General features: G+C 40.9%; 4 protein-coding genes across 17 annotated transcripts in view; 1 reads left to right on the top strand and 3 right to left on the bottom strand.

The window, feature by feature from the left end:
- The window catches only part of auts2a (activator of transcription and developmental regulator AUTS2 a), a 440,983-nt gene extending 411,302 nt beyond the window's left edge, over window positions 1–29,681 (top strand). For 5 of the 14 annotated variants that reach the window (XM_047378589.1, XM_047378588.1, XM_047378598.1 and 2 more), the window contains 13 exons: window positions 16,238–16,787; window positions 17,850–18,130; window positions 20,554–20,786; window positions 21,635–21,679; window positions 22,560–22,655; window positions 23,427–23,498; window positions 23,609–23,638; window positions 24,358–24,429; window positions 25,550–25,691; window positions 25,845–25,925; window positions 26,019–26,102; window positions 26,222–26,471; window positions 27,183–29,681. In XM_047378589.1, the coding sequence (XP_047234545.1) occupies window positions 16,238–16,787; window positions 17,850–18,130; window positions 20,554–20,786; window positions 21,635–21,679; window positions 22,560–22,655; window positions 23,427–23,498; window positions 23,609–23,638; window positions 24,358–24,429; window positions 25,550–25,691; window positions 25,845–25,925; window positions 26,019–26,102; window positions 26,222–26,471; window positions 27,183–28,419 (3,173 nt within the window). In that variant the 3' untranslated portion in view covers window positions 28,420–29,681. The remainder of the gene's footprint in view (window positions 1–16,237; window positions 16,788–17,849; window positions 18,131–20,553; window positions 20,787–21,634; window positions 21,680–22,559; window positions 22,656–23,426; window positions 23,499–23,608; window positions 23,639–24,357; window positions 24,430–25,549; window positions 25,692–25,844; window positions 25,926–26,018; window positions 26,103–26,221; window positions 26,472–27,182) is intronic. The other 9 variants (XM_047378592.1, XM_047378591.1, XM_047378594.1 and 6 more) reach the window with 9 other exon arrangements.
- A 20,006-nt stretch (window positions 29,682–49,687) lies between these two features.
- On the bottom strand, window positions 49,688–104,318 carry cxadr (CXADR Ig-like cell adhesion molecule). Its single transcript, XM_047379683.1, has 7 exons — window positions 104,132–104,318; window positions 71,991–72,160; window positions 66,257–66,461; window positions 57,997–58,152; window positions 57,789–57,911; window positions 55,800–55,938; window positions 49,688–52,599 (listed from the first exon to the last, which is right to left on the bottom strand). Exons 1-7 carry the CDS (start codon window positions 104,181–104,183, stop codon window positions 52,317–52,319), a joined length of 1,128 nt encoding a protein of 375 aa, XP_047235639.1. The 5' UTR covers window positions 104,184–104,318; the 3' UTR covers window positions 49,688–52,316.
- Window positions 104,319–106,158: 1,840 nt separating this feature from the next.
- Window positions 106,159–113,128, bottom strand: btg3 (B-cell translocation gene 3). The gene is made up of 5 exons (XM_047378559.1): window positions 112,972–113,128; window positions 111,273–111,478; window positions 111,042–111,179; window positions 107,004–107,193; window positions 106,159–106,696 (listed from the first exon to the last, which is right to left on the bottom strand). The coding sequence occupies exons 2-5, from the start codon at window positions 111,443–111,445 to the stop codon at window positions 106,493–106,495; spliced, it is 705 nt and encodes a 234-aa protein (XP_047234515.1). The 5' UTR covers window positions 111,446–111,478; window positions 112,972–113,128; the 3' UTR covers window positions 106,159–106,492.
- Window positions 113,129–120,750: 7,622 nt separating this feature from the next.
- Window positions 120,751–141,226, bottom strand: c11h21orf91 (chromosome 11 C21orf91 homolog). Its single transcript, XM_047378256.1, has 5 exons — window positions 141,092–141,226; window positions 139,391–139,524; window positions 124,538–125,038; window positions 124,310–124,372; window positions 120,751–123,262 (listed from the first exon to the last, which is right to left on the bottom strand). The coding sequence occupies exons 2-5, from the start codon at window positions 139,515–139,517 to the stop codon at window positions 123,090–123,092; spliced, it is 864 nt and encodes a 287-aa protein (XP_047234212.1). The 5' UTR covers window positions 139,518–139,524; window positions 141,092–141,226; the 3' UTR covers window positions 120,751–123,089.
- Between the last annotated feature and the right edge of the window lie 2,953 nt (window positions 141,227–144,179).

Raw genomic sequence — 144,179 nt, forward strand, 5'->3', positions numbered from 1 at the left:
CCTGATGACCTTCAACTATCCTTACAGTCTCCTGTTCAGGAGTTACTACTAAAAATGGATTAACGGAAATCTGTATGCCGGCGATGTTCATTTTGTACCTTTGCAGTTTTGGGTGTTTTGTACTTGACTGCATCATCCAAATTGAAACTGGTCGAAAATCAATAATAAGTGGAAATAGTAAGGGCCCATAGCAAACTTTGAAGCAGGACAGAAAGTGGCTGCAGGTCGGTTCATACCACCATTTGTTACCCACGCATTTGTGACCACTCTACGCTGCAAAAATCATAGGTTTTGAACAAGTCCTAAGATTATTTGAGCCAACAGGATTTTAGCAGGCTTCACTCCTGGTGGTGATCTCCACTTAGGAACAGGATCGGTCAGATATTGTTATAAAAATGGGCACTTTAACAACCTTAACAGTGGAATTTATTTATTTTTATTATTGTAGTACATTGGTTTTCTATGCCTGTGATATATTTCAATTCAAAAATACTTTACTCATCCCAAAGGGAAATTAAATGTTATTGCAGCTCATATTATTCAGGTTTCTCAAATAGCTGTTGGAGCTGCTGATGGCTGTGGGCAGGAAGGATCTCCTGTAGTGCTCCGTCTTACAGCAGATCTGAAGAAGCCTCTGACTGAAGACACTCTGTTGTTGTAGAACAGTCTCATGAAGAGGATGCTCAGGGTTCTCCACAATGTTCTTCGTTTTATGAAGAATCTGTCTTTCCACAATGATCTCCAGAGGTTCCAGAGGAGTCCCCAGAACAGAGCCAGCCTTTTTTATCAGCTTGTTCAGCTTTTTTAAGTCCCTCGCTCTGATGCTGCTTCCCCAGCAGATGATGGTAGAAGAGATCACACTCTCCACAACAGACTTATAGAAGATATGCAGCATCTTGCTGCAAAGACATTTGTGACACTTGTTTGTTGGAGCATAAAAGTTTTAAGTTTAATTTCTTTTTCAGTAGCTGCATCGTAACACTGAAGCAACCTCATTATCTGTGGTCTATGGTTGCTATGAATGCAAATATCATTGTTTCCGCAACATTTCCCATTGCATATCACATTTTAATCGAATATGCACATAAACACTACCGGTCAAAAGTTTTTATACATTTTCTCACTTAATGGGTCTTTATTTTCATGAATATTTACATTGTAGATGTTCACCAAAGGCAACAAAGCTATGAATGAACACACATGGAATTATAAAGTAAACAAAAAATGTGAAATAACTCTAAACGTTTTAAAATAGCCAATCAATGCTCTGATTCTGCTAAACACTCTTAGCATTCTCTCCATGAGCTTCATGAGGTGGTCACCTGAAATGGTTTTCCAAAGACTCTTGAAAAATCTTCCCAGAAGTTCATTGAGAGATGGTCAAAGGTTAATATTTCAGTCACCATAGCAAAGGGCTGTTGCTTTAAGGAATCTAAAATATTTAAAGTTCTTCCATATGTGTTCATTCACAGTTTTGATGATTTTAGTGAGAATCTACGTACAATGTAAATAGTCATAAACATAAAGAAAACCAATAAATGAGAAAGTGGTGTAATATTACCCTTCACATAAATCTATATAAATCATGTGGAATGGTTATTTTTGTGTATTGTCATTTCCTATTAAAAAGCAGTACTTTATAACCCACTGCTGTTTTACAGTGGTGCTGTTTGTTGTAAAGGAAGATGTCAGGTGAAGGGGTTTTCCTGCCCACTCCTGTGATGCCAGAAGAAAGAAGTAAAAGTGTAAAGACAGAAAAGCTCAGAGAGCAAGAGCACAGAGACTCTGATCAGGATTGATGAAAGCACGACTTTAATTGCTCCCAGTAGAAAAGAGGTTAGCTTTTTTTCCCCTTCTCACCCTTTCTGATTCTCATAAATATGCAGTGCAGAAATAAAGCCCTGATGAGCCTCAGGGCAGATTAGAGAAGGCTGCAGAGCAGAATCCTGGTTTGTTAGCCGCACTCCATAAATCCCTTGCATGTGTTTTTGCCCAACACACACACTGCATGCCTTTCATCTTTTTCTACCCACATTTCATTATTTGGCCACAGACTACAGTCTCTGCTCAATCAGCCATTAGGTGTGCTGGGAAGCTGTAGCTGCCAGATCATGGCTCAACATCTCCCCCTTGTGTTGGGTGTGTTCAGAAGAAATATTGTTCGCTCTGAGCAGATTGGCTGGAGATGACATGTTTAAATTGTGGTGGATGTTTAGTATGTGTGTGTAAAGTTAGAATAGTATCCTGGAAAATAAATGTTAAGCATGTGTATTTGATCTAAACAAAGTAGAACGAACAGCAGAATTTTCCATTTTATCACCGTCTTTTAGTTCATCGTCACAGGCTTTTGGCCTCTGTTCTTAGAAGCCTGCCCAGATCTATCAACATCCCTCAGACTGTCACCATCTGTTACAGATTAGTATGCTTCTGGAGGAAGCTATTTGATTTCAGATGTTCAGCATCCCCTCCTCTTTCCACGTGTCAGATGTTACTGTAAACAGTGTCGAACAAAAAACCAAAATCCCAGAAGTGGGGGGAGATCGGTGCTTCAAGCCTAAAACAAATGACCCGTTGCTCCAGCATGGACGGCACGTCTGGTTTAGCTCTTAACTTGCTGAGACGGGGGCCCTGCTGGGCCATTTAGAGGCAAAGCTAGGAAGCAATGCTCTAAAGCCTGAGCTCAAACAGTTTGCAGAGTGCTGTTGTGATGCATGAATCCCCCTGGCCACATTTGACACTAGCAAGCCTGTCTGAGCCCATGTCTTCACCGAGGAGGCCTTGAACAGAGCATGCATTGTTCCCCTGAAGTAACCCAAGCTCAGGGTAGCCTCTGCCCAAAGGGGGATATCAAGTTGTTCTCTCCCCACCAACACCACAATCCTACTTTAAGCCCCGGGCTTTAAGAGTGAGCAGAGAGGCAGCTGACTGTTTGGATGACGGCGCAGTTCAAATAAACAGCTCAAATCCTCCCCAGCCTCCCCTACACTAGCTCTCCCTCGCCAAGTATCCCAGTTCCACAGCCATAGCTCATCACTGTGGAGCATGCCAACAGTTCTCAGCATGTTTGTGGTTCTTCTGAAAAACCCGGTTGTTGTGGCTATTCAGAGGTTTCCTGAGAGAGCAGCCTATGAGTCGAGACAGGAGGGTAGAGCTTAGGCCTGGTGTGCTCGTCCTGAATGACTGCTCCATTTATCACCACATCAACAATACACACAGTAATTCTGGGCTAAAAACAAATACAACTGAAAGTAAAAGCTGTTTAGAGAAGAGATGGCTAATAGCACCTTGGTTTTTGCCCCCGAGTGTCTCACTAATCTGACTGCAGTGAAAGCTGAGCAGGGACGGGGTAATAAGACGGCACTTGACACACATGCACGTAGACACACTGGCTGCCTCTGTAATGTCAGCGAGGGTTTAGGAATAGAAAAGGCTACATGCAAATTGATACTTCACCAGATTGGCAGCCATTCGATCCTCATGTCCAAGCTATTACCCCAGAGGAATGAGTTTTTCTGAAATTGTTTTAACATCGAATACAAGCTGTGTTGAACCTGATCTTTTCGGGCTGCCTGATGGTGCTGTTACAGATGTGTGTAAAACCAGTTGACCTATTTGAGTGTAAAAGAAAGAGGCCCAGACTGATGACACTCTGGGGACAGATTTCTTTTTCCAACCCTCAGACTCTCTCATTCCCCAGTGAAGCGATGATGTCGATGTGTGAGCTTGAGCTGTAATCCTCCTCACTCATGCAGGCCAGAAGCTCTCCCTGGTTTTAGATGGAGACTGGTCAACAGAAAGTGGGAGCGTGAGACAAGGAGAGAGGACTTTTTTACCTATCAGGGCAAATGAGCAGAAAAGGGGGTAATAAGACAGCATTTGAATTCGTTTATCAGTATAAGATATAAACAACACGGGGGCGCAGTTGGTAGCACTGTTGCCTTGCGGCAAGAAGGTCCTGAGTTCGAATCCCGCCCGGGGGTCTTGCTGCATGGAGTTTGCATGTTCTCCCCGTGCACGCGTGAGTTCTCTCTGGGTATCCCGGCTTCCTCCCACAGTCCAAAGACATGCCTGTTAGGTTAATTGGTGTCCCTAAATTGCCCTCAGGTGTGTGCATTGTTGTTTGTGGATTGCCCTGCGACCTGTCCAGGGTGTACCCCACCTCCCGCCCATAGACTGTTGGAGATAGGCACCAGCTTCCCCGTGACCAACCATAGTAGAAAATGACTGACTAAAATGTTAAGTTTTTTCAACATCTAAAATCAGTCTTTAGGAATTTATTCAAAGTCTAAACATAATGCTCTTTAAGCTGAGCTTGAAGCATTAAAAAAAGAGTGAAATATACACTGTGTTTGAAGCCTGTTAGTTCTGTAAGCGGTTGGCTATTGTTTCCCCAAGCTGCCAGAATGACTGACAAGAAACACGTGTTGAAGTGCCAGGCAGTGAGTGGCGAACGCTTGACATCTGAACATTTCTTTACTCCAGAATTTCCAGTTGTTGTTTTTAAGATGTCTTTATTTCCTATTCTGAGACCATTTTACCTCCAGCATGGATTTGGGTTAATGATTTAAAAGAGTAGTTTAATTTACGTGTAACTCTATTGATATATAAACATACCTATACTGTGTTTGTAGAGTTATTTTCATATAGAAGTAAGACACTGGTTATGTTTTCTTTTGGTTTGCAAGACTTTTCTTACTACACCTCTTAGCAACAAATATATTGGCGGATGATAAGCTGAGCACAAAACAGAAAAGTTGTACACAGTTGCAATTGTGGCAGAAATATATTTCACTACCATTCAAACAAAAGAAACTGTGTAAAAATCCATGGGAATTCTGAATATAAACACAATACTGCAGAGAAGGATTTACAGTTTGTAAGAATGTCTTACAAAATGTACAGAGACCAGTTCATTGACTAGATTGGAAACTGCTAAATGCTAATTCAAAGTTAATGTCAAAACTGTTCTCAATGGCCTAAACATAACATAAATATATATATATTGATGTTGTCAGTAAGCTGTCATTTTTATCTAGTATTTAAACAAAAACTAAATGTACATTCGGTTATGAGATTAAATTTTAGAGCTCCAGTTTTTGTAAATATTTCTAAAACTGATTTAAACAGAATTTCTTTTTTGGACCTACAAGAAAGACACTATAACAACAACATTCAAAATATTTTTTTATCAAAGTGTTCAGTCAAGAGTTTTTTACTAGATGAAATAATTACAGGATTCATATGTTGAGCTGTCTTTAGCATCTTACACTAGCATGGTTAGCTTTTTTTGGAACATCAGTTTTCAGGTATAGATTCTAAAAAAAAGTAGATCCTTACCTTGACTAATTTCCAAAAGTCCATATTTCCTAATCCAGTATGTTCCATGACATAGAGTTAAGAATGCTTTAATCTAAAAGAACAGAACAAAGCTATTTTGCTGTACTCTGTTCAACCTTCCTGTCGCCTGAATAAAGTCTTGCGCTCTCTCACAGCCTGAATAAACTGCAGAGGAGAGTCAACATATCGTAGAACATGTTTTCCTTTTTAAATAGCTTCATACATCACTGTGCTTTGACATCATTTTAAACACATTTAAACACTCATTGATACTGAAAATAGATAACTTAAAATTTTCAGTCACAGCGTCCGCGCTTAAGAGTGTCGTCCTCATGATGTAGAATATGCCTTGAGTATGGTGCATTCAGTGATGGGGGAAATGGTCACACTTTTGAATTTGGACAGGTTTCGGTCAGATCTGATCAGACTAAAAATCACCTGATTCTGGTCACCGCTGATTTCTCGGGTCCGACAGAGACCTGTTGATATAAATATAGCAACTGATATTATAGCTAGTTGATATTTGTGTAACATTACAGCTATATTTAGTTATGATGTAAACAGGTCAAAGAATTAGCCACATTTCAGGGCTTGTTGGCAAAGTGAGACACTACAGGACTCTAAGCAGCCTTTACAACTTCTGTTTTTTGGGAAGAACATGGACAGAAAAAATAGCCAGCTCTAACTGTTCTCTTGCTATCAGTGACAAAAGACCACGAGACAGCTTCTATCTGCTGGCTAATGTACAAGTGACATGTTTGAGGTTAAATGGTCTGGTCTACTCCACAGCTGCCTTGTCTTTCAGTGCAGCTTTACACCACTGTGACAGTGTTCGTGTGCTGACCCATTGCTGTGAATGGGATGGATCTCACACATTACATGCTATTGTTATTTCAAAGCCTCAGTGAGCCTGGACATGACAGCCAGACCTGTAAAGAATCTGTCAGCCACCAGTTCCAAGCATCCCCCTGAGAGCTGCCCTGTGCAGACCCTTGGCTGGAGATGTCTGGCCAGCTTTCCACCCAGCCCCTCTGCTGGTCACCTGTGCCAGCATGCCCATCATCGGGTCCCTGCCTCAGCTCTTCTCCATTTACTTTCCCTCCGGGCTGACCTCACACCCTACAGGATATATAAAGATTTGTTCTTAAATAGGACAGCTAGAAATGGGACACGACTGATCTTACAGCTACATTTTCATGTTCACATAAAGACAGTTATGTTAGGGGGGATGATTTCAGGAAAGGTGACCAAACATTTAGGCCCTAAGAGAATGCTTGAGGTGGCGAGAGTCTTCATGTGTTGTTGGAGTACAAAGCTAACAGCGAGGGTTAAAAACAGAAGCAGTTAGGAGCCATTACAGGAACAGGAGTAATCAGAGCCACTGTGGGTTGAAGAATATGTTTGCTGCAACTCATTGTTAGCAAATGTGTTCTTTATGACTTGAGAAAGCGGAGACAAAGAATGTTCCGTCTACCAGACAGTATGAATGGAGCACAGATGGATTCTAGCAAAGGTAGGAGGCAGAACAGAGCAAGTTTCTTTCCCTTTCTTTCTGCTCCTTTCTGTCACTCATGCATTTTCCTCCTCTCTGTGGCCCTTTCATTCTGTCATACAGAAAATGTGTGTAAGTGCTTGTTCTTTGTGGCCTGGCAGCTGCTCTTCAATGGCTTTTACATTTGTCAGGGAAGCTCAGAACATTCAGTGGCTTATGGAGACAAATTACCCAAGATTGTAGCCATTTCACGGAGGATAACAGTCCCAGACAGTGTATCTGCCTTGAGTCATATGTATTGTGTGTTGGTTAACCACCCACTCTGTGCTCCATGACATCACAGTATTTATGGACACTATTTTTACACGGATATGCACTTGCTTTGGCTTCCCAGCTTGTTATACAAAATTCATAACCCAAATGAGTTAGGCATGAAATATAAATGTTCAGAGCTTGAACCCCCCACCCTCCCATGTTTTGAGCAATCACAGCTTGTTAAAGCAGCAGTTTGAATTACCGTGTGGCGATATCAGCATACTGTGGTATTCTCGCTGAAAAACTACACATGTCACGCTCTCACAGCCAGAATATTTGCTCTACTTGACCGCCCCCTCCCTCCCATACTACCAACTTTATTTCTGTTTAGCTTTCCACTCTCCTTACCGAGCCACCCCTGGGAGTCTCTAATAAAACGCCTCCAGTCTGAGATCATCCGCATGGCTGGATGTCCAGGCTATGTAACCCTCCACCCCCCTTGGCTCTATCTGTTGAGAGCTGCTGACATGACATAGTCTGTAAGGGACAGAGAGGAAGCCTACGCCCCACAACCCTGAACTTCTGTTTGGAAATGGACAGACGACATGTTTAAACAACTCCTTGCTGAGGAGATACTCTGGAGACATGGAGAAGTATTGTTAAAGTGTGTGTTGCTCCTCTTTTAAAATTTAGAAGTGTTAATGTCTTCAAAGCCGAAGAGGAAAGGAATAAAGAGCTAATAAACTGAATATTCTCATAGGGCCTTGGCTAGGAGAGCACAGAGAAATCTTCTAGAGAAAGTTTCTGGCCCAGAATTGCAGTTTCTCTTTTGAATTATATCACGGGTCGATAGTGCGGACCTGTAATTTTCTACCATACATTAGTTTAGTAGTTTACATAAATATTTTGTTAGCTAGTTACTTTAAGCATAGTTGGTTAAATGCGGCAGAGCTGCTTTTTTTCACAATCCCAAGTGAGGTCTTCGTAAAGCCAGTATTTGATACAGACACGCACACACACCTTCCATTTCTGTGTTAAAAAATATGAGTAAATGCATAATTCTGCATTGCAGTTTCTTTATAGTAGCTCATAGCATGATTCCACCAATGTGTTTTCTGACAGACTGATGACCTCCATGCAAAGATGCTTCTGTAGTCTCTTTAGTCGGTAGGCAGAGATCATGTTGCTACGAACTTAAAAGACCAAAAACATACCGTTTTGTTTCATGTATGTAGCATGGACTCTCTCCCAAAGATTTCCTCTTATTTTTCTCCCCAAAAAAAGAGGAACCATTTTTAATTCAGAAGCAAGATTCCTGATTTTCATTCTTAGATATACTAATCTCGCATAAAACTCTGCTGTCACGCTTTCTCACTTGCTTACAAATACACTCTACTCTCGCTCAAAATTGTGTTTCTGTGTTTAGCTATGTACCTGTCATTTTAAATTCCTTTGTAGGGATGAAACCAGCGCTCACAGGGGATATCAATGTGCTTATAGAGTTCAGTCCAGAGAGGATCCATGAGCAAAAATAAGAAAGCTGAGAAAGAAGGTTTTTATCCACGAGCAGAGGACGTTTAAGCAGGAGGAGCAGCATTCAAATGGGACAGCACACTATAAGAGGCATTAAATCAGATTGCAAATACAAATTCTTAGGAAGGAGGAAAGCATTTTTGGAAGCAAGCAACACTGAGTAGGAGAGTTTTATGGGAGAGCAGGAGAGTGAAAATAAAATTTTTGAAATATCTTGCCCTCAGATTTAAAAAACACCACATGCCAAGTTACACGCTGTTGGTGATTTAACATAGCTGAAATTATGGCCTCAAAAACTATTAAAAATTGTACTTAATATGTGAAGCACAATATTACCAGTGAATATTCAAAAGAAGACTTCTTTATCTACAAAGGTTGTTGACTCAGGAGGTGTTGGAGCAGGCTGTTGATGCTATCAACTCTTTATTGACAAACCTGTCCTGATTCAGAGGAGGATGGGACTCCTCAAACTCTCAATCAACTCATTAAACTCTCAATACCTTCTCAAATCCCTAATACCTTAGACCTCACCTAATCAGTCCACCTGCATTTTAATCCAAAGTGTAAACAAGATGATGCTGTTCTCAAGACAACTCAGAAATACAGGACAAACCCCATTCTGTGCTGATTTAAAATAAGACGCAAAGTTTAACTGTCAAAGGTTCCCATATTTTAAGCAACTTGTAGAAACTCTAGGCTGCACTGAGGAAGGAAAATGTATTGCAACCCCGTGCATCTGTACCTAATAAACTGGATACATTTAGGAAAACAGTAACACAAACATATGGTGAGGATACCAGAGCAGGCTGTGTTGTGTATTGTTTAGCTCAGCAAGCTGTGACAAAAAGCGGCAGCATGCCGTTTATTGTTTCCTTCTTTGTGGGAGGGACTTCTGTTAAAGATGTCTGCCATTAATGCAACTGCAGGCTTGATTAGGAACAATAAACAGGAGCACAGTTCCTCATCAAGGAGCTCTGGGGGAACATACGCTATATAAACCTCTTCTGAGGTCACACAACTGTCGACACATGCTGCTCGATTACAACATTAATGTTGTCAGACAAAATATGGAAGAAGCAAGTTTTGGGAGTGCTTTCTCCCTCCAGAACTGAAATGTTTTCATTCTGAAGCCAGAAAACAAAATGTCTCAATGAGGCAGATTTTATGGAACCAGTTTCTGAAAGCCCAGCACAGAGGGGAGTCCTAATTGTAATTACTGTTTACTGAGACACACAGATGCAAGATGAATTCTTATTCAGCGTGGTGGATATTTAAATGGATTAAACCTGAGTAAACAGCGTGTGTCTGTTGGTTTTTCAGTTTTCTGAGAGTAGGCAGGATGTTTGTGGAATATACCAGGTGAATGGCAGCGTAGCCTCCTCACATCAAGGCCGTCCTTGTTTATCAGCTTCAAATCCTGCTTCATTTAATATAAACAACATAGTTAAATCAGGAAAAATAGTATCTCTTAGAGATATGAGCCAGATTCTGCTTATGCTTACAAAAAAGGAAGGAAGATGGAGAATTTCATAGATGTTTGTTGTGACAGTGAACTATTGGATCTTTGGAGGTTTCTGATAGCTATGATGGACAGCTCCAAGTTCTACAAATGTGAGCACTTTCTATTTCTGTTTTACAATGTCAGACTATAGATAAATGGCTGACAAACTGGAGGCTGTATTTTCCCTTAGCCTTACTATTGGCTGAATGCACCAAATGTAGAGTCTGCAATGCTTTTTATGCTAAATGAGTTAGGAACATCCACACACACATGTTAAATATAATAATGCACACTAGATGCTGCCTATTTTATATAGTTGGTGACATTTGCTACTGTTGTTTGATGGATATTCATTGAATGAATTACTGTCACACTGTTACCCTGCTGTTTAAACATAGAAAAAAGGAAACTTGCCATTAATTGTAAGTTTAAACATCCCAACAACATAGACAAGAGACTGAAGCACTGTGTGAAAAACCTTACCACTCACATATGTAAATTAGGAATATAAGTAGTAGCCAGGGGGTGGTAATTAGATGCATCGATTAACCGATTATCAAGTATAAGCACCTTAGTAAAAGCAGACGTTTTAGCAGGTTACATTGTGTTGGCACAATGCTGAGGAAGGAGCACATCAGCAATAATCTCCGGGAAGTGATTATTCCTGTTCAGCTTTAAGATTATTCCAAAATGAATGAATTTCAAGGTAATCCAATCGAGCTGTGGGACTTCAGGAGAGAAAAAAAAGCCTCAAAGGCCCAATGAACTCATCCAAGGTTGTAAAGAAAGGTGAACCAAAATTCATCCAGACTGATGAATGGTTCAGTCTTACTTTGAGTTATTGCCACTAAAGAAAAGTTCACTCGCTGCTCAAACAGTGGACCTTTTCACAGGTTCTGTGTGTAAACTTTGCATACCGAAGATGACAGAAGATAACCGAGTCACAGCAATAGGCTTATTGTTAATCTAAGGGTTTCGGGCAAGTTGTTTATTGCCTTTCTACTTGTTGTGTCGTATGGGTGTGCTAACTTTTTATCAGAAATGTCTATAAACTTTGTTAGAGTCCTGTGTTCATATGATAATAGGCATACATACAGGGGTTGGACAATGAAACTGAAACACCTGTCATTTTAGTGTGGGAGGTTTCATAGCTAAATTGGACCAGCCTGGTAGCCAGTCTTCATTGATTGCACATTGCACCAGTAAGAGCAGAGTGTGAAGGTTCAATTAGCAGGGTAAGAGCACAGTTTTGCTCAAAATATTGAAATGCACACAACATTATGGGTGACATACCAGAGTTCAAATTGTTGGTGCACGTCTTGCTGGCGCATCTGTGACCAAGAGAGCAAGTCTTTGTGATGTCTCTGCAACCATCCGTTTGTCAGGATGTCATATGACTCTGAGCTGGTTGTAATAGCCACACACATAAGCACACATTCATTCCCAGGGATGAGCACAGCACTTTTGGCACAAAGTGGTCACTGATATATTTTGTGAAAAAAAGACATGCTTGACTGAAAGCTGCTCGTCCAAAGATGATGTCATTAGAAGCTGTCTATTAAATATTTATATAAGGTGGCCTGTTTCCAGTGATGACACAAATATAGTATGCAAAATATTTAGCTCTTCTCATTAACATAATGCAGCCAGTCTCATGCTGGCAAGCATTACTGCTTGTTGCTCTGTGGCTCGGTACTTTGTGCATTGAGGGCGTCCCTCAAGAGGCAGCTGTGCTGAAGCTTCACAAACTGATCAATACACAGACAGGTCTTCTAAACCTCAAGGCTCAATATAATTTCAACAGTAGATAAAATAATTACTAGAAGTTAATACAACCCACTTGGGCATTATATGTAGAGATCCACCAATCACAACTGTAAAGCTGATTTCTAATCTCTGTTTTTGTAAAGCTTTGACCTGCTGATGCCAGTTTCTGTAGATTTTGGTTTATTTTAGAACTACAATTACCAGCACTTAGAATAATGTTTTTCTTTGCCATTCTGCCATGAACATTCTTTAATAAGAATTTATATTAGGAACAGTGGCAAACATATTCTTCAGCATGAGAGATCAGTTATTGTAAAACAGGATTTTACAAATATTCAAAAGCAAAGACAAAATTATTATGGAGCTGGCATTTTAACCTGGCTTTAGCTTAACACAGCTAGCCTTACTAAAAGGGACTCTTAGTGTGTGTGTTGTGTAGAATCCTTACTTTACCTTCTAGATCTACAAAAGGCTGCCAGCTTTCCAAATTCAGCATGTTCCATAACAAGACAGAGATAGAAAGCTCCAAAGGACAGAACAGACCTACTTTTCTGTTCTCCATTCAGCCTTCCTGTTATCTTCTGAAAGTCTCACTCTCTCTCTCTCGCTCTCTGGCAGCTTGAAAGAACAGCAGATATGGCTTGAAAAACACTTTTAAATAGCTCTGTTCATCCCGATATCATTTAAACACCTCACTGATGCTGAAAACAGCTAACTTTGGCTCTCATCCCATAGTAACAACTTCCACATTGAAGAGTGTTGGCAGTGCAATCTACTTAGTGCTTAATGTGGTGCATTCACTGATCAGAAAATTAATGGGATTTTTGACTGTCCAATCAAGGTGATCATTCATACCGATCAAGATGAAAAATGAGCCATTTAACTGCATAGGAAGGTAGAAAGCAGAGGAGAGGAATGCAGCTAATGGTGAACTATCAGGCATGGCTTACCCTCAGATAATGACTCAGCCCCCCAGGTCACCCACTGTGTCTCATGACATCCACCCTTAATGAAGGGCTCTCCTGTCCACTCACACAAACACAGCTGACTGTCCCAAAGCCCTTCTGTACCTCCTTTACTTATGAAGTCTCTCTGATCACGCACACACAAAACACACACAGGCCTCGTTTTCTCTTCTATGCTCTGCCAAGCGACGTGGACTAGTTAGAAACTGCATTACCACTGAAACACTGAGAAACAGCAGGGCTCTACATTTTGAGAATCCCAAGTGGGAATTGCACTTATTTGTTTTCAGGGATGAAGAAGACTGACAAATGAACCCCTGTGGGAGGGAAGCTGGCGGATACTACTCCTTTCTTCTTCTCCACTCTGCATGGCCCTGGAGTGTTCATTATGACCAGAATAGACACCTTCATTTTAGCGTGTTAGCACATTCTCAAAACAAGCTGTGGACCTCAGGGACACCGAGGTGCAGCAGGAGAGTTGGGAATTCCTCCTCTCCCCGTCTGCTGTGGTGAAGTTGTTTGCCAGCAGCAGTCTCTCTCGACCGATAATAGCATTTGTAAGTGGAGAAGATTGACATGGATTAGGGAGAAGGCTGCTGGGCTTTCTTGGTTGCTCATCCACATGAGGTTTGAATAGATGTTTTCCTGCAGAGTTGGTGCACAAAACAGAAAAAAAGATGGTCTCTTTACGCACAGGGTTAACTTTGAAGCTGAGGACGTGCATTATGCAGAGTTGTTCTTCTTTGTTCCTGTTACAGCTGACCATGTCTGGTGAACTTCTCATTCTCGCACATACAGGTCCTTCTCAATAAATTAGCATATTGTGATAAAGTTCATTATTTTCCATAATGTCATGATGAAAATTTAACATTCATATATTTTAGATTCATTGCACACTAACTGAAATATTTCAAGTCTTTTATTGTCTTAATACAGATGATTTTGGCATACAGCTCATGAAAACTCAAAATTCCTATCTCACAAAATTAGCATATTATTAAAAGGGTCTCTAAACGAGCTATGAACCTAATCATCTGAATCAACAAGTTAACTCTAAACACCTGCAAAAGATTCCTGAGGCCTTTAAAACTCCCAGCCTGATTCATCACTCAAAACCCCAATCATGGGTAAGACTGCCGACCTGACTGCTGTCCAGAAGGCCACTATTGACACCCTCAAGCAAGAGGGTAAGACACAGAAAGAAATTTCTGAACAAATAGGCTGTTCCCAGAGTGCTGTATCAAGGCACCTCAGTGGGAAGTCTGTGGGAAAGAAAAAGTGTGGCAGAAAACGCTGCACAACGAGAAGAGGTGACCGGACCCTGAGGAAGATTGTGGAGAAGGGCCGATTCCAGACCTTGGGGGACCTGCGGAAGCAGTGAACTGAATCTGGAGTAGAAACATCCAGAGCCACCGTGCACAGGCGTGTGCCGGAAATGGGCTACAGGTGCCGCATTCCCCAGACCTGGGCTACAGAGAAGCAGCACTGGACTGTTGCTCAGTGGTCCAAAGTACTTTTTTCGGATGAAAGCAAATTCTGCATGTCATTCGGAAATCAAAGTGCCAGAGTCTGGAGGAAGACTGGGGAGAAGGAAATGCCAAAATGCCAGAAGTCCAGTGTCAAGTACCCACAGTCAGTGATGGTCTGGGGTGCCGTGTCAGCTGCTGGTGTTGGTCCACTGTGTTTTATCAAGGGCAGGGTCAATGCAGCTAGCTATCAGGAGATTTTGGAGCACTTCATGCTTCCATCTGCTGAAAAGCTTTATGGAGATGAAGATTTCGTTTTTCAGCACGACCTGGCACCTGCTCACAGTGCCAAAACCACTGGTAAATGGTTTACTGACCATGGTATCACTGTGCTCAATTGGCCTGCCAACTCTCCTGACCTGAACCCCATAGAGAATCTGTGGGATATTGTGAAGAGAACGTTGAGAGACTCAAGACCCAACACTCTGGATGAGCTAAAGGCCGCTATCGAAGCATCCTGGGCCTCCATAAGACCTCAGCATTGCCACAGGCTGATTGCCTCCATGCCACGCCGCATTGAAGCAGTCATTTCTGCAAAAGGATTCTTGACCAAGTATTGAGTGCATAACTGTACATGATTATTTGAAGGTTGACGTTGTTTGTATTAAAAACACTTTTCTTTTATTGGTCGGATGAAATATGCTAATTTTGTGAGATAGGAATTTTGGGTTTTCATGAGCTGTATGCCACAATCATCCATATTAAGACAATGAAAGACCTGAAATATTTCAGTTAGTGTGCAATGAATCTAAAATATATGAATGTTAAATTTTCATCATTACATTATAGAAAATAATGAACTTTATCACAATATGCTAATTTTTTGAGAAGGACCTGTAGTGCATAAGTCGGTAGTTGCTTTTTTCAAACTGAATGTGACAAACTATCAACAATGGCCTGCTCGGACCATTAATAACAATATTGTCTCTGTACACGGAGCTGTGAACACTTGCTGAATGTTTCTTTGCTAATGACGGATGCTGTCGCAGAGCGCTGTTGGATCAGCCTGCTCCTGGGGGAGTTGGGCTGGTGGGAGAGCTTTGTCAGGGTGATGGAAGCCCCCAGTGACAGCTGGCTGCTGTCTCCACCCAGGGGACCTGGGGCCTGTCTACACCTTTTTGGCAGGTAAAGGATTTAGTTGGTTTTAGAAAGGGGGAGGAGGAGTCCTTGTCTAAACCCCATGAGCCCCCAGGAGCGTTAATTACAGTTTATGTATGCGCTGTCGTCCCCCATGAGCCTCTCTACCTCTGGAGCGGACCGCTGATGTCTGAGCACTTTGTTCTATTGGATGGGGTCCCTGCTGAGAAATACCCTGGATGGAGCTTATTATCTAGTGTTCTGTGTGGCTTCAACACCGCAGCCTCATAACTCTTTCTTTGGATTAATTTGCATGTTAGTGTTTTAAAAAGCATGTTTGCTGCAATAACAGAAATTATTATCAAATAAAATCTCAGCTGAATGATAGGAATTAGATAGATAGATAGATAGATAGATAGATAGATAGATAGATAGATAGATAGATAGATAGATAGATAGATAGATAGATAGATAGATAGATAGATAGATAGATAGATAGATAGATAGATAGATAGATAGATAGATAGATAGATAGATAGATAGATAGATAGATAGATAAAGTCTAAAGTAACTTGACAAGTACCATTTGAAAATATGCAGTAATTCAGCTCCAGCCTGTCTCCATTGTTTTTAGTACTGTGTTGTACTTTTTGGGTAACAAAATTAAATGTTTTATTGTTAGTATGTCTTTTTTTTAGGTCCCTCTTTTTATGATTTTTGGTCCACCTTTTTCTATTAAGGGTGAATCTTTTTCACCCTGTTCTTCTTTTTATGTTTTGCAAAGGTCCAGATTTTGGCAACAATGCTCTCTCCACCAATGGCAGCCAGGAGCCTCACGGCCCGGGCCTCTTCAAGGTGTCAGGCCTAGAGCGGAGTCAGGAAAGGAGCCAGGAGAGCTGCAGGGACAACCAGCCTCCTGAATCCAGCACCTTAAATCCAGCTCTTGCCTTACCACAGCCTGAGGCATCTGTCGCCCAGGCCCCATCCCCTCTTCAGACCCAATCAAACAGCACTCCTCAGGCTCCGGCTCCGACCCTGCCACTACCACACTCTGAGGCTCTCCCCACCCCCCGGACACCTGCAGCCCTGCCTCTTGCCCAGGACCAAGACACCTCACCACCCCATCTTCCCCGGCCCCAGCTACAACCTGAACATCCTACCCACTCTAGGCGTCAACCGACACCAAGCCTTCATCCACACCCTCCATCTCCTGCCCTTCCAATCTACCACCCTCACCAACAGCACCCAAATCAGGCAGGGCCTCATCGGCCCCCATCGCGCTGTCATCCCCGGCCCCTGTCTGCTTACAACGGTGTCAGCCTTAACGGCCACAGGTAATGCATGCCTCCTCTTATATCATGCCTTACTAAAATTTTGGCAAAAGGGATACCTCCACAAATGCTGAACTGAAAACGTGTCATGTGCAGTTGATTTAAAACTTAACTTTAAATCTTTTGGATGAGTTTGACATTCCTCAGCTGTGATTTATTAGAAATGCTCACCGAAGCTTTGTGTTTCTTCCAGCCAAGAGTTAGTTTCATGGAATATGTTTCTGAATGAGAACAGAAGGGAAACAGGCATATGGTCTAAATATCTAAATCCTTCAGTAGAAGGATTATTTGTGCTTTATTATATAAAGCCTAATGTAGAATTCCAATCTATCTGTTCAGATAAAGCATAATCAAGCTTGATTTATTGTCCATGTTAGTTTACTGGGTCCCATAGGGCTGTTGATAATCTAAGACTTCTTCAGAACCAACTCTGTCCCATCAACAGCTTTGCCTTACAGGCTCCTGGGACTTGGCTTTGCCTGCGTCTCCCTGTGCCAGCTCAAAAAGCTTGCCAACACGGCAACATGGCCTGGCACCCACTGTGAATAATCACGGCCGGGGCCCACAGAGAGGAGCGAGTGCTGCAAATGAGCTTTTAGGCTTAAAGCACAGAGCTGTGGAGACGCAGGCTCTGTGACTGCCCTGGGGAAAACCCACACACACTACAAAAGACTGTTTGCTAACATGCTTGCACACCCTCTATCCTGCTCATCCCATTTGCGATGCACATATTCTCTACCTGGCTCTGGAGGAAGTGCCTAAACAGAAGCTGTTCAAAGACAGATGTTCAGTCTGTTGATTGCCAGCGGTGGTTTATTTGCATCCAAGGGTGTTGCGAATTTGGTGTTTTCACAGATCCTGTTAGGATTCTGTGACACACCAGAGTCAGGCAAGGAGGAGTTTATAAATGGAAGGCAGTTGAAGTGTGAAAACAGTGTACTGGGAATTGAATGTGGAAACAGATGGAGATGAGGGAATGTGCAGTAACAAGTGTTAAATTTAACTAATCACGCCTGGCTTAACTTGGCCCTCTTTACCATCCTGCTCCTGTTTTTCTTCTTCCAGCAGCAGCAGGAGCAGCACCCCAGGAACCAAGCTGAACGGATCCTCTGCTCCCTCCTTACACTTTCCCAACCAGCCGCCTGCTTCGGCAGGAGCTACCTTCCCTCTGCCTCTGGCTGCTAACCAGAGCGCCTCCCACAGCTTCCCCTCTGCACTGCAGCCCTCGCCACATCCTCATCACCCCAATATGTTTGCGCCTCCAGCAGCATTGCCCCCACCACCACCACTGACGTCTAGCACCCTGCCGGTACCTGGACATCCTGCTGCTGGGAGTGCCTATTCAGGTATGCCACAATCTGTTTGTAAACATCCCAATATTACCTCCAAGTGGTCTGGCAGAGGACCTTCCAATTGTCTGAGAAAAAAAGCACCATATTAGCCAGTTACAGGATATTGTTGCAAGACATTTACAAAAGACAGGATATTTTCAGAGCAGTGTTTTATTTTAAAACATTTTATCTGCAGAAACAAATGCATCAATTGAATGAAATGGTGATCAGTTAGAGAAGAAGCAATACTCCAGAAATATCCATTTGCAGCTCATATATGTATATATAGACAGCCCATGACACTTTTTGATATGGGTGCCTGTTCTTAGGGAAGGCATGAGTAATCAAATATAAAAAGTTATGTCAACAGCTCCTCAAAGAAGGTGCATTTTGCTTAAAGCTCGTCTAGTCAAAGGAGAGTAATGATGCATTTGGTTTGTCTCAGAAGTTGAAATTTTGATCTGGGAATTACGTTACACCCCAGTTGAGGGCGTTCTGGTTGCAAGTCAGAAAACCTGTAGCAATCAAATTGTTATGGCAAGTCAATAGCATTTTTATTTTTAATTTAATGCAGAAAAACACTACAGTAACAAATTCAACCAATAGAAGTTTGTACATTATTTGTCCCTCTGATTTAGTTTAATACACACCATCAGACCTATTAATAAACAACTTTCACACTGTTTATATACACAAAGAATCCATATTTGATTCTGAAGTCAGAGCTGCTTGGTGACCTCCTACTTTTCTAGTCAGAATATTGACTTCATGGGGCATTCTTGTTTTATTTCAGATGTGGGGATTCAATACAATCTGATTTCTAAGTACAAACGAAATGCACCATAAACACCTAATGTATTGTGTATGGTGCATAGTCTAAGAAATGTACACCGTGGGCAGCTAATGATCCTAAAGCTGGCCCACGGCACCATACAACCAACATCCACCACTGCATACGGCTCAGGTTCTCACTCTCCTGGTCATTCTATGGCTGATCTACTCTCTACACACTGATAATGTAAAACTGACAGCCAGGGGACATTGCAAAAGCCATTCCCCCCAAAATGTCAGGCTCTACAGTAGTGCAAAATGTCACAGCTAGTGTGCACATTAGAGTGTGTGTGTTTGTGTGTGTGTGTATTTATTTCTGTTTTCACCAGGAACAATTTTCATGAGCAAGAAATCAATTTCCTCAATACAGAATGAAGCAATTTGGATTTTATTCAGAAGATACTAATGAAATTTTTATGCAGAGAAAATTCTAGTCACACTGCCAACCCAATAAAGTGAAAAATGATCGTGGGTGTGGCTCAAGGCTCACCGGTAGAGTGCGCAACCCTTTTTCGCCTGATGACATTTGCAGCATGTCTTTCTCCTCTCTCCTCTCCATTTTCTGACTGCTTACTTAAGAAAAAAGCTAAAAAATAAAGGCCACTACTGCTGTAAAGCTAAATATAAAAAAAATTTAAATATCGTAGCAATTCACTGTGGAATGTCATTGAATTTAGGAGAAAAGCCACTGATTACTTGGTAATCCATTCTGTCTTCACAGGCTGCGTAAAGGTTATTAGAACAACAGATGCTGCTGCCTCAGAGGGGTTGTAGTGTATCGAATCACAGCGTTTGACAGGTCCAGCAGTCAGACAAATCTAGTCATCTTGAGCTTTCCTTAAATTCAACATGACATGCTGATAATCCTATTCATTTCCTGTTTCTTTCCTTCTTTAGTATCCCTTTGTCATGGCTTCATGGCTGCCTTATTGACATGAAGTTCTTGCATCTAGTCTAATGTTGGTAAAATGTCTGCAGAATGGATGCAGACAAATGCTGTAATTTTGCGAAGAATAATTTAACAGATCCCTAAATCAAAAGAAAACAACATACAATGTAATATTAGGCCCCAGCTACATTACTCCACATATTTGTAAAATTAATATTTTTCCAACATTATTCTGCATCTACAATGTCTGTTGGATTCCATCCAATATTACTGCAACACATATGTTAAGCCAGCAGGTGGCTTTAATGTCAACCAAAATGCTGACACCCCAGTTATTAACTTATTCCGCTCACATAACAGGCCACAGTAAAAACAACAATCTTCGGTGTGGATGTTGTTACCTAGGGGAAATGTTTCAAAGTTAGCTATTATTATTAGCATTGAGGCGTTTTAAAAAAGCAGAGAAAGCAGAGACATAAGAAGAAAGAAATTTGTGTTTCGTACAACATGCTAATACATGTTTGTGGTGCCATCAAGGTGCTAGAGAGACTCTTAGCAGACAGCAGGAAAAAAATTCCAAACTTTGCACCTCTGAACAATGTTAATATTCAAATGTTAAGCCAAGTGTGTGTCTGTTAATTCTTAGAAAATGCTTCCTTAAAGTCACTTGATAAACAAAGCTATTGCTATTCTTCTCTTCTTTATTCCACCTTTCCAGAACAAGACCTTCTACGTCAGGAGCTCAACACCCGATTCCTGGCCTCTCAGAGCGCAGACCGCGGCGCCTCGCTGGGTCCTCCACCCTACTTGCGAACAGAGTTCCACCAGCACCAACATCAGCATCAGCACCAACACACCCACCAGCACACGCACCAGCACACGTTCACGCCCTTCCCCCACGCCATCATGCCCACCCCAGCACCACCCATGGTGCGTACCCCAACCAGAAATGTGAGGATAAGTAGAACACACCTGTGTTGACTTGAAAGGTTTTCATGTCTGTGTTTTAAGGATCATTGTTACTGAGGGAGGGTTTGTTTTGTGGTTGTGAGGGTTAAGATTTTACCTGATCTGGACATGCTGTGCCAGCAGCAGGCTGTGGGGAACTGTGGGTTTCATGCCGCTTTTTTCTATGATCATGTGTGCTCACTACAGCAGTTCCTTTATTCTCACAGCAAATCTTTTTACTGTTTTCTCTGGTATACTCTAAAACTCCAGGCTTTGAATGCTGTTATTTTTTTTTAATTGGAAATAAGTTGCCCAAAGCATGTTAAGTTCAGAGCCAGCTTTTAGAACATAATACTCTTAATTCATTCTGAATTTAATGACATCATTTGGTCCCGTTTGGGGGTTTTCATTACTGGCAAATGTGCTGCATTAGAACTGCTGCTGTCTGTTAGGAACGACCACAGGCAATGGGTGCCTGGCATGAATACTCACGCATTCATAACTGCGTGGCCCACAGAGCATGGGCTTGGCTCTAAAGATACCTCAAAGGCATCATGGCGAAGCCTCTGACAGCTAATGAGGCCATAAAAGGCCTTTTTATGGCCACAGTGTTTAGTCTCGGCTTTGGAAATGTCCGCCCTGAGCCTGCAACCAAATGAGAGCCAGCCACACTCGTTTACAAGGTCTTCACATGATCACAAACGGAGAATAAAAACAGGCAGGCTTTGAGAGCAGTTTAACTCGAACCCTATTTCCACGCTTCGATCTTGTTTTGATAGCTTGTTCTTAGTTCTCAAATGTAGTTTTTGATGTACATTTCTGGACTTAGCTCTCTTTCATTTCTCCTACAGTTTGACAAATACCCAACAAAAGTCGATCCCTTCTACAGACACAGTGTGAGTTTCTCTACTGCATACTGTCTCACACTGTAGCAATTGTTGCTTTCCCATCATGCCACTGCTGCCCATTGAAGTTGGTGTTGCTGCTCTGTATGTGTGTGTTTGTGGTATGTTCCATGCCGTGACTGCTTTCCTTCCAGTAGCTAATGTAAAACATCCAAGCTGCAACCTTTCATCCTTCAGCGCTGCCTAATGGTATGACTGGTGAAGTTCTGCTGCATTTGTAGAAAGTAGCTCATGAGATTTACTATCTGTGAACGCTGTGCATTATATCAGGCATCCTCCTGCTAGGATGTAACACAATGTTGAACTACTTTGTGTTACACTGTTTATCAGAGCTTCATTTCTTCACTGTTTTTGAAACTAGTAAATACTTTGAAACTTCTCTTGATGTAACTGATTGCTTTGAAAATCTTGCAACATATCCAAAAGCTGTTGTTTCAGTAATTCTGTTGCATTTTTACGATTAAAGAATGTAGGCCTGTTCATGGCAGTAAAACAGTCTTTTATTGGGCTGATGTGTTTGATCAGAGCAGGTATAGTTAGCAGTTCAATAAATATCCAACACTACGGGATAATATATTTCAGCCTTTGGCACTTGTTTGGTTTGCCTTTGATTTGCTTGAATTACAACATTCTAATTTCCACATCTAAGGGGTGTTTTTCCCCATTTTAATAAATCTAACGTAAACAAGCATAGAACTGTTTGTAAGTAGTTGCTGAAACATGTAGGCAATCATGTTGAAACTTTTTAACCACAGCACTCCTGAATGTTTATGAATGTTACCTGTTTGTTTTATCTGGATCACCCCATAAAGCCCATCTCCTGACCTTGGTTGACCTCTATTAATACTCAGGTTTTTATTTTATTTTCCAGCTCTTCCACTCATACCCTCCAGCCATGTCTGGTCTCCCACCTGTCATTCCCCCAACTGGTCCCTTCAGCTCCCTGCAGGGTGCCTTCCAACCCAAGGTAAGACCCCAACATGAGATGTCGCAATACTTACAGTGGGACCACACAGTCTCAAGTTTTTCTGTTTGTTTGTTTCCTAATGGTTTCCTGTTTTCAGTTTTTCCAATAACTCAAATTTATAGAGATGTGCCAATGAATATTTTATGGCTGACATGTGATCTTCAGTTTTTGTAAAGCTTTGACCTAACATTACTGAGAGTCCCAAAAGGATACAACCATGTCCAAGTCCAGCATGTTTTATGATAGGCAGAGGTCTGTAGCTCCAATGGATTGAACATGGCAATTTCCTTTACTCCGTCCAGTCTTTATGTTATCTGCCAAAAGTCTTGCGCTCTTTCTCTCAATCTCTTGTAGCCTGAACGAACCACATAATGTCTTGGTTTCCATTTATTTGTCTGTTGTATATCATATCAAATAGCTTCCTTTTGCATTGATTCTTAATCCTCTATACCTCTTCTGACTTAATTTTAAACATCTACCTGATATAGACAAAAGTTGAGTTTTCTTCACTCAGTAACAGGGTCTACCCCAAAAAATTGTCAACGCAATCAGCAATTACATATGGTGGGTTCACAAATTAAAAAACGTTAGAATTTTGAGATTCTGATCACCAAATGATTTTTTTGATGCTTCTCCAAACATTTGATAGCATCAGGGTTTTTTTGTTTTTGTTTGACCTGCGTTTCTTATAAATTTGTCACATTCCACCACTAATCAGAAACAAACAAAAACTAACCAATTTTTTTTCAATCTACGTCTTTGGCTTCATAGACCTCTAACCCACTGGATGTGTCCACCAGACGTGGAGCAGTCCCTCACACATTCTTACAAAAGGACCCCAGGGTAAGAAAGTGTGCTCCATTGTAGATGTCTTTCACTGGTCAGTTTGATGTTTTCAGCACTAAATGATGTCATTTTGATCCAATTTGCATCTTTTTCTCTCTTGCCTGTAGTTAACGGATCCATTTCGACCCATTCTAAGGGTGAGTCACCTCAATCCTTGCTTCGTTGTGAACAGCCATTATACTTTTAAAAGGTTTTCTGATGAAGCTCATTTTTGTGTATTTAATGACTGGTGCAGTAGAAGTATTTAGGAGGCAAAGAAGGGAGGTCTATGTCTAAACTACGGAAATCTCCCCACCTTTTTTTGTAGTTTGTTTCACATCATTCACTGTATAAAACGTGCATGTGCTGAATTATTGTCGTTCTTTTTTCGGGATATTATAAATAGTCCTTCTACAAGCAAAGTTGAATCTTTAAGAAAGGTAGTTCTATGATCTGTTCTCATATAAACATTTTTTCAACTCAACAATCATCAGAAAAATAAAACTGTTTGCTGTCTGTTGTAAAATATAGGATTGTGTCAGTGTGAATAAAAACCAAATAGAAAGATTTACAGATCAAATTATCCCTACATTGTTCAACTCTACATCATATCTCCTAGTAATTTTTAAATCTAGTGTGGGAATTTATTCTTATTACTTTACTTGTAAGGTTCATTAGCAACAGATGAGTCAGAAATGCCCAGTTATTTTTCTGCACTGTCCTGCCAGTGGCTTAGCTTTTTAAAACATTCAGAAAAGATTAGATTTAAAATTAGCATTTGTTTCTCTGAAATCCTCGGTTTTCTGCTGGTTGTTCTGCATGTTATGTTTGTGTACATGTTGTTGGGTTAGTGACTCTCTTTGTCTCATGTTTACAGAAACCCGGGAAGTGGTGTGCCATGCATGTCCACATTGCTTGGCAGACATATCATCACCAACAGAAAGTAAAGGTGAGAGCTCATTTAACTTCTCTCTCAATAGATTCAAAGCCACATAACTAAGAAACTAGTTGTCAATTCCCACTACTTTATGAACTAAAGTCAAATATAGCTATAGTATGAAAGTCAACATAAATGCTTGGTGAGAAGGATCAGCAATCTGCCACACTGTGTTTTGTCTGGGATTTGGCCTTTTTAATGATGTTCGGAGGGTTGGCAACACCACAAACAGCTTTCATGAATTTTCAAAGACTTGGGTGCAAGAGTATATTGTAGATTTTTTCCAATATAACAGGGTTAAATTCTTACATGCCGGCTCAAATATGTATACAGCAATAAATGTCCCTTAGCAAGTTGAACTTCCACCACTCTTTGTATCCATATGCAAGGTCTTGGCATATAATGCTGTCTGGGTATTTGCCCACTCTCCTAATCAGAAATGATAGGGCTCGTTTCTATTGGTTGGATTAACTGCCATGGACTTGACTTTTATGCATAGTCCACAATAGTCTTGTTTAAATGTATACATTACATTTCAGTTTAAGGGTGTGTTTGGGATCTTTGCCCTGTTGGAACACCTAACTGGGAAGTTTGAACCAACTAACTGTTGATTTGAGGTGAAGTTGAAGACTGTAGAGGTAGTCCTGCTTCTTCATTATCCCATACACTTTGTGTAGCAGCAGCAAAACAGATCCTCAGCATGATGGTACCACCCCCATGGTTGACAGCTGGCTCAGTGGAGTTGGGTCTTCTTTCTTGCTCCGTACCCTATCATTACATGACGATACAAAGCTGGCTTCACAGTGGACAGTGATACTGGTGCCCAATGTATAAAAAAAAAATTGAAACTTTATTCATTTGTTGTCCTGAACAACATGATTTGGGTCTGATGGTTAAAACTTGGACACAGTTGGGAATTCCAGTTATTCCACAGGCTTGTGAAAGCCTGCAACCTCAGTCCTATATTTGGACTATGCCTAAAAACCAGATCCATGGCAAGAAACCAACCGATTTACCTGAAGTCTAACATTTCTGAGGCAGAATTACGTCAGACATTTGTTCATGGCGAGCATTCTGTACTGGTGAAAAAACAATCTTATATGCGTTTCTGTGTCGATCTGGCGTCTTCCAGCAGCAGATGCAGGTCGACCCTCACAAGCTAGACTTCGGCCTCAAGCCTGAGTTCCTGAGTCGACATCCAGGCCCCAGCCTGTTTGGTGCCATCCATCACCCAAGTGACTTGGCACGTCCTGCTACGCTCTTCTCTGCTGCAGGTTAGTAAAATAAGGTTTAGCACTGTAATTGTTTGCTTACAGTTTTATAACAAGAATCAGCTCCATAACACAGGAGAGCATGAAAGTTGCAATCTTCAATATAACATTTTCACTTGGTAACATTAGAGGTTGTGGTTCTCTCTCCCTCCACAGGTCCTACCCACCCGTCTGCTGCTCCCTTCGGCCACCCACCCCCTCATCCTGGAAACTTCCTCACCCCAGCATCACACTTAGGTAAGAGGACTCTTTCCTTTGGTTGGCAAAAGGAAATGAAACATTCCAGTATTAATTAAATGTGAAGTAACATGTTGTGTCTCTCCCGTATAGAGCCTTTTAATAGGCCAGCATCATTTGGAGGACTGGGATCTCTCAGTTCATCAGCCTTCGGGGGACTCGGGAATCCAGCACTCAGTGAGTTTCAGCCTTAAGATACAGTTAGCTACAATCTAATGTGTCAGATACACACACAGAGGAGGGACTTGTTGAAATACGCATTTAACTTGTGTCCTGCTGTTTTTTTCCACGTGTTGAATCCCTAACAGGGGCCAACTCTGTGTTCGGCCATAAGGATGGCCCCAATGCACAGCAGCACTTAAACAACAGCAGTAACAGCAGCCACCAAGAACCGTGGAACCGTCTGCACCGCACGCCACCCTCATTCCCCACACCTCCCCCCTGGTTAAAACCTGGAGACTCTGAGAGGAGCACCTCAGTCAGCTCGCACGAGAGGGATCGGGACTCGGATAAACGGGACTCAGTCAGTAAAGACGACAAAGACAAGTGGGTGCACCGGAAATGTCCAAATAATTTCACTTTCTTTGCCTTTCAAGAGTTTGAAAAGGCTGTAGCAGAGCTAAACTACTCTAAACTGGATTAATATTCATAAATCAGTCTCATAATTCCTCAAAATTCAGTCCAAAGAAAAAATCCTTCCTTTGCACTGACTGATCTCTATCACATTACAAAGAAGCACAGGGAGACCCCCGTTTGTTCTCGGGATTTTGAATTTATTTAGAATTAACAGAAGAATTAAGTAAAAGATCAAACTTCTTGCCAATCAACCAATACTTACCCAATACAACAGGAAAAACAAGACAAACTTAAAAACCTGACCAAAATTTTAACCCATGATTGACTGTAGATAACACTACCTATTTATACCACAAAATCTTTCCTTGAGGCATAAAAATCATTCTAAATGGTCAGACATAACAGTCACTTTCTCCTAATCATTTTCTCATGACTGATGTCTTCAGATTCGGCTCTTAGAGGCCTCACAAGGCTGTTTAAAGTAAACTGGAGAAAAGAAAACAGTGGGTCAAAGGTCAGTTCTGAGGAGGGTTGGCTTTGCTACAGATGGGGCTACAGGAATTTTAGGTTTTTGTTTTTTTTATATTTGATGATTTAATGCTGTAGTTTGGATAGTGAATATTCTGGGTTACTGTGCTAAAAACTACATGCTGATGAGAAGAACTTTCTTTGTGTTTCTAGGGACTCGGTAGAAAAGCGTCAGCCGAGCCACCCATCCCCAGTCCCCGTCCATCCAGTCAACCTCCTTGGTCACAGTCGGCCCCTTGAGCACCACAGAAACCACTTGCCCCCTTCTTCTGGAGACCCGCAGAGGGACAAGGAAACAAAGACAAAAGACAGAGAGAGGGAGAGGGAGCACCAAGACTCTTGGAAAGACAACTCAGATGATCACAAGCTCAAAGAAAACCAGCACAGTGACAAAGACACACCCGTTATCCATGATGGCCGAGTGTCAGAGGACAAAGTGCCCAGCAGGGGAACTACATCGCCCTATGTTCGGCAGACCAGTCTGGAGCGTTCGAATGGTGGCCTGGGCAGGGAGGTCCTGGAGAAGAAGGCAGAGCTGCCATATGAGCAGCAGAAGAAGAACAGTGAGGTCAAAGTGAAGGAGGAGAGGAAGGAGGAGCAGGATGGAGTAACAGAGAGGATCAGTGAGCCCCCTCCACAGGCATCCTCCACACCAACGCTGCACCCACCCTCTTCAGTACCTGTTCCCATGGGCATGGCAGGTGTCCACCCCATGAACAGCATCAGCAATCTAGAGAGAACTCGTGTTGTGGCCCCCTTCATGGGTGCGAGCCCCCTCCCAGGAGTTGAAAGGTTCCCCTATCCCGCTTTTCACTGGGACCCAATGAGGGATCCCTATAGGGGCCTGGACATCCACAGAAGGGACCCTTTAGCCAGGGACCTGCTGGTGAGGAATGATCCTCTGCACCGGCTGGCAGTGCCGCGCCTCTACGAGGCCGAGCGCTCCTACAGGGACCGCGAACCTCATGACTTTAACCGTGACCACGCCCATTCACTGGCCCTGGAGCAGAGAAGGGAACAGGAGCGCGCACAGCTGGAGGAACGTGACCGCCTCAACATGCTCAGAGAGGACTATGAGCATGGGCGCCTCCACCCTGCAATGCACCATCCTGTCCTTGACGGACACCTTCCACCCCCTGGCCTTATGGCCCCAGGACTGCCAGGCATGCACTATTCCAGAGTGAGCCCTTCAGCTGCAGCGGCAGCAGCAGCTGCTGCCGCAGCGCATCAGAACAACATCTTAAACAAAACACCACCCACTGCATCACTGAGTGCTCCACCCCCTCTCATCCCCACCCTGGGTGCTCGGCCCGGTTCCCCCAGACGGACTACTCCCCTGGCCACAGACATCAGGGACAGACCGACTCACAAAGACATCGAGGCACGATGAACTGAGTCTGCGTCCCTTCAGCCCTGTGCCTCACCATCACCAAACTCACACCCAGCACTTAGCTTTGGACAAAGCAAGACTGTAACATAGCTGTGAATAATTTATGTGGGCAGAGAAATGTCTACAGATGTTTTTGTATAAAACTAAAATGAAAAGAACCTTTTTTTTAGTTTGCTCCATGGTTTTGTGTGCATTCTTTATCCTGTATTGCAAAGTGATGTGGAGTAAGACTAAACTTTGGAATGTACAGCTACTTTAGCACTGACAGTCATGTAGATAATGTGTACAGTCGCTGTGCTCACTCTGTATGGATTGAAAATCATGGTACAAATATGCAAAAGAGTGTTTTGAAAGCTTTACTTTGACTAAATGTAAATATAGGAGTATTAAGGCTTTGATTCAGAATGTGCTTTTTGCAATTGTTTTCTTTTCAGCATGTTCCAGAGATCCCACATACAACTATGCAACAATTGTCTGGGCTCCTGTTCTGAAAGCTGGCCTTCTTGGCACTGCTGACTGTGCACCAACAGAGGGAAACATGGCTAAATTCTCTCCACCATCCAGAATCCATAATGCAAGACAAAAGCTTTAACTGGTCAGCAGAGTTTGGGATTTTCAGATTAAACTAAATGATCATGTTTAAGAGTGATTCTATCATATGATAAATTGTAGTGACAATCTACATTCTCGTATTGAATCTCAAAGTATTTTATTAAATGTAAAATCCCAGCTGAAACAATGACGAATTCTTTCATTCTGGTTCTGGGGAGAATGTATCCCAGTCAACACCATGACAGCACATTTGCCCAACTTACGGTGTGTAAAGTACATGTTTTGGAAATGAGTTCTGTTGGTCAGACGGTGTGATAAAGAGCTTTCCTAAGTTGTCGTACCTACAAACACAAAAGACAAAAAAGCAAGTCTCAGTTATGGGCAGTTTGTTTCTAACTTGCAGAGATCTATTTTAGTAGTTCCTGAAGGTTTAGTTGTGCGCTTCAAACTCTGTGATATCATGTTGTGCAGTGTTTTTTAATCTAATAATAAAATGTCCACCAGAGCCATAGTGGTTAGTCAATGCGTAATGCAAAAAGAATGTTACCTGAGAAACTCTTTTGCTGTTTACTGTGTACAGAGGGGGAAAAAAAACTTTCTAGCTCATGTACAAAAATGAGAAAAAAAGAAGCGACTGAATCTTCAGCATGTTCCTCATTTAAACTTGTGATATGTAAATTGTGCCATGTTATTAAAAAATGTGTACTTTAGCTGTCTTTGACCCATTCTTTTTTTTCATCCACCTTCATAAATGGATTCCATGCAAAAATATTCACAGCCATTGACCTTTTGAACATTTTGTCACATTAACAACCACAATAGTGCATCATTGTGAGGTTGAAAGTAAAGGGTACATGGGTTTTAAAATATTTAACAATAAAAATGTGAAGTATGGCATGCATATATGTTCAGCCCCCTTTATTGTTATATAAATATACATGCAGCTGCTCTGTTTCTGGCCTCAGAGGTTTATTAGAGAACATCAGTGAACAAACAGGTTCATAGAGACCAAGGAACACAGCAGACAGGTCAGGGAGAACATTGTGGAGAAGTTTAAAGTGGAGTTAGCTTATAAAACAATGTCCCAAGCTTGGAACATCTCACAGAGCTCTGATCAATCCATCTTCTAACACACTGCAAACCTACCAGGACAGGAACAACCACCTAAACTGTCTGGCCAGGCACAGAGAGCATTAATCAGAGAAGCAGCCAAGAGCCTCAACTTTGGTGGAGCTGCACAGGTCCATAGCTCAGGACTGTCAACAGGACAGTGATTAATTATATGTTCCACAAATCTGTTGCAAGAGGAAAGCCACGGGGAATCCAGTTTAATGTTTGGCACAAGCCATGTATGGGACACGGCATACATGGTCAAATGAGACCAACCAGAAACCTAACACTTCACGTGACCCTGAATACTCCATCTTTAATGGGGGCAATGATGCTAGTCAGAGTGGATGGGAAGATTAATGGAGTTAAATCCAGGGCAACCCTGGAAGAAAACGTTGAAAAAACTTGGCAGTGGGGCAGAGGTTCACCTTCCAGCAGGAAGACAACACTGAACATCCAGCCAGAGCTACTATGGGATGGTTTCTAGACTAGAGATGCACATTATTTTCAATCACAGTCATCATCAAAGTATCAATGTTTGCAATACTGCAAGCATAAAGAAATGGTGAGAGGGGATATTTGTTAAGACATTATATTGTAAGTGTCAGGCATACAAGCTTTTCATATTGACAATATTTATTATATAATTTGTCCAGTTTAATTGACTAACTGCCCCTCAAGCCCCACACCTGATGTTCTGTATATGTTTAGTGGTTGAGATGCTAAAGCTCACAGAGAGTGGTGGAAACACTGTGCAATGTTGACGATTGAAAAACGTCAAGAAAATTCTAATTGATATCATCATCACAGTTTATTAGCTATAGTATCAGGATTAAGTTCTTAATAAAGTCCAGGCTTAGTTTAGATCAAACCATATTCATGTTTTAAAATGACCCAGTCCAAGTCCTGATTTAAATACAAGAAGAACAAAAAAGTAATAGCCTTTATTGTGATTTATTGTGAGGAAATTCAGGTGTATCAGTAGCAAAGTGACAGGCAGATCAAAGCATGCAGATACACAAAGATAAGAATATAAAAACAAAGTAAGAATAAGAGACAGTTCTGTAATGGCAAATTTACAGTATAAAAAATACTGTGCAGTTACTCTAGGAGTACGGAGTCCGGGGCCCTTTATTAGGGGCCATTCGCTCTCTGTACAAGCCATGAAAATTGATGTTCATGGACACATTGCATTCTATTTGAGTAGCAAAAGGTGGTTCTATAAAGAGAGAGCAAACTTCTTGAATTTGTATTTTTATAAAAGTTTGAAAACCATTGTCAGGCAGAACATCACTTATAATTCCAGTAAAATGCAAGAAACTTGTGTTTACAATGTGAAAAAATATCACACACTTTTCCACTTTATATTCAATGGAGGAAAACTGGGTACATCTGAAAACAACCTATTACATTCCTTTCATTATCCGTTGCTTTTAGAGGAGTATAACAGTCTACAGAGAACCTAACAGGGTGCAATAGCATAAGGTGCTGGCAGGCTGCAAAATGACTTGACACTTCTCTGCCAAGTGACACTTCTGCTTGGTTTAATAACAGTACTCTGAAAACATCAGCCACCTTCACCGATGAATCGTCATTGTGTTCTCATCAGAGGATGCAACAGTTATTGACATTCCCATTACGCTGAATAACCACAGCATTCATGCACCCTTCTCAGACTAATGTTTAGCACTTAGTCAGGCATCTATCAAAAGCCGGCTCAATTCAGTAGAGCTGGGAAATGTGAGATGCTTTTATTCCTTCCAAGTAAATACCTCCTGCCTCTGAGGCGGACTCTAATTTTCCTTTTTGCAGGCATAAAAGACTCTAGAGGTCTTTGAATGTGGGAGGTGTGCTGTAACTAGTTCAGCTTAGTTAATAGACATGAAGAAATACATTAGACGCCAGCTCTTTTCAATAACCTGAATGGGAGATTTTCCTTCTGTTACTGAGTCTGATCTATGCTATTCTTAGGCAAGTTGTATTTTTATGGATTCATTTCATCCTTGAACAATTACAGAGCTCTCACTCAGTCCTAAATGTTAATAATGAATATCATTAAGCAACTAAGTGAAAAATGAAAAATACTCTCGTCTCACATAGTTCTATCTGTTAAAGTGAGAGTAATAAACAGCTACAAATATAAAAATAAACAATTCTGACATTTCAAAAAAAATCATTAGTGACCAATATAGGGACTTTTCTTTTCATTTTTCTTTTCAATAAAAGTCCTAAATCCTCCATTTGTGGAGACTGTCAGCTTTTTGTGTAGCAGCAACCACAGCCTACCTGACGCTGTTTTCCGTGGTTCAGAGGGGTCCATAAGTTCTAAGTAGGGTTTATGTCCGTTGAAGAAGGGTTCCATGTCATTATGTTTTCATCTTTAAGGCCTTCACTGGCTCACAATACAGTGGAGTCCATCGATTTATGCAATGGAGCAGTGTCCTGCAGAAACATCTTGGTTTTCTTAAAAGATTCTGACTTTTTTCTCTACCACTGCTTGAAGGAAGTGTCTATAAACTGGCAATAGGTTTGAGAGTTGAATTTTAGTCCATATTCTACCTAGGTTATTAATATCAGCCCCTACCAGTACCCCACCTCTACTTTCCTAGTGTCTAAGAGGAAGTAGATTTGTGACCCACCCACAGGCCCACTCATCTGGTCCGTCAAGAGTCACTCTCAGCTCATCGGTCCATGAAGTTGTTTGCCCCAGTCTTAATATTTCAACCTCTGTTTCTTGTTCTTTGGTGGTTGGGTTTCAACTTTCTTTACGTCAGCCATGTCTCTGATCACTGAACACCTGGTTGCTGTGCACTGTTGGTCAGCTGGCTGATATAGAATTAGTACACTTTTCCCTTGGATACAAGAAAGACAAAGGTGGTTGTTTGAAATATTTCTGAAAACAGAAAACACAGATAGTTTTGGTGTAGAAAATAAAAGAGCCCCAATTCATTGCTCCAATGAGCTCTTTTTACCATACATCCATTTTCTATACCCGCTTCTTCGATACAGGGTCACGGGGGAACTGGTGCATTTCTCCAGCGGTCAACGGGCAACCTGGACAGGTCGTCAGTCCATTGCAGGGCAACACAGAGACACAAAGGACAAACAACCATGCACATACCCATTCATGCCTAAGGGCAATTTGGGAGACCAATTAACTTAACAGTCCAACAGTGGAAGGAAGCCGGAGTACCCGGAGAGAACCCATGCACAAAGAGAACATGCATCCCCCCATGCAGAAAGAACCAAGGGCAGGAGTTGAACCCAGGACCTTCTTTCTGCAGGGCAACAGTGCTGCCAACTGCACCACTGTGCAGCCCTGCTATTTGTTCTCCCATAAAAATCTAAATAAAAGCTCATGACTTGACTAGAAGATGACAAGATGAAAATGTTGGAGGGAGATGAAATGCAGTCAAATTTAATTTTAGTGTTGTGGAAATGAGGGTTGAGTTGGAACCTATGAGAGGCAGTAGGTGAATGACAGTTTGCATCCAGCAGAAGGTGAAGGGGTAGTGTAGACTTCTTAACATTGAAGGATGCCCAGGGCAGTGCTTGGTGGAGTCATCTGTCTCTGACAGTTTCCTGTTTGCAGCACCCAGTGATTATTGGCCAGTAAGGCCAGAGGCCCTAAATTTGAATTCTTGAAGCACTTCATATATACGTCTGTCCACTAAATCTGCAGTAAACTAAAACTAGACTAAAACAGTGACTATCGGCTAAATTCAGACTAAAACTAGATTAAAACATGCTAGCAGCAAGACCAATTAACCAGCTAAAATCACGTTTAGATCCTTAATAAAGGACAGAATGACCTAAATATCCGCCACTTTACACAAAAAAAGGCTCACTTTGTAACTACATTTAATGGATGCATATTCTAAAATGAGAATATTCTGAAAATGAGAATTAAATATTGACTGCAATGATCAAAAATCACAATGGAAGAGTAGGCATAAAAGCTGGTTTTCTACTTCAAATGAAAGCAATTTTTGTACTTTTTGAAAATTATTTTTCAGTAGCCTGAAACTTTGGCAGTTTTAGTCAAGGTTACCACACCCTGAGATTCTCATACAGGCCCATGCCTGGCCTTATGTGACTGTTTGGCAGCCTTTCTAGACGATTCCATGCTGCAACTAAAATAAAGTAAGAGAAAGGGAGTGAACGTCGTTCTCAGCCAGGGGCCCCGCTCTGGAGTATAATACACTGTAGCTTGGCCTGTCAACCAGTAGAGGCCGACAAATCACAAGAAGTTAAATCCTCCAGTACCCCTCTTGTGCCTAATTATTTTTAAACACTGAAATCTGGAGACCCATAATTTTCAGAAAAACAACATTTTTCAAACAAAGCAATAAGCAGAACCAGAATGATGAGACCTGTATCATAAACACTGGTTTCCACTGTATTTCTTTTACACTGTGAACTGAAAAGGGATTATTGACAGGACAATGTTAGAGATGGGGGAAGCTGACAAAATGCAGTTAAGGGTGGGAGAATTACCAGTTATAGTATCAGTGCCCAACAAGAAAAATGGCTGCCTCATATTTAATTATTGTAAATACTCAGATTAGATAGATGGGATTACAACTGCTCAAAATAATATAAAAGAAAATATGAAAAATATTTATTTTTGCTTCCAGTCCCCAATAGCATCATCCAAGTTTCACATGTTAAGGAAATTAAGGATACATACTTTAATGGTTTAGTTCTGTGAGTGAGAGGGCTCACTGTGAGCACTAGAAGGCCTAGCAATCAAAAGCAACCAGTTTTCCCTCAATCAGGTCTGACTGGTTTTCAGCAGGACAAACACTGAAGGATCAGACTTTTTTCTTATTCATTAAATGCATCAAAACTAACAACTCCCACTTTTATTTTGGCCTTTAAATGCTCAGATAAACATTATGTTCTTTGATGCACTTTGTTTTGAGTTTAGCTAACAGACAGGTTAGAGACGTTTGCTCTGGTGCATAATTAAAGATAATCTTGTAATCTCTTCATTTTCTGTTGGATCCAAAACTTTTACCCGTCTCAAGAAACTTGAAGCAAGTTTTATCTTTAATGGTGAATATTTGTCACATCTACAGTGAAACTCAAAGTGTGCACACTGCTGTTAAAATTTCAAAATGTTTATAAATTATTTCTAAACTTTTTCCACCTTTATAGTGACTTAGATCCTGCACAGATTTATAGAAAATAAACACATTTTTAGGTGTTAAAATCAAAAATCTGACTGAAAACTAAAATAAAATACAGGTTACGGGGTATTCCTAACAGATTTGTTTTTCAGTTGAATTGTCTAGAGTATGTCACATTAAAGGTGGAGACGTTTGGAAATTATTTATTATGGTTAAAAAGCCTGGAATTTCAACAGGGGTGCCTACAATTTTAAAACCCATTAAAAGTCTATTGGTAACACAAAGGTTACACAACGGTTATATTTTGGAGGCAGGGGACAATCTGGGGAATGACCTTTTTCTCAGAGAAACAACTGAGAAAAATACAAAAAAAGATTATTTTTTTTACCAACTGAGGGTCTGACGTGACCACAGGAATCCCAGAGAGTCCAAGAATATAACTGTGTTATTGCTTTGATCCTTGGTTTGGTCTTTTTGTAAAAGAATAGTCAGCGCACACAGCTTCAGAGTCCAAGTGAAATGATGGGTTATGGACAACATCCAAAACTGATAACCAGACCTCACTGGGATTCATTTCCGATCTCCTGATTCCATCCCTGCTTTAATTTTGAAGAGCCGTTCAATTCCTTTTCAGTCAAACATCTCGGAGAACAGCAGCACCATTCTGCTTCAGACTAATACAGACTATAAAAAGCTTAAACAGTGATTTCTGAGAAGTGACTAAAAAGTCCTAAAAATTGCAATAAAGTCTCCTTCCGCTATGACACAGCACATAATACGCTTACTGGCACCCCTATAAATTCTATTAAAATAAACTGGACAGTGCATTTTATCTTCCTTTATCCTTTATCAGACTTATAGGAAGTTGTCATTACTAATCTATTATTTCCTGTTTCCCTATGGTTTAATTAAGAGATGACACAGAGGCCCGTTTCTCTAAGCCACCCCTGATAAAGGAAAGGAAAACCATTGGATTCAATTAAGGCAGATGTATGTTGATATAAATCAGCAAAGAGCACCAAGATAAAAGCATCAGTTAAGCCCAAAACTATTCATACTCTGCTGAATATCTTCCAATCATTCTCTCTGCACATTCCCTGTCTGAATACTGCCAATAAAAAGATCTAAGTAGTGGCGAGGAGATCTTCCGATCTTAAAGATCTGGTCCTCATCACCGAAGACAAAAAGTCAAAATACCAGTGGAAACAAGCAAAAAGCCGGACAGCAATTATAAAACGGCTTGAATGCTGTAATGCCAGTGAAGATACATCATTTCTGATATGCCATTTTCTTTTAGAAATTGTAAATAAAAACAGATAAATTACTTTTTTACTGCCATGTCCTCTAACATGCTTACATTACATGGCGTCCTGTACTATGTGCTTAAAAGACCAGGCAATTTGAATTACATTTGGTATCTGGTAGGTCCACCACAAAGCTGAAAATGGGTATTTATTGAGTCTTTCAGCAGGATAACGATCCAAAACATGTGGCCAAAAAAACACAGACACAAAATTATTTTATTCCGCAGCCAACACAGTCCCTAAACCTAAATCCTATAGAAACCCTTTAAGATGAGCTGAGGAGCAGAGAGCATAAGAGAGGCGCCAGGAGTAAGAAACATCTAGAAAAGTTGTGCAAAGAGGAACCCTCTCCCTCACTGAATTCTGAGAAAGCTTGGGTTTTACCTCAGCTTTTAGTGTGAGGTTATGCTACTTCAATACAAGAGGAATTTATTTAAAGGGGTTTTACACATCTTTACCAAGGGTGTCAATAAATGTGGATAGCTCTGTGGTAATACCCGTGAATTTGTGACACATCTGAAATGTCAACAGAGACAGAGTGGAGCCAAGGAAATGGCTGTCTGAGGAATCCACACAAAACACTGGTAACGCTAACCTATAATTAAATTATAATGTTATTATTTAAACACATTAAACAGTGTTTAGAACAATTCATTGTAAATGTAATCATATGTGTCTTATGATCATTTATAAAACTAACAATAAGACTTGATCCTTTGTGAATATTTGGAAAAGCGTCCAACAATGTACTGACAATATTAATCTGCAGTTTAGAGTACATAATACAAATTATAGTGCTAACTGCTCTACTGTACCCTTGATCAAAAATCAAATGAGGCAAATATTGCTGAAGAATTTGTCTGGATGTCAGGAAGGCATTTCCAGGCTCAATACAAGCTTCCAGTCAGTGAGATCTGAGAGCTGGATGGAGGTTTTTGAGAAAACACAACCACCTGAATGTAAAGTCTTCACCAAACAACGAACGGGCATCTACAAACTACAGCTAATGAGATAAAATGAAATAAAACTAAATGTTTGACATTTTGCACTTGGTTACTACTTGGGGCCCTGGAGCCAGTAAATCAGAGATAATGTTTGACAGGACAGCTGAACTGAAGCTCTATCACAAGTGGATCAGACAGATCCAAGCTAAAGCATCCAACTAGAGCAGACGTGGTTGTGTTAAGCAGATAACTTGTTCTACAGCAAGTTTAAGTTCCATGTTTTAAAACACTACAGTTCCTCCTCAGAGGATTAGAGGGATTTCTTCAGGCTTTCAGAGATATTTCACCATGGTGTAGTGGCATAAACCTCCCACCAGTCTCTGCCTTGGGAACACAAGATGGCATCAGAGTACACTAATGTAAAGTAAAGCCAGACAGAAAATGACTTATCATGTGGAGGCCACCTGAAACAGTAGAAGAACCAGTTTGGCAGCTTCACTTCCTATGACCAGCACCAAATGCTTGGTATTTGAACATTAATCATGCTGTCAAACTGGAAGAACTACATAAACTACCAAGAAGACACTCCTTACGATTTCTGCTTCTATTGAGTCTGAGCACAGCTGAGAAGCGAACAGAGCTCATTCTGAACCGCAAAGTCCAGCATCCACCTAGATTGTCTGTCAGATAAAATTCAGCACGCCTGTTTCTGCTTCTGAGCCCGTGTAACATCAGCAAACAGAAACGTCCGACGCCTCACTGCCACTGTAAACAAAACCTGCCTCAGGGAAATGACTAGTTTCTAAGTAATCCAAAACACACAAGATCATGTGCAGCATGATAAACAAAGCTATCTACAAACCCATTATGGCAGCACACAATGCACATTACATATCTTCTGGAGCACGAAAAATTATTTGTCCCATATGAAAAAAATATTCTCAGCATTTTTTTCCCCTGCTGAGAACAATTCTAATCACCACAGAAAATTATCCCCCAAGTAGAAATGGGAAGACATCCCATTCTCAGCAGTTCCTCCTGGTGGTTCCACCCTACTGAGAAATAAAAATAAAGGCCTGCCAGCGCTGCTGTTGGGCTGGGATTAATTTGATGCTCAGCCTTTCCAACAGCTCGTTTGCTCGTCATTAGCTGAATCGTGTAAATGGGGAAGCATATCTGGGTGGCAGGGGGAGCCTAATGTTACATGTTTGAAAAGGATCAAAAGAGGACGACGCTGTCGCCAAACTAAATGCTGTAATAAGAGTGCAGCCCTCTACTAAAGCCAAGATAATGATCCTAATGATTTAGATGTACAGTATGTATCCACATTGACTACTGAGCTGGACTGGCTGCTGTGTTGGATTCACGTGTTCAGATGTCATCTCTAAGTTCTTGGCTACATTTGAGTGTATTTTAGCATTAAGCATAGGCAGATATCAGATTAATTATTTCTTTTATCATACTAATTTTGAGTAGAAATATCACTATTTATTTGTTTTAGCACAAAAAGTATAACATGCATAACATGATTTAATAATGTTTGATTTAAAACATAAAAGCAACAATTATTTCAACTGCTACAAAAATAATATATAGGTTATTACAGTTAGGAATGTTATATACATAGTTACTAAAACCGAAATCACTCATATTTCTGGCAGATTTAAAGTTATTTTCATTCAGCCCACAAGGTTATTTGTCTTAGGAAAAGGCACTGGTATCTCCCAAAATACAGACACTGCACAGGGCATCATTTTGTTTTAGTCGCATCAAAATGTGACTAAAACTAAAAGCCATTTCCGTCCAAAAGACTAAGACTAGGAAGAAAAGAATAAGACAGCATTTAAATCCTTCTTATAATTGCTCAGTTTTTTTGTGTAGTTTTTTTTGCATGTTTCCACTGTTTTGATTATTTGCTCCAGGTCTTTCAGGTTGGAAGGCCTCCTTACTATTATCCTAATCTTTAGCTCTTTCTACATATTCTCTATCAGATCCAGGTTAGGAGTCTGACTGAGCCACAACAATACGTTAATATAACTTTCAGTCAGATTCATGGATCATTTTGGCCTAACTGGATATATATATTATATGTTGTTCATTTGTTTTTTATACAGAAACTTAAGCAAAGATATAGAAGAAACAACCACTGAATTTCTATCACCTAAAGAACATCTCCAGGATTAAAGGACTAATGTCTCAGCAGGACCTAGAAAAAAAACTAATTCATGTGTTCATCTTTAGAAGAATTGATTACTGCAACAGTGTCTTCACAGGTCTGCCTAAAAAGTTGATCAGACAGCTGCAGTTGATCCAGAACGCTGCTGCCCACATCCTCACTAGAACTAAGAAAGTGGAGCTCATCACCCTGGTTCTAAAGTCCTTACACTGGTTCCCTGTAGCTCAGAGAATAGAGTTTAAAATACTTCTGTTAGTCTATAAATCACTGAATGGCTTAGCACCAAAATACATTACAGACTTGTTGTCAGTGTATCAACAACCCAGACCTCTCAGGTATTCTGGCTCAAATCTACTCTGCAGAACCAGAACCAGAACCAAACAAGGAGAAGCAGCTTTTAGTTCTTATGCTCCACTAATCTGGAATAAACTCCCAGAAAACTGTAAAAGCGTTGAAACTCTAAGTTGCTTTAAATCAAGATTAAAAACTTATTTGTTTAGAGTGGCCTTTGACTGGGCCATCTAAACATTATTGGTTAAATTTTTAGTCCTTTCATTTTCTTATCAATCATTTATCATAAATTTTTCATTCTTTATCTTTTTTATTACCATATTATCATTTTAATTATAAATTTTTATTCTCTTTAAATATTTGTGTTCGTTAATTATTTAATTGCCTTTATGCCACTGTAATGTACTTTTCCTATTAAGTGTCTTTTTATTTTTTGTCATATGCAGCACTTTGAATTGTCTTGCTACTGAAATGTGTTATATAAATAAACTTAAATTTTGTAGCAGTGTTCAAATGATTATTGCACAGAATAATACCTTTCTGCTCTTAGTGATTGCACAATGACCATATTTTCAAACAGCAAACTTTGTCTTTCTTGGAAGCAAGGGAAAGCAAGGGAAAACGTTTAGCTAGCTGACCAACAGTGTGCAGCAACAGATGGGGGTGGGGCCGTACTGTGATACTTCTTGCTCCATACAACAGGGAAAAACTCCAACCATTGAAGCAGCTCACAGGAATCTCGCTAAAGTAATTTTAAACAGCTGGAACGATGTAACAGAACATTTTACAGTTTTCCACAGTGAACCATATTCCAGGCAGGGGCTGGAACTTATTCAACACTTAAATGATTATTAAGAAAAGAAGGTCAGAGCTGTGGGTATAGAATGAGACAGAGTACAAGCACTTAGATCCCACTGCTTCAGACTTGACCCTGGGTTCATCAAGGGAAATCTGAGTTTGTGTAACCACTCAGAATAGTGTCCAGAATATTTCAAAACATCCAGCTTTGCTTACCTTAAAGCAAACAGAAAGACTGAATAACCATTGCTGAAGTTCATGCTAGGAAGCCTTGGGATGACTGGGAGCACATTCTTGAGTCAGCTGAGATTCCCTGCTGAGATCGAAATAAATCTGTTTAGCTCATATGTGGTTCAGCAAATTTTAGCATGCACCTGGCCAGAACTGGTGCAGAGATTCCAAACATCCCTGACAGTGAAGATAGAGGGGCAAAGGTGTTGGGGGTGAGAACATTTATAGATGCATGAATGCCTGTGGATGCACTGACGTACTGCCTGGCTGCATAACAGTTATTAAACTTGTAAGATTATAAAATTACCAGCACAAAACACAGCACAGAATGTGCAAACTGAAATCTAACAGATTATTTTTAAATGTACTATAAAATGTTTCTTTGGTTTTATTGATTTAGAAGCTCCACATGCAGCTACAAACCTCCGTAAACTTGGACAACGTTCTGCTGGAATCGGTTGATGAATTTAGAAGTAAATTGCCTGTTCAGGCTTTCAAAGATCCTTTAGTTTCATCGCTACCTATAGCAGAAGTTAAAAACTAAAGTAAAGTAAAGTATCAAACATTACAACACGTTAATGCTGCAGCAGATGAGCAGATCAATCTAACTGGTCAGGATTAGTAATGTACTACACCACCTGGCATCAGTTTTCCAGTCATCTTTATGAAAAGGGTCAATACCCTACTCATTGTTACCCATGGTATTCTTATAATAAATCAATATTCTATTGGTGTAGCAATAAAAATGATCTGACACAGAAAAATCAAACCTTAACTTAGAGAACATCTATTAATTTCAGGAAAAAAAATACTAAATCAAGAAAACTGTTTTTTTCCAGTCTTCTATAATATTTCACCGGGTCTGGGCCAAACAGAGAGAGAGATCTTCCTGAACTTTTTTCTTTACATAACCTCTGTAGATCAGTAGCATTCAATTCCTGTCCTTGCATGCCAGTTCCTTACTTCTAGTTGTGGCTTTGTTTCAACACTCTAAGATTTAAATGGTTTAATGACCTCCTCGGTACAGCATCAGGTTCTGCAGGGGCCTGTTCATCACCTTTGATTCATGTCAGATGTGCTGAAGCAGAAACACAACTAAAACATGTTAGACACTGGGCCTCAAGGGTTAGAACTGATACTTTCTGTTCTAGATGGTTCAGAGTCCTCTTTTATGCTCTCTCCTCCACAGTTCACTGGGATTCTGAAGAGCTTAGGTCTGGGGACTGAGATGGCCATGGAAGAAGGTTGATTATGTGCCTTGTAAACCTGTTCTGTGTTGTTTTGGCCATGTGTGTTGGATCATGATCACGCTAAAAGACACAATGATTGCCCTGTTTTGATTACTGGCAGAGGTCCCCATATTTATGGTGGAAATCCCCTGATATTTCCAAAGGTTCATGATGTCATGATGTCCCACCGCCTCTGGAAGATAACCATCTCAACAGCATCACAGATCCTCCACCATACACAAGAATGGGCATGAGGTGCTTTTTCCCACTTATTCATCCTTTCTTTGCGCATCGTAGCAAGATAAACATGGGCCCTTCAGCTTTTTCAGTATTGATCTGATTTTCGGATGCGGGCCAGTTGAGGTGAACAGAAATGTAGTCATTTCCTGACTTATAAATCAATATCATCTGCTTTACATGTGTTATGCCATATTTCTACCCGAGGAAAACATGAAGTCATGAAGCTTTAGTTACATTTATTTTAAATAAACTATTTGAAAGCAAGTGAGTAAACTTTACATATATATCACCATTCACAGGTCAAAATCCAGAAAGTGCTTTACGATAAAAACAAGCTGAAAAAACAAAGCATAAAAACAGCATACATATAACAGCATACAGCATAAATCTAGTTAAAAGCCAGTCTGAATAAATGATTAGCATTAGGAATGCTGATACTCTAGATGTGGCAACAGGTAATTAGTTTTTGTTTTATGTGTTTTTCCCCGTTGAACAAATATACTCTAATCATAGGTTTCAGGGAGGGGTGAGTCGATGAGTCAATCATCTGAAAATAATGAAAGAACTCTGCTGTGGTGTTTAATAGAAATAAACTGCCAATTTTAAAACAAGGTCTATTTCAGTAAATAATTTTTCTTGCTAATGATGTCTCAAATGTCATTTTTTTCATTGGGGCATTTGTTTCATTATATATTTCATCATTCCCCCACGATACTCTGTTCTGTCTTTTTATGATTGAATGTTCTGATCTATAACCTGTTAAACTCTTTTTATTTTAAAACTAAAAGAAACAAATTTACCGACAACAACCTCTGGATTTAGAGCCTCCAATTCTGGTTTATTTTCTTCAGTTTGTATGTTGATGACCCGATTCTTCTTTCTAAGGTCAATCCACTAACCCTTTTTTCAATATTAAAAGGAAATAAACGATATTAAACAAAAAATCTGTCACTTAATTTGGAGAACATTTCACGGACGCTTGGACGATAGGCTGAAGCTCACAGCTAGTCTTACAGGGGTCAAGGCCGAAGTGGACCTCTGTGACCTTAAAACAACCGCAGTCTCAAAAACGTCATAGTGATTTAAGTCAAACCTATTTTATGAGCCCTCAAAACACTGGTGTCAAGCTTCAGTCCTTGAGGATCAGTGTCCTGCAACATTATAATGTGTCTCTACTTCAACAAATCAAATCTATTAAGATTTGTTTATAAAGCATGTGGAATACAACAGGGTTGATCAATGTGCTGTACAAGAAACTCCCAAAATATTAAAGGAATAAAACTGAAAGAAAAGAGATTAAAACAGCACAAACAGGAAGAGAGAAGTTAAAATCTGGCCAGACATTGGCAACACACCTGAATCAAATAGTCAGGTCATTAGAAGGACTCAAATTAATCTGCATGCTGAGAAGACAGTTCAGTCTTTTGATCCAGGTGTGTTGGACCAGGGACACATCTAAAAGTTGCTGGACACCACTTATACCAATCCATTAGTCTGCAGAAGGAACGAGTGAACATTCAGACCCTTTAAGTAACCTCCGGGTCGGTGAGCTGATAGAAACCTAGAGAATGAGAAAACCAAGCTGGGCGCAAGAAATAAACAGTGTATTAGCTAGCTCTGAGCCTTTCTAAAGGGCTGGAATGAAAACAGGAGCGTTCTCACACAGCCTTGACCTTCAAAGGAAACACACAGCAGCACTGCAGCAAAGGACATCACAGCTGTGGAAGGAAAATTAGCCCTCAACTCAACAGCTCTCTGGAGTCCATTTGACCATCTTGCTTGTAATGTATCATGTCTCACATGATATCTTTTTGAAAAGCCATGCAGACTTATCATCCTGGGCTTTTATATGTATTTCCAGCAGGAGACTTCCAGACATCTTTCACACACCTTTATGGCAACAATGAGTGGATGTAACCTTCTGCCAAGCTGTACTATAGTACAGTTGAAACCAGATGTTTATATACACTGTATAAAAAACACATAACCTTTATCTTACTGTCTCACTTTAAATCCGACTAAACGTTTCGTGTTTCTTAGATTTACCAAAATTTGCTAAATGGCAGAATAATGAACTCTTCTTCAACACGAAACGTTTACATACACTAAGATTACTGTCCCTTTAAGTAATCTGGGAGAGCCCAGTTGATGACATCAAGGCTTTATAAGCTTCTTATGGATTGATCACAACATACAAAGAGTAGCACACCTGCATATATTTAAGACCACAGTGTGAGATCATTGAAAAATCAAACGCATTCAGCCAAGATATCAGAAGGGGAATAGTGGACCTCCACAAGTCTGTTTCATCCTTGGGAACAATCTCCAGATGACAAACATTTATATGCAAGTATGATATAAACATCATAATGTTCAGGAAGGAGAGAGGTTCTGTGTCTTCGAACTGAACGTGTTTGGTGGGCAATCTGTTTATCAACCCCTGAAATAAAGCAAAAGATCTTGTGAAAATGCTTTCTGAAGCTGGTACAAGAGTAAGATTATTCACAGTGAAAAGAGTTCTGGAGAGATATGGGCTGAAAGGCCGCTCAGCGAGGAAGAAGCCATTACTTCAAAAGCAATTTTTCAAATGTAAACAGGAATTTTTGAAGGGATGTCCCATGTCCTGATGAAACTAAAATATGACAACTGATACATTGGATAGGAAAAGGGGAAATTTTGCAAGCCTGACAAAATATTCCGAACTGTAAATTACAACGAGGCAATAACATGTTGTGGGGCTGTTTTGGTATCATGAGGAAAAAACATAATGTGGAAATATAGAAGCAGCATCTGAGGACATCCACCATGAAGTTTGAGCTTGGAAGGAAAAGGTTCTATTTGGTTTCAATGGTAAATCAACTAAATTAAATTGCTCACCAGACCATCATAATAATCACAGTTACTCCTGTAGTTAAAAAAGATATGAAAATGGAGTGAGAATAATGTTTAAAATAGCAAAAGAAATGGTTAAATCCAATAATCAGATCCCAATTCTGCATAGAAACTGTCTTTACAAATCTAAATGAACAATAACAAGAAGTTGCCTTTCAGCCTAATCCCTCTGAAAGGGTGCAGCAGGAACGGACGGCTGCAGTCCGTGATGGTGGCCAGAGTTACGTGTCCAGCATGGAGAGAGGATTTAATCTCTGGAAACAGCCTTAGGTGGGGCAAGTGCTTCCTGGATTGGTGCACAGGGAAAAGAGATCGCCCCCAATCTGTCAAATCACCACCCTGACCTTTGACCTGTCTGTGGCCACTCTAGGTGATGACTTTACACACATAAACACTCCCCCAGCGGTGTGCATTAATATATGCACTGACACTGACTGAGAGGCACACCTATGATACATCACTGTGGTAATGAGGAAGATGACCCCAATCATCAGGGGGAGAGAAACAGGGGCCCAGTTCCTTGTCAAGGATACATTTCATTATGTGCTCTGCTGGTGTTAGGGCATTGAAGTTTGATGACCTGTAATGGAGTCCAGCAGAGGTTCAGATTAAAAGTACAAATCATATAGAAAGTAGCTGATCTGTGTAACCTCCTTTACTGATAGCAGAGCTATCCTGAACCCAGTCTCTCTGTCTGACTCCAGGAAGATATGAGATAACAGCACAAGGTGGGTACAAGCATCAAAGGAGATGTGATGAGGAAATTAAAGCAAGAATCCTGTCTCAAAATTTCCGATTCTAGGGTGCTTCCCTCCTTGGAAAGCTCTGCGTTGTTCACTATCACTCACACAACACGCAATGTTCCTGCTGCCAGTTAGTGAAATGTCAAATCTGCAGATGAGCATCGCCTCACTGATCCATGAGAGAGAGAGATGATTCTTGGAAAAACATGAATAGACACAGCAGCCACTGCTACCCGGACCACGAAGGGGAAGGTCACTGATTAAAAGCCACATTTTAGTCAGCCAAATGCGGTTAAAATGACTCAACATGATGATGTGAAGCTGCAACAGGCGTACAGGTTGACCCATGACAGATGATTCCTTATCACTGGGTGGTTAGGATTGTCCTCTAAGTCCAGCTAGAGGACGAAGACTGACAAACAACTGGCTGAGCTTCTTGAGGAAAGCAGGGTGCAGCAGACACACCAGGGTGACCATCCACAACCAGCAGGCCGGTCAAGCAGACATACGGTTGAACGTTGTGAATGTTTACATGGTGACACATTGACGTTATGTCTCCTTTCTTGATTCCTTTTCATTTGGCATGGGACAGTGACTGTACATTTAAAGTTCAGGCTGTCAGCTTTAATTTAAAGAATGTACTCACTTCTGAGGAACTGAGTTTATTCACTGCAGAGAGTAAAATTACTCACGCTGATGCATGACAGAAATTAACTTTAAATCATTGAACAAAAGGGCCATGATGAGTACGCAGCACTCTGTGAATGACTACAGGCATCTTTCCACTTCCGGGAGTTCCTCTGGATCCTGACTATACACTTAGAAACACTAAAGGGACCAAGGAAAAACAGAGGCCATGTCCGAAAATTGCTTCAACTACTCAGTCATTCAACCACAACGTCGGTAAAAGCCTACATTCATTTGTAATTTTTGTCACTTTACATTTGCCGAACCAAAATGTTAATGCACTGCTGCGCTGATAGGACTAATTGAGCTCAGTCTTCATTCATATGCATATTCCACTATTCTAGCAAAATTCCCTGTTCAGCTCACTCCCAACCTGAGATTTCTAAAAACGGCAGAAAAGCTGAGCGGCTGTGACAGCATACGTCATGCCAGAGGAGAGCAACTTTGATGAAACCCATGCTTTTATAGGCCTCTTTTGTGAGTGTGTGGGGGGGGGGGGGGGGGGGGGGTGATTCACGCTTTACAAGATAAATCATCCCAACAGCAGCCGGCTCATACTGTGTACAAGCAGATAAGGTTGCCAAGGAAACCCTCGTGGAGAACCTTGTGGGGGTTTTTCTCCCTAGCTGTGGAAACAATTAATACCTGATCCAGGCAGAGGAGAGAGGCAGAAGAAGGCATACATAAATCCCAAAGTGCTTAGCAAAAGAGCACCATTCTGTCCACTCCACTGTGTGGATCAGGTAAAAAAAAAAGCAGTCACAAATGGCTATTGTCCAGAGGTACACAGAGGGATGATGTATGACTCACCGTATATTAACTCCTCAATGGGAGAGAAGCCTTTAGTTCATGAATGTAAGCTGTACACATGCAGGGTCACACATCACTGATGTCTTTTTAATGGATGTGCAATCATTAATAATACCATCCAGTGGTATAATTTCTTTTTACCAACAATTATACACCGACATAATAACACAGCAGGATTTTTCAAAATATTAAGTTTAAAAACATGTAGGAATAAAATAAACAACTGATAATTTGGTTTTGTTTGGGTAACATTGGAAGAAATGAGACAGAGTTTAATTAAACTTCTGCACGTGAGTTTCAGTGTTACGTTGTTTAACCAGTTTAGCTCAGATGACCTTGAGCCACAATAGAGGCTGATGTGAAAGACAAAGCTAAAGCCAACAGGGAAGATAAAACTGTGGTCTTAATGTCAACTTGTAAATCTGATTAATTTTTCTATCTGATCTGCTTCCATGAATATCTACAACTAAGAGTCGTATTATGCTTGTATCACCTTAAATACATGTGTGCTATGCCAATACAGTAGCCCTGCATGCAGGGAGAACTAAAATTACATTAAAACTAACTACTGCTGTTGACTGGAAACATGCAATTGCATGCAGGGTGTGGCTAGCTGGTAGAATTAGGCTCATGGTCTCTCTGGGAATGACTTCTGGCAGAGGGAGCAGGTGATGCAGCAACTCTGCAGGAAACATCGTTGGGACCTTTCAAAATCATTGTAATTAGAGCTGCAGGATGTCAGGAAAATCTTTAATTGCGATGCTATTGATGGGATATGCTGTCACGATATCATTACAATTGAAGCACCTTTTTCTGCTTCTTTCTCTATCATTACACATGTCCCCACCACTCTACTAAAGCTCTGTGAGCTTTAGTATCTTAGTAACTAAACATACATTAGGGGTGGGCTTTTCATCAACTGGGCAACTATATTAACAATTTGCAATATCAAATGCATCTGAAATATATCACCTGCCAAATATTGTGTGCAAGCCGTCCATTGCTATTATGATGTTGCACATCGACAAATTATGGCAGCTTTAATCTGGATGCAACACATCAGCCAGACCAAATGGGTTTAAAAACAAGTCAGCTCCAAATGATTGCTGCAGATCTTCAGCTGCAGACAGGGTTGATCTGGTCATTCCAGTCCATCCTAAGGAACTGCTTTCATGCTGCTAGATGTTTTCGAAAATCCACACAGGGTTCTCACATACGGCTCAAATGTGGGGGGAAAAAAAAGAAAACTGCAGTTGGAGGTATCTGATCAGTTGACTTGACGTCAATCTGCTTCACTCACAACAAAATTACAAACATGACATGTTCTTTTTGTGGAAAATATATTCTTTGTAAAATGAATTGGACTGATTTTTCAGAAAAGCCTATTCACCACATCTATTTGTAGGATCTCAGACCAACTGCTGGTCAGAAATACAGAAGAGCATACCTGCTATAAAACCAGCAGAGACTTTGACTAGTCACAGATCAAAGCTCCAGGGCCCTATCCATTACTGACATCCAATTATAGCAATGGTCATCGGCTTAGTGCTGCTACTAAGTGCTTTAGTCTTTTTATTGACTAGCTGTCAACAAGCCACCGGCTAATAATCAGGCATTGATCCATCCATGTCCACATCAACAGCATGTTAAGTGTATACACAGTGAGAGGAGGGTGATGGAGCTAAGGTGCAGCGTGTCCCCTCAGCTGTTAACCAGGCACTACATTTCACATCACGCAGCCCAGTTAATTAGGAAGCTCATTTTGTACAACTTTAATTAGTGCTGAAATGCAATGAAATTAATTACCCAGTACATTAACCAAGGGAGGAAATTCGCATCGATAGTGAAAAGCTAAGCAAATACTGAAACACTGCAGCAATACAGGCAACAAAGTTTATTCTTAGCTGAAACCGAGGCGTTGTAGGTGGCAGGTGGCGGTTGTGTCTGTCCTGATATTGATTAATTACAATCATTAAGTGGTTAGAAAGTCACCTCACCTGGTGGAAGGGCTGGAATTTGCTGGCTGATTAAAATAAATCACAGTCAAAAAGCTGCAGGAGGCCGAGTGGCTAGAGAACAAACTTACCGCTGAAGAGGAAAGCCAACATTTTACAACGAGAGGCAACTGATTTTCATTTCACTTACTTTTATTATTGAAAAATACAGCACAAAAATACACAGAAAGAAAATATGATTAGAACACAGTGTGCACCTCAATGCAGTCTTCATACAGTATTAGTACACTGATTTCAAAGCTACTGGTAATATTGTTAATAGTAGTTAACATTAAAGTAATGAGCATGGAAGAGTAACAAGATCACTTCTTGTGGAGCGCTGTACACCTTACCAGCAGATCTTTACAAGGGCCACATCCTGGCTAGCAACAAGTGTTAATACAGCAGCTCACACATAAAAACACACCAAGAACAGGGCTGAAGCCCAACTGACAGATGTTTTTTCTGCTGTTCAGGAATAAATAGCACAAAATCCCACAAACAGGGGCCTCTTGGCACCGGCACTGCCACACCTGTCCCCACACACACACACACACACACGCGCAGCCAGCCAGGAAACATACCAAAGAGCATATACAGTGTGCTGAGTAGCTGCTGCGCCTGTTTTACACATAGATCATCAGGGTCACATCACATGTAGATATATAAACACGATATTCTTTGTTATATTCATTCAGTGTTGGTACTTCAACAAGCAACTTCTATATGGAACCAGAACCAATTCATTTTCTAAAAGAAAGTACATCAACTAAAGAAATGAATGTTACTGTAATTCAATTTAAAAACGACCAAAGAAATAAAGCTTAAAAAGGTAAAAACAGACACTTTTAGCTGAGGTCTGAGATCCTGTAATCAAAGACTAGATTCAATCGAGGTAAAAGCAACAAAGAATCAGTGTGGATTAAGGGCTGGTTCCTGGTATTCCTGGCAGAGCTGATGAAAATTCTCTGTCATACTCTTCAAATGGCTTTTATTTATAATGAGATGCCAGAGAAGCTGCCAGTGACTGGATTTCTCTCTAGCTCCCCCCCATTCGTTCCTGCACACTGCTGGTTAAGATGGCCGAATAAGGCCCCTCATGACACAGGCTGATTCTGGGGTTTGGAGATGTTGCCAATTGACAGTCATGGTGTGGAAACTAAAGCAGCTCCACCTATCAGCCTTATCTCAGGTGATGCTCCCAGTGTTGGTGTATGAGGAACCGAACAACTAAAAAATGAGACAGTCTGCCAAATAATGTTTTGCATGTGGTTGTCGGATAATTTTGCTTTATTGTACGCCTGAAAATTTAAATACTAAGTAAATGCCATAATAGCACTAAACCAGTAATAATCAATATGTTAGAGCAGATTTGCAGCAGCAGGAATAATTGTTGCTTTTCAGTTTTAAATGAAATTGTGTAAACACCATGCTATTTTTACCAGCCTATGCCTAGAGTGATGACTGCTACTGTTCCCAAGGCAGTGATAGCCATGAAGAATGATGCGTTTAAGAACAGAACACAGAGACAACTTCTACAGTTTCACTCGAGCAACAAGGCACGAAAGAATCTGATCCAGAAAAGGTCAACCAAAGGAACGAGTATAAGGCCAAAATAAAGGATAAAATAAGGCATCAGAGAACACTACATAAGCCCCAATCAGTTTCATGTCAGCCACAGGGAGAAGGTTAATCATGGTTTTGCATCCTTGTAGTGCAGCAACAAATATGCAGGATTACACACGCTGCACACCACTGAGATAAATCAGGGCTTCTCCTTTTGTCTCGCTAGTTTGGTGTGTGTGGATGTAAATGAGGAGGTCTACTTGTCCTGCTTGCCACGGAGGGCGGAGACCTTTATACAGCCAAACACAATCAAAGCTGATTGCTCAGTGAACCTTGTTGTCCAGCTGTCATCGTACTTGCCAATACAGGCTGTCTAAAAGCCTCAGGGTGGGGATGGAGAACGGAAACTGGTCCTTTTTAAGTCATCCAGCCAGTCCCGATGTGTGGAAGCCAAAACCAGCCCCTCCCCACCACCCAATCCTTACCCTTTAAGCCCCCCCACCTGAACTCAGAGCGGGAAAGTCAAATCACTCTATATAGGTCAGCTGTTGGTGCTCAGAGTTCTGAGAGTACTGAAGTGTTTCCAATCAGGAAAAACAAAAAACTGTTGCATGAAATTATATCCAATCAAAAAAAAGCCAGACCCTATTAAAACAGGACAGGTTATGGTACAGTTAAGCTAAGATTTTAAGAAAAGGAAACAACATATTTCCAAAGTCCCATTCATGTATATAACCTTCTGTTTATACACACATCCAGCTGTATGTTTCTACACATAAGCATGCATACAGCTGTGCAGGGTGCCAATGAAGGGGATGGGTCTGTTTTAAACATACAGTATATCTACAGCAAGAAAAATCAAAGTTAAAAACAAAACCAAAAACATGCATTGAGTTATGTACAACATAATTTGTATATTGACCATTCTGCTTTATATCCACACCAATTCATTTCCTGTGAGAAAATCCAGGACATAAAATGCATAAAAGTGTTTTTGTTTTGTATTTGATAAAAAGTTAATGTGCTCTAGTTCCAGTACATCACATTATCAACACAGCAAAGTCATGTCTTCATTAGAGGACCGTCCCATTTGAAAACAATAAAGGGCAAAAGGTGGTGCGAGTCACCTCTCCCTCCCCACCCACTGCTTAATATTTACTGGCTTTGTTCCAGGGTCCCTTCTTCAAAAGAAAACACGCTAGACGATTGAGCCGTCCCTGTTCTGGGCCGGGGTCATGACGGGGACGGCCCCCATGCGGCTGAGGTTAGGGCCAGCCATTCTGGGAACAGAAGGATGGGGCAGAGGGACTTGACTTGGAGGCCGATCATACTCTTCAGATGACGGGATCTTGTCGTACTGGGGCTTCAGGGCGTATTCGTGCAGGTTGGAAGGCGACATTGATCCTAGGGAGGAGCGCTGACTGCCGATGGTGAAGCTGCGCGCGCTCGAAATGCGACTCTTCGGAGGAGGGACGTCCTCTCTGTGACGACACACAGACAACAGCAGCAGAGTTAGGAAAAAGGACTGGATATTCACAGTTATGAGTTTACTCAAACTATCAAGTTGGACAAAATCAATGCTGAAACTACATTTAGAATTTGCTATAAAGCATTCTGTAGTGAGTCCAAAGACATGCCTGTTAGGTTAATTGGTCTCTCTAAATTGCCCTTAGGTGTATGAATGAATGAGTGTGTGCGTGGTTGTTTGTGTGTTGCCCTGCGATGGACTGGCGACCTGTCCAGGGTGTACCCTGCCTCTTGCCCAGAGACAGCTGGAGATAGGCACCAGCTCCCCCGCGACCCACTATGGAATAAGCGGTAGAAAATGACTGACTGACTGACTGGCATTCTGTAGTTTGATTGTGCAAAGGTATAAAACTCTGGAGGGTTTCTCCACGTTTAAGGTCAAAACTCTATACTTTCCCTAGGTCCTCAATCCATTTTAGCCCATTCTTAAAGTACTAATACCAACATGAATGTATGGCAGAATCATGGGTCCATCAATCACAGCAAATCATCCTGAAGCAGGAAAGCATCTCCAGATTATCACACCATCATAATCATGTTGGACTGTCTTTATGATGGATTTTTTCTGTTTTACTGAAAGGTGTGTGTCCCGTTGCATCTGGGACACACACCTACTGAAAAGGTCTATCATGAACCTTGACCCTAACTGAGGCCTGTAGAGCTGAAGATGTTGCTCTGGGCTGTTCTCTAACCTCCTGGATGGGTTGTAAATGCAGTCTTGGAGTAATTCTGGTGAGTTGGCCACTGCTGGGAAGGTCTAACATTGTTCCATGTTTTCTCCATTTGTGGTTCACTGTGGATGTCAGTGACCTTGTTCTCAAATTGTTCTTGAACGTCCTGAAATCAGGGCGTGGTGTGATGCTTTTTGACATCTTTTAGCCTACTTCATGGTGTCAGAGAGGCTCTATTTAAGTGGTTTCTTGAATTTACATTTAGGCAGTAAACAGGTCTGGGTCTGTCTGGTAAAACTGAACCAAAATAGAGTGGTTAATTTAACAAGGGGGTAAATACTTTTCACATAGGACAAGGTTAGTGGGAAAGATTTTTTCCCCTTAAGTGACATCATCATTTGAAAACTGCTTTTGTGTGTGTGTGTGTATATATATATATACACACACACACAACATGCTAAAGTTGTGCTTCAACTCATTTTGTTTCTTAGAATTTCTAAATAAGAGGTTTCCATTAACGTAGAAAAATTTAATATTAACAATATTTTATTCATATAATTATGGTGATTTAGTTGACTGACAATTAAGCTTATAGCCAATTGAAATTGTGTTGGTTTTACTTAAACAGAAACAATATATCAACCTAAATATCTGTAAACTTGAACGTACTTGAACGTACTTGAACAAGTCCTGCGAGCATATTCTTACCTAATTTTTAGAGGTTTTTTGAAGTATTTTTGTTTAGAGTGCAGGAACCCTGTAACAGAGTCTTTAGGAGTCATTTCAAGAGCAAAACATGGTTCGACTCAATAAGAAGGGACAAATAATTGGACTGGGCAAACCTGACTGATGGAGCCGTGTCTGCACTGCTAAGTCACAAAGACTGTGTAATTGCCTGCAGCGATGGAGCACAGCATCCAAATACAACTATGGCCTCTACTCCCTCTGCCACCATATTAACAACTAATAAGCAGCAATAATCCAGTTAAATGCTCAATCAAACAGAGCCTCAGGGGCCACAGCTTGTTTAGTCCATAGCATCGTGCAGTAACATGTCAGCAAATGTGTGTAAGACACAGGACCAGAGGTCTAATCCTCTTTGTCCTACACTGTGAGCAGTGTCACATTGTGGTCCCAGATTCAGGCAACAGCAGAGTGATAGCAGGCGCAGTGGTTGTGGAGAGCCTATGGGGTGGATGGAGACGTGGACAGCTAGAGGAGGAGAGGTTGATCTGTGGTGGGGGTGGCTGGGTGGGTGGCAGCCAGAGGCAGACACAGGATCCACAGAGCAAACAAAGCTTTCAAACTGATTACCACAGCTGTTTATTTGAGGAAGGGAGAAAAAAGAAAAACGCTGATGGAGAAAAATCCTTTTTCATGGCTGTTGGAGATCTGCTGGTGGCTTTGTGTGTTCGTTCGTGGCCAAGTATGCATTCATCTGATACAAGCACAGATTAAACTTTAAGTAGGACTGAAATATACAGTGCCTTTAAAAACCATTCATAACACCTGGACATTTTTCACATTTGTTATTAAAAGCCAAGAACTTCAGTGGATTTCATGTAAGACCAACACCATGTTGTGTGTAATTGTGAAGTGGAAGGGAAACAGTACATGGTTTTCATAGCTTTTTACTAATAAAAATCCCTTTGTCCTGATAATCCTAAATAAAATCAAGTGTGACCAATTGGCTTCAGAAGTCATCAAACTAGCAAACAGACTCTGACTGTGTGTTATTTCATTGTAACTTCAGCTGTTCTGTGAAGGCCTCAGTGGTTTGTCAGTGAACAAACAGCGTCATGAAGACCAAGGAGCACAGCAGACAGGTCACAGAGAAAGTATAGGAAAAGTATAGAGCACAGTTAGATTTGAAAACAATATCCCAACCTCTAACATAGCTCTGTTCATTCCATCATCTGAAAATGGAGAGAATACCGCATAGCTGAAAATCTATTAAGAAATGGCCATCCTCCTAAAATGACAGATCAGACAAGAGCGAATAATCCAAAAAGCAAGAGGCCCCTGGTGACTCTGGAGGAGCTGCAGAGATAAAGAAGCTCAGGTGGGAGGAACAGTTGTCATGACAACTATTAGTCATGGACTAATCTGGCCTTTATGATAGAGTGGCAAGAAGACAGTCATTGTTAAAAGAAAGCTATAAGAATCCCCCTTAGAATTCATGTAGGGGACACAGCAAGCCTGTGGAAAAAGGCGTCCTGGTCAGATGAGATCCAAATGAAACCTATTGGTGTACATGCAAAATGCTACGTTCAGAAGAAAACTAACACTAAATATAACCCTAAACACACCATCGGCACTGTGAAACATGTTGATGGAAGAGGCATGCTTTTCTATGGCAGATACAGGGAAGCTGGTCTGATGGACGAAGTTAAATACAGGATCATCCTGTTAGAGGCTGCAAAAGACTTGAGACTGGGGCAGAGGTTCTACGAGCCACATTGATTGACGTTTGGTTGGCATACCTGATCTCATTGCAGATTTCCTTCTCATACTTCTTGCGTTTGCGACTACGGCAGAAGCAGAAGAGGATGATGGCGAGAAGGATCAGGATCAAGAGTACAGCTATAATGGATCCTGCGATGATGCCTGCAGTGTTACGTGCTGGATGACACAAAGAAGAAGAGTTTAGTAAGTCTAAGACATGGAATTTGGAACCAATTGTTAAGGTTAAATACTGGAAGTACACAGTTAGAAACACAGAATTTATATCTGACTAGAAAGAAAGTGCACTATCATGTTATTAAAAAAGTCACTGAACTGATAAACCTTTTACGTCATTAAAAGACAAATCCTTCATAACGAAGCTAAAAATACCCGGGGCAGCTACATCAGGCTGAACACCACTTTAAACAATGTATGAAGGTACTTGCAAGTCTTCAGCTTCTGCAACATTTTGTCATTACAAGCACAAACTTCAACTAGTTTATTGGGTGTTTATGAGACAGACCAACAGCAAGAGGTGCAGTGCAGAAGAAAGCCCATTCAAGATTTTAAATACTATGGTATCAAAAATCTGAAAAGTGTGGCATACATTCCTATTTAGGCCCATTTACTCTGATATCCCCTGACCCGGCCGGAGCAAGACGGACCGGAATGGAACAGAAAATTGCCGGCGGTGTTGGTCTTTTGAAACAAAGTAAATTTTAAGGTTTCATGATATTTAAATCTCTCTGATTTTGGTTAGTGTAAGTGTGTAAATAAGAATTAACACAATGCACGTGTTAAAAAAAACAACCACTTTATTCTGAAGTTGTGGCGGCTTTTATTTTAGCGGAAACCCTGCTAAATACAACCCAGTGCAAGTAATACCTTCAGAAGCCTTATAATTAGTAAAGATAGTCCTCTTGTGTGCAATTTATTTGTAAAAAATAAGGAAAAGAAAAACCATTTAATTTTGTCCTTCCACTTTATAACTCTGCACTACTTTATTTTGGTCTATCATACACCATGCTATGAAAACTTGTTTCTCCTCTTAAACAATTCTGGTTCTCTCTTTATGTTATATGAATCGTATCAGATCAAAGAAATGTTAATACCAGACAGAGATAACCAGAGTAAATACAAAGTTTTTATATTATGTTTTGATTTATTACAGGTAAAACCTAGTAGACCTAACCTAGTCTAATGTAAATATATAACTGTCCCCCTTGGTAGATCATGATTTAACTGCAATCAACCAAAACCGCTGCTAAACAAACAAAACAATTACAAAAACATATATTGACGATTCCAGAACTTTTGTTAATATTCTGCAGACTGATGAGATAGAAGTTAAACACGTGTCCCGTTACATTTCATCAGATGTAGAACTACAGAATTTGAAAAAAGAACATCATCCATGGTGGTGGTAGTGTGATGCTCTTGGACTACTTGCTGTAACTGATGGAACCATGAAATCTGCTCTACAACAGAAAATCCTTAAGGCAAATGTCCAGTGATCACTTTGTGAACCTTAGCCCAAGCTCTCTTGGTTTACACAGTAGCACAATGATCCAAAGCACACCAACAAGGCCACCTCTGCATGGCTCAAAAAACGGGACACTTTAGTGTGGCCTAGTCAAAGCCTGGATCTGGATCAGATTGAGATGCTGTGTCATGACGTTAAACAGGCTGTTCATTCTGTGGATGAATCAAAAGAATTCTGCAAAGAAGAGTAGGCCAACATTCTTCCAGTGATGTAAAAGACTTTTTTCCAGATGTTGGAAACGCTAAGGTGGAAGTTGTTGTCGCTTTAGAGGCAAATCATTTGTTTGATGAGCTAAAAGATTTAATTGTGACTAAACAGCAAAAACAAAAGAAATCTGGAAAGGAGCAAATACTTTTGTACTGCATCGTATTATCCCAATAAAATGTACACGGCTTTGTGGTTGTAATGTGACAAAATGCAAAAAAGCTGAAGGGGTGTGAATACTTCACTAAGCCACTGAACATTATGTTTGCAGGCAACCTACGTGGTGTCACTTGGAGATGGAGGATGCACTCTTCTGAGCCAACACGGTTGCTGGCAACGCAGCGATATGTACCAGATGCACTGGCAGATACATTTCTCACATTTATGGTACCTTCCACAGGGTCTGAGCAAGAGCAAAACAATGAAAAGGTTACAGGCTTAAGCCCAAACAGAGCAGTGACTGAATGGTTTCTGAAAATGTGAATTACCCAACACAGCAGAAGCAGGCAGCAGCTTGTTGTCAGTGGTTTTCTCCCATTTGTATTGCATAGGCTTGGTTCCCTCAGTAGTTGTGCATCTCAGCACAATGTTTTTGCCTTCTTCTGTGGTACCTTCGGTGAAACACCTTGGTTTTGATGGCCGCACTGCAGAAAAAAAAACAAAAAACAAACCCCAAAAAAAGAAAAACAGGTGAAAACATGAAACACAGCTTAGAATTAAACAGTCTATTTCTCTGTTTTACACGCTGTGTGCGAGATGTGTGTGAATGAGCTTCGTGCAGTTTGAAATTCAGCTCCCCTTCTTGCTCAAACAGTAGACATCAGCAAAATGAAAGCAGTAATCAGAGTAATTGATACAGCTGCTGTCATTACAGGAGCTGTCACTCAGGATAATCATGGCGAACAAGGGAGCTGTGTACGTTTGGACCAAAACACACGTGAATACAGCACTCAGCAGAAACGATAGAGAATATCCTTCCTGTGTGAAATCAGTGCCAAAGAATGTGTGCAAACACGGCTCAGTCGGTCAGTGTAGCCAGGATAGGAGATTAGGGAATTCTAAAGCAAACACGGCTCCAAATTAAAACCAGGCCGGCTCCAGTGAAGGCCAGGCACACAGTGAGCCAGGCGAGGAGGTACGTGGGGCAGCAAAGCAAAGAAAGGGACTCTGATGGCTGATGTTTGGACAGAGACTAAAGTCTGTGCTTGATGACCACAGGCAGAAAACGGACATCGGGAGCGGTAATGGCTTCAGGGACAACAGAACCCAGTGCAGCAGTTGGGCTGTTCAGAGTGGAGCCAGGTGCCTATCAGAAGGGGCCAGCTTAGCAGACATAAGCATAAGGATTAACAACACACTGACAGCACTGAGTGCTCTTATAATTCTAATAAACACAACTGGGGAAAGGACACAGGGTGACAGGGAGAGCGGCAGTTGAAAAATTAGGTGAGCAGCAATGGACAGATGGTGATGGGGGCCAAAGCTATGGGGCTCCTCACTCAGCGCTCTGCTGTGTGGAGCCGTTGTGTTCCACCTACGCATGTATTCACGCATCACGCAGTAAATGTCAGGGAGCTATGACATTTTGAACGGATCTTTTAAAGGTGAAAGTCAACCCAACACAACTAAGGGCCACAGCACGCAGTTCCTTATATCCGGTCGGCTGTCTGAGGATTAGATTTATTCGTTTGGGAGGTGAGGTCAAAGAAGAAGGTGACAGAGTCTGCAGCAGCAGGTTGTGAGGGGCAGAGTGACACAGGCGGCCTAGCTCTGTGAAAATAATGCTGGGAAATGTAGGAGCTACACAGTAAGATCAAAGATGATGAACCTGTAGGAGGCATTGTTGCTGAGGAACACACAGTGACAAACAGTGATGACTGAAGAGTAAAGTGAAATGTGAGGCACTAATGGGTGAAAGAGGCAGAATGAATGAGACTAGCTTGTGAGCTCTGCAGTGAGATCTGGTTTGTAATGAGAATTGCCTTGGCTTAGACACAGCTTAACGGCTGGCTGGCTGTTCAGAACAGAGGTAGTCACAATCTGTTTTAGGAGCTGCTGACATGCAGTGGTAACCTGCCGGTGGAAGCTCTCCTCCTGTTAACTTCAAAGTCCTGCAGCAACCAGAGGACAACACACAACAGGAAACAGTGCCCCCTGTACCTGGACACTGTGTGTTCACATGCATGTGGCAGCCCCTCAGATGAGCAACAGTAGCATCAAATGAACTTGAGGCATGATTATCTTTGTGTACACTTATGCATGCGCAACTGCTCTCAACTTAGGGGACACCAACCTTGTGACAAGATCAAGCTCAAGGTAAAATGCAGAGCAGGCAACTTGTCCCCACCTCTCCTCGTCACTGTTTCTTTGTTCAGGGGACCGCTGCCCCTGGGGTCGACAGCCAGTAGTAGCCTGTATGCTGTCAGGGCCTTGAGCAATCACCCATTTCTAAGCGGACGCACGGTTGTGCAGCACAACAGCCTCAAGCATAAAGTTGCCTTTTTTAGTTTAATTTACAGTAGTTTTATTTGAATATGCTGGGTTTTTCCTCTATTTGAGTATTTTTACATGCTCTGAACAATGAAAAGAGGGGGTTGCATTTTTTGGTGTTACATAAATGGGTCCATCTTAAAAAATTTGAATATTGTGAAAAACTTTCTGTATAGTTTTTGTCACTCATTTCAGAAAGTGAAACTTTATATAGATTCTTAATTTTGCCTTAATTTTATGTAATTATGATGATCATTACAGAGAATGAAAACCCAAAATCTTGTCTCAGAAAATTTGAATATTACATAAGACCAATAAAAAGGATATTTTAAACAGAAACGTCAGGCTTCTGAAAAGTATGTTAATTTCTATGCACTCAATCCTTGGTTAGGCTCCTTTAGCATGAATAACTGCATCAATGCAGCGTAGCAAGGAGGAGATCAGCCTGTGGTTCTGCTGAGGTGTAATGGAAGCCCAGGTTGCTTTGATACCAGCCTTCAGGTCATCTTCATTGTTGGGTCTGGTGTCTCTCATCTTCATCTTGACAGTACTCCATAGATTCTCTTTGGGGTTCAGGTCCGGCCAGTTTGCTGGCCAATCAAGCCTAGTAACACCATGGTCATTAAACCAGCTTTTGGTACCTTTGGCAGTGTGGGTCAGTACCAAGTCCTACTGGAAAATGAAATCAGCATCTCCAAAAAGCTTCTTAGCAGAAGGAAGCATGAAGCGCTCTAAAATGTCCTGGTAGATGGCTGCACTGACTGTGGACTTCAGAAAACCCAGTGGACCAACACCAGAAGATGACATGGCACCGCAAAACATCACTGATTTTGGAAACTACATACTGGACTTCAAGCAATGTGGATTCTGTACTTCTCCACTCTTCCTTCAGACTTTGGGACCTTGGTTTCTAAATGAAATGCAAACTTTACTTTCATCTGTAAACAGGACTTTGGACCAATGAGTAATCAACCAGTTTGTTTTCTCCTCAGCCCAGATAAAACGTTTAATTGTCTCTGGTTCAGGAGTGCTTTGACACATGGAATGCAGTATTTGTATCCCATGTGTGGGATTCAACATTTAACACTGCAGTGGGAAAAACCAAAACTAACAACAATCTGTTGTGCAGCAGAACTGAAGAGGCCTTCCACACATTGTAGTGATGTAAAGTGAACCAGTCTGTGTTATTCTGGACGTTTTTCCAGATGATAGAACCAGATTTTACGTTCCATGATTCCTATACCTTTTTAAATTAAATTCACCTGGGGATAACAACATGTGATCATTGTTAAAGACAGGAAGAATGACAAGATTAGCAGTTAATATGGATATTAAGGTGGATAATTTAGGACTGAAATCCTGAATCTACGTTTAAAACTAAAAGTACGAAACAATGTTTTTCTGAAGTTTTAGTGTTGTGTTGACAGAGTATACTAATGAAGATTTCTTGTCCGGCTGACAACAACACTCTTTAAAAACTAAACTAGTGAATTTATTGTGTTATCTACGCACCTACTTCTCCATCTTGCTGTGTGTGTGAACTCGCAGACCTGTTTGTGCTGTAAGTGTCTAATTTTCAAACAACTGGAAGTGGTATAGCTAAGAAAAAACATGAAGTGTAGGGGAAAAAAACACCATAAAGACAACCTAAATCAGCAGTCTTGTTTAAAGAGGTTAAATCAAACAGGCTTGTGTACTAACAACAGCTCATAAAGTATCCAAGTTTTCCATGTTGCTTCTGTTCGCGCCAGCCTTTATATGCCTATGCGCCATAAAATGCTGTGTAAATGGTTTTTGAGTCAGATGTCTCAGCCACAATAAAGGCTGAGATCACTTGTTGACATTCACCTCAGTCATTAAAATAGTGCTTAGTGCCACAACAACCTCTGACAAACCTGTTTGTGTGCTTGGCAATCCCTTTTTAACAAGCATTGTATTAAGAGGAACAGCAACCATCAACTTTCATGTGGAGGAAGTTTCTAATAGCTGAAGATTCCATAACAGCGGCTTGCGTTGCAACAGGGACTATTGTTTCATGTGTTGGCTGTTTGTCCCATATGCAAATGGCGGGCGAGTTTCAGGAGGCGACTCACTTTTGACATCATTTAACTGATGTGATCAGTGATCAGCGAGGCCGCAGTGTGTGTTTGCCTTGGGACTGAATCATCTGACTTATACAACTATGATGTGTCATCCAGTTCCCTCTGTGGGAAAAAAAACTGAGTGCATAGTCTTTACCTCTTATTGGCTACGCAATGAAAACACAATCATTCTGTACACTGTATATTTATGTATTTCAAGCAGAAAAGTGCATATTAAGATTTTTTTAATCAAATGTTTTTGATTTTCATACAAAGGGAGATCTTACTCGTACTCGTCGTCTTCCGCTTATCCGGGACCGGGTCGCGGGGGCAGCAGACTCAGCAGAGACGCCCAGACGTCCCTCTCTCCAGACACCTCCTCCAGGGGGAGCCCAAGGCGTTCCCAGGCCAGCCGAGAGACATAGTCCCTCCAGCGTGTCCTTGGCTGTCCCCTGGGCTTCCTCCCGGTGGGACGTGCCTGGAACACCTCCCGAGGAAGGCGTCCAGGAGGCATCCGGTATAGATGCCCGAGCCACCTCAACTGGCTCCTCTCGATGTGGAAGAGCAGCGGCTCTACTCCGAGCCCCTCCCGGATGGCCGAGCTCCTCATCCTATCTCTAAGGGAGTGCCCGGCCACCCTACGGAGGAAGCTCATTTCAGCCGCTTGTATCCGGGATCTCGTTCTTTGGGTCATGACCCAAAGTTCATGGCCATAGTTGAGGGTAGGAACATAGACCGACCGGTAAATCGAGAGCTTCGCTTTTCGGCTCAGCTCTCTCTTCACCACAACGGACCGGCACCTCGAAGTACTCCTTCCACCGCCCGATAATGTCCTCAGTCGAGGTCAGCAGTCTCCCGCCCCCACTATAAACAGTGTTGGCAAAGCACTGCTTCCCCCTCCTGAGGCGCCGGACGGTTTGCAAAAGTCACTTCGAGGCCAACCGGTAGTCCTTCTCCATGGCCTCACCAAACTCCTCCCAGGCCCGAGTTTTTGCCTCTGCCACAGCCCGGGCCGCAGCACACTTGGCCTCACAGTACCCGTCAGCCGCCTCAGGAGTCCCACAAGCCAACCACAGCCGATAGGACTCCTTCTTTAGCTTGACAGCATCCCTTACTGCCGGTGTCCACCACCGGATTCGGGGATTGCTGCCGCGACAGGCACCGCAGACCTTACGGCCGCAGCTACGGGCAGCAGCATCGACAATAGATGCGGAGAACATGGTCCACTCGGACTCTATGTCTCCAACATCCCCCGGGATCTGGTCAAAGCTCTCCCGGAGGTGGGAGTTGAATACATCCCTGGCCGAGGGCTCTGCCAGGCGTTCCCAGCAGACCCTCACTATGCGTTGGGCCTGCCAAGTCTGTCCAGCTTTCTCCTCCTCCAGCAGATCCAACTCACCACCAGGTGGTGATCAGTGGACAGCTCAGCCCCTCTCTTCACCCGAGTGTCCAAAACATGCGGCCGAAGGTCTGATGATACGACAACAAAGTCGATCATCGACCTCCTGCCTAGGGTGTCCTGGTGCCAGGTCCACTGATGGACACCCTTATGTTTGAACATGGTGTTCGTTATGGACAATCCGTGACTAGCACAGAAGTCCAATAACAAAACACCACTTGGATTCAGATCGGGGAGGCCATTCCTCCGGATCACGCCTCTCCAGGTGTCAATGTCGTTCCCCACGTGGGCGTTGAAGTCCCCCAGCAGAATAATGGAGTCCACGGGAGGGGCACTATCCAGCACCCCCGACAGGGACGCTAAGAAGGCCGGGTACTCTGCACTACCACTCGGCCCGTAGGCTGAAATTATAGTCAGAGACCTGTCCCCAACCCGAAGGCGCAGGGATACGACCCTCTCATCCACTGGGGTAAACCCCAAAACGAGATGGCTGAGCTGGGGGGCAACAAGCAAACCCACACCAGCCCGCTGCCTCTCCCCGTGGGCCACTCCAGAGTAGAAGAGAGTCCAACCCTTCTCAAGGAGATGGGTTCCAGAGCCCACGCTGTGCGTGGAGGCGAGCCCGACTATTTCTAGTCGATATCTCTCGACCTCCCACACAAGCTCAGGCTCCCCCCCCCCCCAGTGAGTTGACATTCCACATCCCTAGAGCCAGCCTAAGCATCCGGGGATTGGGCCACTGAGGTCTCCACCTTCATCCGCCACCCAATCCTCTTTGCACCGGTCCCTCACGGTTCCCCCTGCAGGTGGTGGGCCCACTGGGGGATGGCCTCGCGTCTCTCGTTCGGGCTTGGCCCGGCCGGGTCCCGCGAGGAGCAACCGGCCACAAGGAGCTCTCCGACGAGTCCCGACCCCGGGCCTGGCTCCAGGGTGGGACCCCGGCTCCGCCGTACCAGGCGATGTCACGTGCCTCGATATTTTGTTCTTCATGAGGGATTCTTGAACCACTCTTTGTCTGACCCATCACCTAGAGCCTGTTTGCCATGGGAGACCCTACCAGGGGCATTTAGGCCCCAGAGAACATAGCCTCTAGGATCATTTGAGCACTCAAACCCCTCCACCACGTTAAGGTGGCGGTTCGAGGGAGATCTTTATATGTTGAAATAATGAATGTCATTAACTGGGGTCTGTTTGCTATAAATCCCATGTATAAAGAGATTAACAGTAACTATGTTTACATCTGCAAATTTTCTTGATAAGATTTAAATATGTTTAGATTGAAAAAAACAATATATAAATCCATATACACTGTTTGTATGAGCGCAAAATCAAATAATCCAATCATAATGTGTGTTTACATCATGGGTCGCGTTAACTGAATATTTTCCAATATTGTCTTTTTTTTTAACTTAGTGGTAAATTAGAATATTAATTAGCCGTTTTCTCACTTGAAGCATGACTTAAGCTTTATTTGGAAAATTGCTATGGCAGCTGAGTGTCTGCAGTTTCAGTGAAAAGCCCAAGAAGGGGCGCCATTCAGGTCCATGTGGACCAAGAGGAAGTTGTTAAGACTGTGGGTTCCAGCCACAGCAGGTGATCTGTTCATATTTTAAGTGCAATTGTTTCAACTGATTTGATCTTCAGATCATTGTACAAAGAAGGATTCTTCATAAAATGAAGAACATTATGGAGAACCCTGAGCATCCTCTTCATGAGACTGTCGTACAACAACAGATTATCTTCAGAGGCGTCTTCATATCTGCTGTAAGACAGACCACTACAGGAGGTCCTTCCTGCCCACAGCCATCAGCATCTACAACGGCTCTTTGAAGAAACCTGAATAATCTGAGCCACAACACCATTAAATTTCCCTTTGGGATTAATAAAGTATTTTTGAATTTGAACTGATTTTGAATTTCATTACTTATATGTAGTTACTGGGACCACAGCCAGTGTGTTCATCTGGGCGATGTGGATTCTCTGTTCAGCTTGTTCAGACTGAATGTTAATTAAAATAAATGAAAATAAATGCTATTTATCATCATTTAAAAAAATAAAGTGATGGTTTCAAATTGATTATGACAGGATTTGTTTTGACCCTGTCAGTCAAAATGACAGACAATGAAAAAGTAGCACAACCATTCATTCAGAATCGAAGCACTTTGACATGCAGAGTTGTCAGATTTCCCAAAAACATCAGATAACAAAGTTTTAGTTCTGCCTTTGCTGAAAAAAAAACAACAAATGTGGAAGTGTGCTGGTTCCAAGTGTTCAAAGCGCCCAGAATGGACCCGTTATTCCGATCGGCCCTTTATTCCGAGTACTTCTGTCCACGTAAACATGCCATTTGTTTAGTTAATTATTTGTTTATTTAAAACGTCATATCGTCATAGCAACATTCACATAATGGATTAAGTAGGCTAATATTCAGCTTCTGGAATGCCCGAGACCTCAACTCTAATGAAACTGCTATTACTGCACGCACTACATTTGAAAGGCAAGAAAATCAACTAGTTTAAAGGAACTCCATCACTGTTGATAAGAAAAGCGATCAAATATGCAGGAAGAATTATGCCAGAAGCTTGCTGATGCAAACATCATTTGAAAATTCCACTTTCAATTAAAACCTGTTGTTTGTTGTGTTATTATTCCAACAGAAAAAAGATAAATCAAAAAATAGAATTAAATGAATAGGACATTCCTGCCCATGGTGAGTGTAACCGTGTGAGTTTCACAGTATTCAGTGGTTCGTATTGTTCTAGTGGTCAATCCACTCACCCATGACGATCAGCTGCATTTTCCTACTGCCAATCCCAGGAGCCTTCTTTACTTTACACTGATAGGTGCCCGAGTCTGTCGACTTCAGTCCAGTCAAGTTGATGGAGGCGTCACCGCTCTTCGGGTCGGGTGTGTTGAAGTGGACTCGACCTTTCATGGGCTCATAATAGTCCTCGTATACCCGGTCACCCGAGTACAGAATCACCTGGAGGCGGAAACGGAGAAAAGCACAATTAATAGTTGTAGGACTCCAACTCAACCATTTAGGAAGAGAAAAATCTGTCAACCGCTGTTGGACATCTTTATGAACCAAAGGCCTTGCTTACTGAAGCAGCCTGAAACAAATGGATCAATGGATCTTTGATACAGCCTTTTATCTTTAAAGTACACCTCAACCTGGCAGACTGTGCCATTTTGTCCTTTCTCTGCACAAGTAAAATTAAGGTGGAGCAAACAAAGTCACCACTGTAGAGCTAAATCAACACTTGCTGTGTCAACAAAGCACGCACGCACACGCACACACACACACATACACACACACACACACAGATCCTGTTGTCTTGCCTGGAAATAAAGGCCATGTGGAGCTAACAAGAATTCCCATAGCCAGAGAGGTAGGGTGAGGGTGATGGTAGAGGAAGAGAACATCACAATCAAAATAAGAGAAAGGAGAGCCAAGGAAATGCAAATAATGAATAGAGTTCTCATTCTCTTTTACAGGCATTGTCATATTCTTGCACATTTCCATGGAGACCGTGGAAACAAGGTTTTCTGTGCCACTATCAACACCAGAACAGCAACACCCCTGAGTGAAGAGCATGAGAGGAGAAACCTCAGATAGCAGCAGGAGGAGCAGGATAATAAATCCATTATAGAAGGCAGCACATTTAACAGATCAACAAAAGCATCAACAAAACAGTCACAAACAATACTCAGGTAATAATCAATACGTAAACATATATCTGTTTAGAGACTCATCTGCAGTGGAATCGGGAGCAACAGAGCAGCCTTTGTTTCCTCCAGCTGACAACTTCACACAGCAGAGCTGCAGACAGACAAGCAGCACCTGCTGAATACAGCAACACTGGCTGATGTTGACAACGCTGAGCTGCTTTCAGCAGGATCAAACGAACTGTGTGTGTGTGTGTGTGTGTTCTGTATGACCGATAAAATAAAGAGTTTTCCTTCAGAACAACTCTGGGATCCCTATTATCTGCCTGTGTCCTCTCAGTAAGGAGCTTATTGTGTCACTCACTTATCTGGCTTCTTAACTCTTCTTAACTTTCATTTTATTTTTCTAAAGAATGGAAAGTAATCACTTACAAAGCCAGACGTTCTGAAGAGTCCAAGTTGGGATGCAACACATATAAGTGACACAAAGTTTCCTGGAACAGTGCAGTGATGAAAGAGCCGTGCAACTGATTTTTAGAAAGAGATCAATTAGACTGCAGACGAGAAACGAACGACTTTAAAACAAAGAACCGTGCAGGAAAGCATTTATTCTGGATTTGTGAATCATTCTAGTGAGAAACAGGGCTGGAGTGACAGTGAGTTTTAATGTAGTAACCACTAGGCTGTTACATGGTTTCATTTTCAAAATTCAATACTATTCTGCACAAGAGTGTGGATTTTTTTCTGGACACCAGAGTACAAAATATCAACTTTGACCTGCTTGAATAGTAATCAGCTTCCTACTCTAAATGCAGATGATTCAAAGAAACGCTTTGTGAATACTGGAACCTTTTCTCCATTTGTTACAGTTTTGTTAAACTAGAGAAGGAGTGCATTTAGCAGGAGCTGACGTCATTAGATATCAGGAGGGCTCAATGTTTTACCGCTTTGATTTGTTAACCTCTGTCTGTCATGGAACCTGCTTAGAAATTTTGGTAAAAAAACCCACACTTAAGATAAGCGTCTCCGTAGTTTGTAGGGAATATATAGAGTTATATCTTAGTATATCAGCAGATCAAAGATTTACAAAAACCAGGGATTTAAATATTTAGTTAAACTCATCTGTTTTACTAAACATTGGTTTTCCTCATAAGGCATCACTTTACTCTGCATTCTGGTACTGCTAGTAGATAACTGGTTTGAGTTCAAAATAATGTATTTCTCTTATTATTCTCTCCTTAAAATGATTACAGAATGTTATTTTTCTACGTGGGTACAAGTTAGAAATTACAATATTGACAATTAAGATGCTTTAATATACCAAGACTAGAGTCCAAAGTATAAAGGTAACAGCTCTTGCATGTGTCATCTTGTACAATTTCACCATTAAAGCAGGTATTCTATTAAAACTTCACACTACTCTCAGGGGAGGGAAGTGGATAACCGGTACCTTTACTGGGAATCACAAAACCAACAATAGAAAGGAAATGAAAGTGCCCCAAGGTGAGTCAGATGAGGTCTCTCTTGAGCTTAGCCCCTTCATGAGCAAACAGATGGGAGTGATTACACATACGAACACCTCAAGGTACCAAAACTGCACAGGAGCCTTGAGAGCCTGGGAAAAAAAACATAAAAAAGGGAAATGAGTAAGCAAGCGAGCAATGTCAGGGTCAGGACAGCAGAGCAATGTCGTCTGTGTGCTGCATTCATAACAGGTAGCGCAAAACAGCCAGTCAGCACGGCCCTTCCCTGTGAAAACACACCACTGCAGAGCAATTAGTTCAACTTTGGTTTCATCAGATACTCTTTAGATGACATCACTGTCATGTGACACGCCTGCTTAGGGAGTTAAAGGAAGAGATGGTGCTTATTTGAGAGGCAAAGCAGAGAGCCGTGTTACCTGTGTACTCCAAACAACCTGGTGAGCTCAGTGAGAGCAACATTACATTATCTCTCTCCCACTGAGGCTTTTCATTTCAATGAGTCAGGGTGAAGCTGCTGCAAGTCTGGTGGGAACATTCCTGCTTTGGATTGCAGACGGATTTCTATGTAAAAAACGACATGGCCACAGGCATGTGCAAACAATGCCATCTTCCCCAAAACCCTGTCTGGCTTTACAGCCAAACCCTTTACCTCTTCCACTACTTCCCATTGTAGAGACATCAGCCAACAAAAAACCCTGCTTTTGTACTGAAGGACCAAAGATCCAGAGCACCATAAGGTGAAGAAAAGCCTCTTTTTCTCTTACTCATTTCCAGACTTCACCTTCATGACTACCTTTTATAACAGTGGTCACTAGGCATGGGCCGCTATCGATGTATGTTAATTTTCTTAAGGAGTTACCATTTCAAAACCGCCAGCATTTTCCGTCATAGCCTTCCTGCGGTTTCAATTCCTTTTATGGGTTGCAAGACAAAGTGCTGGAGTAATGAGGGGTTGCTCCTCCTGTATAGAGCACATAACTCCACACCTCACCCACCGCTGCTTCCAGTCCCATGGATGACAACTATTACACTATTTGCTCCACTTCAAAAAAGTCAAATGAGACAATTTATATATTTCTGCTTGTGGAAAGCACAGACAGTCATGCTGTGGAATCTATATCAGTCAGCTTGTTAAACTCAACATTTTACTAAATGTTAGAATTATTAGAATATTGCTTACCATGTTGCATTATTTACTCAGTAGTGGGAATAATTGTTCTTGTTTTGGTTCAAATAAGACCCATTAGACTGAATTTTGTGAAAGTACCTACAAACCATGGTAACATCAGTTAATGTTATCATACCGTGAGAATCTCATACGGGGCCATGCCTGGTTGTCACCATGGTGGGAAAGATTCAGGACAGACCCTCCCTTCAGCCAATCAGCAGCCAGGCAGGGAGAGAAAAAATGCATCCCAGGCGTTTCTCTTTCTATCCAACAAAGCAACATGAATTAGCTATGCTTCACCACCCACACTGATATGTGGAATATGGAAGTGAACGGGGGCCTTTGCAGACCCTGCACTGAATGGACAATGAGTTATCTATTAAAGGTAACGCTGAGATGGGATTTCTGTTTGTAGCGACACAGTAAAAACAAGACAGCAAACTGGACTGACTGTCTCACAAATGGCCATACATCAGAATCAGAATCAGCTTTATTGCCAAGTTCGTACATACAAACAAGGAATTTGACTCCGGTACACTTTGCTCTATATAAAGTCTAGCCTGGATTTGCTCATCTTCAGTAACATAAATAAAGGGTCATTATGGTTTCTGAGCATCTGGGAGCCTCTGGCTATAATGTTTCATTCTCATTTCGTTGTCTGGCACAGCAGTTTTGGTCCAAGCAGGCTGGCCCAATGCTCCCTAACCCTGTCACATATATTAAAACAGCCACTTGGAATTAATGTGGCGCTAATTGCAAAGAATTTAGTCCGTGCATGACTTCATGTTGGTTAGGGGCTACAAGGACGTGTGTGAATATGAAGAGGAAATCTAATAGGTCAAGGAGAACAAATGTGTTCATTGAGAAATGTCGGAAATATTTTAATTCATTTAACTGCTTGAGAAAATATGGAACATGAAACCAAGCCACACAGATAAGAAATGATGTGAGAAACCAGCAGAAATGTGGAGTCCTCTCAAATTTTTCTCCAGCTGGACATAAAAATGATCCACGAAGCTCCATCTCAGAACTACCTGCTCAGTTTTAGTATCATTAAGATGAAGAATCTTAACAGTCCTGACTAGAAGAGATCAGGTCCAATCAGAAACCAGTAAACAGAGGAGGATTTAGCTCTCGTCAGTTAGAGCAGGGCTTGTTGGGCCAGCGGATGGAGAGGGCTGTGTGTTATTAACAGAGGTACCTAATGATGATGCACTGACCTATTTCTGACTAACAAGAATTAAAGCATTTTAGAAAAACAGCCACTAAAGCCATGGGACAGAGGGGAAGAGAAAGGCTCCAAGAGAGAGAAGAAAGGCCTTACTGAAGAGGACCCCACCCTTGGAGCAATCTACAACTTAACGCCATCTCCGTGCCCTATGAGTATGTCCTGCTTCTGCAGACTTGTCGAGTCCATTTTAAATGGATGAAAACCAACTTACTCTCCTGCAAAAGCAGTGTTATTTTCATCAGTCAGCGATGATATTTATCGTCTACCACCAAAGAAAATGGCAACAAAAACGTCCACATTAATATAGATATGAAGTGCCAAGTCTAGCATGATTGAAATAAATTAAAATTATTTATAAATTACAAAAAATAACGAAAAAGTTTTAACAAGGATAAAGAGAAAATGGGCTCAATCAGACATAAGGGCAACTCTAAAGGAAAAACAAACATTTCCATGTTTTTTATATATATTTATATATATATATATATATATATAAAATTGTATGTTTAGAAATGATAGTATTAATTAAATGTCATTCATTAAGCGATTACGTGTTGACCCAAATTTGAGTTATTTTCTAAAGACTCTTTAGATGAGATCTATTGTGAATTGGACTACATAATATATTAAATTGAATGAAATGTTCTTGAAATAGACAAGCAAAACTCATAGAGTAAGGTCTGAGCACTCCTGCCAGCTTATTTGACAGCAGCAGACACTTTATCTGACATGACTGTTTTAAACCGTAGACAGGACAGAGCCGACTGGAGGCGAACTCCACACTCTACTGGTGTTGTTGAAAATAAAGCCATATGAGTTAAGTACTCAAATTCAGTAATGCTCCACTTTTTAAGTGTGCCACTATTTTATAAACTATGAAAAATCAGCAAAAGTACAGACAGCAGAAAGATCAGGAGCGCTGCTAAAGACAGAAAAAGCTCAAAATAACTGATCACATACCACTTTGTCTTCTTTTTGGTTGTCAGCAGCCAGCAAACTCCATTCTATATCGAGCGGTCCAGAATCTTCTGGCCCCACGGTGAACTGGCAATCCAACTTCACACCCTGCCCGCTGGCCTTCTCCAGGGGTGTCACCTGAGTGGTTGTGATCTCTAAACCTGAGACCAGTGCTGGACAGAGGGGTACAAAGAACATTAAAATCAAGGCTGTAACATATATCACAACACAAACAGCGATACTTAACCTAAATCAGGAGCAAGACATGCTGGGATAGCGCACAGGAGTTTAACAGGCTACCATCTGCTTCATGGTATGTATTATGTCTTATGCAGTTACATATCACTTCTACTGTGCATATCGTAGTAAGATGGTATTGCATGGAGACTGCGCATCATATTACGTATCTCAGTATCATTGCAAACAGAGGTCCTATTATCACCACCTGTATTTATTAATGCTGTTATAAACGTGGCTTGGAATGCTTCACGGTATAATCAGTAGATCCCTGATCTACATCAGCAGCCCTGGAAAATGGAAATTAAACCCAAGTTTTAGGGCAAGATTTAATCACACCACCAGCTGATAATACAAGGCAGACAATGTTAAACTGAGTCGGAAATAACGTTTATGGATTAAATGGAAAATAATCAGCCATGAGTGCAGCTCTAAACAGTGCCTTGATCTACTTTAACTCTGACCAGTGATTTCAACATAAACAGCAGGAAGATAACAGACATGTCAGCGTTTGTGATTTTTATTCCAGTCTGACATGTTTTTATAGCTGCTTTCACTGTTTCTTGTTTAACATTTGGTGCCTCAAAAACTAAAGCAAATTCCGGAGTTTTAAACATGCAGCTCACTAGGTTTTGACTAGCTGCTGTTCTCCATGGACCTGGAAAATGGTTCTTTCCTTCGGTCCAGCATTGAACTACCAACCTACCAGGGAGCCTGTGCCAGGTTAGCAACGGTTTTCGGGACCACAGCCAGAATTTGGCAGAGTGGGAGGACGTTACACAAGAGGCCAGGAACACCGTTTCTACCAGTATTCAGGTTAACCCAACATTAATGTCTTTGGACTGAGGGAGAAACACCGAAGAGGAATGGCAAGAAAACGCACAAACTTTAAAGACAACAGAATGGTAACATTATTGGGGAAATTCTCATGAATAAAAAAATATACATTTTTGTTTATACAAAGAGAAAAATCGGCAATAAATTTGCTATTACCGATCCTTCTAGGTGATGGCAAGCATTAAGAAAGCTAGTTGTAAATCCTTTCCCACTAAAGTTTTAAAATATACTCAGAAAGCTGCTAAATGTTAAAACTTGTGAGACATGTCAGTAATAAAATAAGAGAGATGCATCAATCAGTACCACTGTTTAGTTTATTTGGAGGTCTGACCTAACAACATCATTTTTGATCAGCTTTAATTTTAATTATAATCTATAAGAAAGAGCTGCACGTTCGTTGATAGAATTATTAGTTTGAATTGATAAAATGAAAACGAAGGAATTTACCCCCATTAGATATAAAAACCTATGTTCCTAACATCTATCTGATTTCTAAAAACTGTAATCAACCTAAGATCATCATCTGATTCATTTATAGGTCGAAGATAGCAGTTCTTTGTTTTGAAACGTTCAGTAAATAGCGGAAAACAGGATTGTTTTCAGTGTTTCACCTACTTATTACGGGAAAATTGTCTGATTCCTTTACATATATGAATATAATAGAAACATTTTACTACTGAAGAACAATTCTGTTCCCTAGAAAACAAAAAAAGCTACATCTGCATGACACCTAGGTGATGAAAGGGTTGACTCTTGTTGGAAGGGACAATCAGGGTAACAGAAACAGGAAATATTGAATCTACACATGATTATGTTTACACAGGCAAACAAATGCTACTCAGACAATGGGAGATTAAGTCTGGCTGGGTTTATATTATAAGCAAGTAATCTACTAAACTTCAGTCAACCTCTCCATCAAGGAAAGGGAATGAGATGGAGAAAGACAGAGCTACAGGTCGAGCTCTGTTTGCTCCATTTCAGCTTCCAAACGTACCCAGCCTCTGAGCTTTGACACACGACCAAACGAGATATGCCACATGAATCTGTCACATCCACTGCAGCTGAAGCTTAGAGCCTGTAAGCATGTGACACGCTGGCGAAGCGCGAGCAAGGTCTCATTTTTCCGACTGCCTGAGCTGCAGCTGCTCGTTTGAGCCCGAAGATTCTGACAGACGCCCTTGACAGGAGAGGTCCATCGCCTTCAGCGTGCGCGAGGAAACGGGGAGTAAAATGGAAAAAACATATGTGTCTATCAATGTCAACACAGATATTCAGCTTGTCATCCGCATGAAAGAAAGCTGTGTCAATTCATCACGCACTTACGAGGAGCCGGGGCATTACTCACAGTTGTTTAGAAAACGGAGAAGAAGAAGAACGCATTAAGTTTACTGCAGTGATTGATTTTTGACAGGTAATAAAGGAGACTGTTTGGTGTATCTGTTAAATCAATGACAAACCCCCATGGTTCACAAACTATTTGTTTGGGTTACAGAGCCTCTAGATGTCTTCCTAAATCACGAAACTAAAGTCAGAAGAGCACTGCAGCTTTGAGCCCTCATCCATCAAAGCTCCTCTACTCCTAAATGGCAAGTTCTTTACAAACGTAATCATGCACCTTGACATTCTTCACATTGAGTCACGTTACAGCCACAAGCTTTGATGTATTTAATTGGGAAATTAATTGACAACACAGTACTGAGTAACTGTGAGGAGGAAAATAAAATGATTCATGTTTTTAACATTTATACAAATAAAAAATATAAAAACTATGATGTGTTTGTATTGAGCTCTCACCGAATCAATACCTTGTAGAATCACCCTTGATGTAATTATATCTGAAAGCCTGACGGAGTTTATCCCCTCCAGCTTTGTGCATGTAGAGATCAACATATTCATCCTTTCTTCTTTTCAACATGGCTCAACGTCTGTCAGATTGGATAGAGAGTGCCTGATCAGATTTAGGTCTGGGTTTTAACTAGGCCATTAAAACACACAAATATGCTTTGATCTAAACATTTCCACCATTGCTTGGGATGCATGTTCAGCGTCAACTCAACCAGCAAGTATAAACGTGTTTTGTTTAAATAAGACTTAAATTAGAATTAATAAATGCGATTTTATGGTATCTTTTTTCCACATAACGTGGCGCTTGGAACTACATCAAAAAATGTACAGCCAATCAATGTGATCAGTATAAGTGATCAGCACTCATGGGCAATCGGTGTTGGAAGCATTAAACTAGATCGGAGCATCTAGTGTTCTAAACGTCTTCAGGACGTTCTCCTCGACTCGTCTGCTGCGTTCCTTCATCTTCATGATGGTGGTTGTTCATTAATGTTCTCTAACCAACCTCTGAGGCCTTCACAAGACAGTTCCATTCATACGGAGATTAAATTACACACAGGTAGACTATTTATTAATTAATTGACTTCTGAAGATATTTGGTTGCACTGAGTTTTATTTAGGGGTATTAGTGGGTAGAATATAAATGCAAGCCAGTTTGTGAAAAAAATCCATTTGTAAGAAAAACTATATAAATTCTCTTCACTTCACAATTATTGCTACCTTGTGTTGGTCTATCACCTAAAATCATAATAAAATAAACTGACGTTTCTGGCTGTCATGTGGCAAAATGTGGGAAAGTTCAAGGGGTATGAATACTTCGGAAAGCCTCTGCAAGTGCAAACTGATAGAAGATCTAAAAACATCCTGGCCTACGACCAAACAAGTAACATTGGAAGGGCATCTATAAAAATGAACACATTTATTATTCCCAACACCTGCGGCTGAAGTTTATTCCAGCATTCAACCCCAGGTAAAGACAGTTAAAGAAATATTATTGAAACATAAAAAAAATATTATTTAATTGCACGGATATTTGTATTTGGGAGTTTTCACAAACCACCAACAATAATAAAGCAGCTGCAAAAAACCACACCTAAAAGCTCATGTTTAGAAACAGCACATTTGATTATGTTTGTGTTGAAGAAACTTTCAGAAATATACTCCTTAGAATAATTGACCGGAGAAATCTACCACTGATTTCTTATCGTTATAAAAATCTACAATCAATCCTGTTGATGTGCTAACAGAAAGTAGGTCACGATGTTAATCAGTAACTATCGGCACATTCTGTGAACAGTGTGGGAAGCCTGCAGGATGTTACTCAGACGGATAAATGATCCAAAGTACGCAGCGATGCGAGGCTGCTGCATACAACCAGTGGTTTATTTATGGGGAAAGCAATCTTTATTTAGAGTAATGACACCAGGGTAAACTGGCCTTCTAGCTCTAAGTGAATATAATGGACTGATAAGAGAGGCCATCATTTCAGTCCAAGGAAAACAAGGAAAAATGAAAAATGGATTGCTAGTAAATGCAGCCGAGCATGCATACCAGACACACTCCTTTATTTCATGGAGCTTAGTGTCTGTAGGTAAACTAAAATGCATGCCAGTATATGTATATGTATATGTATATATACATATACATATGTGTGTGTGTGTGTGTGTCTGCACTCTGCAGAGCAGGAGCTGAGCTGTAAGGTTGGAGGGCAGTGGGGGTGGGGTCACGCAGGCTAATTAAAAAGTTTGTTATAATAACTAATCCCATCTGGCTGTGGTTCTCTGAATCACCATTTGCCTCCAGTCTCCATCACACTGTGACACAGCACAACCAGCATGATCACTGGGAGTGGAATACTAATCTGGAATAGGCTCAAGGAATTTAGAGCGTCAGCATGCTCCAGTCTACACTACGCTCTGCCCTTTCTCACTCAATCTCAGCCTCTTTGTCCCTTCCGGCCCGTCCTCCTCCTCTTTAACACAACTGGGACTGTGGAGTGCGAGTCTCCTGGCCTCCAATTCTCTGCGGGCATGCTGATTGTATCCCCACCACCCACCCCATCCACCTTTGTCAGCATACAATAGGGAGAGAATCCTGTCTCCTGGCAACCAATCCCTCAGAGAAGGTTGCTGTGGTGCTTAAGAGGCAGAGTGACGGAGGGAGAGAAAGACGTAGATAGACAGTGAAGGAGGTGAGGAGCAGGAGAAAGAAGTTAAGTAGAAGGACACAGAAAGGGGGACGGATGAAAAGGGAATCTACGTCTCATTTCAAATGCATTTGTTGAAGTCAACAGGCTCTCCAGCTTTATAGACTTACCCTAAGGGAAACCATGTGAACACTAGCATCATTCACACAGTCACCTTTAGAGAAATGCCTTTATAAACAGTTCGGCATTGGCCTCCGTAATAAGGAAAACATATTCAGATATTTTTGGAAGAAGGTTATTACACAATATCAATATTAATATGTATGTACTACAAATACACACATATTACCTGATTTTAATCTATCTGTTGTTATTTCTAACAACCCTCTTTTTCCTTTAACATGTGAAAATAACTAAGAGAAGGTTTGCTAATGTGCAGATTATAGGCACAGTTGGGTCGCAGCTGCTTTAAACAACAAAGCAACCTTAGAGATGAGATGAGATATTTGGACGTGTACACTGGTTTCAAAGCAAGGGTGTGGTCAGTTAAGTGTTTACTGTTCAATGTTCTACAGACAAAGCAAAGCTGTGTGTTACGAAGATCAGCAGGTACTATTAATAAACCTTACAGTTCCCACAAGTTAACCTCTGTTAACCCAAAGCCCAAGACCCTCAAAGCGCTGGCTGAGACCATGGTGGATGATAAGCTTCTTCTGAAGCCTAGAACACCAACTCTTACCATGGGGAGATAAAGGCAGCAGCTATTTCAGGCTCATAAGACAACAACAGTGACAGAAAAAGCCTGGCTAGGTGAAAGAGGTGAATTACACTGCACTGGGATTTACTTCTATTTACCTTCTTCATGCTTTGCATAGCCTTAATCCTGTTAAAACTACGCATTTGGTCTACTGCATGCTTCAGAGGCTCTGACAGCTTTAGTTCACCATCAGTCAACTTCAAAGTATTTCAGCCAATCAGCTGAAAATAGGGAAATGTATTATCACTGAAGTAGAGGAGATGGTTCCAGGTAAAGAGATGGGCACACATGAAGTACCATCTTTTATGCATTACCCAGCAAGTGCAATAATCTTGGGCCTATAAAGCAGAAACATATGGAATAAATCTTTGAAAATAGTGTTCTATTCAGTAGGGGAGAACAGAAAACTCCAAAGCTGAAATACAAACCGCAGTGGTGGAGTTTTGGATGAAGGAGTCACATTTTTCTGGATCTGCAAGAACGTTGGAATGAACATTAGTGATTTATTACAGTAACTCTGCAGTGTGTGGGGCTATGGAATGAGCAAATTACGCAGCACAGCCAGACTCCAAATCAAACATGGGCAAGCCAATCCCTCTGACCGTGCTGAGGAACATCAATTATTTCCGGCACAACAAAGGATATCGCCTTAACTTGGTTGCCGGTCTGAAAGATCGCTCTGAACGCTGGCCATAGTGCTCCCACTGGAACCGTTCAATTTGAGGCGAGGTGGGTGCCCAGAGAGGTAGCTCGGCTGCCGTGTATTTAATGTAGCAGAGAGCTGGGATTGTTGAACCATACTGATCGTGTTATAATGCAGCCTGAGAGCTCCACTTGCCACACAGAGCATCCATCAATCCCCAGTGCGGAGGACCTGAAGGCTGTTTTGACATAATTGAACATTAAATGATGAAGGGAATGATTAATGACTGGCACTTTACACCGTTGCCTGAGCACTGGACAGCTTTTAGTATGGCCCCTGGAGGATGTGGTTATTGCCATGTCTGTGCATGTCCACAACATCCAATTTAAATTCATAAACATCAATTGTAGCTGTAACCCTACTGTAATTGCTTAAAGGCTTATGAAAGGACTTGCTTAACAGAAAATCCTTTTATTTGGTTAGAAAGAAAGAAAGCCACTCTGAGATATGTTTCAGTTGATTTGGAATCCTGCCATCGCAAAAGAAAAACTAAAGTCTTTAAACAACTGTGGGAATACAGCGAGAAAGAAGAGGGAGAGGGAGTTATTTTATAATGAATGATCACGTTTTAATTACCGGGACTCTAAATGACTGAGCTCAGAGCTGACATGCTCGGTTACGGCCATAAAATAAAGCAGATTTTAATCAGTTATTATGGATAGTTCTAAAGCTACTCAAACCAATAAAGGTTAATAGCCTCAAGTATCAAATATGAATACAGCAGAAAAATGGGTGTATGGTCCTTCTCATGCTTATTTTGGGATGTACCGATTTGGACGTCAGTGCAGGATACTTCAATCCCACACCAAGCCATAGAACATGTACACAAGTTTAAGCCAGGGAGGACTTCAAGCTGTATTGAAGAATTATTAGTCCATACTAATGAGCAATAATACAGCAAGAACGTGATTTTTGGTTTGGGTAGTCATTTGTTTTGTTTATCAAGTAACTTGGAAGGGAAGAGGCTGATGAGGTAATGTACCACAGGCTGCATAAAGTTGTGTGTTTGCTGCAGGTAAGCTGACTGCTTGGGTAATATTTAGGATCTTGAGCAGCATGTAGACAGATTTAAAGAGTCTGCAGCTGTGGGTCTCTCGTGTGTAATTGTGCACATGAGCAGTGTTTCCTGGACTAAACCATTTGTTTATGCAGAGTGATCAGTTGTCATTAAAGGGTGCATATGCTCAGTAAGACACATTTGTGCGTTTACTTGAAGAGGCAGAATTAAGAACAGAGCCCGTTCTGGCCAAGGCATTTCACATCTAATGAGAAACTCAAACAGAACTCTTTGGAAGTCTTCACAGGGCTAAAAAACTATTTTACCTTCCCACATTACCCATGCCCACTTGACATTTCTGACCAATCAAATTATAGTTGTCAGAAAACAAATTTGGTCCAGATAACATATCAGGAACAAGCAGCAAGAACTCAACCCAGGACATCAAGAATGATGTCATTCATTTCTCCCAGCCCTGGCAGGGAGAACAAATTTATTGGTTCTTGCAGAGTACGTACAGGGCTTAAGTTGATTTTGTCTCCTAAGGCATCTTGAACCACATTTAGGGAAGCAGATCCTGTGCTTCTAATTTATAGCAGTACTGATGCTGTGTTTTGGACACGGAGACATTTCAGTGGGAGATCAGGGAAGTGCTTATTCAAATACGAGCCACTGTGGAGCGTTGCTTTGGGTTTCCGAAGGAGATGGGCTTGTGCTAAATTCACCAGACGGCCTCTGCTGTACGTCCCTGAGAAAGCCTGACATCATTTTGGCTTGTGCTGTTCTGCAAAACGTTGAGGTGTACAGACCCTTAAATGTGATTTTCCACATTTGGATGAACTGGTTTGAAATTATATTTCAGGTTTTGCTTGTGTCTTTTAATATGTCGATCTTCTGCTACGCCACTGTCACTTTCAAATCTGACAGAATTGCGCAGTTTAAATTATAAGTGTCATGCAGAGGGAGGTTGCTGGACAACTCAGCCCAATCTGCCAACTTTGTGGAAATTTGTTATGCTTTAAAAGATGGTGCCACAACAAAACACCTTCAGACTGTCTGAAATAACCACCACACTAACCAATCATAGTGTTACTGTTTGTAGAAATCCTAATTTTCAGACAAACAGGTCAGATTCAAAAGTAAGACCTGTAAGAAGACATGACTGTCGCACTGGGAAGACCAAATGGCTTCCCAAACAAATAACAGACAGTCGCACTATTGTTGTGCACTCCACAATCAAGAGCTAATAAGTACAGGTCCTTCTCAAAATATTAGCATATTGTGATAAAGTTCATTATTTTCCATAATGTAATGATGAAAATTTAACATTCATATATTTTAGATTCATTGCACACTAACTGAAATATTTCAGGTCATTTATTGTCTTAATACGGATGATTCTGGCATACAGCTCATGAAAACCCAAAATTCCTATCTCACAAAATTAGCATATCATTAAAAGGGTCTCTAAACGAGCTATGAACCTAATCATCTGAATCAACGAGTTAAATCTAAACACCTGCAAAAGATTCCTGAGGCCTTTAAAACTCCCAGCCTGGTTCATCACTCAAAACCCCAATCATGGGTAAGACTGCCGACCTGACTGCTGTCCAGAAGGCCACTATTGACACCCTCAAGCAAGAGGGTAAGACACAGAAAGAAATTTCTGAACGAATAGGCTGTTCCCAGAGTGCTGTATCAAGGCACCTCAGTGGGAAGTCTGTGGGAAGGAAAAAGTGTGGCAGAAAACGCTGCACAACGAGAAGAGGTGACCGGACCCTGAGGAAGATTGTGGAGAAGGGCCGATTCCAGACCTTGGGGGACCTGCGGAAGCAGTGGACTGAGTCTGGAGTAGAAACATCCATAGCCACGGTGCACAGGCGTGTGCAGGAAATGGGCTACATGTGCCGCATACCCCAGGTCAAGCCACTTTTGAACAAGAAACAGCGGCAGAAGCGCCTGACCTGGGCTACAGAGAAGCAGCACTGACTGTTGCTCAGTGGTCCAAAGTACTTTTTTCGGATGAAACCAAATTCTGCATGTCATTCGGAAATCAAGGTGCCAGAGTCTGGAGGAAGACTGGGGAGAAGGAAATGCCAAAATGCCAGAAGTCCGGTGTCAAGTACCTACAGTCAGTGATGGTCTGGGGTGCCGTGTCAGCTGCTGGTGTTGGTCCACTGTGTTTTATCAAGGGCAGGGTCAATGCAGCTAGCTATCAGGAGATTTTGGAGCACTTCATGCTTCCATCTACTGAAAAGCTTTATGGAGATGAAGATTTCATTTTTCAGCACGACCTGGCACCTGCTCACAGTGCCAAAACCACTGGTAAATGGTTTACTGACCATGGTATCACTGTGCTCAATTGGCCTGCCAACTCTCCTGACCTGAACCCCATAGAGAATCTGTGGGATATTGTGAAGAGAACGTTGAGAGACTTAAGACCCAACACTCTGGATGAGCTAAAGGACGCTATTGAAGCATCCTGGGCCTCCATAAGACCTCAGCAGTGCCACAGGCTGGTTGCCTCCATGCCACGCCGCATTGAAGCAGTCATTTCTGCAAAAGGATTCCCGACCAAGTATTGAGTGCATAACTGTACATGATTATTTGAAGGTTGACGTTTTTTGTATTAAAAACACTTTTCTTTTATTGGTTGGATGAAATATGCTAATTTTGTGAGATAGGAATTTTGGGTTTTCATGAGCTGTATGCCACAATCATCCATATTAAGACAATAAAAGACCTGAAATATTTCAGTTAGTGTGCAATGAATCTAAAATATATGAATGTTAAATTTTCATCATGACATTATGGAAAATAATGAACTTTATCACAATATGCTAATATTTTGAGAAGGACCTGTATAAGTTGGTTCCTATCAGAGAGTCTGCTGCTGGTGATTTTGCTCCAATCACTTGGTTGGTGAATATGTACAATCTCCTCCAAAACAATGATTGTGGTTTTGCAATTTGGAGAATTCCCATTGATGATGAATACAGATGCAGAATATCATTCATTATTACTTTTGTCCAATCCTGTGACAACCATTTGTTTTTAATGAACTAAGTAGTCATTTTTTTTTTTTGGAATAGTTAAGATCGGTTTCCTTAAGCGGTGATTAATTAGCCCCAGCTAGTCCTGATTCACATAAAAAATATGGGAAGAAACTTGTGCCATCAGAAACTGAATTTGAATTTGTGTAATTTGAAATTAAATACATTGGTTTGAAAATGAATTTCACTAAACTGAAACTGAATATAATGGTTTAAAACTGAATTTGCTTTGCTTTGTTTTGAAAATTCAGTTTGATTACTTTCACTTTCAGGTCTGATATTCAATTTCAGTTCCAAACTTCAGTTTTTTGTGTCACACATCCCGGTTCTTGAAGCTAGAGATTAATCAAACACAGATTTACTGATTCACGGATGTCATTCACTATTGCTGTGTCCAAATTCAGGACTGCATCGTTTGAAGGACGCATTTGTAGGTCGATAACGTCCTGGATGAGGCGACGAATGCTGTCCAATCTCCAAGGTTCCAACAAATGCGTCCTTCTTTTCCCCAGATTTGAAGGATGGGTTCGGTGTGTCTTCCATGGCCCACCCTATCCCATGATTCATTGCGGGTCGAAGTAGATTGTCCAAACGGAAGTAGCAAAGGCCGGAGGAGAGAGAAAAACTGTGAATAAAATTGGATATATTGTGCATTCTGTGAAACAACTGAACTTTTACAATGTTTTCAGACGAGAATGTAGTTGTGTAAACCTAAAATATCTGATCAGTTTATCAAGATATCGCTTAATTACGCCGATGTGTTCCTCAGCTGCCCAACCAGGCGGCTCGCCAGCTGTCAGCTGACCGGGTGGTTGAGGTGCGCTAAACCCCGAGAGAACAGCTGACTCCCAGCACATTGTTTTCAAAATCCCGCTGGGTATCTCCAATGGGTGGAAGTTAAATAGATATAATTCAGTCAGATAAAATTTAATATTAATGTTTGGTTTATTTACAATAATAATAATAATTATGCTCTGCAAATAAACTGATTTAAACTTTGTTCCTAAAGTTAATATGTTAGTGTGTAAGTTGTTGAAAGCTTGACAAATAAATTAAACAAATGGTATTTGTCATCAATGTATTTTATCTAGTGTTAGATTTTTATATCTATGAACACAAACAATATTTTCAACATTTTAAATGGCTGAATAATGAACAAGATCATAAAACAATAACATTTTAAAACAAAACACCATTATAAGCCATCAGCAATATCTAAAAGGGTAATAAAAACCGTTTAGTTATTTACAGTAGAGACAGCGTTATTAACCTTTAGGCTCCATGTGTTCGGCTTCACAACTCTGCGCTTCACGCTAACAAGGTTGCTAGGCAACAGAAGTTACGCTAAGGTAAGGGCAAGAGAAACGCAGACCGATGTAACACCAGCGGCACACTATGCTAATCTGGCATGGTTAGCTAATAGCTACAGGTAGCATAAGTGTTGCTGTTTGACCATCATTTGTTTACATGACGCTTCTTATAGATGCTCATTTGTCTTGGTGATTGACATCCGCCAAGCTCATGTATGCTGCACTGCTGCAGCTCAACATGCCATAAAGGAAGTTTAACCTGATGTAAAACGTAAATTGATGAATCTGTGTTTAATTAATCTGTGGCTATCCTCAAGGCCCTGGATGTGTAACACAAAAAAACTGAATTTTGGAACTGAAATTGAATTACAGACCTGAAAGTGAAATTAGTCAAACTGAATTTTTAATACAATGAAATACATTTTAAAAGCAAATTAATTCAGCTTCAAACCATAAAATTCAGTTTCAGTTTAGTAAAATTCATTTTCAAACCAATGCATTTAATTTCAAATTACACAAATACAAATTCAGTCTGAGCTATTCAAATTCACTTCAAAGATCGCTGAGGTGCTAAGGCATTTTTCAGCCTTGTCTATCCTTACAGTATTGTCTGGGCAGGTGCTGCTGATTTAAGCATGGTCATGTGGTGGTTCTGAAGGGGCCTTTGCACTGTGCTAGTGTTAGCCCCAGTGTATGCTTATATTTTTTTGCAGTGCTTACATATTGTTCGTGTCTCGTCTGTCTCTCTGTCGGCATTTATCGTTTCTACTGGAAGCCCAAAATGCTGCCAAACAAATGATTTAGGAGTAGTAGTAGTAGGATCTTCTATTCCAACTTGATGAGGAGAAACCATGCTGACTGGAACTGGCTAGTCCTCACGAGATGGTGGTCAACTCAACGAGAAATACTGTGATGTTTTAATATCCTGACATTTGTTACATCCCTAGTGAAAACTATATTCTACCAGAATGAAGTGACATTCTTGCTGAAGAAAAGGACAATTGCAAGTCAAAACCCACTAAAAACAAGAGCAGAACATTCAACAAAGAATTACAGAAGGCGCATGTCCATATATATACCGATGTTTTTTAAATGAAGCAGTTATTGTGATTTGGGTCATAACTTTAAAAGGTTTGAATCTACTTTGAGGGAAATAAATGTTTAGCTTTTAAAACGCTGTAGAGGATGATGAAGATTATAGAATCATTTTGCAAACAGCCCTGCTGCAGTAGGCTACTTTGTTTATGGCACAGGCCTCTGACTGTCATTGTTGAGTAGTTCGTGTTCATAATTAAAACAGAATATATTTATCAGAAAAAAGGGATATTTATTTTGTCAATATAAATCCCCACTATACCTAAACCACGGCAGGGTGAGATGATTTCGGCTCAATGTGTTTAAACATAAATCCTTATCTTACTGCAACCCCTCATCCCTGCCAGAGAGTATATCTTGAGCCCCTTGAACAGTATAATAACAATGCTACATCTCAAACCTGTGCTAGCTTAAGCACATCACCATGAAAAACAGCTCCTCTCCTCCAGGATCTGCTGAAGCCCAGGGACACAGAGCTGGTGACAATGTGGGGGCTGGTTCTGCCACAGAACTGATAGGCAAGACGCCAGAGCCTCTAGCAGATAACAGGCTGATAGCCTACTCTGGGGAAACAATGGCAAATATGCCAATATTATCATATGAGGGGGAAACAGAACAGAACAAACTGTACCGAATGAGGTGTGTAAATGAGACAAGATGAAGTAGATGAAGATGTCCCACAGAAACGGCGTCATCAGTAAAGAAGACAACTCATTTTTTCAAGCAATTGATAAACACTGTAAAGCACTATGATAGGCTCAAGAAATACTTCAAAAGAGACGGGACACGTGTTCTGGGGGTACTCTGAACTGAAATCCTGTTCAATGAGGTGAGGTTTAAAATCCAACATACAGTCAGATTCTATAGGTTAGGATATAAGTCCCGATGAGGCTCGTTTGTCAGAATTTAATAACCTTTAAACTGTTATTAATGCATTCCTGCATTAAAAGGTTTTTTTGGTCTAATTTTAAATGCCATGCTATAAATCGTCATTATTAACAAAAATAAAGACTGGAAAACATCAGTCTCTGAAGAATAAATCTAAATAATGTTATTCACTTAGTGATGGAGTTACTGAAATAAATGAACTTTTCAATAATAACCAAATTTATTGAACCAAACTGTAAAAGTAACTTGAATATTTCAGAGATTAACATGAAATCTACAACCATTAACTGAGAAAGTAAAAAAAAAAGACAAAAAAATCTTTAAACTTTTAAACCATTGCCTTTCTAATACCACCCAGGGATTTAGAGGAGCGGTTAAAGAAACAACATCTAATAAATGCAAATATTTGTCTTGTGAGCTTCCAGCAGTTTACTGTGAGGCAAAGAAGAAATGGAAACCACATGTCTCAGTGGGGTATAACAATGGGGCGTCTTTCTTGCAACACGGGTGGGTGCCTATCCTATCCCCCCAACCCCTAAAACAAATAAAGCGTCTGATACAACCCAGACTCCTATCGGCGCCCCAGTCTTTGTCTGAGCCCGGGGGCACAAAGCCAACCGTGATCCGAAGGCAACTGTGTATCGGTGAGTTTTACAGTGTGGAATTTAGAAAATCTTTTTTAAATAAAAGAGGCATGGAAAAGGTTCCTGGGACAGTGATTATGTCAGGTAAACAAATAAGACTTTGGCCAAACCAGTACAAATATGACAGTATGAGATTCCTTTAAATAAGAGATGAGACTATAAGTTAAAACCCCTTAGAGATAAACAATAATTCAGAATCCTGGAATTTCAGGAGTATAGTAAGTTCATCTCTGAGTCTGATGAGGGCTAAATGTTTGACTGAAGCTGTGAGAATGAACAGAGTCTAGTCTGACTTGCTTTCCTCTGTGATAACAAAGTACTTCCTCATACCAGCTGCAACAAATCATCGCCAACATTTCTGCCTAACTGATCTGGTCAACTAAGGTCATTACTTTAGCTTTAGAAAATATGCACAGCTTAAATGACTGATGAGGAAAAACTAAACACAGAGACATAATGATTGAGGGTTCACTGCCAGACCACTAAACAGATTAAGCGGCCAGTTGATCATGCAGATGCAGCACAGATTCAAATAAAAAACATGAGTTCAGGCAGAAACAGCTCTGGCTGAATTCCTGGGTTCCTCCCTTGGTCCTACAGACATTTATGTCTGACCAGGAATGAAAGCATCACATGACCACATCCCACATTACCTTCCACATTTCTAAACTGAATCAGAAAAAAAAATGGGTCTTGCATTACTGAAGTATGTATACTCTTTAAATGTTTTTACATTTTCTCATGTTGAAAACCACACACTTCAATATATTTTACTGGGATTTCAGGTGGCAAACAACATTAGGTTTTCCAAATGTTTTTACTTTTTGAAAGGTGTTGCATGCATTATTATTTAGAGATGCTTTACTTTGATACTCGCAGATAAAATCCAGCACACCCAATTGCCTTTAAAAGTCAATGAGTAAATAGACTTCATCTGTGTGTGATTTAATCTCAGTAAAAATCCAGCTGTTCTGTTCCTCAGACCTCAGAGGTTTGTTCGAGAACATTAGAGAACAACCACTAAAGACCAAGGAAAACAGCAGACCAGTCAGGGATACAGCTGCGGAGTTTAAAGCAGGATTAGGTTATCAAACATTACATGTTTGCAGTTTACCACATCCCACGAAAGGTGCCTAGCAAACATGTGGGAGAAGGTGCTCTGGTCACATAAGATCAAAACTGAAATACTTGGCCTACATGTAAAAAGCTATGAGTGGGGGAAAACAAATACTGCATAATATTCTAATTACATCATCAGCACTATGAAACATGGTGGTGGCAGCATTATGCTGTAGGAATCTGGTATTTTTACCAGAAACAGGGACAGTGGTGAGAGTAGTTTGAAAGTTGAAACGAGCCAAGTCCAAGACAATGCTGAAAGAAACTCTGTTGGAGGCTGTAAAACACCTGAGACTGGGGTGGAGGTTCACCTCCTAGCAGAAAGATGACTCTAAACAGTCAAGAGTTATAATAGAAATGTTGGGTTAGTTTGAGACAGTTATAGCATAGGACAGTATAGGACAGCTATATAACTGAGTTGGAGCTCAGTTATACACCCCACAATTCCAATAAAAAGACATGGCTCAGTAGGAAGAGTAGTCGTCTTGCAATCAGAAGGTTGTGGGTTTGATTCCAGCTTCCTCCTGCCATATGTCGATGTGGCCCTGGGCAAGGCACTTAACCTCAAGTTGCCTACCGATCTGCGTATCGGTGTATGAATGTGTGAGCGTTAGTGAGTGCGATTGGGTGAATGTGGCTCAGTGTAAAGCGCTTTGAGCGGTCTGTATGACTGGAAAAGCGATATATAAGTTCAGTCCATTTACCATTTACATTAAAGTTTATAATTGTAATTTGCAAAAATGTGACAATGTTCTATAGCTTTGCAAGTCTCTACATTTTACTGACGGCTTTCCTTAAAACTATTTTCCTTAATGATGAATTAAAGTGGTTTGAATGTCGTAATACTGTGACAACCTGAAAAGGTCAACTCCATCAAGACATTATCAATGCATATGCTACATTTACACTGTAAACGGCTGGTAACCCTACACTACATAGTAACCCTGTTTCCATGTAGTGTAGAGAAGTGTCCAGCTACCGGCTGTACTGGCCAGGAAGCAGTCAATGACTGTGCTTTGCTCCTGTCTTTTTCTCTTAGGTCCAAGCTAAATTTAGGTCTCTTGCCTTAAGGACATTGCATAATAACAGACCTCTGTACATTGGTGGAATAAAGTCCTCTATGTGTTTTATTCCAGTGTGCCATCAACAGTTTGCCTATCAGTCGAACATTGTGCATTCCATCAAATAAAATGTTTGACCGGTGATAAAATTTTGCTTCAGGACGCAGGCAAGACTGATATGCTGCCAAACCACTTTGGAATACCCGCTGACGTGTCAATGTCTTTTGAAATGCATTTAAAACATTTGATCTCTCGCATTCACCCTGCTCATGCTGTCCAGAGCAGTCGGGAGAGGCAGAATGAGGTGTTTGTGGAAGTGCAGCAACACAGACTGCCCTTCCTGTCCTCTGTTTGGTTTCAGACGCTACAGCAGGACATCAAGATAAGGTTGTTGTTAGAAGATAATATGGGTAATCCGTTCCCCTTTCTCTTTCTACACTGCACTGGCAGTGAAAAGGGCCAGATATTTTTAAGGCTACACTTTCTTCTTAACTCAAAGCTTCATGAGTCCAGGTGGAGTAAACGCACCTTTGCAGCAAAGCCCTGTAGAAAGCTGCAGGGCAAGACTGTCAGTTGCTGTTATAGCTTAACCAAGACTGCTAGGTTTATTCATGCCTCCAGCTCACACTTCTCAGCCTCAACATGAGGACGGAGCTCCAAACACCCGGGCTTGTCCACATCCAACTTTAAAAAGACGTGATTGGGAATGTTAAAAAGAACTCCTGCACAGTGATGGTGCCACAATATTGACGGTCAGAAAGATAGTTACATGGCGATGTTTGAGCGAAATCTGTTAGTGGCTGAAGAGCGGATATAGAAGTATAAGGATGAAAACACTAAACAAACAGTCTACAAAGGAATGCTTTAGATCAAAGCATATTCATATGTTAGAATGGCCCAGTTAAAGTCCAAACTTAAATGCAATGAATAATCTGTTGTGGAAAAATTGGCAAATAATATAATAAATGTAGAGGGAAAAAAATGGAAAAACTGGTGTGGAATTTCATCAAGGTCCAAACTGTCCCTAAATTCTACTAAAAATAAACAGACCATAAAAAAGCTTCTGCAAGGTCATCTGAGTGTTTACGGTGTGGCACCTGAAGTAAAGTGCTTTTGCCTGAAACCTTCTGTACAAGCCAACTCCCTCATGACTCTAATGACATCTAAAAAAGGTCTGACCCAACAGTAGCCCAGACAGACAGCCAAACACTGCTTATAGGACATCTTGGATCAGTCTGACAACAAGATAATCTCCCTGGAAGGGTCTGAGGCGTTGCACAATGGCTTTTCACCTACTGTGGTATGGGTTTCACACAGAAATTCAATAATAGGTTATCGGTAGAATGGGAACAAAGATAAAGGTCAACCTGAAAATGTCAGAGGATTTTAAATAATTTAGCCACCATAACAAATTTAAATGATGTCAGACCAATATCCAAGACTGACTGAAATAATAGAATCAACTCAGGGTTTATTATTACTTCAGCCACATCTGGTGTCTGAAAACAGTTGTATTTGGCTAAATGTCAGATGATATAGCAGGCAGGAAGAGGATCCTTTTATATTCTCGAAGGTCATTCATTGACAACTGGAGCACCGAGGTGTGTTATGGCTCTAGCTGTCGCAGGTGAATAATTTCTTAACGCTCATCTGTCTCAGAGCAATTAAATATGAAGGCAATGCCCTCGTCCACCTTATAAAGGAAGCTGCGTTGTTGTGAGCATCTCTGTGACTGGGTGGTGGATTTACTATTTTTCTAATTATTGGCGCCTTGGAGAAAGCCAGTCAGCCACAAAGCTCTGTGTGTGCCTATGAATTATACATGGGCCTATATTAAGACACTTAACAGCTGGTTCCTTGTGAACTTAGCAGCAACACCACCAACCCTGCTGCCTGTCTGTGTGCCTGCTTATTAAAACAGGAGCACTTGTCATTAAGGTGGTGCAGTCCTGAGCGGTGTGCCCATCATAAAACAGCCAACCACAGGTTATTTTCAGTTTAGTTCTCTCTGTAGGGCAACCGGGCCAGCTGCTGATTTCCTCACATGGCAGAGAGATGCACTACAGTAATTAAGTGTCTGGTGTGGTTGTTGACCTTGCTGGTGTTTATTTACCCCCTAGAAGCACAGACGTCTTAGTCGTCATACCTATAGAGGGAATAAACACCTATACGTAATGACCTCAGAAGCATGGTGGAAGAGAAACACGGTGTTAATGAATACTGATTCAGGAAAGCAGGCAACGCAGTCAATATGGAGGTTTTCGGTACTTTTGTGTGTTTATGTGGTAATAAATGTTAATTTGTTTAGTAATAAAATCTAAAAAACGTTAGTATTAAACATTTTTATAATTTATTTCTCAATATTTAAACTTTAATGAATATATCAAAACAACATCCAGCTGTTTGTATTGTTCGTTTCAAACATTTCTTCTCCCATGTTGCTGGCTGCAGATGACGAGCTGCTAACGGATGCAGGCGTGCTAACGCTGCCGAATGCCGGAGTTGAAGCTGTAGATTGTGCAAAAAAATGTTATGTTGAAAAGGTGAAAGAGGCGGACGAGAAAAATCTTTTGCTTAACCAGGTGCTTCCTCAGATTAAAAGTATTCCCGCCGCTGGCCTTGTACTTCACGTCACAAATACTGCAGCGAGCATAATCTGCATCGCATTTTGAAAAGTGGAGCCATACTTTTGAGCGCTTTCTTTTAGCCATGCTTTGTTAACAGTACCAGCGGCTACTTACAGAGGTTGGACAATGAAACACCTGTCATTTTAGTGTGGGAAGTTTCATGGCTAAATTGGACCAGCCTGGTAGCCAGTCTTCATTGATTGCACATTGCACCAGTAAGAGCAGAGTGTGAAGGTTCAATTAGCAGGGTAAGAGCACGGTTTTGCTCAAAATATTGAAATGCACACAACATTATGGGTGACATACCAGAGTTCAAAAGAGGACAAATTGTTGGTGCACGTCTGTGACCAAGACAGCAAGTCTTTGTGATGTATCAAGAGCCACGGTGTCCAGGGTAATGTCAGCATACCACCAAGAAGGACGAACCACATCCAACAGGATTAACTGTGGACGCAAGAGGAAGCTGTCTGAAAGGGATGTTCGGGTGCTAACCCAGATTGTATCCAAAAAACATAAAACCACGGCTGCCCAAATCACGGCAGAATTAAATGTGCACCTCAACTCTCCTGTTTCTACCAGAACTGTCCGTCGGGAGCTCCACAGGGTCAATATACACGGCCAGGCTGCTATAGCCAAACCTTTGGTCACTCATGCCAATGCCAAACGTTGGTTTCAATGGTGCAAGGAGCGCAAATCTTGGGCTGTGGACAATGTGAAACATGTATTGTTCTCTGATGAGTCCAATTTTACTGTTTTCCCCACATCTCAGTTGACTCAGTTGTGAAGCCATCACAATTTGGCTTATGTCAAATTCGCTCAAATCCATGTTTGCCTTTTCTTTTTTTCTTGCTTCTAATGGTGAGCATGCACCCTGACCAGTAAAAATCACGATCCAGCACCCGTGATAGATACACAGCTCCTTAATGGCAGGACTACAAAACCTGGATTTAGATAAACACAATCATCCACTCTTATATTTTAAAGCACGATGACCAGGTAATAATGGCAGGTAAACCTCTAACATCTGTTGAAGAACATACTGGTATCAGCAGAGTCAAAGCTGCACCACCCATGTTAGAGGAGTTAGACGTATCTGAAATACAAACGGGACCCATCATCATCCTAACATTGACTTTTTGACCTCAAGGTTACAGCAGACTCTGGGTAAAACCTGGTCTCACAAAAATGCTTTGACATCAATCCCTAAAACAGTTTTACTGACTACCTGTCAGGAAGGAATAAGGTCCAAATAAAACATATCTGCACAACCTGAGAGAGCCAACACATTAACTTTGAGGGCAAAATATTCACTTCACATGCCTGTGGTCATAATGTCATGTCTGACTGCTGTAAGTCCTGGAGTCCAATTTTTCTTAACACAAAAGAAACACAATAACTGACCTTTGAGTATCTATGTCATCTGAAAATGCAAACACTGCTTTAACCCCAAGAGTAAAAATCCCTTAAGGTGACTTAAAATGCAATGTCACATAGAATGGTTTTTCCACCAAAATGCTTCTTCTACCCTAAACTCACTTTTACAAAAAATGTTTTTAGCTTCTTCCTAACCTGCAAAAACCCCTTGAGGTACTCTAAAAATTCTAACTGTCAAGATAGACTTGTTACATGAAGCAAATAAAAAAACAGATAGTTTAGCAGGGCACAGCACATGATGTACACCAACATGTAAAACTGGACCTTGCTGTACAGGTGTCTAAAGGCAATGGTTCTGCTATAAGGCCACAAATCTGATGTTCTCACTAGTTTCATGAGCCTCTCACTCAATACTCCTTTACTGTTTCTAACAAGATTCAGACTTGACTGGCAATGATTCTATATCAACAAACATTCATTATGGATAACATATCATTAAACAAAACGTTATGATGTGCAGAGTACTGCAAGACAACCAGAAATGTCAAGTGTTTATGTGTCAACAGTTTATACACACAACCCTTACATTCCTTCTTCACCACGCCTGCAGTTAACTATATGTAATGTTTTTCAATGAGATGATGTGCTAAAAATGGCTACTTCAACAGCTGCTTCCCTCCACCTGCTACTACCTCCAAATCACCTCACCCTCTGCTCATACCGCTCGAGGACAAAATAATAGAATCCTGCCACCACTCATTTCTGCATAAAACAGCAGCTGATAAAATGTGATATGCGCACTAAATTATACAATGCCAACCTATAAAACAGTGATGTTTTTAGGAACTTGGAACAAAGCACATAGTATGACGATAAATTGTCAAGTCTGTTTTTCTTGATAAAGGAATTATTTTTTCCCTCCGTGACACTCTATAGAAAAACATAACAGATAATTTACCAGAGGCTCATGGATGTGGAGAGCTGAGCTGACAGCTACCTAGCAGGTATGCAGAGAGGAAGAAGCACACCAGCAGCTGCAGATGCAGCACCCTGAGGGGCTGCCAGCCTCGCTGAGTATCTTCACACTGAGATGTCTAGCCCAGAGAACACTAAAGACATCCTCTCCTTTCAACCATCACAAAGCAGGTGCTGATATGGGGCTAGTTCAGGTGTGGCACCAGTTTAGTTTCCGTGTGAGTCTCCACAGACTGCAGATCCATGTCATTATGTTTCCATTTTGTTAAACACTGTTTTAGATTCATTTCAACTTCCCTCAAGCTTCTTTCCTGAACTTCAGTCAGCCCTCGGTGCAGAGTAAATTTAGTCTCCTCTCTGAACTGAACCCATTTTCTCTCCAGTCTGATGTTTTGATGTCATCATAAATGTTAAAGCAAGCAGCAGTCATTGGTTATGTAAGCAGGTTGTCATGTCAACCACCATTTATGATTTCCATTGCAAACAGGGTTTATCATCACCAACTAAAACATGTTACGACATCCAAGTACATCTATGAACACAGATGCAAAAGATGCTTAAAGAGCCACCCTTGCTCAGCTCATGTGCATCATTACAAAACTGCAAATTAAAAGACAGGGAACCAGCTGTTTCTAACGGCTTTAACGTTTACTTCTGTCTAAGGTCCATACATAAAGGTTGGTTTCAGTTACTCTGCTTTAAATTGGCTTCATTTGACTTAGGGTGTATTCACACCAGGAAAGTCCTTTGGTCCGCTTGTTTGGTCCGGACCAAAAGCGAACTTTATTTTTTTCATTTGGTGCGGTTTGTTTTCACAAACAAAGCCACATGGGTGACGATCATTGTTCCCATTGGACAGAAAAGACGGAGGCGGGACAGAACACAGACCCGGACATTTAGGAAAACATCTGTAGACGTGCTGCGTGCAGCACCTCTGTTCTGCATATTTGTGCCGTTATTAAAGCTTCAATATTATTGTGAGGGTGAAGAGCAGCTCATTCAACACAGACTTTGAGACGTTCCATTTATAATGTTGGAACCCCGTCGGAGAATGCGTGCTGAACGCTGACGTTCTCTACGTGCCTTGTCCCACAACAAGCCGGTAGCGTTGCTAAGCAACACACAGCTTATCATGTATAATTACCTTACAACACACACCTTTGCTACCGGCTACGGTGGCTTTTTATGTCCAAAGAGACGTACGCTTTTGTAGTTGGTTCGGATCGAGGCCGGTTTGTATTCAGACCATAAGCGAACCGCACCAGAGTCCGTTTGGAAGCGGACCGAGACCACCTCAAAAAGTGGGTCTCGGACCGGTTGTTTGGTCCGGACCAGGGTTCGCTTGGGTGTATTCACACCTGCACAAAAGGTCCGAACCAAGGGGGGAAATGAACTTTGGTCCGTTTAAAGCGGACCAAAAGTGGCAAGTGTGAATACACCCTTAATGTGATGATCACACAGATGGAAAAACTAAGTACTGAACAGTTTCTAAATCCATCCATCCATCCTCTTCCACTTATCCGAAATCAAGTGGAGGAGGGAACCATCACACATCCCTCTTCCCAGCGACATCATTCAGCTCATTCCCAAGACGTTGCCAGGCCAGACAGGATCTATAGGCCCTCCAGCAAGTTCTGGGTCATCCCCGGGGTCTCCTCCCCATAGGATGTACCCAGAAAACCTCTGAAGAGAGGCGCCCAGGGGGAATTAGCTACTCATATCCTGATTTGTAGTCCGTAGGAGTTTTCTGTACCGGTCCAAGCTATTCTGCCTGCCGTAGGGACTATTTTCGTAGGAGAGGGGGCTATCGCTGGTCATAGACTATCTGGGGAGAAAAGGCCGTCAGATGGATACAAAATGGTTGCAGACAGCAGATTAAAATTTTTTTATATACATGAATAGATGTGTGGTAAAAATAAAAGGATGAGCTCTGCTCACAGGTTTGACTCAGGAGGTTCTGGTTTTGGAAGAAAACTTTTGACCAAGAAGGTTGCCTAAAACTGGAAAGGGTTTGAGAGCTGCTTTAATTAAAGAAGCAACAAAATACAGAATGCCAACTCAAACTAAGAATCACAATGACACTTTTGGGAACATATGAATAGATTTATCCAAATGGACAAAATGAATTTGGATATTGGGTTTAGGGTATCAACCAAGGACCCACCTGGGAGAAGCCCGGCTCCTCACTGAGATCTACATTCGGTAGAACAGTGGTTCTCAGGATCCACTGCCCTGCATGTTTTAGGTGTTTCCCTGCTGCCACACACCGGACCTAAATAAATAGGTGATTAACAGGCTTCTGTAGTCATTAGGATCAAGTTGGCTGGAGTGGCGAGACATGTAACACATGCAGGGTACTTGTTCCCGAGGAACAGGACTGACAACCTCTGCTCTAGAACATACACAAGGAATTCTTCTTTAGTAATGCTAACCTGGCTAACCGAGGATATAAGATGTTCCAGACAAAAATATGTTCCAGTTAAAAATAACAACTCTGTCATCATTTTACCATGTTTTTGAAATAATAGTAAAAGTTTTTACAGAGTTTTACAGAGACTGTTCTATCTGATAAAAGCCATGACGTTGCCTCTGCTCCTTACGAAAATAAATAATGACTGCTCATAGTAGGAAGGCTTGAAATAATATTTTGGATGGTTTGATAGCTTCTTAAAAGCTAACATCCAAGTCAGCTGGCCAAACATCACAAAACCAAATGATAGGAAACCAGCTATAAATCTCTGATCAGTGCATCTCTAAAATACACAACCCATCAGAAATGCAGCTTGACGAGTTAGAAATAGAGCTGCAGTTTGTCAACAAAACATGTAATATGCGATCTTGATGATGAATGTCACAATAACAATACAATGTGTGATAAATAAGCAACAAGTTAGGTTTGCACTGTAAATGTCCATCTGTTTTGGGTTTATTGCAGACACAAACCCCAGATAGTAGCATGACGTACATAATTAGCCAATATTTATTGGAATCCAAGAAATCGATACTGCAACAATAATATATTTCCAATATATTGTGCATCCCTAGATTTAAGTTGCCTTTAAAAAGACCCAACAAGCCTTCAGGTTTTGTACCATCTGAATGTTTTAAAATCCTACATTTGTATTTTTTAATAAATTAAGCAGAAAAGGAACAGCCAGCTTATCTGTGTTTTAGAAATGAAGCATACTCCACAGAGAAGCATATTTGTCACAGGGCCTATTATTCCTCGTTGGGAGCAGAGGGTGTTGTGGGTGCTGCAGAGTCGAGCATGAAGTGGCTAAGTGATGAATGTGCTGGGGGGGTGTTTATCGCCCTCAAAGTGCAACACAGTGATGATGACCGATGGACTCAGGAGAGCGGGAAAAAAAAACAGCACTGCTTTGACCTTGTTTTAAATGACAGACAGTCCCTCTGCAATCCTTGTATCCCATCTTTCTGCCCCATCCCTGTTAAACTCATATTTTAACAGCTCCTACTGTCATATTCAACTTCTGAGAGATGTCATACCTGCACCAGTCTCTGTTTTCTACAGGTTATCAGGCACTAAAATCCCTCACTGCTAAAACTGCTGTAAAAGGGTGCACATAATTCATCATTGAACATCTGTTTAAAGATTCTTAAATTATTAAAGGATTTGATAAACTAAAACAATCTCAAGGCAATGGTGTTTATTACACACCTTAGTCATTAAAAACAGAACCTTTGCAGAAACACTCTGCAATACTGCTTTAAGTAGGACAGCGAACAAAAGATGTCAAGCAGATGTATATAAATACAAACATGCCATCTGAATGGAGAGATATGGAAATAGACCGGCCAACATTAATATAATCTTTCTATTACACTTTCACGTTTTAAAATATTTCTCTTTCAAATAAATGTCCTTTTTCTGCCTTTGCTGCTGCTGTGGTTCAGTAACACCCACAGGCTGCCTGTCTCAACAACGTACTGTAATGATGATGGGATGGCCTTTTTGGACTATTTTTTTAAATACTGAGTTCCAACACAATTTGGATATCAAATTCCATCGTTTTTCAAACACAAATTTCCAAAGTACTCGGTTCTAAAACTGCCCCATTATTAATGATCCAGGTGGAATGTATCAGAAAGATAAATTATATACTTTGCCAGAAGAATATATGAGTTCTAACCAAGGCTGGGCGTTATACAGTCACCATTTATCAATTTTTATAATCAATCAGCTGTTTTTCTCTGCATTATTGGAAACTACAGCCTCAGGAAGGCAGTCAAATGAAATAAACCAACTGGCTGGAACAGCATGCACTCTGGCCAGTATAAATACTGACCCAAGGACCATGCTGGATAAGAGCTGATGTACAAATACCTAGCAACAAACATACAAAATCATATAAATACAACTATAGAAAGCAAAGGTATACATAGGATCAATACTATGGCACACATGTTATAGGAGTGAGAGAGCTCTAAAACACAACCTTGACCTTGTCAACCTTGTCATTCTGACATTGACTTTGTGACCGTGGGGTTAAAGTACAATCAGGATTATATGTTATCCCACAAAAATGCTTTGGCAGCAGCCCCAGACAGCAGTTTGACTCTACCTGTAAAGCAGGAATTACCTCTGAATACAAAGTGGCTGCACAACCTGAGAGCCTCACTTCAAAACAAGCACGGTTATTAATCACTTTCCCTAAAGCTCCGGAAGGCAGTAATTTGTTCATTCAGTAATCCAGACATGAAATGGAGGGTGGAGGAAAGGAGAAGTGTAGCAAAGTGAGGGCGCGATCTGCTTTTAACACTTCCACATAGGTGAACAGGATTTGGCGCAAGGCTTGGACAAAGCTGGCCTGTTGAAATATTAAGGTCTGGGGCTGTGAATATTCATGTGCAGTTGTCCCCCATCATCACACTGTAGAGGACAGGGCACTGTCCCTGGAGTGTAATCCGATTCTGTACGTCCCTGTTTCACTCTCAAGGACAAGGGGCTCTGGGTGGAGATGGCGTTTGGCTAGAAGTGAAGCTGTTGCAGCCACGTGTTTTAGCCAACAGGAGACGAACAGTGGCATTAGATCATGAAAGGTGAATGTGACCTCCAGTTATTATCGTCTGCATGAGGCCAATGATAAAGGCTCAAATTCAGTCCTTTGTGTCTCCACCCATGTCTTTATGGGTTATTCTGTCGAGGAAACATGCGGCAAATTGTAAAAGGGACAAAGGCAGAGTTCTGAAAGCCATCGCACTATTTAGAGGTATCTAGTATGTCTGCCAAAACAATTGTTCAAAACAATATAAGAGCTTCATCTGCTGTAAAAGAACTGGGAACAGGGAAACAAAGGGGAGGACAGCTTTCTTAAGCAACAGGAGTACACACTCAGGAACACTCCCTGTCTATGTGTCTGTATTGTAATAGTAACCAAGCAACCAGTTCCTGGCCAGGCCTTTGGTCTTAGGCTTATCAGGTAACATTTTCAGCTGCTTTCCACTTTAAAGGGATTCAATCATTATCGAAGCGATATTACACAGCTGACCTGATCTACAACCCTAGTGTAACCACATTGTGTTCTGATAATGTTTGGTGGGAGGTCAATCTAAAGGAGCATAGCAGAGAGTGTGACCATCCTAGCTATTTCCACACACAAACCTGCTGACAGGTGAGATCTTAATCAGTGAAGAACTCCCACTCACAAGAGTAAACTACAAAGCTCCCAACTAGCTTAGCAGATTGCCCAAGCATTAAAACACAATCACTATCTATATATCAGGCCTGCAAAACATGCATCTATAAACTGATTTTTTATTATTTCTGTGGGCAACATCACAAATGTTTGTATCACAAAGACAGAACAGCAGGCAATACTGGGCTCTTATAATCCAAACCCGGTTTTACAGCTCGAAGGTATCTGGGGGTTATCTGGTCTGAGCTGACTCTAACAACTGTGGTTTTGCACAGCAATAACACACAGTGGAGATCATCTTTGTTAGTCCCTCAGGTTTGGAAAACTAATTTTATGCCTCCATGTAAAATGAGTAGTGTTGGGATGTTGGCACCATTTGCAACCATGCATCTGGTGCTGCATGTGTTCATAAAACAATATCATCGTGAACACTTGTCCAGCTTGAATAGTGGCCGGACTGGGGTATGCTGGACTAAAAACAGATCCCTTAACCCTTGTGTGGTGTGCGGGTCTGTGGGACCCATTTTCATTATTTACTGAAGGAAGCATGATACAATTAATGTAAATGAATTGTAAATTTGTTTCCACTCATATCATGATTTTCATTAAGTCTTTGATTGTGAGGCATTAAAAATCACAAATGCAACGGGTCTACGAGACCCAGAAATATTGGCTGAGTAAAAACAATATGAACGCCACACAAGGGTTAAAGGCTTTGATGCATTGCATTAGCAGTGGTCTGGCATATTAAAGCCAGTTAAACACCATAGGTCCAGATCAGCTGATGTTTAAAGCCGTTTAGAAACCGAACTGATAGTAAAATGGGTCACTTCTAATTTTTGAATGGTTGTGCATTCACTGAATAGGTCAAAACATAAACTAAAATAGTAAAATCCGTTTGAATTTGGCAATTGAAGGATTAAGGATGTCAAACTAACATAAATCAGTGTGAAAGCCGCTGTCTTTATCATATTATAAGCATTATTAGACTTCTCATGATTAGAAAATGGAAGAAGGGAAAATAAATAAATAAAATATTTTTCCCATACTCAATTTTCTTTTCCCATACTTTTCCAGCCCTGGAGGCAAACTGCAGAACTTTCAAGAATGCATAGAAACAATTTTCAACTATAGCAGAAAAAATAAGCCCTGCATTGTCATGGTCATAACCCACAAAATGCTGTTTTTAGTATTTTGCTCCTTGTGTTTCTGAATATATTTATAGGGACACAAGGTTGTAAACGTGGCGTTGTGAGAACTTTGGAACTTCCTAGATGAGTGGAAGCTCTAGAGGAACTGTTGCAGCTACACTGCAGGTCTACCAGCAGCTGGTCAAAGTCAGGAGTTATCCAATCAACTGGAGGGATTTGATTCAAATTTTAAAAACGTCCTATAACCTGCTAACGGAGGAGCTGTTTTTAAATGCATTTCTAGGTTACGACTAACCGTTTGAGTTTGCAGAAACGTGCAGCTCATTCAAACTACATTAATTTGTCAACTCACAACTTTAATGACATGTATTCTTTTAGTTTTATAGTAATAAACACTTGCCAACAAACTGTCTGAAGGAACAGATTCATTATTTACTTTTTTAGCCTTTGTGTCCAGAAACATCTTTCAAATAAAAACCGAATTCACAGACTGTTTTATTGAACATAGAATTGAATAACAATGCCGTCATGTTGGTAAATGTTATGCTGAGTCATGGATTAGTAAATGTATTAATGATAAGATGTTGATTCAGAAGAAAGAGCGGTTGTTCCTGAGCAGTTTACTAAAATGGTTAATTAATCTTCATTATTTTATTCCACGCAATTTTAAAAATTGCATTATGGGTTTTTTCCAGTAATGAGGTTTTCATGTGAGAATTGTAATACTGCTGATTGCCTGTACATGCATGTAGGTAGTATCACAAGGCTAACCCTTCCCAAAAGCAGGTATAAGTTGGCCACAACTTGCTGACCCTGAAGGTATGGAGGTAAACCTCAAGTTGTTCTTTGAGACACCAGAGTTGCTTCCTAGAGTAGGTCCTTTATGAAAAGAATTGGGATTTTCATCCAGTTTTTAAACCAGCACACCAACTAAAGTGGACTCACACCCACACATTATTTCTCTATAGACGAACACAGTGGAAGCAATAAAAACAGCCACAGTAAGGAATTATAGACGGCTTTGAACTTTACTTGTATTAAAAAGTCTTTTTTCATCTGTTTTTCACTAAAACTTCCCTGTCTACTGATGCTTTGCTTTAGGAATACTATAAAGGACCTAACTGAATGGGTTTTTGTTTGCCCTCTATTTCATTCATCTAAAATAACTACTATTTGCTGCTGCTATTATATCTCTATTGTTTATTCAGCACATACAGCTAATGGAGCGGAAAGAAGGATCATTTCTTGTTTCGATAAATTAACTTTTTTCCCATTTTGCTTCATTTGAGTAAAGATGTCTTCGCTCAACATCTTGCACCCATGGAGTGCTTTAGATGAACAAGTTGAGTAGGGCAAAGAAAATGGAGCAGACATATTCCACTTGTTGTTTAGCCATTAAAGAGAGCTTTGCACATGACCATTTATTTCTAAGCCAAGTTAGAAGAATGCCATGAGTCCTGCAGTTACTGTTGTCGTCTGCTGGAGTGGAACAGAGCTCAGATAACGAGACTATGGTGCCATTAAGATGGTAATGAGGCCAAACTAGCTTATTCACAACAATGTGAATCATGGGACAAAAGAAGACTCAACACAACACTATGTTGGCCTTATATAACAAACAATAACCAAAATCTTTACATGGAGAGGATAGGCTCGAAGTTCCGAAACAATGCGTTTCTGCATTTTCTGCAACTAATTAGACCATTGGAATGCAACTCCATGTCTGTAGCTCTGTGGCTTCCCATTAAAAATCGAATTCAATAAGCCCAGTAACATATAAAGCCAAAGGACAACTGGGAGGCTAATGTTTCACTCTATTCCTCACAGAAGGAGGAGTGATTACGCAGTTTCAGTTTAAATTCCAGCACACAAACGACACACCCTAACTAATGAAATCAAGCCATGTATTTGCTCTTATTTGAACTTCATGAACACTGAAGATAGCAGCCAGCTGTGTATTTTTTTCATTAACACACACTGGCAATACAAAAACACAGCTGGTAAAGTTTTTCAAAATACACCAAGGTCAAAACTGCTCATTTGTGTGCATTTGGGCCAATGAGATCACATGAGGCGTAAGAATGAAACTGACCAGCTGGCATTAGTCAACGCTGCCACAGATTATTAGCTTTTGTCAAATGTTTACATCGATTCTGAAGCATTCCTAATCTACTCCAGCCAGAGCTAGTCCTCTTCCATGTGTATGATTCATACTTACATTTTCCTGACATCCACAAAGTGTACACACATATGACTCAAATGATTTGCTGCAGCAACAACCTCTGGAGGAATTTCAATAAAAAAAACAACAACAAAAACAGGAAAATAGAAATGGATGCACTCTAGAGAACTCTGATGAGCCGTTTTATGTCTTGTGATCTCACCAAAGGTCCTGTGAAAGATTGTGTCTTGGATAATGTTTCACGACAAAATGGCAAAAGATTTAGAAAAACAGAGCAAGAAATGCTTCTCTTTTGGTGACAACCTATCCGAAAAGTCTGGCTAGTAGCTTGAATTATGACAAGTAGCAAATATAAAGTAAATCTACATGTTAATATCTTTACAAAATAGGTTCAATCAAATACGAAAGGGATCCTAAAATAAAAATGTCTTTAAGATTGAATATCGAGATTATATTTAAACATAGGATCCAGATTACTGCCAACTTTACAGTTAAGCCACCAAGTGTAGGGTACAAGAAAAAGAGAAGACAAAAACTAACTCATCTAATCAGATGTTTTACAGAACACAATGCACACCCCGAGAGCCAAGAAAATCCGTTTATAGTGAGGATCGCTTGATTAAACTTTAAAAACCCGACTTTCTTACTCTGAATCATTTAAACCAACAGAGAACAAAATCTGCCAACATGAGCAAACGTGTATTTAAATTGATATGAAAGCCGGGATTTCATACAGGATAAGGGGTAGAAACGGAGGGGGGGTTAAACTGCTGGCAGATGGCAGACAGAAAATACAGCACTTTGAAGTCCTCCAGCCACAGGTTTAAAAGCGGATCAAGCTTTTTTGTTCACCAGCAAATGATAAACCAAAAGACATCGCACAGATGTAGACATTTCTGGCATTAAAAACCAGCCCTGGCATTCAGTTGCTATCATAAATTAATATATTTCACCTACGAGTCGGCAGAAGGAAGCCGCCAGAAGAGACTGGTCAAATTAATAATCTAAATTCCTGGAACTTTACATCGTGGCTATTTGAGTATAAAACGCAGAAATGTAAATACTTATGTAAATTCCACTTTGTGATTTTTTGTTAGATGGCAGAAGACAAATGAAGTGAGCGAAAATATAAATACCATGGCCATTAATAACCTAACTTTGAAACACTGATTTCAATTAAAACGCACTTTGATAGCACGCTTGTTCGTGCCTGCTAGCTAACTAAACGACCCTTGACTCGTAGTTTCTCCCTGCGGAGCCATTAAACTAATGTACATTTAGATGTGTTGTGGTTAACATCAGTCACCAACTTGGAATAATAAAACACCTCAAATTAAACACTTGGTCAAAACTCCAAGACAGCCGTTAACGGTCAGTGGCTAACGACTGACCGTTCCGTTGGACTGCTTGGCTTCGCTCCGTTGTCGCTTTACAGAAAAAAAATTATTAAAGTAGCTCAGCTTCGTCTGGTTGTCTGGAAACTTACCTGCGAAGAGGCTCAACAGTACAAAGCAAATCCGGGTTGTCGAAAGCTCCATCTTTGCGGTAGATATCCCAACAGTTGCTCGGAGAAACTTGCTGAAAGAAGTTGAACCGCTACCGACTGGAAAACGTCAACCCAGCTCTGCTCCACCAAAAGCATCCAAACTCCACTCCTCCTCCTCCTCCTCCTCCTCCTCGGCTCTCTGCAGGTGCACAGCGGAGCGCGCCGCAGGCTGTCACGTGACACACAGAGGACGTATCCGTCGAAGGTTCACTGACGCCCCCTGCTGGCCAAAAGAAACGGACCTTTTTCTCTAGAAATGGCACATGCTTATCCTGAGTGCTTTTCAACTCAATGTTTGTTCAGTTTTCTATCATCATGAAATACACAGTATCGAAAAAGAAGTTTATTTTTCCATAGTGAACGTATAGATCTAAATTATCCCTAAATGTGATTGAACTTAATATGCGAAAACGTGGGATAACAGGGGCAGGATTGAAAGCAGGAGCACAAACGGGAAAATAGTTGACGCACTTAAAACTCTTAAATAAACCAGAATCTGAGTCCGTGCTCAGCGAATCTCCTGTAGGAGGAGCAGTGCTACCAGAAAGTATTCACAGCCTTTATTTTTTCCACATTTTGTCAAATTACAAGCTTATTCTAAACGGATGTGAGTATGGTTTACAACATGATATAAAATACCCAATAATGAAAATGTAAAATCTTGTTTTAAGACGTTTTGGTTAATAAAAAAAAAACATTTAAAGACATTTACAGCCTTTTCATGACACATAAACCAGAGCTCAGCTGCATCTGATTTCCACTGATCATCCTTGAGATGATTCTGCAACTATATTTTAGTCCATTACGGTCAATTCATTATATGGGACATGATCTGGAATAGAGCCCACTTTTCTGTAACGTTTCACAGCTGACATTGCATATTACAGCAAAACCCAAGCAATGAAGGCCAAGAAGTTGTCTGCAAAACTTGAAAACTATTTTGTGTCATAGCCCATATGTGTATGAGTGATACAGTTGTTGCTGTATGCATGTGTGAGCATGCACTGACTGTTACTGTTTGTTATGAAGCCTCCTATCTCTAGATCCTGTTTATGCTCCAGGAGTTATCCAATTCATTGGGTTCTCTTTTTTAAATCCCTGTCATGTTTAAAATAAAAAAGCATATAACTAAAGACTCAGATGCCATTTTTAATATGGGCTGAGAAAATGAAATGGACTTTTGCTCAGTGGTCCAGAGTTCCCTTTTGATATGAAAATAAAGTTTGAATTTAATTTGCAAATCAAGGTCCCAGAGTCTAAAGGGACAAGTAGAGAGGCACGGATGTACCAAAAGCTGCTTCAATGACCATTGTGTTTCTGGGCTTTATTGGCCAGCAAACTGGCCTGACCAGAACCCCATAGAGGTTCTATGGGGTATTGTCATGAGACTCTGGACCCAACAATGAAGATGACCTGAAGGGTGTAATCAAAGCAACCTGGGCTTCCATTACACATCAGCAGAACCATAGGTTGATGGCCACCATACCACGCCGCACTGATGCAGTAATTGAACCAAAAGGAGCCCCTGGGTGCAGCGGTAAAACACGCAACCCATGTATCAAGGCTACAGTACTCGACCCAGCTGACGGGTTCGATTGATCGAGAACAGGCCCTTTGACCTTTGCTGCAGGTCTTCCCCCTCTCCACCCTATATCCTGTCGGTCAGCTTACAAAACAAAGGCCACTAATGCCACAAAATAAAAAAGTAGCCAACCAGGTAGAGTGCAGAGGCATCACTTTAAAATATAATTTTTATCGCTCAAATGTAATATTCTAAATTTTCTGAAACAATGAATTTTGGGGTCTTCAATATGTGTAAGCCATAATGATCAAAATTACAATATATAAATGATTTAAATATTTCCCTCTATGTGAAATGAGTGACAAAAACATTTTTTTAAATAACATTTTTTAAATGTGCCTATAAGTAAGTTTAAAAATAAAACATGACAGACATAAACATGATGTGATGCTTGGAAATGTTTAATAAAAGCTTATAACATTAAGACTATACATCTGAACTTCTCTGCTTAATAAATAAAACATTTCATCACAAAGGACATTAAGCTGCATACATGAATGTCTCCTGTAGTAAAAATACAGTACTTCAATAATACACATTTAGTATTCCAATTTTAATACCTAATTTCATAAGTAATTTACTCCAACTATAACAAAAAGTTCTAAAGTGCAAAAAACTGTGAAAAACAATATTTACGTTATAAAACTTCATGGTTAAAAAAAATGACCAGTCAAAGTTTTTTTAGGTTTAATGTCCAGTGTGAACAAGCACCACGGTCCCTAACTGTAACTATGTGCTACGTTTTGTTGCGTGTCCCAGTACTCGGGGCCCGCTCTGTAGACAGAAGGGACCCAAATGTTACTCCTCAAAGTGTGGGGGGCTCTGCCGCGAGGCCTGTAGCTGTAGTGAGGCCGTGGAAGGATGAGACCTTTCCCTGGCACCATCTTTTTGGGATGCCAAGAAGGAGCTCTGGGATTCATAGTCTAAAAAGAGAAGAAACGGTTCATTACAAGCAGCTCACTGGCTCTTTATTTCTGGTCGATTCAACAAAAACGACAGTCATAATGAACAGAGCAAAAGAACAGTAAAATTGACATTTCTCATTCAAACTCCATAAGAACTCTCACAGTACAATAAATCTAAACTCAAAATCAATACATGTAAAAAACAAAGAAAATAAGTCAACTTAAAAGGGATTTTTATATTCCAACAAATAATAACGATTCAACTAACTACCATGAAGAGAATCAGGCCAGGATTAGATCTTCTACACTGGTTGTGGTACAGTACCTGATGGGTCCAGCTGCTTTTGGGGACAGTGAGGGGGGAACTACGCGCGCTTTCCTCATCAGAAGATCCTGAGTGGTAGTCCGACGTCACCCTCTCCAGAGCACTGGTCACCTTCTTTGCAACATCTTTATCATCCTCATCATCGCTATTGAAAGTGGCGACTGAGAAACAAGGATTTTGCTCTCCATACCTGGCAGTTAGACAAAATGAGTAAAATATCAATTACAGAACATTCTGACAGCAAGCTACAAAAAGCTTCTTGAAAGGAAATTGTATTTTCAACATGGCTATTTTGTGATGTGAGCTGCCATAACAGGGAGTTACATGTCAGCAGATAGCAAGGAGCTGAATGTGGAACATGCTGACAATCTTCTGGAAATCTCAGTTAAGATAAGGGTCTACCAACTAAAATAATACAGAAACTGCTGTTAGTAATGCTAACTGCACTAATGATGCTTGTCGCTGACTAGCTGTGTAATGCTGACTGCTCCTTCTCTGTGACATTGCCTCAGATCAATATATACAGGGTTTCTGCAGGTTCACCAACTCAAATTTAAGACCTTTTTAGACCATTATGGATGAAATTGGAGACCTATATCACAACATACAGAAATATACAAAATAATTACACCCACAAAATGTTACGAACCAGCTCAGCCAGGGCAAAGGGAAAGTAACATTAAACCAGATGTAGGTGGATTTAAAAATAAAAAGTGGTTTATTGTTCCGTCAGTTTCAGGCTTCAACAAAAGGAGGGCACTAGAACTAGTACAAACCATCAGTTGAGTTTTACAAAAATAATTTCTAATAAATAAATAAAAAACATCAGGTGAAACAATAACCGTATCTAATAAAACAAAGTCTACGACTGAGTTTACCAAAACTAAATTTCCAAAAGTATGAATAACCAAAAGGACTGATAGTTTGACTAGGACTTTCAGTCTCTAGTTAAAACTAGACAAAGACTAGACTTCCCGAAGTGAGGCTTCTGAGCCCGTCTTCAAAAGCTTACAAACGCTTTCAAAAAGGTACACATGGCGGGCCTCTAAATAAACTATTGGTTGGAACTTAGACCTGGGTAATACCAAACAGTTGGAGCTAACCAACTTTTTAACAAACAGGCCAGAGTCAAACATTCTCACTAGACACCCAACAGAGAGGTAAGCTGCTCAGGTTAAACCACAGCCACCCTCATTGACAGGTGAGCTGAGTTTAAACTGAAGGGCCTCTTCTGTGACTGGTGGAGCTGGAACAGTCCAATCAGGTTCCATAGGGATGTCTTTCGGGAGGAGTTAGGAGAGTAGGGATGAGCAGAAGTCCATCATTATTTATATACATCTGATGAAGGCAGGTTCTGATAGACTAATATGCTTTTCTGCTTCCAGCTGAGTAGCCGACTACCATGGCTGTGAGGTATTCATCAGATAACAGTTGTTCATTGATCAATCTTTTTTGCGCATTAGTGCACATAGTTTCTCATGGATTTTTCTTTTTTTTCAATAAAATTCCTCCAGTTTGGGACAAAAATGATAGAATGCTGCTCATTGTTTCTTCATTTTTGTATTTTATGCTGTGCAAAATGGTACATTTCGATAAATGTCATGACCAAATGGTGTGTCATATGAAGGAGGAGTCCTACAAAGGAAATCAGCACTTTTATTTGATCAGATTCCATTTTATGGAGGTGAAAAACACATTTGGCAGTTTTGACACATTTGGCTAAATTGTGCCAAAATGCCAGCTCTGCCTGGTACATTGCCCGCTAAAATTTCTGTGGAACAAACATACTTCAACTGATTTAGTCCAAATTTGAGCAGTTATAGTCATGGTGGTGATGAATTGCCAAAATTAGAAATATCCTGTCCAGGAGTGACGCTGAAAAACTAGTCCATGCATTTGTTACTTCAAGGCTGAACTATTGTAATTCTTCACTATCAGGATGTCCACAAAATGCAGTTAAAAGCCTTCAGCTGATTCAAAATGCTGCAGCAAGAGTTCTGATGAAAATTAAAAAGAGAGATCTTATTTCTCCTATTTTAGCTTCCCTTCATTGGCTCCCTGTTAAATCCAGAATAGAATTTAAAATTCTCCTCCTCACATATAAAGCCCTTAATGATCTAGCTCCATCATACATCAGAGATCTGATTGTTCCATGTGTTCCTAACAGAGCACTTCGTTCTCAGACTGCAGGTTTACTGGTGGTTTCTAGAGTCTCTAGAAGTAGAATGGGAGGCAGATCCTTTAGTTATCAGGCTCCTCTCCTGTGGAACCAGCTCCCAGTTTTAGTCCGTGAGGCAGACACCCTGTCTACTTTTAAGGCTAGGCTTAAAACTTTCCTTTTTGATAAAGCTTATAGTTAGAGTGGCTTAGATTATCCTGAGCTATCTTCCTTATTTTTTTTTACCTCCGTCTTCTTCCCTCCCTGTTTGTTTTTAGTAAGGGGTGTCTACCTGTGACACCTTTCTGGAGAGGGGAATTGTCCGAGCTTCTGCTGGTACCAACTTAATGCTCACCCTCTACCGATGATCCACATAGCCCTGTCTTTTAGTGTTTAACCCTTTCTCTCTCCTAGACATGGCAATTGACTGACCTTTTACTGTATCTAATTATATGTGCTCTCTTTCAGACTCTAACCTTGAAAACTGGCTCAGAGTTTATCTGTTCTTTCTTTCTAGGTGAAACGACTAAAGGAGCTACATCCTTTAACATTTACTTTTCCTTCACATAGAAAGTACTCCTGGATCAGTGCTTCTTTGTTCTTTTTGTGTCTCTGCTCTGATCTCTCAAACCCCCAGTCGGTCGTGGCAGATGGCCGCTCACACTGAGCCTGGTTCTGGTTCTGCTGGAGGTTTCTTCCTGTTAAAAGGGAGTTTTTCCTCTCCACTGTTGCTACATGCATGCTCAGTATGAGGGATTGCTGCCAAGTCAACGCCAGTGACTGTCCACTGTCTCTACATGCTCATCCGGGAGGAGTGAATGCTGCAAGTAACTGACTAGATGCAATCTGCTGGGTTTCCTTAGATAGAAAAACTTTTTATCCAATTTGAATAAAAAGCTAACTCCGACTGCACTGTTCAATGGTTAGGATTAACTGGAATGTCTGTACCTGACTGTTGTGAAGTGCCTTGAGACAACATGTGTTGTGAATTGGCGCTATATAAATAAAACTGAGTTGAATTGAATACAATCTGAGACTTCCACCTGGATTTCAAAAGGATTTTCATGGGGTTTTGCAATGTTCATTTAGAATTTTTTTTTTTTTGGCAAGGCTTAAAAATTTGTTTTGAATCTTTGTTTAATCACAAATAAATCTGACATACCAACAGTTGCAACAGTGGTTCCACTGGAAAATGTATTCTTTTATGTCTCAACTTTATACAGGTACCAAAAGCATTTAGACTTTATAACTGTAGAGCTATACTTGATTTATTTCAGTTATTTGTAATTTCAGGCAGAAATGATTCGAAAACCCCTCAGAACTTAGCAAGTTAAGCCAAGTGTTATATTTGTATTTTCCCATGATAGCGGCTGCACTAATTCTATTTCTGCACATGGACCATCAAGTGATGTAGACTTACCATTAACACGAAAGCTAAGTAGCTAGCTGCGTGTTTTTACTGGTAAATAAATTCAATAAAGCACAATAAAGTGTTGCGGAAGCATTTTATTGAGTATTTGAAGTAGCATTACATGGGAGTAAGAAAATTAAGACCCATTTAAAATAATTAAAGACTTGAACACAATAATGTGTGAATCCAAGGCTTTTTAGGGCCTTAAATTTTGGTTTTCAAAGTTTAGACTTTTAGTTTTTTAAGACCCTGCAGGAAAACCCTGTATATAAATGACTAAAAACTAAATCATCAATGACAGAAACAATCTAAGCCACAATTAGATTAGCTATCAATGTGAAAATGCTTAAATTTCAGCTTATTCAGAAGGTATGAAAAAAAGTATTTTGTTAGTTATATTTCTAACAGAGAAATCAACTCTTTAGTAATAGTGAAACATCTGATTTGTTGAATCTTGACTGAGTCTCACCTGCAACAAACCTCTCCAGGGTCCACCCACAATGTGAGCTCACGAGGTAATCCCAGGTCACCATACTTTACCCCGCTCTCCTGACAAGCTCGGAGGAGATCTGGATCCTGCCTATGGAATCTGTTTATTCGGATACACCTGAAAAAGGAACGTTTAACGTTTTAGATTTAAGAACAAAAATGTTTGCCCCACTTCCTTTCAGTCAGTACCATAAGATATCATAATCAGTACCTGTATGCTTGTCCTTTGCTTGGGCTTTCAAGGTACCAATGACCTTTGAACTTCTCCTGTAGTGCAACAGCCAGCCTCTCAACAAACAGCTCGATCTTGTCAGATTCCAGCTTCTCCCCTTTTCTCACGAGTCTCTTAAGAAAGAAAACCACTGCTGCTATCTCTCGCATCATGTTTCACATCTGGTCATAACGTCTCGTGAGCTTCTGCAAGAAATTGGAATTGAAAGATAGCCTAGATCAAGACAACGGTCTTTGTTTAAACATTTCTTTAGAGTAGTAGCCAACAGAATAAGAGCAGATAATCAGTTTGGTTTTAAAAGTAAACACTGCACTGGCCTATATTCTTAAAGGAAATCACGAGTCATCAAAGCCTAGTTAATCACCAGAATTTGTTACATTTTCCAGTTTTCTCATTTAGCAGGCCAAGTGTCAGATGCAGGTCTTTGTTGGAAATAACAAATGGTTTTCGATCAATCCACCCGGCTAAATGGAAGTTTGCTGAGCAAAGTGAAATATGGAAGCCACATCATCAAAACGGATCTATGTGGTGACAATATATGACATATACAGCATGTACACTTTACGTGTGCACAAATTGCACAGTGGTCCCCAAGGACGCCTTTTATTCTTCGTTTATTGGAGCTCATTGGTTTTTAAATTACAGAAAACTAAAAATCTAACAAATCAGGTTGCATTTAGAATCGTGCTTAGACTTACTAGAAGGACCAGTCAAAGTCAAATGTTTGTCTCAAGTAATTATCCCACTTTCAATGCATTAATGGGGAACTCAATGTAAACATGCCTTTTTGTTTTTCAAATTTCTGAAAACACTGGATGTCTTCAAATCGCTGCATTTTTATGTGATGATTTTATCCAAAATAAATTGTTTTAAATTAAAATTTTAATTACCATATCTTAGTTTTAATTCGCCCAGATTGTCTGAAAAAAAAAGGTAAATAAAATTAACTGTAGAATTTCCTCGTTTTATTAACGACCGAGTTCGGCTTTTTAAGAGAAAACGTTTCTTGTCCGGCAGAGTAGCACTCAGAATGGAACCCCGATTAATGTTTACTCGTTGTCTAAACGACTGAAGCTCCATTACACTGTTTTGGTTTTTCGCGTCCGAGTGTGCTGGTAAAATGTGCCGTTTAATTTAATCTCTTAAACAATACGAGCCAGGCAACATTAAAGTATTAGGTTACTGTTATAAGTCGCTTATAATCGCTTATGAGGAGATAAACCCACTCTTTTTTTTAACGGTCAGTTTATTAAACAGGTCCTGGAAAGGCGGGCTGTGACGCAAAAGTTCCGTTTATTCCCGCACAGCACGCTCCATAATAAGGCTAAATGATGCTATCTGGAGCTAACGGCTCTGATAAAACAACTGGGTCGCTCTCGCTCGGAAATGAATTGAAAGCTAGAAAAGAACTGGTGTAAATGCATTAACGGTAACTCTAACTGTTTTGTGTATATAAAGAACAATTACTCTCTTGACAGAAGACAAATTACCAAGCACTAGCTACATAATTACCACGCCACTTTAAGGCTATAAAATAAAATGCTCTTTTTGCTAACAGCCCAAATTAGCTCCCACGGCTACAGCGACAAAATAAAACCGCGAAACAGTAACAAGACGATAATTTTAAATGTTGTATACTCATTAAAATAGAACACCCAACCATGTGAACATACGATACCTTTTATATCAAGGACGACTCTAACAGCATGGGCTAAAATGAATGGCCAGGAAACGGAAAACTCTTGACTGTCCATGGGTGACTCCGTCTATCGCAGCTTCAACTCCGCCTACACATTATTTCATTGGTTAAAAATAAGCTCTTCGTCGCATTCATTGGTCGAATATATGTCAATCAGTAGATGACTCATAATAATTCATTCTGTGACTCATCTTAGATATGTGGGTTGCAATCACGGGTGTAAGGTGGCGTTACCTGTCCTGAAACACTCAAAAAGTGAACAGAGATGTTCACAAACTGTATACAACGTGAAGGTAGCTTGATGTCTTACTATTAGGGTTTATTTCTGAAAGAGTATTGGAAAGCTTTACGTGGTTTTTGTTGTCATGCTAGGGCTCTGTATGTTAAATGTTAAACATTTATTAAATGTTAATAAATGTTTAGTCCATTTGTATGAATACGTGTTTATATCTATGTGCCTATTACCCTTAGTTCAGTTTAAAAATTTTAAAATACTTTATTATTATTAAATGTTGCTGTTAATCATATACTATACAGATTTCTTCAAATAGTTGTAGTTGGTGATGTCTGTGGGCAGGAAGGATCTCCTGTTGCTGCCCGTATTACAGCGAATCTAAAGAAGCTTTTGGAGCTTTTCTCAGCGCTGGGGTGTGCTGGGAGAGCTAACATCGCTGCAGAGCCCACATATCCTGGAGTCAAACTGTTTAGACTTTTACCTTCAGGTTGGTGCCACAGACCTTTAATTATGAATCCGTGATCTTATTCTGAGAGATTTTCCTGAAGAGGGGAAATAAAGTGTGCGAGGAAAAGAAAACATGGAAGACGAGCAGAACTAAAATCTCGGCTGGGGAGACAAGACACTGATCGGATTCCTTTCCTTCTTTCATCTTGGCAAATGTCCAGCCCTCAGGAATAAACGTTGGGACCTCGGGGCATTTTTTGCTACAAATAGGATTTCCAAGACTGCGGTGTCACAGCCTTCAGTGAAACGTGGCTCACTGAGCAGTACTCTGACATGGATCTGTTCACTGATGGTTTTGGGGCACCACTTTTGGTGGACCAACAGGCAGGGGTCTGTCTGTATATTAACAGATGCTACTGTACATCTGTGACAATAAGAGCTTATTTGTAGACCACATATTTAACTATTATCAATGTCACTGCAACCTTTTATTCTCCCCGTGAATTCCCCCAACTCTTTATTACAGTTTATTATCCTGCCTCTGCCTCTAGCACCATCTTTGATGTATAGCAGAAACAATCTATCCTTCCTGATGCGCCAAACTTTGTTTTAGGGGATTTGAATTATGTTTCTCTTAAAAAGACATTAGGAAACATTTACAAGCATGTCTTCTGCACAACAAGATGAGAGAAGACCCTACATCCATGTCATTATTGAAAAGATGCTTATAAAGCAGTCCCAGCTCTCCTTTGGGGTCTGCTGACCATAACTGTGTGCACCTGCTGTCCATTTATAAAACTGTTCTGAAGAGAGAAAAATCTAAGGCCAAGGCTGTAAAAGTCTGGAGTGAGGAAGCAGTTCTCCCATTGCGGGATTGTTTTAGGTGTAGTGATTGGGACATTTTTATAATCTCATGTGTGATGATTTGGACTCATTGGTGGATGTAACATACTCTTATATTATTATTTGCAGAGATATGGTTATTCTATATAAGCATGTTAAATTCTATCCAAACAACAGGTCATGGGTTACCAAACCAGTCAAGTCTAGTTTATACAGGATATCACTTGCTTTTAAAGAAGGAACAGTCTCTGACCAGCATTCAGCCAGAAAAGAATTACAATTTGAAATTTTAAAAGCAAAACAAAAGTAGAAATTTCAATTGGCGAAGAAAATGGCCACAAACAAACTTGGTTCATCTTGGGCCAGTATGGAAACTATTGCAGGCCTCCAGAACCCACACAGTCACACTCACTATCTCCACAGATGGTTTTAATTCAGACTCTGACCTGGCTAATGCTTTTAATTATTTTTATTGTCATTTTGATATCTGATTTTAGCAAGGAAATCCAGAATTTGGCCCATGAACTTAAAGACATACAGCCCTTTACACCAACCTTCAGGATGTAAACAAGGCTTCAATTCTGTAAACGTGTACAAGAGCCATGGACTAAATAATATATGTAGATAACAACAGATTCATCATAAAGCACGCTGATAATTCTGTCATTGTAAGTCTGCTCCAAGAAAATGAAAACAGCCATGGCGCAGTGATTGATGACTTTATAAAATGGTGTGAGGACTCTTATCTTCATCTTAATACTGATAAGACTAATTATATGATTACTGATTTTAGGGGCTGCGATGGGCTGGCAACCTGTCCAGGGTGTACCCTGCCTCCTGTCCATAGACCACTGGAGATAGGCACCAGCGACCCACTATGGAAGAAGCAGTAGTCAGTGACTCACAGACTTACTAATTTTAGGGGAAAAACTCACAAGCACAAAGTTGCTTTTATCAAAGATGAGGCCGGTGGGAGTGTGCATTCTTACAAATACTTTGCGGCTGTTTTAGATGGCAAATTGAATTTTGAAGCCAACTATGAGGCAGTGCACAAAAAGTCACATCAGTGCCTCTTCTGCTTGAGAAAAGTTTGTCATTTTCATGTTGACCAAACCATAATGATCCTGTTTTTATTTGTTTTATCCTTTTACTTGATGTCATGGTTTGGTCCTACAACTCTGAAAGAGAGGAGCTCCCTTCAGCAGGTTGTGAAACTGTACAGCAGGCAGGTACAGTGGATAGCTACTTCTGTGATTACTTTCATCCCTTTCACAGGGAGTTTCAGCTTCTTCCCTCTGGAAGAAGATTCTTAGTCGCTAAATGTAGAACCGGGCATTTTAAAAACAGCTTTGTTCCTAAAAAAGCTGAAATAATACTGCCACTCTCAATGGATCTTCAAGGATTTAACAAAACTTATTAAGTCTTGATTATGCTGTTTTTTTTGGTTTTTACCCCTTGGTTTTATAAAGATTTAATTTCTCAGAAATGTATCCTATATTCAAGTCTTGCTCTCATCTTCTTTATCCTGCTTTGATTTGATTTATGGAGCTTGGAGCACTTTGAGCAGTATCATATTTATTTGAATAGTTCTGCTTGTGTTTGTACGAATGTATGTATTCTTTAAAGTAACCTTGGACCTTGAACAGAGAGCTATTTGCAAAAACCAGTCGCCAGGCTGTCTCTCTAATCAACACAATGAACACCTTATAGCCAGAGTAGTCAGCTACTGCTGCAAGAAATGAAAAGCACATTTGCACTAGTTTATATATTCATACCTAATGACTGTGAGCACTTAAAACCAACAAATGTCTTGTTTGTGCGCGTGGTCTTTGCCAATAAAGCTGATTCTGATTGTCCAGGTGAACACCGAGGTATTCATCTTTCTCCACCACCTCCACTTCTTCCATGAATGAAATAGTGCCTGAACCATTTCTGTTTCTCTTGAAATCTACAAACATCTCCTTTGTCTTGTTTACATTCGAGGTGTACAGAGTGAAGAGGAATGGTGAGAGTACAGTCCCCTGTGGTGCTCCTGTGCTGCTGACTACCTGGTTAGACTCACAACCCTTTAGTCTCACAAACTGTGGTCTGTTTGTCAGGTAGTCTTTGATCCAGGAGATTGTTGAGGCCTCCACCTGAGTCTTCTGGTGTTTCTGACAAAGTAAATCAGATTAAAATGTGTTAAATGCACTGGAGAATTTAAAGAACATGATCCTCACAGTGCTACTGGCTTTGTCCAGATGACAGTGGGTTTGTTGAAGCAGGTGTATGATGGCATCTTCAACTCCAACTCCACAGCAATAAGCAAACTGCAGGAGGCCCTTATACGTGCTTGTTTGCTTACTCAGGTGGGCCAACAGGAGTCTCTCTAGGACCTTCATGATGTGGGATGTCAGGCCAACAGCTCTATAGTCATTGAGGACTGATGGGTGAGTTTTCTTTAGTACCAGAACAAGGCAGGAGGTCTTCCACAACATTGGAACCTTCTTCTGGGTCAGGCTAAAGATAAAGAGGTGCTGCAGAATCCCACAGAGCTGCTCCACACAGGCCTTCAGGACTGACACCGTCTGGACCTGCAGCCTTGTACCAGTTCAGTAATAGGAAAATGACAGTACCACTAATGCCCATATTACTGCAGGGGGCAGTAAAGCACTACAGAGTGAAAAATTAGGACACAAAGATGTGCTTAGTGCAAGCAACCAATCAACATTTGAGCTTGACTGATTTTCTACACAATTGCTTTAAAATGCAGAAAAAATAATCTTCATCTCATAGAGTTCACACTTGCTCCATCACCTTGGGTTTGGAAAATGGGTTTGGGGGTGTTCATAGAATCATGACCATTATTATTCCCATGCAAACAGTCATGTAAAAAAAGGTAAGCCCTTTTTCAGTTCTAAGATTTTGAAAATTAAAAACAGTCTTATGTTAACCAAGTAAAAACAATTTAAAGTATAGCCCATGATTCAACAATTTGAAGAACCACCTTTAGCAGCAGCAACTGGTATAGATCATTATCTGTTTGATTTAATCAACTTGTTGAATTGTTGCCGAGGATCTTTAGGTCTGCTCTTCTTGAAGTTTGGGGGCATTCGCCTCAGCGTTGCTTTCTTAAGGTTTCACCACAGTTTTTCAATTAAGTTGAGGTCTGGACTTTGACTGGGCCATTGTAGCATCGTGGTTCATTTCTTTTCCGTTCAAAAGTAGATTGGCTGCTTGACTCTTGAAACTTATATAGAGGAGTTCATGTTTGACTTTATGTCTACAGTGTGCTCTGTAAAACTTGCCTAAATCATTAACCCTTCACCACCATGCTTAATAGGTGGCATGAGGTGTTTGTGTGCATTTTTCTCCAACATGGCAATGCACATTATGGGCATTTGTCCCAACGTTGCTCTCATTTGTCCAAATTTCTTATAAACCATAATGCCATTTTTATTTAAAAAGGAGAGCCTTTCAAACCAGTTACATTTAGTTTTTTCTAACTGTATTGTACATTATGTGTTCAAAATATTCACTCACTATATTACTAGTTGATTATGTTTTAAACTTACCTTAAACATGTTTACTCTGGACAAAACATTTAAATAGCATTAATTTAGCAAATTCTTCATCTTACTCTGAAGAAGAGAAAAACCATTAAACACCATACAGAATAGTGCACTGTATAGTGAACGAGTAGATATTTTTTAACAAAATCAGTTTTTTCACGCCTTCTTTACAGCCAGCCCTGCCCCGTTTCGAGGATTGGACAATCTAACCTTGGGGTGAACTTGCTGAGCCATCCACTTCTGGGAGGACTGGTAACTTTCTACATGTTTTCCACGTTAATAGTCTTTCTCACAGTAGAATGATGGTACATGGTTTGGAAATGATAGAATGTTTTGCTTGAGTGACCTGCAGCAATAGTTGCTTGTCTAAGGCCATTACAGACACCCATGCTCCTTGGGTTTGTGTTAAATATCTGGGAGTCGGACAACTTTGCAGATGATCAGTTAATCAAAGGCATTTTATTTGCCGTGTCTGACTACTACTTTCCCTCTTAAATACTATGGAAGTAAGCAGCAGGGGTGTTTTTTTTTTTTTTTACTTATAGCCTCTTAATTTTTTGGCACATTCTCTTTTGCTTTATTTATAATAACACTGAAATCTGCTGATTTTCGTGCTCTTCAGGTTATGTTTAAATAATTGTAGAACCTTGCCAACATCAAATCATTGATACTGCAAAGATTAGCAAGAAGAAAGCCACTATAGGTCTTCTTTGCAGTTTACTACAAGCCCTGTAAAGGACACAGCAAAGATGAGGAAGAAAATACCATAGTTGGATGAGACCAAAACTAAACTATATGGCCTACATGCACAGCGCTGTGTGTGGTGTTAAAATCAATACTGCACAAAACCCCAAAAACATCCTTTCCTCAGTAAAACATGGTGGTGGCAGCATGCTGCTGTGGTGATGCATTTCTTCAGCAGAGACTTGAAAGTTAAGAGTTGATGGGAAGTGGAATGAAGCTAAATACAGGATAATCCTGGAGAAAAAAAAACTGTTATGGTGCGTTCACACCAAACGCGATTTCTGCGAAAGGAGCGGCCAATTTACATGTTATCCCTATGTAGAGGCGCGTTCAGGAGCGGAGCGGCGCGGTGTGAACGACGCGGAGGGCGCGGCGCGGAAGGCGCGGCAAGCGAAGCGGGAGCGGAGCGGCGCGATGGACGAGTTGAAAAATCTGAACTTTTTCCTAAATTCGAGTCGCGTCAACCAATCAGGGACTGGATGTGGCTGTGATGTAGGGTGAAGGACCACAGCGGAGAAGAAGCAGTTGTCAATGATGGAGGACCAGATCCTAGTGGTGGTGTGCAGCAAGCCAGAGTTGTATGACTCAGAACTAATAACTTTTACCGAGACAAGTACAGAAAGGACCCGGCCTGGTTATGTTTAGGCACAAATATCTTATATTTAGGAGATGTGGACATTAAAAATCGGCTGTTTTTTTACTGAGCTGAGATTTATTTACTCACCGAAGACAGATGGACAGGCGTTCAGCAGCGGGGATACAGCGCCGGTAGACCGCAGTGAAGTTAGTTTGAAGTTGGATGTTCAAGCTCCGCGGAGTTAGCGGCATCTAGCTCAGGGTTGATCCGATTCTGGCACTCAGATTTTCCACGATTGTTTGGTTCGGAAACTTAGTGACGGTCTCTAGTGAACCACCGCGCGTCAGAAGAAGGAGCAACAGAGAGCAGCTAGCCGAAATCTGGATGTCTGACTCGGATCGGCCGTGGGCTGGATGCCGCTGGCTCCGCGGAGCTTGAGTGTCCGGTGTCCGGCTTCGGGCTGGCTTCACTGCGGTCGCCGGTAGTTGGCGTCCAGGAGGCCGATTCGTCTCCCAACGCGGGGCAGCAGATCTTCGAACTGGGTCCTGGATAGACGGAAGTACCGCTGAAATCGACCGTCATCCAGACGCAGCTCCTGGAGTAGGTGGTGGTAATCTCCGAACTGTTCCCGTCCCTGAAGAATCTGGTGAACCCAGGGACATTGATGTCGGCGGCGTTTGTCGGCTCTCCACAAGTAAAACACCGTGATTATCCGTGAAATCCATGTCCGCCATGTTCAGTTGAAACCAGCAAGCAGCAGATGGAAGCTCCTCCTATTTGATGACGCGGCGAAGCGTTGCCGCTTGTTGCCAAATGCCAACGCGGAGTTCACGCCGCGGAATGTCAAGCGGGCAAAAGCACACAAATGAGGCAAAATATTCGCAGAAATTGCGTTTGGTGTGAATCTAAGAGGGTGCAAAAGGCTCAAAACTGGGGCAGAAGTTCACCTTCCAGCAAGATAGTGACACTAAACTTACAGCAATAAAATAATCTAAATAAAAGTATATTCATGTGTTTGATGCAAGATAATCTGACTATTAGCTGACTTGTGAAAAACAATTTACCAACATTTTAGTCTTTGGATGAGTAAAACTGGTAGAGACATACACAAAAACACCTAACTGCCGCTAAAGGTGGTTCTACTATGCATTCATTGTCTTATGGGCAGAATACAAAAGCACACCACACTTTTCAGAACTCCCCACATTTGTAGAACATTTTGAAAACTGTGTATCCCTCTCCTTCCACTTCACCATTATGCACCATTTTGAATACAATCCCAATAAACTAAATTGAAAAATCTGGATTTAACATGAAAAAATGTGCCTTTTTTTATAATTTCTATTTAGTTTAAAAAAGCATATCAGATTATGTAAAATATCTGTATTTTTATTTTGTTGAAAAAAATTAGTCAAGCACAATTCAAATGACAAATTATTTCCACACACAATAAATATACTGTAAAACATCAAAGACAAATTCAGCCATGAACAAAATGTAAAGAAATGAACAGTCAGGCTACAACTAATGTGGAAGTGGAACAGATATAGTTACATTTTCAGTAGGAGATAGTGGAACCACAATAAAATCAGACAGATCCAAAAAAAAACTGGTTCTCCCACTGAGCGAGGAGACATGTTTTAACAGCATACAAAAACACAGCATCCATATTGAGAAAAAACAAATGTATAACTGAAGATTTCATGACTAAAATTCTACTGTAAAAAACAATCAAAAACACACTCAAGCAAACTTCATATATTTGTCTAATTGAAACCATGAAAAAAAGTTTAAAACTGAGCGATAAATATTTCTTTAGACCCTAAAAAGGGTCAAAAACATCTAATCTCTTACAAAGAGAGCAAAATACACAGATAACACTGAGTTTTTCTAAACATCAAACCACTTCTAAGTTTGTCTTTACCAACACAATCTTAGAAAAACTCTTAAATCAGTGACTACCACTGAGGAAAAGTCAAACCGATATTTTTTCTCAATAAGGCCTATTGATGTTTAAGTCTGTATCTTGCATAGGGTTCATAGATCTTTTTCTTCCTTTGTCCAGAAGTTAGGGAAATCCATAGGCACTGAAGACCAAAGCGCCCTGTTTGTATTGCTCCGACACATTTAAACAGCAGAGAGGACGAGTTATCAACAATGATCAAATAAAGAGAATAAATCAGTAATGTTCTGCAAGTTCTGAAAACAACTTCTGCCACAGCTTCACCTAAGTAGAAGCAACATGGATTTTAAAGTCTGTTTGGTATTACATCATCATCTGCTCATGTCACATGCTTGTAGTTCATAGATATGAAATGCAGAACAGACTTTGGTATTGCAATTAGATTTCCTTTTCCTTAGTTCGTGTTTTCTTGTTCTGACAGGGCTCATTAAGTGTAAAACCGGCCGAAGTACTTGTGCTTGATAGCTAAACAACAGAGATCAGGCTCTGTATTAAATTTAAAGGAAATCCCAGCAGAAATAAGAGGTTCTACAAAGACACAGTAAGGAGTGACGATTCCACAAGTTGTTTGGTTAACAGAGGTTCAACGTTTCTGGATATTCTCAACATAATTAGAAACCTTGCAAAAGAAAAAAAAAAAAAAAAAACAATCCTAGCGGGACATTTCACGCCTACTTAACAACCAGTTGTCTGAAGTGATTTTTCTATAACTTACTCATTGTGCACTGTGAGGAAATATGGGTTTATAACTCAAATAAACAATATTTCTCAATTGGAGGTCAGAGGTTAGTTTTTTAGCCTTGACCGAGGACCAAAATAGTCAGCTGAAACAGGGTCCAGAATCAAGATAAATGGAAATATGATGTCATATAAAGCTTTCAGAAAAATAACAACTATTAAAATATTTTATGACCATTTATCTCCGTATTTCATGAAAATGCTTATTTGCAAAGAAAAATGAAATGATATGCGATGGTTTGTTTACAAAATGGAAGGGATGAGGGAACGCGTAGGTACCAACTGCAGGTACGACTTGGCAACGGGTGAGATCGAGTCCAAACACAGCGGTTTCAGGACAAGCTGGAGGCTCATTTAAAACCATTTCAAGCAATTACTGTGCAGCCAGGAAAAAGCTTGAATATGGGAAGTTTAAGCATTTCACAATGCCTAAAATACTGATTATGACTTTAACTGAAAACAATCTGATGACGTGACGGAGAGTTGAGAAATAATAAAAGATGAATGTAGTTATAGCTACCTTATTCTGGGAAGGTAAAAATGTATTGAACAAACTGAAACTGAACAGTAAAAACTGAATTATTTAAGAGCATACAAAATAAAATTCACAATAAAAGAAAAACACCAGCAAATATTGAAGTCAATTCAAACATGCCGTTTTGCCTCTAAAATGTTTGTCCTTAAGAACCTGCAGCTCATTAAAACACCGATGCTGATCCAGTCCAGGTATATCTGTGCAGGTTGGAATTCAAGCTACAACAGGAGCAGCAATTCATCTGCCAACTACTAATAATCCTGGCATGATCACTGCAACCAGTAAATAACCGAGCCCATGATCACTGTGCGAATGCAGAACTGGTAGCCCAATGGCACCGTAGTGTAAAAGTCCAGCAGAATCCAGATGCTTTCAGCCTTGCACACTCCTCCAAGCTGAAGCACTCCACTTTCTCAGCAGTAGCAGAAACTCCACCTTTTGACCTGCTGCCATCTTCCAGCACTTCATTCCACGGTGGAACCACTGGTGCTGGCCTTCACACCAGCCCTGCTGATGTGAAGCCAGGGCAGTTTGGCACAGTTCTTAAAGAGCTGCTCGATGGCAATGTGACGCACGTGCAGCTCTGACGCCAAGGCATCCTTCTCCTGCACTGCAGCCGTCAGCTCCTCAAAGACCTCTGTGGAGACAGGGAGTAGTGGAAAATGTGGGTCAGCTCTTTCATTCACACACAAGGTCAACACAGACACACAAGAATGAAACAATGAGACATTTTCCTCAACTCTGCTGAAATGTCAAGCCAATGTGAGCAAACATCTCCCAAAAGTGATCATTTCAGGAATGTTTATTTCTATTTAGGGAGGTTCTTTAACATAGGTACACTACAACCCTCAAACTTAACAGAGACCCTCTGCTCAATTTCCTTTTTCCAACAGGTCTACTGATGTCTTTGTAGCACCACCTTTGAATATGGCTGATACTAATCCGCGTCACATTTCAGTTATTTTGGCAACAAACTCTTGATTATGGATCTTAACAGACACGATACGGGAGAGAAAGAATAGAACAAATGACAGAACTGCAGTAAAACGTGACGCATCACTGGCAGCCGTCTGCTGTTCTAAACACCTTCATTAGCCTACGTGAAGCTGTGTGTGAAACAGACTGGACATTATAGATCAATGGGGCTTAGCGCAAGTCATTTAATACTGTGACTGCAGTAGATTGAAGCAGTGCCAATAACAATGATAATAAATTAATTAGAAAGAAAAATCCCTCCAAGATATCCACGGATCAATAAAATTCCAGGAGGTTCATTAAAACGTTTTGCTGAAAAACAATCCTAGTTTTAGGGTATTTTTCAGACCAGCTGACAACAGTTTTGATTCTGGCCAGCTGGTTACAGAAGTTTCTTTTTTTTTTTTAAACAAGGAGATGTCATTGTAACTCTGCTGCCAGAGGAGAGACACCTTCAGTGTGTCCCAGGATGGACTGCGTTCAGACTGACTAATGCAGAAAAAACAGACCGAGTATGTTCACCCAGTTATTTCGCTGTCTGGATGCGATCAACTCGCTCAGGACCGATTCTGGTGCCAGGTGTGGACAAAAAGGAAAATCTTTGCATTGCTCACAGGTAATCTGTAATGTTAATGTCATTTTGTTTCAGATATAGAAGACTGAGAAAGCTGAATGAATCCGACCATGCAGGTAGGGAAAAAACACTTACTTTCAATCTGCTTCAACAGTTGGCCGTTCAGCTGATGGAGCTCATCCACACTCATTTTAATCACTAAAACAGAAGAGATTGGTTGATGAATGTATGTATTAGAGGATCAGAAACTGGCAGGACGTCAGCTACCAATTATTAAACATTCCAAACAGGCCCACAAAAACAGCATTAGTCAAGGAGAGACATGAGAAAACGTTTAGGGCAAGGTGAATTATTTGTACCTACATTCATCTCTGTTGTGCCCCTGGTTTCTGTGCTGCATCTGTCCTGATGACTGCTTCCAGCTGTGCAGATCCTTTCTTCCATCCCTGCTCCAACCACCAGACTGAGAATCGTGCAGAAGCTCCGCCTCCTCAGCTGTTTGACTCTCCAGCATCCCCTTCGCGTATTCAGGCAGCCCTGTTGCTTTGGCCCTGTCCCAGCAGGGAGTATAGCGGGGCACCTGAGCATCAGACTGTGGCAGCAGGCTGCGCTCACTCTGCTGGCTGTAACAAAGGAGCTTTGCCCCCCGCTTGCTGCAGCCGTTGGTGGAGAGAGTGTCTTTGTTCTGGGCAAACTGGATGATCCGATTCAGTTTCTGGCTGAGGGCCAGCTTCATGCCCTCATAGGCACTTCGCGAGACCTTGGAATGGGAAAGCTTCTGGTTGGCAATCAGGTGGCATTTCTCAAAGCAGTCTCTGTGGCCACGCAGCGACTTGGAGTGTAACAAGGAAGCAGAGGAGACTCCTGCATTCAAACAGACAAAAAGTGACAAATCAACTAAAACACCAACTGTCAGCTAACTCCACAAAACAAAAAGCACCAAGCTAAAAACAGTCCTGCCACAGATTCAGGGTTTCTAACTCTTTAAAAATCTAAACGAAAAAGGCAAAGATATGCAAGAATAGATGCTGTATTTAGCTACTGAACTGTGCTGAATGGAGGCCAAGGTTAGCTTGACCAATTGTCATGGTTCTGTGAAAGCTTGTTGGTGTCCAGCGGATTAAACATTAGTGTGTAAAAAAAATATTATGGATGATACATTAACCCAGGCAAATATTAAGCATATTTAAAAACAACAATGTCAGAAGAAAGATGACATCTGTCATCAACTGTTTCAAATCTACTGGTCTAGAGTTTTCACACCTTCAAACAAACATTTTATAACATATTACAGCTATAAACTTTTAATTTATTATGATATTATGTGACAGACTAACACAAAGTAGTGTTTAGTAGGGAAATTACTGCTAAGATTTGCTGTAAAAAAGCTTTCAGTAAATGAAAATTGTTTTTGTTCAGGGAGGACATTTTTTTTTTAGATTAATCCAGTAAATGAGGATATAGTTGGTTTATATAAAAGGGTTAATAAATAAATAATCGTTAGTGGGATATAAAACAGGAATAAAGACGCTAACAGATGTGAAGAATACGTTAACTACTGTAATAAAAAACATGTTGAATGTTTGGTATCAAATCTCAATATGACTTTCAGCTAATACAACCAATCCAGTTCAAAAACCCTCCTTTATAAAAGAGACTGCTCCAAAAGCATGACCACATTATCCCGTCCTTGCCTCAGCCACGTCCCACATACCTCAGACAGTAAGTAGAGCAACTGGGAAATAAAGTTTCTACACACAGGCAAGCACGTGTGTGTGCATGACGTTACAAAGAGGAGAGTGTGATGAACAGCAGGTTGTGCAGTGGTTTCTTCTCATGGCCTACATTTCACTCATGAAGTAAAAAAATTTAAAATCACTGTATTATTTTAGTGAAATAGCATGGGTTTCCAGGAGGTTACTATAATTAACCAAGGCAAAATATCTGTGTAGAGGCTTCGTTAGCGCACTGTGTTCCGGCAGGCTGGTTATTCGTGTTGCACCTCTTTGTGCTCTCACTTCCACTAACGATAGCCTGGATGAATCATGCTTCTGGGACAAATACGAAGAAATACAAAAATAAAAACCAAAACACAGTTTTGCCAGAGGTATTTCTTTTAGTGCATGCACAAATGAGCTTAGTGCAGTGACATAACGTACGCAACTGATACGTGGATGCAAAGTGCTTAAATCAGCCTGTAAAGCAGGCCCCCAATGTTATCATTTACTGGTTTGTTCCCTGTTTAATGTTAGTGGTGAGGCACTTCTAAACCAACAGCACCCAGAACTGAAACATGAGATTTTTACCTTTGAGCTTAAATAATATCTCTGTTCTGCTTCATTTCCCCTAAGGGACAAGGCCAGACTACATTAAGAAAATTAGGTTCAAGTCTCTTATCCTCATCTGTCTTCACCAGTTGGAGCTGTCAAAAATTAGACAGCCTAGGAAGTGGGAGAAAACAACATAAAGACGTCATAATTAACTTTACACATGTGATTACATTCATGCCTTAGAAAATAACAACTGGCAATAGGATTAAAATTCTATTGCTCAGTTTAGATCGTTTAGTGTCAAGAATGGAGCGATCTTTGTCCTGTTGTTAATCTGTGAAGTTTAAACGCTGCATTTAAAACTGTTGCAACTATTCCTACAGTTCCAGCTCAGATATTCTGGTTTTATGAGCTTTGGAAGATGCTGAACCTGAAATGACTTGGCTAACTATGCTTCACTAGTGTTTTAGTCCTCAGGACTTCAGTAGTGTTTGTTTATTGTAATTAATTTGGACATAACTCCAAAACCCGGTTTCTTTTCAACTCTGCACTAGTACAACAAATACTAGCGGTTTTAGTTTGGACTGTTAGCTTTAATGGATCTTTTTCACAGTGTAGTTTTAGACCGTTACACAACTGAGTGTTTGGAAATCTATTCTTAGCTTCTGCATATTTGTGCTTGGCCCAAAGTGCCTTGAAGGACAGATTTTTATTCTGTGGATTAGCCTTATGAGGAAATCACATGATGTAATCCAAGTTGGTTGCGCCCAGTGAAAAACAGGTCTTTAATAACTGCAGCAAAAACATTCTGCCAGTCAAACAGCAATACTAAGCAGATCAGTTGCTGAAGCACATTTTCTACCTCTAGCCTCGTAAAATAAAATAAAAAAATCCTTGGCCCAAAAGCAGGGCAGAGTGCAACCAGCCACAGACCTGACTGGGCCTAAGCAGCTTAGCATTGCTGCCTTTCATGGATGCACACATTAAGCACACACACACATATACACACTATCCAGTGGAGGTGAAGTCAACATTGTTGAGCCGTGACAAGTGAAAATAATACACACCATGATCCAAAAAGCTTGGTGTTTTTTCCTGCTCTTGTGAAGGGAGGAGTCAGACTCACCGGAGGAGAAAGAAGGAACACATGTTGGGTTAGGTCTGACAAAAACCTCTAAAACATAGACAGCTGCTGTTGTTGATCTTCTTCAGCCTGTAGGCAGCTACTGCTGCAAACAGTGTTAATTATTCTACAGCCAGTCATGTAATAACTAACATAGTACAAGTTGTCTATACAAATGTCCCAAAAATCCCTCATCTACTCTTAAAGCTAAAAGAAGTCACATCAGGCAGGATAAAGACCAGTTTAATATTCTCTTGGCGTAACAACCTTGAGTACAAATATCACAGTTTCATGGTTTTTACACAAAGATTTAATTTTAATAAAAAGATCTAAATACAATAGTGACTACAGCTATAATACACTGCCTGGCCAAAAAAAAACGGTCACACACTCTAATATTTCGTTGGACCGCCTTTAGCTTTGATTACAGCACACATTCACTGTGGCATTGTTTCGATAAGATTCTGCAATGTCGCAATATTTATGTCCATCCAGTGTTCCATTCATTTTTCACCAAGATCTTGCAGTGATGATGGTAGTCTGACCGCTGCACAAATCCTTCTCCAGCACATCCCAAAGATCCTCAATGGGGTTGAGGTCTGGACTCTGTGGTGGCCAATCCATGTGTTAGAATGATGTCTCATGCTCCCTGAACCACTCTTTCACAGTTCGATCCCGATGAATCCTGGCATTGTCATCTTGGAATATGCCCGTGGCATCAGGAAAGAAAAAATATATTGATGGAATAACCTGGTCATTCAGTATATTCAGGTAGTCAGCTGACCTCATTCTTTGAACACATACTGTTGCTGAACCCAGACCTGACCACCTGCAGCAACCCCAGATCATAGCACTGCTCTGACAGGCTGGTACAGTAGGCACTAGGCATGATGGGTGCATCACTTCACCTGCCTCTCTTCTTACCCTGCTGCATCCATCACTCAGGGTAACAGGGTAAATCTGGACTCATCAGACCATATGACCTTCCATTGCAATCTTTATGCTCCCTATGCTCCGGTTAGCCTCACTGATTAGTGGTTTTCTTAAGGCTACACAGCTGTTCAGTCCCAATCTCTTGAGTTCCTTTACATTGTGCGTGTGGAAATGCTCTTACTTTCACTATTAAACATAGCCTGGAGTTCTACTGTTGTTTTTCTTCGATTTGATTTCACCAAACGTTTAAGTGATCGCTGATCACGATCATTCAGGATTTCTTTACAACCACTAACCCTTTATCCTTCCAGGTTTTAATAATGCGTTGGATGGTTCTCAACCTAATTTTAGTAGTTTCTGCAGTCTCCTTAGATGTTTTCTCTGCTTGATGCATGCCAATGATTTGAAACTTCTTACACAGACCGACATCTTTTCCACGACCACAGGATGTGTCTTTTGACATGGTTGTTTAAGAAATGAGAAGCTACTGATTGCTTCAGCTGTGGTTAAATAACTTGTCAGCGGAAAAATAATTGCCCATACAGTAATTATCCAATAGGACGCTCGTACCTGTTTGCTTTGTTAAATCCAGGTGGCAACTTTGTTTTTGGCCAGGCTGTGTGCTAACTTCCAGCAATATTACAACTTTATAGGAAAGAACAAACAAGCTGACACCACCTGGTTCATTAGTTGACCTATGTGCTTGGGTACCCAGCCTACAGTCAGCTGTTTAACAAACATCTGACTCAAAGCCTACTAAACAGTGTTACTGTTTTAAAGAGTGATTGGTGACACTCTTGGTTTCCACACAACAGCTGTTTTGAGTTTTTTTGTGACTGGGTAAATTGCCAAGAAGCCAGATTTGTCTGTTTTTAGTGAAGTAAAACTGTTAGCGTTTTTTGTAGCCAACCGAGAGGCAGTGTGCAGCAACAACGTGGAGCGTAACCTACCCTATGCTTCATATAGCCAGTGATCTCTCTGGTCACTCAAGTATTTCCTTAAAACCGTTGGAGTCATGAAAACGAAACCTTCTTTAGTTTTGAAGCTACAGTTTAGTATAGTAGCTGTTAACCAGCCTCATCAGGTAGAGGACCCCCCCCCCCCCCCCCCCCACCCCCCGCAGAAAGGCATCATGGGGCTCTACGTCCTTAGTTTTAAAAACATTCAGTTTTAAATGTCTTTTTAAACTCTGCAAGTAGACCAGATGTGCAAACCCCCGAGATGTTCATGAAAATATTTGTGGAACTATGCAAAAGGACCCAATTCAGACATTTACTCTTTAACCTGATAATGGGAAGACAATTCCCGTTCAGCTGCTTTGGCCCTTACTTAAGGATCTTTCATGTCAGGACACACAGCTATTTTGTTTTACACCCAGGTGCAATAAACAAGTCTAACATACAGTCCTGCTAGCAGCAACCACGTGCAGTCATCTTGTTTTGCTCTGGGCGTCAAAGCTGGGGAAGGACACCCGATCCTTGACACACTTCAGAGGAGTGGACGGTCGAAAGTTGGTACCAAGAACAAGTGGCACAGAGGTCATCGGAGTTGTCCTACAGCTCAAGGAAATTCGCCAGCAGCAGCTGCTGCACAGGCTGGCTTCGAAATAAACTCAGAGATAATTTAAAAAAATAAGCTTAATAAAAAGGTGAGAAAAAAACCACCTGTTAACCACTGCAAACTCCACAACATTTCTACACTTTAAGTGTACAGTTTCTTTTAGCCTATTTGAAGCAATATTTTGGTTGCAAGTACAGATTAAAGATTGTTATCAAAATTTCATTGTGTACTACAATTGAAAATAACTCCTTAAATGCATTATTTGGTAGATTATAAAATTCAAGAATCATGCATTTATGCTCAGCATATCAATCATACATTTGGCCCCTTGATTATAATTCAACTGCCGTGTGGACATGCTGGGGACATTGAGCAATGGTGAAGAAAGAAGAGTCGGGAAATTCGGGTTATCATAAAAGATTCATCATCACAGTTGTCAACGTTTAGTAATACAATGTTAAGTTTGATAATGATGCTAATCTCTAATCTAACATACTAATGACATTTTAAATGTCAACCCTGTACTCGTCTTGTCTTTGTAATTAAATAATAGTAGAACCTTGTAGTAACTGTGTAATACTAACTGCTCTGTCTCAAATACTAAGTTGGACACACTATTATTTATTTTGAAATGACTTGTAAAAAAAAAGAAGTGTAATTTGCGATTTGGTGCACATTTTCAGGTGTGCAAAAACAAAACAAAAACGTTAGCGAGCTATATTCTGTTTTGTGAAGGAGTCTAGAAGTATATGGTTGCATTAGCCAATCAGACTAAAGGTCCTGTTTATATCTGGGCACATGTTGTGTTGTTGTAGAATATGTTGTCTCTAATTAAGTGTTGCACTGACAAAAGAAGATTTTTTTCCAGAGTTTAGATGATAGAAATGTGTTACCTTAGAACCAAAGCCTGTCATCATAGACCTCATCAAATAAACTTAATATTGAGACATTTATTTGCATTCACCAAGCTAACAGAGGCTAAATGTTTTTAAAGGAGCCTGTTTATTCAATGAATGATATAACGGTAAACTGGAGTGCTCTGGAGAGTTCATTATAACAGGTTCTGTAAATCTCTGGACTTCAATTGTGTTCCATCATATAGGACTGGGAGCAATATCATTAGGCTTTTCTATAATGTCCAGGGTGAAGAGTTGAGTTGCAGTAAATGAGTTGTTTATAACAATAGCCCCTGTAGAGCTGCAACAATCAGCACCATCTGTGTTTCACCAGCCGTCTGCTGTGGGATTTTTCTGTTCATTTCCTCTGTAACAAGCCTGTTATATTACTTGGTCTCAGCAAATATCCCATCTGCATTATGTAAGCATATCCAGGGATTTGCTGAATTTGACACGTTGCCTAACAAGGAGCAAGAGATGACCAGAAGACCAATAGAAGGAAACCTTGAAGGGGATTGTGGTTGCAGTGTTACCCTAAACTCATTTCATACACGCAGGACTAAACATGCAGGTGTCCGTTTAAAACGCCCTTCTGATGCTAACAGTTTGTTACAGAAATACAACTGAGTGGACTCAAATAACACATACACATCATTTTTAACAAAGAACACACATTAAGGGACCAACAGACTGAGTATAAGTCAGTTAATTTGGTCTCTAATCAGCCATTCAGGGAACCTGACAGATGGTCCTGTTAAATAAATAAGTATGTTATCCAAGCTTTGTTCCTCCATTGTTGTACTTACTATAATAAGCTAAGGTGAAGTTTCTTGCAGCAACTGTGCCATATGACTACCAATGGAGTTATATTAAAATCATTAAGATTCAGCTCAAAGTTCGCTCTCCATCTAATATTTTTAGCCACCCTGAAATTTACTTTAACTCATAATTCACTGGAGACCCGGAGAGGACAGAAGTGTGCTGCAGATATCAGTTTTATCCAAAGCTGTGTAAGAGAAAACTAAAAACCTTTGTTTTATGAGCACACACCCTTTCTTTATGTTTAGCAGTTAAATAACGACAGGCCAGATATGCCTTTAATATGATAAGAAGCAATGAAAACTGGATAAATTATGAAATGTTGGAGTTGAATCATGTTCTTCACAACAAAGAATGATTTAAACAACTACTGCTCTTTCAGGTCACAACTAACTGAGGTTTGCTAGCTTGTGAAAAATCAGAAAAGCTCAGAACTAAACGTTCCTTCAGGTTCAAACAGCTTCTCCACAAAATAAAAACAACTTGAAACTAGCTAAACTGGCTCTGATTGTTCTGCTTTTCAAGAACAGTCCCAGGTTGACTGTGTTGATGCTCAGGGCTATGTAGCACCCAACTGAGATGGAGCAGTAAGAAAAGAGAAAGTAAATGTCTCCAAGTCAAAAACATGAAGTCAAGGTTGCACGATGTAGAAACGATCCACGTGATGTCTGTTGTGTCATCTGAAAGAACCAGTTCACACAGGCCAAAGGGGTTTCCTCCGATACAACACAGCCTTCACTTCCTGTTTAAAACCGTGCCCGGTTCTTACTGAATGTGTTTACATCATCCCTGTGAAGTCAATTGCACACATCTAAAGATGTGTGGAAGGATAACTCTTTAGAGTACAGATTGTTAAAGTGAGCGTTGTTAGTGGAAACTGCTGCTGCTTGCAGCTAATCTGACAAACTAGCAATACAGCCAGCCAGCAGCAACCATTCTTACAGGCAAGTCTCAACATTTCTTTTTCCAACAAACGTCTAAACAGAAACCAAAAGGCTGTGGGTGGAGATGAACACTTCGGAGAGGGCCTTGAACTACTTAACAAAACTATCATAGAAGAACAAGGTTGGAGGTTATTAACACCCTCCATCCACAAGTTTAAAATGAAAACATATTTTAATTGAAGATGTTCCTGCAATATGCCTTTTATTAGGTACAGTATACCTGACATACTGCTCAGCTTGTTGTGTATTTTGAGATTCTGGTCAAAATCCACAATAACAATAAAGGCATATAATGGTTGGCCATATAGCTAATTATTTGGATATTCTGGCCACTGCTGCACATATTCTCAACATTGTTTTGATCACATACAGCTTGGCAATATTAAATTAAGAGACATCCCAGAGAATCAATATTCAAACCTACAGTGTGAAGAATAAATATAAGGTAAACATATACAAGTCCTTCTCAAAATATTAGCATATTGTGATAAAGTTCATTATTTTCCATAATGTAATGATGAAAATTTAACATTCATATATTTTAGATTCATTGCACACTAACTGAAATATTTCAGGTCTTTTATTGTCTTAATACGGATGATTTTGGCATACAGCTCATGAAAACCCAAAATTCCTATCTCACAAAATTAGCATATCATTAAAAGGGTCTCTAAACGAGCTATGAACCTAATCATCTGAATCAACGAGTTAACTCTAAACACCTGCAAAAGATTCCTGAGGCCTTTAAAACTCCCAGCCTGGTTCATCACTCAAAACCCCAATCATGGGTAAGACTGCCGACCTGACTGCTGTCCAGAAGGCCACTATTGACACCCTCAAGCAAGAGGGTAAGACACAGAAATACATTTCTGAACGAATAGGCTGTTCCCAGAGTGCTGTATCAAGGCACCTCAGTGGGAAGTCTGTGGGAAGGAAAAAGTGTGGCAGAAAACGCTGCACAACGAGAAGAGGTGACCGGACCCTGAGGAAGATTGTGGAGAAGGGCCGATTTCAGACCTTGGGGGACCTGCGGAAGCAGTGGACTGAGACTGGAGTAGAAACATCCAGAGCCACCGTGCACAGGTTTGTGCAGGAAATGGGCTACAGGTGCCGCATTCCCCAGGTCAAGCCACTTTTGAACCAGAAACAGCGGCAGAAGCGCCTGACCTGGGCTACAGAGAAGCAGCACTGGACTGTTGCTCAGTGGTCCAAAGTACTTTTTTCGGATGAAACCAAATTCTGCATGTCATTCGGAAATCAAGGTGCCAGAGTCTGGAGGAAGACTGGGGAGAAGGAAATGCCAAAATGCCAGAAGTCCAGTGTCAAGTACCCACAGTCAGTGATGGTCTGGGGTGCCGTGTCAGCTGCTGGTGTTGGTCCACTGTGTTTTATCAAGGGCAGGGTCAATGCAGCTAGCTATCAGGAGATTTTGGAGCACTTCATGCTTCCATCTGCTGAAAAGCTTTATGGAGATGAAGATTTCATTTTTCAGCACGACCTGGCACCTGCTCACAGTGCCAAAACCACTGGTAAATGGTTTACTGACCATGGTATCACTGTGCTCAATTGGCCTGCCAACTCTCCTGACCTGAACCCCATAGAGAATCTGTGGGATATTGTGAAGAGAACGTTGAGAGACTCAAGACCCAACACTCTGGATGAGCTAAAGGCCGCTATCGAAGCATCCTGGGCCTCCATAAGACCTCAGCAGTGCCACAGGCTGATTGCCTCCATGCCACGCCGCATTGAAGCAGTCATTTCTGCAAAAGGATTCCCGACCAAGTATTGAGTGCATAACTGTACATGATTATTTGAAGGTTGACGGTTTTTGTATTAAAAACACTTTTCTTTTATTGGTCGGATGAAATATGCTAATTTTGTGAGATAGGAATTTTGGGTTTTCATGAGCTGTATGCCAAAATCATCCGTATTAAGATAATAAAAGACCTGAAATATTTCAGTTAGTGTGCAATGGATCTAAAATATATGAATGTTAAATTTTCATCATGACATTATGGAAAATAATGAACTTTATCACAATATGCTAATATTTTGAGAAGGGCCTGTACTGTGTGCCTCGTGCTTACAATCTGAATATTAACTCAATTTTTAGTAAACATGGTGAAGCTTGCAGAGAAACTAACACATACTGTTAACTGTTAAGCTGTATTACTAGTGTCTTAAGTGAGCAACTTTAAATCATTTAGAAAATACTATCTAAACTATACTTGGATAGTTGCGACAGATAAATAAAAATGGGGCAATAAAAGACAGAAAACAGTCATTAAAATACACAAATGATCCAATAATGAGGAGACTAACTAAGGAAATATTAAACATAATAAGTCATGCGATCTGTTTTCAGAAATCCAGCATGCAATGTTGGATGAAGCAACTGGCTAGGGTTGCATGTGTAAAACTAATCAGCCCATTCCTGACATATTTGAGGTAATGTGTCTATTCAGCAGCAATGTCAAATGTGTGGCACACATGGCGTTGGGAGAGATGCGGCACTCATGCAGCAAAATGTCCCAAATAAATCCATGTGGGCACATTTGGATCACTACACTTGTGTGTAGTGATCCAAATGTGTGTAGGTGAAATGCGTAGTATGGCATTGTGTCTTCTTACACCATTGAAAGGAGTAGGTTGATTGGGGTTTTAGTATTTCCAATTAATGATATGTTGAGGATCAGCACTTTGTGTCAAACATTAAAAACTCAATTTGAAAATACATTTGCTCACGCAAAAAGTTTAATAATTTGTCATTTCACATTTGCAATGAAGGAGTCAGGAGGGGTAGATAGCCGTGCAACGAATGTACTGAATACACATGACCTCTGAGCCCTCACCATCTCCCAATCATTACAGCCAGATGGAATATAGGATACCATAGAAAACCATTCAGTCTGCCTCTGCAACACTAAAGAGAATCTCGAACTCTATTACATGAGAGAGAAGCAATTAACTTCTGTTTCATGGAGGAACACATGTGGCTGAGTTATATGAGTTATCTTTGCACAACATCCTTTGGTCTGATGAATCCATGTTCCTGCATTCATCCTTTATCAACTATCATTTCAAATTATGAAGTGAACTTTATTATTGCTGTATTCCTAGATTTCTTCTACCAGGGGAATGACTACAATGAAAAGAAAATAAGGTTTCAGGAGATCAAAGTGACTGATGTAGAAGAACTTATGGTTTATGTTATGAAGCATCAGATGAAGACACGCACTGCTAAAAATGTATTTGAGGAAATGGCAGTTGAAAGATGAAGAGGTTTCTTACAGAGTGCAGCTGCGTGTGTGAAAAACAAAGCCAACTTTCCAGTCCATTTCAACAAGCGATTGCACTCAAATAAAAGCTGTTATGTCCACATGAGCAGTCATCTGGCACATAGTTTGACCTTTGTTGTCACTCAGTCATGCCAAATGTAGCCACAAGAAGTATGGCAGCCTCTCTGAATAATGGAAATCTGAGCTGCATCAGAAACATGTGCTTTTCTGCAAACCCCTGACTATTCAACCAGCAGATAGAGAATGACACAAAAACAAACCAATATCTCTATGAAAAAAAGACTCTTCACTCAGCAACAGTGAAGTGTGCTGTTTTCAGAGGGACATGGTAACACGTACCAATGCTGTGTTCAATGGGATCACAAATGGGATTTTTGAGTTCCTGATAAACTAAACTGATAGCATAGGGAGGTCATGCTCACCTCCATGCACAGTGTGGGCTCTGGAACCTAGCTCATTGAGAGATGTTGGACTCTCTTTTACTCTGGAGTGGCCGGGTTAAAAAGTTCCACGGTGGCAAGGCTTCGGGGGTGGTTGAGATCCGCCCCGAGTACCTCAGGTCTCTTTATGTTGTGGGGCTGTTGTAGCTGACACTCCTCTTCTACATTGTGTGAGGGTTGGGGACAGCGCCACTGGACTGACATGCTGGGGGGGGTGGTCCCCCTTCATATGAAGGGGGACCGGATGGTGTGTTCCAACTACAGAGTGATCACAGTCCCCAGCCTCCATGGTAAGGCCTATGTCAGGGTATTGGAGAGGAGAGTCCGGCCGATAGTTGAACCTCAGTTTCAGGAGGAGCAGTGTGGTTTTCGTCCCGGCCGTGGAACACTGGACCAGCTCTATACCCTCTACAGGGTGTTCGAGGGTTCAAGGAAGTCTGCCCAACCAGTCAATGTGTGTTTTGTGGACTTGGAGAAGCATTCGACCATGTCCCTCGTGGTGCCCTGTGGGGGTCGCTCCAGGAGCACAGAGTTGGGGGCCCTTTATTAGGAGCCTTCTGGTCCCTGTACGAGTGGAGCAGGAGTTTGATCCGCATTGCCGGCACTAAGTTGGACCTGTTCAGGGTGCATGCTGGACTTCGGCAGGGCTACCCTTTTTCACCAATCTTGTTCATAACTTTTATGGACAGGATTTCTAGACGCAGCCAAGGGCCAGAGGGGGTCTGGTTCGGGGACCATTGGATTTCGTCTCTTCTTTTTGCAGATGACGTGGTTCTGCTGGCCCCCTCTAGCCAAGACCTACAGCATGCGCTGTGGCGGTTCGCAGCCGAGTGTGAAGCGGCTGGGATGAGGATCAGCTCCTCCACGTCTGAGGCGATAGTCCTAGACCAGGAAAAGGGTGGCTTGCTCTCTTCAGGTTGGAGGGGAGTTGTTCCTGCCTCAAGTGGAGGAGTTCAAGTATCTCGGGGTCTTGTTCATGAGTGAGGGGAGAATGGAGCAGGAGATCGACAGAAGGATTGGTGTGGCCGTCGCAGTAATGAGGACACTCTGACGATTTGGACAAAAAGCGAAGCTCTCGATTACCCGGTCGATCTACATTCCTACCCTCACCTATGGGCATGAACTTTAGGTCATGACCAAAAGAACGAGATCCCACAAGCAGCTGAAATAAGCTTCCTCCGTAGGGTGGCCTTAGAGATAGGGTGAGGAGCTCAGCCATGCGGGAGGAACTCCCGTAGTAGAGCTGCTGCTCCTCCACATCGAGAGGAGCCAGTTGAGGTGGCTCGGGCATCTATACCGGATGCCTCCTGGACGCCTTCCTCTGGAGGTGCTCCAGACACGTCCCACTGGGAAGTGGCCCAGGGGACGGCCCAGGACACGCTGGAGGGACTATGTCTCTCGGCTGGCCTGGGAATGCCTCGGGCTCCCCCTGGGGAGCTGGAGGAGGTGTCTGGGGAGAGGGACGTCTGGGTGTCTCTGCTGAGTCTGCTGCCCCCGCGACCCGGTCCGGAATGAAGTGGAAGATGACAAGTACGAGTACAAGTAACTTGATTCCTTGATGCATCTCTAGGACAATATACTAGGATCAGAAATCTGCCAGCTGCTGAGATAAAAGTGTGTGACCATTACAAACTGAAATATTAATATATGCTGCATGACATATGGATTTTTTACTTAGTGTCTGTGTTGGTCGTAACTCACTCTGTATGTTGAGTTCTTTAGGTAGCTGATAGTTCTCCATGCAGCTCTACTGTACATACAGTTACTATTCTTGTCACCTAAATGATGATAAATGAGCTTTCAAACGTTCACTGACCACTTTACTGCAACATAAACAACAGTTCATCAGTACCCACACACTGTTTCCTTCCACTGTCACGGGGTACATGTATAAATCTAAGGCTTATGTAAGCTGTGGAGAGGAAAATGAATATAAATGGGAACTGTCAGCTTCTGGAATGGTGTACTGGTGTTTAACAAGATAGTCATATTGTGAACAGATAAACACACAGTTTATCACTGCAGAAAAACAAAACGCTTTGTGTATCTATGAGATGCGCAGCAGATGAGAGGGGTACCCATCCCCTTCTGATCCCCCATTCTTCTTTAAATAGGCCACTCATTAATTAAAAGATGAAAAAAAAGCTTGAAACACACTCCTGAGCTGGAGTGGCACATCAAACAGAAGGAGCATTTGTAGCTTCTCATAATAAGCGCTTTGGTCATCAAAACCTATTATTCTTATATACGCTTATAAATTGTTCATGGAAAGTCGATGAGACCTGTTTTTGGCAGGCGTTTAATGAGACGTAAAAATGGAAGCAGTCTGAGAAGAAGAGATATAATCTGGATATCTCCAAACAAAAAGGGTTTACTTCATCATTTTCTCATTTACCTTGTAGTTAGCTATAGACATTTTATTCCTGCTGGCTGCTGTCTGACCTTTGAGCACCCCAGATTGTTTGAAGGAAGTAGTGGACCTCTTGCCATTTTAGTTGGGGACCCCTGGTTTACTTTATGATCCAAATGTTGTACACTTGCAGCAGCTAAAACCATATAGAATGTATCCACATGAGACCATCTTTATGTGAAGATAAGACTTTTACCATGACTAAAAATTCATTTCCTAACATTTCACAGGTCAAGGCATTATGTAGACAAGTAATCAAACCTTTGACTGGTAGTGTATAAAACCAACTTTCTGCTGTTATATATATTCACTCTTTATGAGAATCAACAGACTTGAGTACCAGTGCGTGGTGCCTAAATAGAAAGTTAATTCCCATGGAATAGGTGAGATAATTCTGCAGTCTATCACCAGCAGGTTCATACAGTGGTCCTAAAAGTGAAGAGCTGTATGGTCCACGATATAACTCTGTTTGCTCTTCACAAACAAACAAAGCACTTCCCCCACTGCAATTCTGTTTCTTACCCTCGATGCTGAGTTCAAAGCAGACGTGGCAGAAAGATAGGGTCCCCGTTTCAGTCTCTAACTTGCAGACACTGCAGATATTGTCATCATTCAGATCAATGTTCACAAACTGCTCCTCTTCATCCATTTCGTCTCTGCAACACACAACCAGTAAAAGATGGCAATTACAAGTGAAGAGGTAGCTCTTACTTCTAAGTTAACGCAGTTAACAGCTCTTAGAAGTTGTCAGAATTGTTTCCAGTTTAGTCAATTTACAAAAGAATGAAGCAAAGACACAGAGTCTCCTACAAGGTGATATAATTGGGATGCTAAAACGTTCACACCTGGCAGCAACATCCATCTTGAGTGGTCCTATTATTCAGAGATAGTGTGAAGTACTCAAGACACACTGAAGGCCATTTGCTCCCCAGACAACCTTCAGAGGCAGCCGTGAGCTGTATAAAAACGGTGCCGTTAAAATGTTTGGTTGCTACTGACCATGTGCTGACACTGAGCTTTTAAAATCCCTTTTATAATATTATTACTTTCCTATATCACACATGTTAAACTACAGTTTGCAAAGTGTTTGCAGCCAAAATAAATAAAAAAAATTTAACTCAGGCTAATCTCAACTGTGTTGATCCCTAAATAGTCACGTATCTGAGATGTTGCAAAAACATCAGCAGTCCTGTTGTCCTTCATACTGCTCAACTCACAGCCCACGGCATTATGGGACGACATGCTTATTTGTATGCAAGGCCACTAAGATCTGATCAATCAAGATGAACTGTAATACCAGGTGTGAATGATCGGTGCCAGGGTTGTCTACTTACATCTGAATCACAAAGGCTGCATTTTTAAAACCAGATCTGCACAAAGAGACAGACTGAAAGTCCCTTTCTAGTCAGTATCTGTCTGTTTTATTCTATGATGTTAAATAAAACGTAAAGGTTATGCGCAAACAGAGACACTCATTATATATATATATATATATAAAAACAAAAGATCTATGAAATAGTATTGATGTGAAATTAAATTTAGTTTCTAAAACTAGCGGTCAAAAAACATACTAGCACATAATTTAACAATTAAAACTATAGGAGAGCAATGCTATGACACAAAAGGAAAAGGATAAACAGTCAAGAGAGCAACACAGATTTTGCTTCCATTTTCTGAAAAATAACATCAGAGGTGCTAGATAGGTTCAGCACACGGGAAAAGGTTCTAACAGTTTTAAGTCATATCTAAAAGTCTTCTCTGATATTTGAACAACACACTGAGAAAATGTTGCATTCATCATGAACAATGTTGCTCGTTTCCCAAATCGTACATGAAAAATTACAGGTCAAAGCTGAGGACTTGATTACTGACACTATCACAACAAAGGGACTCGGTTACTTTGTAAACTTTCCAGACCCTCGGTGGGAAATAACACATATATGACCTTCAGAACCGGTTCTGCTCCACCTGGTCGGTACTTTAAATGTCTAAAAGCACACGGACCATAAGCTCGACACTTGGCAGCTTACAGTAACCGAGTGTCCACACTGTACACCTCAAAGCGTTAAACTAATGACTGCTAACAAGAAGTTAAGCTAGCAGCAGACTCGCATCCTCCGAGTTCTCAGCCTGCTTCGTGACCGTTATTCTGCGGAGCTAAACAGTTCAGGAAAAAACGATTTTATTTCTTAATACTGAACACACCACATTAGATAAACTCACATCAATCCAGGCGGCTCTTCTCGGACAGCTTCTCCCTTTCCGTAAACGGCTCGGTTGTTCACTGCCTCAGTGGGCTCCCAGACATGAAACAACACCGCGCGTCACGGCAAATCCAGAGAAGCCTCAGAAACCTCCGTAGCCTCTAAGCGGAGCGAACCACTACTCGGTGTGAGGGGGGAGGGAGCGATTCACAGCCCAAATATACGACCTTTTGTTCTCATATAACACAACGACATGTATCACTTTTTATATACAAACTTCCGTTCGACATTAGAGCATTTTTAAACAAATAGTCAAAGACAAAGGCCGCCATTGCACCCCTACGATTGGAACAAGTATATTCTTCCACGGCGTCACTAAAATACACGCGCGTTGGATGAGTGGAAGAACCAAAAAAAAGTCTCAAGTCACAAAATAAATGAGGGTGAGCAATTTATTTTTTTAGAAATACTTTTACCAAACTTCAAATATTAATACATTTATCTAAAATAATTCTCCCATGATTTCTGCTTTCTGTTTACATTCACGGGAAAGTGATCTGACACGCGGGGAATTCCCACGAACCATCCAGAGCTATAGCCTTTATTATGAAGGATTGCCTGGTTAAAGTGTTGCATAGCAGGCTGCTGTAAATCACTTTCGTCGGACAGTTCACTATCAAGGACCACGCTTATTTAAAAGAAGAGATCAACGGGATGGATGAACTAGAAATTAGGATTAGGTCATCTGGGAACAGTGGCGGTTCTAGACAAAATTTACCAGGGGGCAGTTTTTTCAGTTAATACTCTCTAGTACCTTGCAAAAGTATTCACACCCCTTGAACGTATTTACATTCTGTTGTAATACCAAATCAGATTTGATGTGGTGGACCAACAGAAAATGCTGGAAGTGGAAGGCAAATGATGCATGATTTTCACTTTCTTTACAGATTACATTTTTTTAAAAGGGGGGGGGGGGGAGTCTATTTGCTTTAAGCCTCCTTAAATCTGATACTCCTAAACAATTCCAGTGCAGTCTTTACAAGCCATTTAATTAGTAAATAGTGACTCAAATGCAGAGTGTGGCTGTGAGAAAAAAAAATGAGTTTTTAATAATGTGAAAATAAGTAAACTTACAAGGGAAATTGCTGGAGGATCAGGTCATGGAGTACAGACAGAATAACGGGGTGAAACGGGCAGGATATTAGAGAGAGTAACTGTACAATCCAGTGGTGAACAGAGAGAAATCAGGGGCTTAAATACCGAGGAAGGGGTGGAAGACGACAAAGGAGCCAGAGCAGCTGAGGCAGAGGAAATCACAATCAGCTTTTTTGCCAAGTCTGGCACACAAACAAGGAATCTGACTTTAAAAATAAGTTTAAAAAAAAGACAGACAGGTTTTTATTTGTGTAAATATGTATATTTAAAGTGTTTCTACAAAAGAAGAAGAAAATGTTGCATTAGTGCAAATATGCATGGTATTGATCTGTCTGTCAAGTGTTCATCAGAGGGACAGCTTGGGGGAAGAAACTGATTCTGAGGTTCTTGTGTGGGAGAAGATGTTCACCCAGCCTCACCTGCTGCTGCTGGTCATTCAGGAAGCTGGTGATCCACTGACAGGTGGATCACACTGTGATCAGGGTGAGCTTCTGGTTGAGGATGTCTGGGTTGATGGTGTTGAAGGCCGAGCTGAAGTCAACCAATGGGATCCCAGCGTATGTCTCAGGGGGGTCCAGGTGGTGCAGGATGAAAGTGTAGTACCAAGTTAACTACATAATCTGGTGACCTGTTTGCCTGGTAAGCAAACAGGACCTGGCAAGGGGGCGGTGATGTCCTTCAGATGCCTCAACAGTCTGTCAAAAGATTTTATGACCACAGACATCAGGGTGACAAGCCTGTAATCATTTAACCCAGAGATTATTCGTTTCTTGATCGGGATGAGGGTCAAAGGAGCCTATTTACATCTTCCTCAGAGATCTGATATCCAGGCGGGGGGTCTGAGGAGAGGAGATTTTTGATGTATGGGAGGCTTTGGTGTCAATATCTCCTTTCCTTACACCATCTGGTCTTTATTCTTGCCAAATCAAGCCATCCAGCAAAACTCCAGCAGTTATTGAATAAGGTTGTGGCTGGTCTAGAGGGTTGTTTGGTTTATTATTACCTGGTAGTGACTCATGCCATGCTCGTCAAAATCACGTTGGAGCATTGTTTGACTGGTCGGCTTATGCCAAGCACAACATTAATCTTGCTAAATATTAGTTTGCCAAGGCAAAAGGACATATCTGGGTTGTGTGGTGGGACAAGGTTCTTTGGCCCTTGTGCAGACAAAGATTGCAGCAAATATCCTGTACCAACAAAAAAAAAAAGGAACTACAAAGATTTTTGTGTTTGGTGGGGTACTGTGAAAGTTTTTGTAAAAACGTTTTCACTGTTGCATTGATGAGCTGCTGAAGGCCAAAGCAAGTTTTTTTGGTCATCTGAATGCCAGAAAGCTTTTTACTTTCTTTATTTAGGACCCCTGTTTTTTTTAGCAGTTCCATTGTTTTGATCGTCCACTTGTGCTCCAGTTGAACACTAGCCAAGTTAGTGAGGTAACAGTCTTACTGCTAATAAATAATCAGGTTGTGGTAAGACCCATCAGCTTTCCTCCACAGCATTTAACAGTTATCAGGTTAACTATTCTGTGATTAAGGAAGAGGCATTAACACTTATTTCTGATTTGGAACATTTTGATGTTTATTTTGCTGGAGTTTCCCTGGTGTTCTACACAGACCAAAACTCTCTCATGTTTCTGTAACTTCCTACAACTTCCTAACAATGACCAACCGCTTCGATGTCTTCCAGTCAGGCTTCCGTGCTCACCACAGTACAGAGACTGCTCTTGCCAAGGTGTTCAATGACATCCGTATAAATGCAGACTGTGGAACAACCACAGTGCTGGTATTATTGGACCTTAGTGCAGCATTAGACACTGTTGATCACTTCATTTTATTAGAACTCCTGGAAAACTGGGTCGGCCTTTCTGGAACAGCACTCAACTGGTTTAAAATTTATTTGAAGGACAGGGACTTTTTTGTGTCAGTAGGTAACTTTACATCAGAGACCACAAA

This window comes from Girardinichthys multiradiatus, chromosome 11 (genome assembly GCF_021462225.1).
Source record: "Girardinichthys multiradiatus isolate DD_20200921_A chromosome 11, DD_fGirMul_XY1, whole genome shotgun sequence".
NCBI lineage: Eukaryota > Metazoa > Chordata > Actinopteri > Cyprinodontiformes > Goodeidae > Girardinichthys > Girardinichthys multiradiatus.

What these genes read in the sequence shown, in the direction of transcription:
- cxadr (XM_047379683.1), bottom strand. Translation starts at nt 104,183, where the DNA reads ATGGAGCTTTCGACAACCCGGATTTGCTTTGTACTGTTGAGCCTCTTC. An exon ending in ACTGTTGAGCCTCTTCGCAG is followed by an intron (nt 72,161 to 104,131) that starts GTAAGTTTCCAG and finishes CCCTCTGTCCAG; the next exon opens with CACTGGTCTCAGGTTTAGAG. An exon ending in AATGCAGCTGATCGTCATGG is followed by an intron (nt 58,153 to 66,256) that starts GTGAGTGGATTG and finishes TTTTTTCTGCAG; the next exon opens with TGCGGCCATCAAAACCAAGG.
- btg3 (XM_047378559.1), bottom strand. Translation starts at nt 111,445, where the DNA reads ATGATGCGAGAGATAGCAGCAGTGGTTTTCTTTCTTAAGAGACTCGTG. An exon ending in AGCAAAGGACAAGCATACAG is followed by an intron (nt 111,180 to 111,272) that starts GTACTGATTATG and finishes TTCCTTTTTCAG; the next exon opens with GTGTATCCGAATAAACAGAT. An exon ending in CCTGGAGAGGTTTGTTGCAG is followed by an intron (nt 107,194 to 111,041) that starts GTGAGACTCAGT and finishes TCTAACTGCCAG; the next exon opens with GTATGGAGAGCAAAATCCTT.
- c11h21orf91 (XM_047378256.1), bottom strand. Translation starts at nt 139,517, where the DNA reads ATGGATGAAGAGGAGCAGTTTGTGAACATTGATCTGAATGATGACAAT. An exon ending in CTTTGAACTCAGCATCGAGG is followed by an intron (nt 125,039 to 139,390) that starts GTAAGAAACAGA and finishes GTTTGAATGCAG; the next exon opens with GAGTCTCCTCTGCTTCCTTG. An exon ending in ACTGTTGAAGCAGATTGAAA is followed by an intron (nt 123,263 to 124,309) that starts GTAAGTGTTTTT and finishes CTGTCTCCACAG; the next exon opens with AGGTCTTTGAGGAGCTGACG.